The 144,179-nt window shown below is 41.1% G+C and overlaps 6 protein-coding genes across 16 annotated transcripts in view; 5 read left to right on the forward strand and 1 right to left on the reverse strand.

Moving 5' to 3' along the window:
• LOC133475409 (vitamin D3 receptor A) overlaps window positions 1-3,312 on the forward strand; it is a 76,004-nt gene extending 72,692 nt beyond the window's left edge. For all 4 annotated transcript variants that reach the window (XM_061768212.1, XM_061768221.1, XM_061768230.1 and 1 more), the window contains one exon: window positions 1-3,312. This exon is cut by the window's left edge and continues 6,713 nt beyond it. The gene's annotated coding sequence lies outside the window, so the exon portion shown is untranslated.
• A 19,691-nt stretch (window positions 3,313-23,003) lies between these two features.
• On the forward strand, window positions 23,004-81,866 carry hdac7a (histone deacetylase 7a). Of its 7 annotated transcripts, none has more exons than XM_061768283.1 (26): window positions 23,004-23,157; window positions 37,057-37,130; window positions 57,309-57,489; window positions 58,860-58,950; window positions 59,516-59,636; window positions 60,060-60,160; window positions 60,529-60,651; window positions 60,735-60,847; window positions 61,774-61,875; window positions 63,161-63,332; window positions 63,786-63,994; window positions 65,150-65,350; window positions 67,060-67,291; window positions 67,479-67,612; window positions 67,901-68,021; window positions 68,612-68,661; window positions 69,850-69,957; window positions 72,246-72,301; window positions 72,652-72,739; window positions 72,815-72,934; window positions 73,003-73,100; window positions 75,973-76,091; window positions 76,492-76,625; window positions 76,788-76,869; window positions 76,971-77,109; window positions 78,500-81,866. In XM_061768283.1, exons 3-26 carry the CDS (start codon window positions 57,343-57,345, stop codon window positions 78,540-78,542), a joined length of 2,904 nt encoding a protein of 967 aa, XP_061624267.1. In that variant the 5' UTR covers window positions 23,004-23,157; window positions 37,057-37,130; window positions 57,309-57,342; the 3' UTR covers window positions 78,543-81,866. The 7 variants fall into 7 exon arrangements, with proteins under 7 accessions (XP_061624267.1, XP_061624274.1, XP_061624266.1 ...); XM_061768282.1 differs by lacking the exon at window positions 23,004-23,157 and adding an exon at window positions 36,064-36,331; XM_061768290.1 differs by lacking the exon at window positions 37,057-37,130 and having other exon boundaries at window positions 23,009-23,157.
• Window positions 81,867-84,079: 2,213 nt separating this feature from the next.
• Window positions 84,080-87,081, reverse strand: LOC133475441 (twist-related protein 2-like). Its single transcript, XM_061768302.1, has 2 exons — window positions 85,962-87,081; window positions 84,080-84,347 (listed from the first exon to the last, which is right to left on the reverse strand). Exon 1 carries the CDS (start codon window positions 86,999-87,001, stop codon window positions 86,372-86,374), a length of 630 nt encoding a protein of 209 aa, XP_061624286.1. The 5' UTR covers window positions 87,002-87,081; the 3' UTR covers window positions 84,080-84,347; window positions 85,962-86,371.
• A 5,370-nt stretch (window positions 87,082-92,451) lies between these two features.
• LOC133475465 (E3 ubiquitin-protein ligase TRIM39-like) lies at window positions 92,452-95,369 on the forward strand. Its single transcript, XM_061768343.1, has 2 exons — window positions 92,452-92,743; window positions 94,530-95,369. The coding sequence occupies exons 1-2, from the start codon at window positions 92,600-92,602 to the stop codon at window positions 94,941-94,943; spliced, it is 558 nt and encodes a 185-aa protein (XP_061624327.1). The 5' UTR covers window positions 92,452-92,599; the 3' UTR covers window positions 94,944-95,369.
• A 4,388-nt stretch (window positions 95,370-99,757) lies between these two features.
• On the forward strand, window positions 99,758-106,944 carry LOC133475449 (E3 ubiquitin-protein ligase TRIM39-like). Its single transcript, XM_061768315.1, has 4 exons — window positions 99,758-100,377; window positions 101,213-101,352; window positions 105,438-105,605; window positions 105,815-106,944. The coding sequence occupies exons 1-4, from the start codon at window positions 99,904-99,906 to the stop codon at window positions 106,521-106,523; spliced, it is 1,491 nt and encodes a 496-aa protein (XP_061624299.1). The 5' UTR covers window positions 99,758-99,903; the 3' UTR covers window positions 106,524-106,944.
• A 155-nt stretch (window positions 106,945-107,099) lies between these two features.
• Window positions 107,100-144,179, forward strand: part of chchd6a (coiled-coil-helix-coiled-coil-helix domain containing 6a) — a 38,756-nt gene continuing 1,676 nt past the window's right edge. Inside the window, exons 1-7 of one of the 2 annotated variants that reach the window (XM_061768329.1) lie at window positions 107,100-107,496; window positions 110,678-110,750; window positions 111,338-111,458; window positions 112,092-112,230; window positions 123,856-123,939; window positions 128,029-128,099; window positions 135,914-136,049. In XM_061768329.1, coding sequence (XP_061624313.1) covers window positions 107,413-107,496; window positions 110,678-110,750; window positions 111,338-111,458; window positions 112,092-112,230; window positions 123,856-123,939; window positions 128,029-128,099; window positions 135,914-136,049 — 708 coding nt within the window. In that variant the 5' untranslated portion in view covers window positions 107,100-107,412. Of the gene's footprint in view, window positions 107,497-109,116; window positions 109,830-110,677; window positions 110,751-111,337; window positions 111,459-112,091; window positions 112,231-123,855; window positions 123,940-128,028; window positions 128,100-135,913; window positions 136,050-144,179 lie in introns of those variants that run through there. The other variant, XM_061768334.1, reaches the window with a different exon arrangement.

The following is a 144,179-nucleotide window of genomic DNA, read 5'->3' on the forward strand; positions in this document are numbered from 1 at the left end:
CTTAAGAATAAAAATAGGTTACGAGGAAAAAGTACAATGGGAGGAAAAAGTAGGCGAACCCTTGAGAATTTCTGCATAAATTGGTTCTGAAATGTAGTCTGGTCTTCATCTCAATCACAAGAATAAACAGTCCGCTTAAATTCATACCATACAAGCATTATATGTTATATGTAAACATTCACAGGAGAGGGAGGAAAAAGGAGGCTACAGATGCTCTTAAGGTGTGAGACAAGATTGGAGGTGTGGCTTAAAGCTGCTCTGGCCTCTACAAAACACGCCGTTAAGCACTGTTACTTCTCATCCAATTCTTCTTATGGTTTATCTGATCAGACTACATTTTATGCAGAGGTTTAAGAAATGGCAAAGGGTTCACATATGTTTTCCTCCCACTATATGACATTTGTCATTTTTAGTCAGAAAGTCATTTGATCCATTTCTGTTAGGCTAGTCGTAGCTGGAACGCTATCGACGTGAAGTTCTATATAGCATAGGAACATATTCTATACATGTAGGTAGAACATGATTCATTCTCATTTTTTGGGGTTTTCTTTTTCTGTTGAGAGAACTTAATTCTGACTTATTTCCTGTCGTGTTTCTTTTCTTTTCTTCTTCTTCTTATTGTTTGTCTTTTCAGCGCGGTCCTAATATAGACTCGTTAAGAAGGACCCGGAGGCTGGCTCAGCGAAAGGTTTCATCATCGAACCCAAACTGAGCTTGCGTCTCTTTGTCCGCTTTGCTCCCGTATCGCTCTTCTCCTTCAAACCTTTCATTCAGGTTGTGACATTGGGATCCCATTTTTAGATCACATGCATAGAACTCGCGTTGTTGTTTTTTTTTTTTTTTTTTTTTTTTTTTTTCCATTGAGTTCCCGCCCCTCCCAAGCTGTCACACAGCAGCTCGAACATGACCTCAGCAAACTGCCTTCTTTTCTTCTTCTTCAAAAAAAAAAAAAAAAAAAATCACTTGACTTGTTTGCTGGTGGCTCTTTTTCTCAGCTTGCAAAAATCCTTCACAGATGTACTGTGAATGACACTCTCACTCACTCACTCACTCACTCACTCACTCACTCACACGCCCACAGCCTTCTGGCCTCCTGGTGGAGAACTTCACAAAATAATCCAAAAGTGTTAACGGATTTCTAGTGGTTCGTCCTCCCTCCTAGATATGTTTCACCCAGTAGAAGAAACTGTAGTTCACCACTATGTTTCAATGTCAACACAAAAATATTGAGTTGTGTTTAATGTAATACAATAGCGTGGTACAGGTTGGCATGGAAAACATGATGTAAATGTTCCATTATTTGGCTTTTTTTTTGTTTTTGTTTTGGGAATGTCAGCATATTAAAGGGCAGTTTGCAGTGTTTAAACTGCTAGCGAGATTTGAATGTAGCCTCACGTCTCTAATCCCCGCCCCTGAGCAAAGCCACACCCCCTTCATTTATGTCAACAAGCCAGATTCTCAAATATGGCCTTTGCTTATTGCATGCAATTATGAAAGTGCGTGGAGTCGTAATGAATAGTCTCAAGAGGAACGCATGTCCAGGTTCAACAAAATAGTAGGGCTAGCAGTAACAAGCTAGCATTAGCACTGTAAACAAGCCTTCGTTAGCCGCGGCTGCTACGTTTGCTGCATGACTTACTTGCAATCGTGTTACTATAACACTAAAAGGTTACCGGTTTAAGATTTTAAATTTACTTGTCAAGCAGAAATGTTGCAAATTCTGCATCATTTCTGAATCTTCAGCTGCCTGACATCCGTTTGCTTTGCCTCTGTTTGCTAGTGTAATGCCCAGTCGTTTGCAAATGAGGGATGGACATTTTTTTTTTTTTTTACATTTTCTGGAGGTGGATATTCCGCCATAGTTTGAGCAAATCTCCTGAAGCCAAGGTAACAGGTCAACGCGACGCAAATAATTGAGTCATGCACTCCTTCTAGCTTTGATCGGTTGTTGTTTTTTCTCGGGCACGGTGCTTTTTGCTTTTGTTTTTTGTTTTTTCTTTTAATCGAGTTTGCGTACAAGCTGGGGCTAGAGAGGGATGATTTGTTTTCACAGATTGTTTTTTTTTTCTTTCATATACTACTACTGTCAGGTCTTACTGAATGTTTTAACAAAATTGACTTTTTTTTTTTTAAATTATTGTAAACTTCCCTTTCAAGCAAAGTCACTGCTGAAAAATGTAAATGTTTTGTCAGCCTGGTCCACACTGTTGTGTTTTATTCAGATAAAGTTCCTGTGAGGAGAGTGGCTGAATTGTGAAGTATGGTTGTGTTTCTGCGCTACCTCTTTCCAATGTAATGTGCTTGCTTGTTCGCTCGCTAGCTTGCGCATCCACACGCTCGCGCACCTGTCCAAGCGACACCCACGGGGCAAATGCAGACTCCCAGACAGACGCTGCACACATCACAGTGCACTTGTTTCTCCCTCACCAGCAGTCTTTTGCCAATGATGCACTTGTATATTGTGCTTTTTTTTTTTTTTTTTTTTTTTTTTTTAATGTCTATATGAATGCGCCATGTGCATTTTTCAAGTCCAAATCTTTCAACCGATGCACATAATTGCTCAGCTCAGTTGTACCTTGGTGTGCCTACAACCCACAGCCTTATTTGGGGACAATATCAGGGCTTTTCACGCACGACGATCTTTCTTTGTAGTGCTGATGATGATGCTGTCGTAGCGCTTCATAGCTACACTTTTGTTCGGGGAGGGGTTGTTTCACCAATTTACGTAGTTGTCGTTTTCAACAGTATCCTGCTCATGGGAATCTTATTTATCATACAGCCTAAATCAGTTTTATGAAAATCGAGACATCTCTCTTGATTTGTATATTTTTCTCAATTTCACTTCATGACAAAACAAAAACAAAAATGTCCAAGTTTATGTAATAAGCTCAGCAGACTGTGATCTTTCATCGTTTTAATATACAAGCGGTACAGTTGTAATGGAGTCGCCTCCCAAGAGAAGTACCACCATGCAGTAAAACCTGCCAGACCTCATTGCGTTGTCTTTTTTTTTTTCTTCCTGTTTCATCATTACACAGTTGCCATGCCATCATTGTAGATGGCTCCATGACTACAAAGCCCTCTGTGTTAGCAAGTAATTTTATACATACAGGAACTCAACTGCTCTGGCCATGTCGCTGTGTTTCCTTTTCTTCTTCTTTTTTTTTTTTTTGTGTGCTGTTCTCCCTGCATTTGATCCATTGTACTTCGATTACATGCATTGTATCTAGTTAAAAAAACAACAACAACAACAACTGATTATGCTTGGAGCAAATCACAAATAAAGCAGCTGTACATAATGATGCAAAACTACCAATTGTGTTTGGGGCTTTCTTTAAGTTGGCGCTTAACTAAACTAAACTTGATTCAGTTACAATGTTGATTAAGGCAGTGAAAGAAAATGGACCGTCTTAAAAACAACTACGCCTACTAGTTATAATAAAGCTAAAACTTAAATGCTCGTATTTTTTGCTACAGTCCGGTTTCCCACCCGTGTTCTAAAATGATACAGGGAAAATAATGATATACTTTCTCTAAACTCCGCCATGTATCTAATGCCAGAATGTAACAAAGGGTTACAGAGCTAAACATGAATGAGTACACCACAACAGATTTGTGAGATAACCTTGCATTCCCTTTCAATTTAATATTTTGACACACTATACGACAAAAAACTGCTAAATGTAGCCCATTGATCTCAAATGAGATCAAATCATTTGCAATGTTGTGAAAATGGGTACACGTGAATGAATGAGTCGAGCGAAGCAACATTTTACAATAATTCAACCACTAGTGACACCAATAAGATTCTGAAATTTGTCCTGTTCAATGACAATTAGTTAAAAAAAAAAACACACACAAAAAAAACTTAAGGGTATATAGTTTTTCATGTTGAGCACTGTAAATTGTCCTGGTTGTCCTTTATTAAAAAATAAATACACAGCATATTGTAATTTCCCAAGTGCCATGTATAACTCTAAATATATAATGTTTTTAGTCAAAGAATAAATGCTTAAATCGTATCACTGATTGTTCATTTTCTGATTGTTGCAAGATGCATGTAAACAAGCTTTGGCCAACAGAGGGCGCTAAGGTCCAAGGTTACAATCTCACGACGATCAAGGTATTGTGGAATTGTAGAAATGCCGCCTAGTGTCAGAAAGCTAGCACAAAGTGGCAGGTCACGGCTCTTGCAACAGGATCATGACTCAAAACACCAAAGGATGTCTGAGATGAAGAAACCAAACGGGACTGTTCTAAAGTGTCCTTGTATGAGCATGATGTAAATCCATCATCTGTGGAAAGAGCTGGAACATGGCGTCTGGAGAAGGCGCCCTTCTCACCTGAGACAAATGGAGCAGTTTGCTCATGAGGTGTGGGCCGAAATACCCACTGGCAGCTGCAAAAGTCTCTGACAGTTACATCATTCATTTTTGATGGCCTCCAAAGTGTGTGCAACAAAATATTAAGTTAAAGGTACAGTAATCCCCTTTTTTTTTGCGGGTTTAGGTTCCGGACGGCCTTTGGGGCACATACGGCCCACTTGGGCCTTTAATTTTTACCCTGCTCCACATTTATTTTAACAAGGGTCCTGTAATATTTATATACGTATAGTATATGTATTCCCCCCCGCCCCCCCCCCCCAAAAAAAATAATGCTTTGTTAAAATATATTTATTCTAGGGTTACTAACTAATGATTTTTTTTTTAAACCAATTAATCTATGATTTTTTTTCCCCAATGACTCAGATTAGGGAAAACAAATCCATCCCTTTATTCAAAAACAGGACATTATTTCAAATTGAAAGTGCATAAAATGGACAAACATAAAAGGATTATGATTGCAGTACTGGTTTAGTCCGTAACGTCAAAAATTAGGCGAAAATATTTGATCATTGTTTTCTAAAGTAAAAGCAGATGTCAGATTTTTATTAAACAAAGATAATCTGTCTACTTTCATGGATGACAACAGAAATCTAAGAATATTTACTGTTGAGAGGCTGAAATAATTTTAAGTTAGGCAATCCATCTCATTAAAAAAAGGGAATTATTTTCTCACTAAAATAAACTATTTTGCATTCTTTAGATACACGTTTGAACTTTTTAAAAGAAAACAAATCCATTTCAGAAATGGCCCTTGTGGCCCTTGAGCACGAATGTTTGCCCCCCCCCCCCCCCCTCCCCCCAAAAGGACACCCAACAGTAACGTCTATTTTTGTTCCAATGAAGCTCGAAAAAGCAAGACTGCCCTCCACATTTCCTCCATGTTGTCCTCGTTGTGGTTTCAGTTGTGTGCGACCGCAAGCCACTCGCTCACTGCACTGTGTAGATTGACTGCACGCAGATTGGCTATTATCTCTTTGGCTTTCACAACTCATTAAAAAAAAAAAACATTTTTAGAGTTCTGGTTGAAACGGGGGGCGAGGGGGGAGTGTCTCAAGTGTTCTCACAGTCACATTCCTGCATAATTGTTGGGAAACGCACTGGAGGCATGCACAGACGTGAACAAACGCGCACATTGCACAGTCAAATCCAGCTCACCGTGACGTGTTCACTTTTACTGGAATGTTACAGTATGTCGTAACACTTTAACAAATCAGGATGTTGGGAGGGGGCGAGGGGGGGGGGGGGGGTTGACCTTGCTGCAATACTGGGAACCTAAAATAGCCCCTGTCATTTTGAAAATGCACACAATAAACACTAAATGGCCACAACTTTGACAGACACAATCTTAAGAGATCCAGCACAAGGGTGGTATGAAACATTCAAAGATGAGTTTTGATTTTCGCTGTCAGAGAGGCATTCGTGTCACAATATGTTGACTGTTGTTGGTGAAGAACTGTCATTGAGGCGCCAGGCTACTTGCTTTCCAATGAGATGCAGTTGACTTCAAACCAGAAGTGCAAATCAAAGTTGAGTGAGAAGTTAAAAAAAAATACAAAAATACAAAAATTGTACTGTACATATAGAGCACCTTATGGAGAAATTTGGGATGAACATAATTGCATGTACAAAAATGAAGATTAAATATCACATTGGCACAAACTGCGGGACGTTTTCAGTATTCACTTTTTGTGATATATATATTTTTGTGTGTGTTTTTGTTTGGTGCTTTCTTGTGAGCATTTTCTCAAGTAAAATATGTGCTTTGCTTTCAATGAAGGTTGGAAAACACTGCCTTATACACAAGTGCTGTCCTGCTGCTATTGCGGTACGTGCACACATAGCTCTAGGTGGTGCTCAGGCACCTGCCCCTTTGCCCTGGATGAACAAATTGATTGTGTTAAAATAAGTCAATACATTATACAGTTGAAGTTAAACAAATTGCTTTTTTCTCTTAATTGGATGAATAATTATGGCAATGGGTGCCTTTTTGGTTGTCTTGAGCAACTGCACCCCCCCCCCCCCCCCCCCCCCCACACACACACACATATTTTCGCGCACATACAACCCGCGAAGACGGAAAATTGTCGACTCCGTCCGCCCATGCTGCTTTGTGCGCTGTTTATATACAAAACGGCACAGAAATAAAAGGCTGCCTGTTTACAAAACAGCGTTGTTAAAACTCAGCGCAACATAAAGCAACCACACACACATGCGGGCGCGGTAGTGGAGCAGGGGTGGGGTCGAAAAAGCAGAGGGCGGGCACGTTGGAAAATGGAGGAGGATCATGGGACTTCAGATCGGGGTCGGTGGGGAGGTGGGGTGTTGCGGTATCATTGCTGACGCACATGTGAAACACGGAGGGGGAGCGAGGGATGGAAAGGAATCTCTGGCTGCGATCACCAAACCTCGAGACGAGGTCAGAAAGCCACTGGCGACATGGCAAACACACACACACACACACACACAACAGTACTCATTGGAGTTCAATTGTTGCTATCAATCAGAGATGCGGAATCCTTTTAACTAAATTTGCTCCTCCAAACCTACGACAACTGCTTCCTGACGACGTGGGGTCACCACCTCTTTGGCGCGCTTTCGACGTGTGTTCCCATGCCAGCGCCAAAATGTGTGTCCAATATCTGCAAATCAAGCTGTTTTAAAAAAAAAAAGATGTATAAATACATTTGTGAGTGTACGCGCATGCACGTGAGACCAAACGTGGCCGATGAGTGTCCAGAGGTCACACGCGGGTGGGTGCGGCTGCCCTCCAATGTGCGCGCGATGTGGACATTCGCAGTGTGGGAATGCGGTGAAAGATTTTTGTGGTATTTTTAATGTTTGTTATTAAATATCACCGCAAAGGAACCGCAAGTAAAGCCCAGACACTCCTCCGCTGCCTCCGCCTCTCTCGCCGCCTCCCACATCTTCGAACAACAATGAAACCCAAAACACTCGCCAGTTGGTTTAAATAAAAATGACACTTGAGCAAAAGGCCAAATAAACTCGGTGCAGCTTTAAATAACCACCATTATTTTTTTTTTTTTTATATTACAAAATCCTTGAGAGACAGCGACAAAATAAAATAAGAGGAATTTGCAGGGAACGGCTAATGATGGGCAGCGTTGTGCGATGAGGGTCAAATCTCAGATCAGGCCTTCCTGTGCGGCGTTTGCGTGGGTTTTCTCCGGGTGCTCCGCTTTCCTCCAACATTCCCAAAAATCTGCGCGATGCGGTCGAACCCGATTGGACGGCAGCCTTGCAGAAAAATGACAGTTGGCCACTCATCCCCCCGCGCGTTGAGCGAATGGCTATATGGACGCCAAGCACAGCGAGTTTGATGCTGCGCGTACCGTATATTGTACTTTATCAAACCATAAAGGTACCGTTCGCATACATTTTGGCCACAAACTTGGCTTTTTCATTCGTAAATGATAAATATAGTTACGCCGACGACGGAAATGTCGTATCGCGGCGAAACCGCTGGGCGAGTGATCGCGCTGTGAGGGCGGTACTATGTTAATTAGCCGCACCGCTCCATCGCAATGGTCACAATTCAGCTCGCCGACACATTTTCAGGAATTGGCGGCTCACGAAAGTTTGACTTGATTGTGTCATTCGATAGGTAGACTTTGATTGGCACTTCAGAGCCCGAACTATTTGTATACAAGCAATTAAAAAGTCCATTTTTAATCGCTAAATATGCCAGAATAGTGACGATAGTGCAGGATATGCTGCTATTCCAGCAACGCAATTGTACTTGTATCAAATCAAGAAAATAAGACATTTAGTACATTTAGTAGTATAAGCACGACGGGAAAGCGTTTGTTTCCTAGCAAAAGGCTGACTTCTGAGTTTGTCCAGTTCGCTAAAACAAGGAGATCAAGAATAACACAGTAGTGTTGTGCTAATATTCTTTTTTTTTTGTTTTTTTTGTTTTTTTTTAGCTCTGCGTCAGTGATATGGATTTATGTTGTGTGTTGCGACTCCGCATTCCTCTGGCTACAGCCGGACTTGTCTGGCATTGTTACGGCGGTTTGTGGGGAGGCTTCGAGATGGACGATTCATACCATAACAGTCAAATCTTTTTATGGACATTGACACAGAACTTGTTTTCTTTCAAGCTCTCACATGATCTCAAAGCAGTCGCTGTCGTTCCAGGTTTTACTTGCAAACTACCAACAAAACATGATCTCAGATGAGGAGAACGCTGGGTGTACGCGATGCGTTTTCACGACAATTTAGTCGGGAGTTTGAATGACACAATAGGGCATAACGGAAATGGTTTCCATGTCATAAAATAGTGAACGTCGTTTTTGAACACAAAAAGAAGTCAGAGTACAAGTAACATCGTAATGCCTCAAGGAGACCTGTGGAAAATCTGGTCTCTGGGGTTGGCTGCCCACCCGGCAAGCGTGAAGTTACACAGTCGAGGGAATCCATTTCCAAAAACGTGTCCGAAAGCGAGCCGTTTTGAATTTTGCCACATCGTATCTCGACACCAGGGCGAAATGACACAATGCCGCTCTCGCGTCAAATTTCCACACCAGTGACTTGACAGCCAAGCTGTGTGAAGATCCACCGTTTTCCAGCCACAGCCGCTGCAGGGAAGCACCATCATCTCCAAGCCAAAAAGGTAAGGAGAGCTGCGGTGTTAGTGCAGAATATCGTTGCTAGCATTAGCTTCTCATAACTGGCACACACTCGACTGGTCGATGAATTTGTCAACTCGTGTGAAGAGCTTTTGGCACACGTGCACTTATTCGCTAGGCTGACTGATAAGTGTCATTTTGCGGCTTGGTGATGAAGTGCTGCGTCCGCGAGGGAAAAACGATGCGTTGAGCTCGTTTTTAATGGAGGCGGTTGGCTTGGCTTTTCTCTCCAGACTTTGCCGTGTTTGCCGGCCACCGGTCGCCATTGTCGCGAAAGCCTCAATTTAGCATCGGACCCGTAGAGTCATTTCAAGGAGATCTTTGGACAAAAGGAATACACATGGCAACTGTTTCAATTATATGTCACATTTAAAAACACGAAAACGCAGCACTTTCCCTTTGATCGGAACACCTTTTGGCAATAGTTTATTGCTTTGGTTTATCATTACTAATAACTTTGCAAAAAGTAATATGCACACAAACAAACAAACAAACAAACAAACAAACATTGTTATCTGTGAGGTATAACAATTGAAACGCGCTAAATCCCTTCCCCCTCTTCTGGCCAGCCGAAGTTTGCGTCGATGTTTATTCTCTGCCGAGATCAGAGATCATATCATATGCCAATGATATCAAAAGTCATCTTTTCGGGTTTCGGTCGAAGGAGGTGTTTTGAGCGGTTTTTGGGACAGGAATGTCTTCATGGCAACAGGTCTCGTTGCCATGAAGACATTCCCAGTATAATTTCTGGATCAGTTCCTTGGGATGCAAAGATTCCGAAGTGTTTGTTATTTTCTGTCAGAGTCTATAGGCTCGCAACACGAGCACAGCAAGCTGCATTGGCCCCAAAGTCCTTCCTTGATTTTCAAATGCTCTTGTTTGACTTTGAATGATTGAATCTGGCAGTGCCTTCTTACGCTTTCCCAGTGTCGGGCATCATCCGCTCCATCGGCCCCTGCTTCCATTGTTATTCCCATAATTATATTCTTCAAACTTTCTTCCTTCCCGTTTGTGTTCCATGTCTTCAGCATTCTGTCCCGCTGGCTCTCTCTCGCCTCCTTTTTGTATTTTTATTTTTTTTTTTCACACAAGAGCACAATTGCGAGCTTTTCCACACAAAGCGGCCATATTTATCCTTGCGGTTTTCCAAACATTTATTTTCGGTTCCCTTCAGGGACGACACATCTGCGGCAAAAGCGAGCGGGCCCGCGACGGGTGCTTTCCCCTGCGGGGATCATCATCATCATCATCGCCCGCGTAAAAATAGGAAGGTCTTTTCTGGGCAATGGAATTAAAGATTGGAGAGTTCCTCTTGTGGGTGCTGTTCTCGCTCTCTCCGGACGACTTTTTTCTTACCTTTGCTTTTCTGTCTTGTGTCTTTTGAAAGATTCCATCAATGTTAATCCGACATAGTAGCGTCCTTAACTTCAAAGGATGAGAAGATCCCCAAACATATATTTCCTCTCTCCTCGTCGTAGGATGTAAGCGGCTTTGAGAGGAATTTTAGGATTAGGGGGAACTCCTGATTCCTCGCCGACATCTTGGTTTTGCCTGTTTTTTGTTTGTTTGTTTGTTTGCATGAAACGTTTTAGCACAATACATTTGCATTTGATCTGAGCTGTTTTCAAACTTTTATTTGGGTACAATTTATGTGACCTTATGCATAACACATTTGAATGAATCATTATTCCGGTACGGTTTCATTTGTGACTTTATTTTCATGTTGGTCACTGTGGTTGTACTTGGAGAGCCAAGTATTTTTCAGGTGGTACTTAGTGTAAAAGGTTTAAGAGCCGCCGTTAGAGGAAGCCAGCCAGGGTCGCCATGGCAATGGCTCGAAAGCTGTGAGGTGCACTCAAGGATTGCTGTGGAGGCTGATCTCATCAAAATACCTTTATAGAAATAAAAAAATAAAAAAAAATCTATTTTTCGATGAGCAGAGCTTTTTTTTTTTTTTTTTTAAAGGCAAGAGCTATTTGTCAAAGTTTTTTTATACACGTGAAATACCCCCCCCCCCCCCAGCTTCTATATCGAATCCCTTGCAGATTTACTGCATTTCTTTGCCAATTATTTATTGCTGCACGGATTTAGCAGTTGTAAAACTATGTAGTATAAATCCTGCTTGAAAAATCCCGATTGTAATTCAACGGTGTCCTGAGATGCATAAAATAAAAAAATAAACAGCATGATGCCACAAGTGGTACTCGCTCTTTGCATCCCACTCATACCGAGTGATTTAAGGGACCGTTCGCATAGGACGGTAAAATGTTGGTAATTAGTTTGTGAGACAATGACTTTTTGGAGACTTAAAAACAAACCAAATGTAAAACAAATATAAACATGCACGAATAACTGAGAGCTCGTCAACTCGTGGGAGTTCAGCACACACAGCCGAGCTTATGGAAGACAAGGTTTGACAAGCGTGAAACTCTCCGAGGTGTGTCAGACGTGTTCCAGGGTTGGCGTCACGGGAGATATGCGCACCAACATCATTGCGTTATCTTTTGAAATCAATTGTTGCAACTTTCAATTTCTGAAAAGCATTTCTAGCCTTTTAAAAAGCCAGCAGTAACCAACAGTGTTACTCCGGTGGGGTCCGCGCCAGGGAATCCAACTCGCGCCTACAAAATCCTCAACTGCTTCTAAGTTTATTCGCTCTGGCGCTAACATATTTACAATCGTGTTGCGCCAAGTGAGCACCGCACCGAGTCCGGATGAGCATAAGCGAGCAACCAAACCAAATGTATCGTCAAATTTGCAGAGTTATGATGAGATGTCAAACTGGAACTGAATAAATAAATAAATAGTAATTCCAGCAGCAGTGACGCGTCACTGAAAATGGAAGCCGCCAACACCAAAGTTGCAGTGTGCAGAGAGATCGAGCTAGCATGTCGCTAGGTCAACTCGCGGCCCGGCCGTGGTCCTATCGATCGCATTGAAGAGGCGCTAATGCGCATGTCAAACTTCGCCAGAGTCAACGGGTAAAGATTTCTGCACGCCAGACCCGAAGTGCGCCGTGATATCAGACAATAGAGCTCACCGAAACAACTTTACTCATCGTTAACTCATCACGGTTTGGCCTGCTCATTTCAAAATAGATATTCATATCTTTTAATTGAATTGGATTTCTTTTTATTATCATCAATAATTGTATTTACATTTTTTTTGACTTCAAGGTAAGCCGGCGGCGGGCCGGCAGCTCTATCGTCGAGCTGCCGTTACAATTTGACTTTTGATAACGAATACGTTGAGTTTGATAGGTCAAATTTTAGGATCCACAATGATCCAAAAAGTGACCAGTGCTCTTTAAGAGCGACAATCTCTGTGTGTGTGTCGCCACCCAGTCAAGGTCCTCCGTTAAAGAGCAAATGACTTCCCACACTCCAATACCGGCAAACCCATGCATGTGTGTGATAACATCCCCAGCAGGCAACCACGCACACACAATCTTAACCTGCAAGACGAAAGTGACCCATTGGCTTTGTAGCTTAAATACACACAAACCGGAGCCCAATGGTTCACAGTGTGGGCGCCGAGTGTGTTATTTATTTTAGCCTGCCTGTGAGAGTTAAAAATGGAATGTTTCAGCTGCATAAAACACTTCCTGTTTTGACGACTTCCCCGCAACAAAATAGTCCCGGAGCCCCACAACAGTCTGACTGACACAGGAAAAAAAGAATGTGCGCGTTTCTGTTCAAATAATTCCACACATTGTAGTGTGGTAGCACATTCTTTTCATGTTATTCTTGAATTTGATTGTTGTTTGTGTGTGCACAATGGAGGATTTCCTGATGTGCGCAGCATTTTTTCTTTTGGTATTATTAGTACAACTTCAGTGCACATTTTTAAACAGTTAATGTGAATTGTTATAGTGCAGATATCAAAATATGGTTGCCACTGATTTGAATTGAAAAAAAGTGTAGAAAAAAGAGAAATGCTTCATTTCAAATTTGCAACCCGAATCTTTTGTATTGATTTCTAAGTCAGCGGGTTAATTGGCTCTTGAACAGATGCGGCCTCTTGCATGTATGATATATGATGATGATGATGTATAATGAAATCACTGACGTCAAACTATTTTATGTTAAATGCAGGCCATTCAAATGCGCTTTTTAACACAGAGGCAGTTCACAAAATCTGCAACAGTTAGCAAGTAGTTAATAATAAGGTGGAATCAATTTCAAATATATTTCTGACACTTTTGGATAATGACAATTTGATCCAGGGACAAATATTTTTGGCGAACGCAAAAGGAGGCTTAATAAATGAAGTAAGTGAGTTCATAATGCCAGCCGCCGACCTCTCCTTCACTTTGTAGCGTTTGTCCGCCCACACATTCCGCTTCTTGCTTTTTGGTTCCTTCTCTCTAATCCCTGCAGCTGTTGCTCTTACTTGCACTGTGGCCTCCTTCGGACAAAACCCATCTGTACATGCGTCTGGGTCTTTGTGGGAAAGTCACATGAGGAAAAGCTCGATTTTGGGTGGAGGGGGGTTAGGAAGGGTGAGTGGCTGAATGAGTGGAAGAGAGGATGGGAAATGAATCGGTGAATTCCTGTTGATTTGCCTCACTTTAAGACCCCCCGGCCCCGCAACACACACACCTCTGCATGTTCTCTCAGGCCCATTGTGTTCCCCATTCACCTCCTTCCTCCATCCATCCATCCTCACATCCTCGCAAAATACACGCTGGCTCTGCATTCGGATATCGCAAATCTATCAGCCACATCTGGCTCCATCATGCGCAAGAGATACGATTGTCTGGAAAAATAACAAAATACAAATACAAAAAAGAATCGCTCTATAATGAGTGTTCGGTCTAAAAAGTGGGTTGGGCAGAAGGAATGTATTGATGTGACTGATGTATCATTTAAGGCAGCAATATCCAGAATAATGACCTTGACAATCATTTGGCTGATACACTGCCTATGAAAATAAAAAAAATAAAAGAGAAATGAGTCATGCCACGGTGGCCAAAATAAAATACTTAAGTGCTCTATCATATTGGTGCACTCCCATGTTGTGTTAGCGCGATCATCGCAAAGACGCTTTGGGATGCGGGAGGATTGCAGCCATGCATTTGGAGGAGCTTTCAAATTGGGACGGCTTGTGCACGGCGTTACATCATCGGAATCATCTTTATTTACCAAGTATGTCCAAAAAACAACACACAAGGAATTTGTCTCCGGTAGTTGGAGCCGCTCGAGTACGACAACAGACGCTTTTGAGACATAAAGACATTGAGAAAAAAAAAACAGTCACTGAGCAATAAAGGGTTGCTAGTTATCTGGTAATGCCGGTACATTTTTTATTTTTATTTTTTTTGGACAATTGTGCAAAAAGATGCAGAGTCCTCTCGCACTTAGAGCAGTTCGAATGACTAATCTCGCAATAGTCCGGTGCAATGACCAATGTGCAAAGGGCGGCGAGACTTCAAGGAGTGGATGCGGTTTAAAGTGACGAGTAGCGCGATAATCTGGGAAAATGTCGATTGTGCAAATGTTGCAGATACTCCTCAGTCAGTGTGCAAATGGAGCAGATGCTACTCTGGCATGAGTGGCCACTATTGTTCAACAACAGATATGCAAATGGTGCAGCGTGGCGAGACGACTACAGCGAGTGCACGAGTAGTATACAATTGGCCCGACGGAAACGTGACAACAAACTCAGACAAAAGACATTGTCAGCATGTTGCAATGTGATTGCAAGTTAGCTGTTTAAGAAGTTGATCGCAAGAGGGAAGAAGTTGTTGGAATGTCTGCTAGTTCTAGTTTGCATTGATCGGTAGCGCCTACCCGAGGGGGGAAGGAGCCGGAAGAGCCGGTGACCGGGATCATCATCACCATCCTTCCAATGCAGCCTCAGAAAGATTTCTCTTAGCGTTAAGCACGTACACTATATTCATTGGCTTCTTTCGTTTTCAACATACAAAATCTCCAATATTTGTTTCTGAATGCATCTGGGTCGGCTGCCCATCGTATTCACCGCAAGTGTTCAAAATGATTCTTCACAACTGTAGCACGGATCCGACGATATCAGGAGGTTTGTACGTTTGCTTTAAATTATGAGTGCAGTGACACAGAAAATAGCGGTTTCAGCACTATTTTGGTTTTTGGCCCCTATTTTTTTTCCCTTCACCAGTCCTTCTCTTTTTGAACCAAACCAGAAACCGGCCCATTTTATTTAATTGTATGCTGGTCAGTGAATACTTCCAGTCTGTTGAGTGCCGTTTGGCACACATGCTTGGTTTGTGTGTCAGTCAGAATAAAATAATTTAAAAAAAAAAAGACAATAAGCAGAGTGTCACTAAAGCTTTCAGAGAGGTAGAACGTTGGTCACGGACGGGCACATTCAATTTTGGGTCAGGTCCATTTAAACGTGGCCAAAGATTGCATTTCACTGACAGATGTATGTGGTTTGAACATTTTGTGGGGCAGCCTGTTGGGATCTTGAAATAATCACCCTGACAGAACTGAGCCAAGTACAGTGGAACGTCTACACTTGAACGTCCCCGAGGGCGTACATGTTGAACTGCACTCACACTGTCGTATAAAAGCGCAGAGTCTGAACAAGGGGTGTGCGGTACACGCGGTAGGTGGTGTAAATTCGACCTGCGCTATGGATTTAGTCTACCGACCCATTGCGATAACGCTCGATGGTGACGCGGCTCAATTGAATTCCCATTGTATTGTATGGGGAAAAACGGATTCCACATTTGAACACATCTGAAGCCGACCGCCGTCCCTGAATGGAACGGCTCCGAAAGAAGAGTTTCCACTCATTCAAATAACTATTTTTCTAGTTTATAATCGGCATGACCACATGTGATGGTTCAAAAACGTATATATATTCTGCTGCATCACTTTGGTTTTGAAGGACGGTGACAATTTGTAATAGAAGGGTCACAGTAGGTGAAAGATACTCAAACGACCACACGTGTTATTCCTCTCCCTCAGTTCCGTTTATCAGCTGAGTGACAGTTCACGTTCTGGAGGTAGTCCAGTATATAGTTAGTTTGGCTGTCTTCTTCAGCAATGTAATTCAGACTGTGAAGGACAAATGTGTTAACCATTTTAAAAGTCTGGAAGTTCGGTCACCGCAACAGATGCCCTTAATCCGTATGGAGCGTGGAGTTTAGCGTACTTTTAGTTTCAGTCTTTATCTGGCTGCCCCGTGGAAATCTCAGAGATTTGATGACTAAATAATGAGAAAATTACTAGCAGGTTTCGAGCTTTCCATCGGCCTCCGTGTCTCTATTTACAACTCCCGCAGCTGCTGTCACTGTGACCACACGGCCACTACGGTACTTGATGTCATTTGAATGAACGCGATCCAAATCAAATCTGGTCTCTTCCCGGATGATTTGGTACGTCGGCATGGCGATGGATCCGTATCGCAGTACATGCACACACTCGGTCCACGGTCTTCATTCCGGGGTATCCCGCTCTCATATGTAGCGGAATGGAGGCCACTGTTCGCCGATGCGCAGTATGCGCTGACCATTGCATCCGGTGCCACTGGCATACGTTGCAGAGAAGCAAAGTTGAAATAGTCGAGTCATTTTAGGCCTGGCCCGCTTGATGAAGCCCTCTTTCAGCAACAAGATGACAAAACAATGTGTGTTGGTAGGAAGTGAGTGAGCGCTGTGTAGCCGGGGAGTATTGCATGTCACCTATAATGCTAACATTCCTTAAGTAGGTCAAGTCGAGAAGAGGTTCCCAGCCTGCTGATGTAACGTCAACCCACAGAACAGCAGCAGCTGCTGGCATCAAGGGGCCCGGACCCTATAATGTCCCCGCCTCCCCCCCTCTTCGTATTCTCCTTTCCCACCCTTGTTCCTGGTTTCAATGTTATTCACCTTATGGTTAACCACTTGAATACATCATTTCCTCGCGGTACAGAAGTATCTGCACGATCACTCAATAAACCTTAATGTTTGACCTTTCAGTCCTGCCTTTCTACTTTGTATTGTGTTTGTTTACTGAAGCTCTCCACTATGTTTACATTTGGGTTCCACTTCAGTGGCCGACAGAGGAAGTTTCCACCCTTCCATGGGATTAATCATTGAGTCACTGGTGTACCTGGCAACTTCAATTTCTGACAGATGAATTAATGCGCAGAGAACAGCAGGACAAAAGGAAGTCACGCTCTACATTTACAGTATTACATTTCTCTTGAACTTGGTAGGTTATGCATGTTAACTCATAGTCTGTTCAGGTTTTTCTTAACTCATTCACTGCCAGGCATTTCCCATCAGCGGTTCCCCATATTGCCAGCTGTTTTTTGACTAATCTGGGGGTCTGTAACCACAGAATATTGTGTTCTGGGACATTGGAAGCACAAAACCAACGAGAGAGAGAGAGAGCAGTTTCTCTCTTCTTTCACAAGAAAGAAGAAGCCATTCTTTTGTAATCAACGTGGCTTTGGTTTTACCAAAAACACTATTTTCTTTCGACCCAAAAAGTGGAGAAAACAAGTGCTCTTTGCTTGATTTATTTATTTTGTACACCTCAAACTATAAAGCAACAAAGACCGAGGAAGGGCTTTGGATACCAAAATAATCATTTATTTCCAAATATGCAACTAAGAAATGCGCGATTCATTTTATTATTATTATTATTTTTTTTTTTACACGCCGTTCGCCATTCACCCCATGAACTGCGTCACCTTTTCTCACGCTTGCGACACACACTTTGTGCTACGAGCACGACATACAGGTATGCTCTGTTTACACAATACGTACACATACTCTGTTCGAGTGTCAGGTGCCTCAACTTGTCCAACTTCCAACGTTTCTCTCTCATTTCTCTCCCTCATAATCAACGCGACAGGCCAAGATTCACCCCCTAATCTTTAACTTCAACTCAAAAGCAGTGCTGATCTAAAATCCAAAGCCATGCAATGCTGCCACCTACAGTCAGCTGTTCATCATTACAGTGGTTTAGAAACCTGAATTACAGTCAGACCTTCTTCCACGCCGACCCGTGAAAGATTTGCGTGGCACTGAATGGTTGGATTTCATTTCATGACTATAAATGCCCACGGCAGAGGATGAGTTAATAACTGAAAATTATATTTCACATTTTCCATTTTTGTTGGAAGAAAGCAGTGGACCACTCACCTTACAAAGTTAGAGAGCGACAGCAACAAAACCTGAGCTGAACCAGATTCTAAGTGGGCGGCCATCTGCCTTGACTGGTCAGAAATCGGGATGGGTGAAAGATGAGCATAAAGCAGATTTTGGTTCAAGAATGTTGAAATGTGTGTAAATTTAGCCGTGTGGTTGACTTGATTCCCGCTATCATTACAGTTTCAAAATAATAATATGATGAAGGGCACCATGTTCCACGACATCAAACAAAAAGCACACAATATGCTTTTACTAGTCCCGCATTAGGGAGTTCAAATATTGAATGTACAGCGCTGTACAGAACAGTACTGTATATTGTCGATAGACAGCCACTCAATTGAGCGCGGACCTCATCTCATGCTAAAACAAATGGAGTCATTTTGCGTTTGTCTATTTTTCCCTGCTTGTCCGTTCTCAGGGGCAGCCAGCTTGCCTGTCTGACGGTTACAGTGAGTGCATAGTGAATGAAAACAGAAACAGTAACACCTTTTACCAGACCCTCACCCAAATTTAGTAGGTTCTTCCATTTCCCATGCGACAGCCCTAGTTCCATCTTTATTTATTTATTATTATTATTTTTTTAATTTGACCGTAGTCATCCTGCTGTTTCTGTCCTACTGTTTTACTATTTACTCAAAATGACTGCTGTGAAAAAGGTCAAAAGTACAACGCTGGTGGGCTTTTTACATTGTACTACATTTTTTCTACCCCTCCCTGAGCCATCATCCTACCGTGGTGGAGGGGGTTTGTGTGTCCCAGTGATCCTAGGAGCTAAGTTGTCTGGGGCTTTATCCTCCCTGGCAGGGTCACCCATCATAAACAGGTCCTTGGTGAGGGACCAGACAAAGCACGGCTAAAAGATCCCCTACGGAGTCCTGCGGAGGATACTTCGGGAGTATGGGGTACCGAACCCCCTGATACGGGCTGTTCGGTCTGACTGGTGTCACAGTTTGGTCTGCATTGCCGTCAGATTCGTTTGCGGTGAAGGTTGGACTCCGCCAAGGCTGCCCTTTGTCAATCTCTGCTTTTTGCAGATGATGTGGTTCCGTTGGCTTCATCCAGCCGTGATCTCCAACTCTCACTGGAGCGGTTCGCAGCAGAGTGTGAAGCGGCTGGGATGAAAATCAACACCTCCATATATAGACCATGGCCCTCAGTCAGAAAATGGTGGAGTGCTCTCTCCGGGTCGGGAATGAGATCCTGCCCCAAGTGGAGGAGTTCAAGTATCTTTGGGTCTTGTTCACGAGTGAGGGAGGAATGGAATGGGAGATGGACAGATAGATCGGTGCAGTGTCTGCAGTGATGCGGACTTTGTATCGGTCTGTTGTAGTGAAGAAAGAGCTCAGCCGAAAGGCGAAGGTCTCAAATTAACCGGTCGATCTACGTTCCTACCCTCACCTATGGTCACGAGCTGTGGGTCGTGACCGAAAGAACAAGATGCCGGATCCAAGCGGCTGAAATGAGTTTCCTCCATAGGGTGTCCGGGCTCTCCCTTAGAGATAGGGTGAGAAGCTCGCTCATCCGGGAGGATCTCAGAGTAGAGCCGCTGCTCCTCCGCATTGAGGGGAGCCAGATGAGGTGGCATCTGATTAGGATTCCTGGAGGCCTCCTGGAGGTCAGGTTTTCTGGGCATGTCCCTCTGGGAGGAGACGCCGGGGACGACCCAGCACATGCTGGAGAGACTATGTCTCCCAGCTGTCCTGGGAACGCCTCGGGGTGCCCCCAGAAGAGCTGGACGAAGTGGCTGGGGAGAGGGAAGTCTGGGCTTCCCTGCTAAAGCTCCTGCCCCCACTAACCGACCTCGGACAAGCGGAAGAAAATGGATGGATGGATGGATGGATGGATAGATGGATATATTTTTTCAGTTTTTTTTTACAAAATCCTACCAAATTCTTATTAGAACAGAATCCATGAGCTATTGTTTGAAGTTTGGACTAATTACTCACTGCTTAAGAGTTTACCCAATTTCAAAACATGATTTATTAAAAACCCATAGGGGGATGAATTTCCCGTCTGTCTGATGACTGAACGAAGGTTCAGTATTGTTCTGAGTGAATCGTTAAGACTAGATGTTTAGGTCTCCATGTTTTCCTGCCAGCAGGCCTGATTAGTGAGGCTGAGCAGATGAGCCTGGTAACCAAAACAGAGGAGGAGACGTGGAAACACACAACAAATCATACGCACACACTAATCATTGTGTACAAGCATGACATCTTTTCATGTGTGTCAATGAGAGACAGTAAGTGTGAGCGGGAGTTCACTCAAAGTCAGTGACAAAAAAAACCCCAAAAAAAAACAGTGGGTGAAGGCTTAAGTGTGTGTTTTTGTGAGTGCACGAGTTCTTTTACTAACTGGACGGTAACTCGCTGAAAAGACACATCTGGATTGCGTCTGGGTATGTCTTCATTGTTATATTTTGCAACAATGAGACTCAGATGCACGAAACACATTTGATAAACAAACGTTATGACAGAGAACCAATTGGAAAGTGCACAGAGCTGACATTTTGCTCGAAATTAAAGCAAGCGGCCTGGGCATCCAAATGAGAATCTGCTGTCTTGCAGTGTGAGACCCACCCATTATGACATATTGCTTGCCTGTGTTCTCATGGGACGTGCCAGAAGCAGGCCTGCAAACTATTCCAAAGTTCTCATAACAGTGTTGAACCAACAACATAGTTTGATTTTATTATCATCATACAAAACTTATGTGGAACTGCATTCTCCATCTACACCTCATATTCTGGTGACTTTTCCTATTCATACATAGTTGTTGTTGGATAATTTGGATGTCTCCATAAGCACAGCAAAATGGGGCGGTGGGGGGGAATAAAAAAATTCAGCCTTGAGTAAGGGTGGTCATAATAAATCATTATTTTGGGTATTTAAGGATTGTGTCAACGATGTGGAATTTGGATCTAATGTTCATGTCAATGAGGCTATGTTGTGTATACGCAACTACTCCATGCAATGAAGGCTTAACAGATACAATACTCGCCAAGGGTGAAATAAATTAAGAGCCATCAAGTTTGTTGCTTTAGCTCTGGCCATATAAATACACCACAAATGACTGCTAATGGAAAGATTTAGTAAGAGAAATATGCAGAAGATCTCCAATCTTATGTCAAGTCGTCAACGTATGTGGTTCCGCAAAGCTCGCGTCATCACTGCACCGCATTGTTTTACATTCAAATTTGACCTGTATCAATTTGATTAAAAAAAGGTAACTTTTATTGTGAATCATCAGATCTAAGGAGGCGGCACGGTGACCGACTGGGATAGGCTCCGGCGCTCCCGCGACCCTTGTGAGGAGAAGCGGCTCAGAAAGTGGATGGATGGATCAGATCTAAAGTGTGTCAGCTCTTGGCTTATAAGAAATCAGCTTTTGTGTTTACAATGTTGTCAGTTTTTACTCCAACATGAGCCAAACAAAAACAGGCGGTGTTCTCTGTAGCAGAAATTTGACAGACAAGACCGGCAGCCAATGATGATAATATATTTCTTTTTCATGTACGCATGGGCAGGTAGAAAGTACATGGAGTGAGGTTCCTCAAGCTATAATAGTGAGTAAATACATCAACAGTACTACTGGTGACTGTAAATAGCCCATAGTTGAGAATGTGAGTGTGAATGGGTTTGTCTCAAGTCAGCCGGGATAAGCTTATATAGGATAAGAACAAGAGGTGCCCAATAAGTTCGACACACTAACAAACACACTAAGGTTGACCCAAAGGAGAGGAAATTGAATTAGTAGGGTGTAATACAGATCCTTGTGCGTGTAATCAGAGCAGGCTTACAATATTGGGCCATTGCGAGGTGGATCCCAGGGAGCTAGCGACCGCTCGGGGAAGCTGCCCCTATCACTAGATATGATTACTGCTGGGGAGAATGTGTGCGTGTGTGTGTGTGTGTGGGAGTGGTGGCGAGACTTGCGTGGGAGTTGTGGCTGACGGGTTGTGCCGGGAATGTGTGTGCAAGTGAGTATGACAGCAATTTCATATAGGTTGTAAAAAAGTTCCATTAGCCTTTAGTTGTTGAACTTTATTGACGCAATTATCGGAAAAGTTAATTGGATCAAATAAAGAGTCTGTCCCAGCTTTGCAGTCATAACAACTTCCAAACCTCTGAGATATTCTATGAGATTTTGACGTGTGTATGTAGGAATTCACCCAGAACAACATTTGTGATATCAGAGGAACACTTCTAAATATTCTTTTTTTTTTTTTTTTTTTTTTTTACTTTGAACTGTTTTTGCTGTTTATTGGGGCATAGTCAAGCTGGGGGGGAAAAACAAACAAACAAAAATAAATCAACACTTAGAGGTTCCAATGGGGCCACTGCCACCCATGCTTGTATGCTGGGAAAACACAAATAGTCCAATCAAAGTGTGTCTGCACCAATCCGTGTACGCAAACACACTGATTGTTCTGTCTGCAAGTTATATTTTGCATAGTGCACGTCATTGTTTTTCACTGCTTGTTAATGATGTCTGTACTGGTATTTTGCGTCCTTCTGATACGGTGTTTCCTTCCATTGTGTGTGAGTTTTTTTTTTTTTTTCCTTCTAATTTCTGCTCTCCTACCTTAACACACACGGCAGTCAGACACACATGCCGGTCTTGGCTCGGCTCGACTCCTCCTTTTCTTTTGGCACTTGAAAATAGCAAGAAGTCAGTGATATGACCCAACATCTGTGTATGTATGTGTGAGAGCGAGAGAGAGAGAGAGAGAGAGAGAGAGAGAGAGAGTCCACAAGTCCACTCTCAGGGGTTAATGTCATTCTCTCTTTCTCTCGCTCTACCTCAATTTCTCCCTCCCTCTATTTGGCTTTTGTTGCGGCCCCTCGCTTTTTCAACATTTGGACAGGGAGAACTGATGCTGTGCATGTGTGCGCGTAAATTGGGTTTCCCTTCTCGCCACTGTGGAGCCGCCTGGACTGAACTGTACCAGAATATGGACTGATGGGAGCTTCATGTTGAATGACCGCACCGCACACTGGTAAGGCAACTGGACAGTGGTTCATGTTGAGTGTGTTGAAGGTGTAGCCCATTTTAATGCAACAGGTCATTTCGTGCGAAATACTTAGTGGCTTCCACTTGGCAGAGCTCAATTGACATCTTTGTTTTGGGTGTTTCTGTGTGCACGCTTGCCATCTTTCACCCATCTTCTGCCCCCTGTTCGCTGTCTCGCCTCTCGCCCTCCACCTCTTTCTCTCTCTCGCTCCCCAGTCAATGTTACTCAGGTTACCGGCTTCCTCCTGTTGTTTTGAGCCCTGTGGTTTCTCCACGGCGCTCTGAGGGCGCTCCCACGCTCTCCCAAAGAGAAAGAAAGGAAGGAAAAACAGTAACTATTTGGGAGCCTGAAAAGTAGTGGGAGAAAAATGCTCGGTTTCCTCCCGGGTTGCCGCATGCTCACGTTTCCCATTTAACGCTGCATGACTGGTTTATCACTTTTTTTGGGTTTGTTGTACACATTGCTCTTTTTTCTGCTGCAGAGGTATTAGGCTGGCTGAGGTGGTGAGAAAATTGGAAACAGAGCCACCCACAGTGGAAGTGAGTCAGCTCGATATTTAGCGGTGTGTTTACTTTGGAAATGGCAGAAATTAGACGAGCAACGTGGGGGGAGGGGCGAAGGGGTTACAGGGGTCCTGAAAATTGTCAGAAGCAAAGAGGAAAACAGTGAATTTGCTCAAGTATTTTCTTATAAGCCATGCAAAATGTTTGGTGTTTTTTTTCTCGAGACGTGTTGTTTACAGTTGGGAATTAAAAAGTGGTAAATGTGTGCAAATATGACAAGAAGCCAGAGGCTGTTTAAAAAAAGGAGGGAGCGGATTGTGTCCATCTGGGACAATCCCAGCTCAAAGCTTCCCCACCCTGAGCCCAAAAATCTGTCCCCCCCTGCGCCTTGCTCTCTGCCTCCATCCAACCCATTGTCTCTTCACCAGGTGCAGCGGGACACATTTGGATTGTAACCTGCAAACCTTCCCGTTCCCCCCAAAATATCCCTTCCTGAATCTCTCATTGCCTGCAGCTGTTGTCTGTTAGCCAGCAAGCAACATGAAAACGTTTGACAGTCACCAACAAACTGACTCAGTGTTTTGTTCACCCAAGTCCATTTTCCGCTGCACAAAGCTTCTCACGGATCTACTTGATGTTGATACGTTTCCATTGGCAACAGCGTGATCTACCGTTAGCCCCGCGTCGTACTCGAACCTGGACCAGTAGCGGGCCGAGCATTTGGCACTTGGGCCTTCGCTGGGGACGAACCCGACTTCATCAATCGGAGGACGGAAAAATGCTGACGTTATTGTGGGCCGGCTAGCTTTCAAATCTGATTGATTAAAGAAACCATGTCATTGCTAACATAGTTAAAGTCACATCGGCCAGCTCTAGTGATTCAGTAGGTCGTGGCAAATTGGAGTGACATGGCAATTTGCTGTGGCTGAAATCTGATTGGACAAAAAAAAAAAACAAATCCAACCTCCACGTACATGCACTGGAAGCATTGCAGCCAAGAAAAACACTACAAAATGAAGGGAGTCAACTCTTGTGGGAAATAAATGCATACATTTCATAGAACAAATATCAGAATTTTAATTGTGAACACCACTGACCTCTACAAAACAAACAAAATAAACACGAATGTTGCTGGCTTACCCTGCGCCTTATCTTTGGACATGTCATTATCATACTCTGCTGTGTCCACTTTGCTGTAGTGGTACAAGTTCCTTGCCGCCCTCAGTCTCCCAACTGCGGCCAACAGCCACATGCGGAGAAGTACAGTATCGAGCTTTAGTGACCCTTGTCGTTGTGTGTTGGCATGCCTTACTCCAAGTGATGCATTCAATGCGGCATGGTTTCCCCCTGTACTATTTTGAAGGAGAAAACTGACTGCCTCACAAGGTACGAAGAGGCAAGGTCAGGACGCATTCCCCACCCATTCAAATACTTTGCCATCGTTTCGAAGTGATTAGGGTTAGGGCATGTTATTCCCATGATAATTCCTAAATCTTTTGGTACTAATACGCTGCCCTACAGGCCCATAATGGCATATTCGCAAGTACCAAGCAAACATACGAGTGATATTCTTTGGATTACTGTTTCTTAATTGGTCTGTTAGTAACAAAAAAAATGACATAACTGATCGGAACTTTGTGATTGGGTGACATATCTGGAAAATAATGAGGGTTTTTTTTGCCATTGGAGTCACAATGGAACTGTCCCCCTGGTTCAGAATGTAAACGGTAGAAGCCCTTCTCTAATGTCTTCTTCAACAACAAAGGAATGGAGCAACTTTTGTAAGCGGTTGAATTTTGGCAGAGGTCTGCGCTCTAATGAGTGCAACTCTAATTTTCACATTGTGCCCTCGCCACAATGACCGCCCTTAGATTATCACTTAGCATCTTACCATCCATTCGCAGAGAGCCATGTGATCTCACGATTTGGCTTATTTTCCTTTATCTAGGCTGCTTGACTGACCTCCCTTCTCTCCTTCCGCCCTCCTTGCGTGTTGGCTCTGTACCCAGTGATAAGAGGACAGCGACGGTAGCACTTCCTCTCGCCACAGGAAGCAGGAAGTGTAGATTTCAACCGCAGCCTATCTGAGCAAACTCTGCGCCGGGTCCGCTGGAATCGTTATCACTTTCACATATGTGCGGGCACCTAAATACCTACATCCCCACGAACTGGGATACAGATGGGAATGCGTGTGTTCTGGGGATGTTTGTGTCACCTGTCTGCATACAAGAACTCCACTGTATCGCTTACTTTGCTAAGCTGCCGGATGGTAAGCCACCCGGGAACCGGGGAACCCCGTGTCACTTTGACCTGGAGGTTGGCCAGCAGGTCAGAGGATGATTGGCTAATTATTGCCCCTAATCACGGCAAACGTTTGGTTATCTCCCGCTATGACCACGCGGGTCAGGGTTGGCGCTGTTGAGCTTAAAAAAACACAAACAACCATTCATCACTTAATGAATTCCAGTAACACCCCAGGGTGGGAGCGCTGGGTGGGAGAGCGGGACAGAGGCTGACAAGATGACGATATGAGGGAGACAAAGGGTGTCTGGGACTTTTCTTCTGTGCAGTTCTTTTTTTCTGGCTGTACTTTTGGATATAGGGTGAGTAGGTATCTGGTCAAAAAGATTCTCATTACTTTCTGGTCAAATTCTACAAGTTGATGAGTAGGATTACATTTAAAAAAAAAAAAAAAAAGTTTTTCTATCATGGTCATCGCTTTAAACAAGGGTTTCCCAAATGTAGAAACATCGGTAAATTTTTTGTTAGTCGCCGATAGTCAATCAAATGCTATCAGCTACTTCATTGATCATCAAGCAGACATACAGTTTCTTGGCAAAGGGTATTTTGATTTGTTATTGTAATCATGTGATCTATGGTGTTTATCATTATATTATGTGCACTATGCTATGTTGATGTTATGATAATGACATATTTTAACAAATATAGGTCCTGGGCGGAAACCAAAGATCTAATTTGGCTCTTGAGCTGACAAGGTTGCACGTGTGGTCTTAACTCACCTCTTTCTTGAACTGACGAATCCTGCAAAATGTCTTCTACGTCAACCAGAACAGTCCAGTTGCGATCGATTTAATGCCCTGAGTATGAAATGAAAAAAAAAAAATGAGAATATCCAAAGGCAATTCACCCTTTTATACCCCAAATTGTGCTTGTTCACCGAGTCCCTCTGAGAAATTGAGAATAAAATTCAACCACGCGAACAAATCTTTCTGTTCACGAATGCAAGTCAATTACTATTACTATTTTTTTTGTAAAAAAAATTCAAATTCACGGATGACAGTAATAATTACATTTTAGCATTAACAATATTATTTTGGTTAAACACCTCCTACATACTGGTGAATTAAACACTACAGAAAAAAAAAAAATGATTCTGGCAATTACCAAGGCAGTTTTCGATTAGGGTAGCAGTCACATAAACCTTCATTGGGTGGTGGTCTAACGAATGTGTTACGCACTGTACAGTATATCTCAGATTTGTTATGTGTATGCGGGGTGAGAAACTGCTTTTATTTGGTAGTAGATGTATTAAGAATGCATACAGGCTTATCATGTATATACAGTAACTTAATCAAAATATAGTTACAAATTCAATGTTGTTATCAAAGTGCATGATTTTCTGGACTTAACAAGTGAGCGTGTCTCACAACTCAGCTATAATACTAGCTTTGTTTATGGTGAGCCGGAAATGAAAAAAATAAATAAAATAAAACAAAATAGCATTGAGGATCCAAGGAGAAGGAAGACTTGGACAAAGGCAAAGCGGAAAAACAAACTGAGGAGTAAAATAAACTAAACTAATGGAATGGGCGAAACCACAAAGGGTTATTGCTGAATCTCAAGAAAATGAAGAGATTTGTGGCGATTAGGAATCGTTAAAGATGTGAGCGTAAACTATGAGCGGGTCACGGGTCAAGAGGGGTGAGGAGGTCAGAGTGGGCCCAGCAGCTCTACTTAGAACAGGATATCCTGCGAGGAAAACCCATCTGTCTCCCTCTTACGCACTCTCGTTCTGCCTCTTAATGTCGCACAGAGGGCATGGCAGAGAGGTGAGGTGTAACCTTTCACTGCGAACACCAGAGAAAACACAAGCTGAGAAACGCCGCTTTCATCAATCATCAGTGACAGAGACCGATAGAAGCGACGTGCGCCCGGTGTCCCTTTTATGCGGCGGGGCTGAGGTGGTCGTGCCATACTTCTATCGTGTCCCGCGCTGCGAATTGTTGCAGCAAATCACTTTAGCAGCCAAGATAAATTTCCTTGCTGAGACAACAAAGTAACCGTATCTTATCTTAGGCAGGCAGACAGTGTGTGCTCATTCTGTAACATCCCACTAGTGGTGGAAAAATACAATCATTCAATTGTGCGTTACAAATTATACAAAAAGGTGTCCATTACATTACATCAAATATTAGACATAATCCTGTTTGAATTAGTTTTCTAGTCATTACATAATTAAAATGACGTACTTTTGCTGCTTTAAATACAATTTAGAGTAGTGATTCAATTGTGAAATTAATGTGTACTTAAAAAAAATGGTTGTTCCTGGTTTAGTATCCCAACAGTCTAGAGGGGTGTGGCTGACATATACAATTTCTATACACTCATTCTTTTCATTGGCGTGTGAGGCAGGTAGGACTGGGCCCGATGAATTCTGCCTAGCAACAAGTGGCAAGTGACGTGACATGGAAAAAGAATCTGAGCAATTCGGGCCGAACATTTCTGCCTGCTAGATATCAACATTTTATTACAGTTGTGAAGGTTTATAATGGATGACACATTTTTTGACTGAACGATTGAAATAATATACATATATATATATATATATATATATATATATATATATATATATATATGATGACGATATCAGATGGTAAGAGAGACTCCAGTAATTCTCTGGGTAAGAAGCAAAAATATCTGTACCTGTGACACAAAAGCATCTCAGTTGTTCTCCCATCCGAGTAAAAATCTATGAAAAGAAAACAAAACAATTGATAACTAGCTTGTTCATTTTCTTTATAGTTATTCAAGGAATGAATTAACAGCCCCACCCTCGGTTACTGTACATGGACTGTTTCCCAGACACATGATAATTTTGTGCAATCTCCTTGTGAAAAAAATAAAAATTTAATTAAATTAAAAAAAAAAATAAAAAAAAAACCTGGCAACCAATTCCGTAACCATGGTGGACATGCAGCGCACACAAAGCGCTATAAACGTCATCATCGCTGTCAATCAACGCTATATTTGGCCATATTATATATATTATATATATATTTTTTGGGTCAAGTTGTTCGTGTTTGTTAAAATCATTTCATGAACCCTAACCCAAACTTTCATAAAAGCAAAAATACAAATATATATTCATAAATTCTTTTATAATTTATGATGTAATTTATACTGTAAACGTAGGAGATTGCATTTATTTTCTTCACTTTAACTGCTCATCTTCTATGAACCAAAAATTTGAAATAAACAATTGAATTGAATTACTTTTTGCAGTGAGTCTGCCGTACATAATTCTCATGAGAACAGTACTCATTTCTGTCATGACTCAATTTCATCATCCCCGTAGTCTCCCCTTAAGTGGGTGATAGTTGCTGTTTGGGAACATTCTCAGTTTTTTTTCCAGCTGATTGTTTACAGCAATGCGGCGAGAGCGATGAACTGGCGGTGAGAGATGGCTAACGAGAGTGTAGCGCTATATTTGGCCTGCATGGGTTTTCCCTACACACAAGGGCAGGCAGACTTTTTAGACTTAGGGTTGCTTTCTGAGACTTTGTTCTTCTTTTGTATGCACGTGTGTGTGTTTACTTGTGCGAGTGTTTAATATCCCTGGTGTAGTCTTATGGTTGATCTGGTTTGTGAACATTTTGCCACAACTCTGGTTGTTGTGGATCGTTCGCCCGTCATTATGCACTTCTTTGCGTGTGCCGTCGCCGGGGTTGACCTCACTCACTCTCAGATTAAAGTGTTCCGTCCGAAAGAGGTTGTAACTCATTCTGACAATGTCATCCTCTTTTAGCTCTATGTGTTCCCTGCTTCCCCTTCTGTGGAATCTGCATGTTCTGTACCAGTGTGGGTTGTGTTCGGGTGTCCCCCTTCCCACACACCAAAGTTAATGTAAAGCATTGCGAGTTGGTATGAATAGAGGTTGGTCTATGTCTTTGTGTACTGAGGTTGGTGAATATTTGAAACACTTTATCTACCGTGGAACCTGTCTGGAACACGAGCTGCTCCCGGATGCTTGTCCTTTTCCGATTTGTTTTCCAAATTCACAGTTCTTCCGTTAACAACCATTATGGTGATTGGTACTTCCTTTGAAATATAAACCAGAAAGAAAGAAGCAAAATAGTTTATCCGTTGATACCCCTAAACTCTCGCAAAGTTAGGCATGTTTCCTGAACATTATGGTACAATTCCAAATTGTATGACCCAAGGTGCATTCGATTTGAGCTGTTCCACTTTATTTCCTTAATATCTGTTTAAAGTCCACGAGAGATGACTGACACAAATATGGGTGACATCTTTGTGTTCATCTGCTAATCATGCGCACTCATGTGACATCCTGCCATCTTCAGACTATCTGCTCAGTGTCTTTTCCGGAAAGTTTCTCAATGATCTCATGATCATGAAATGAAGAGTATGAGAAGGAAGTTTTCCATGAAGGAGAGGGCATGTTAAACACATTCACTGCCATTGACGGCTTTGGAAGTCAAATATCCATGTTAACTGGGAAGGCTGGCAGTGAATGACTTAAGGTGTGGGGAGGTGATGAAGGAGTGTTCGTGGGGTATTGCAGGTGCATGTTTGTTTTTAGTGACCCAATGAAGAAGCATGGAGAAAACTGTTGAGGCTGGTCCAGGTTTTTCTGACCACACCCCCGTACTCTCTCTCTCTCAAGCATTACAAAAAGATACACAGATTTTGAGATATCTGATAGCCTTGTTATTTATTCTCTTCTCCATTAAAAAAAATCTTCCTCACTCGGCACCTCCTCCTTCTCATCTTGGTTCCACCTTCCTCCTCTTTGTTTCTTTCATATCAACTTGCTTGGTCTCTCTCTCCCCCTCCATTCGGTCCACTACTTTTCTTCTCATGCAGCATTCTTTACATTCCTGTTGGCTTCTTAAGGGGAAGGACCCCGCTGGCAGGCCAAGGCCAAACATTATTCTAGTGCTCTCAACGTCTCTCTGTTCCACACACCCCTCTCTCTTCATTTCTTTCTTCCAACCTACACCCCTACACTCATCATTACATATCAACACTTTGACTGCCTCTGTCTCCTCTTTACAATCTTTCCTATATTCTTCCTACACAACAGGCATTGTAATTTCATTTTGCAGATAGAGGCTGCTTGTTCCAGTAAACGATGTTTCTTAAAAAACACTACATGAAACCTGGATATTAAACTACGTATCCAAGGTTGTCGGCACTTGGTTTATTAAAACAAAGCAACAGCGATGGGTTGTTGCAGGAGGATTTGGCCCTTAGAATTGTCATCTAATTTGAAAAGTGCACATCTTTGTAATTTGCCCGCAGTTGTTCAAAAACTCTCTTATTCTATCAAATGGTTTGTTGGAACAGGTGGGAGGCGACCACTTAGTGAACGGTCGACCACATCCTGCCCCAAATCTGCTAATAGAATGACTATCGCTCTTTATCGGGGTCACTTATAATTGTAATTAAATGCAATACTAAAGAACAACTTTTAGACTTTACTTATTTTGTGGCTTTAGCCAGACTCTACCAAGTGAACTATTTACAGTCTGTACAATGTTTAGCTCACAGCTCCATATGGAGACTACACTTGTTTCAATTTGCCAATAGCATGTGGATGAAACTTTTAATCAGGTGTTTCATCTATAAAGGAAATTAACAAAACCAATGTTGTGTAAAATATGAACTTACTTGCTGTGCGTATGTGTGCATTTGTGCGTGTAAAGCCCTCTCTCCCCCCGTGGGCGGTTGCTTTCTGCGCTACTTTTCTGTCACCATGTGGTTTTCTTATTTTCAGCTCGAAACCGGATGTGATTCAGACTTCATGGCAGATTGTGTAATTGAATGGACTGAGCATGTACACATGTGCACGCACGTGCATTACCGAGCATGTTGCTCCACAAACCCACGCAGGAAGGTGTTCTGAGAAAGGTGCTTGGGTTCCCCCTCTGCAGACACTCCTGAAGCCGAGTGAGCGCACGGCGGGCCCCCTAGTGAGGTAGACAGACGCACACCACTTGGTTTCAATATTGCTCGGATAGGATACATCACTCGGTGACCTGGCCTACGCCTGAGTCGGAAAATAGGATGAAAAGCACGCAAATGGTTGCGCTTTATGGAAACAAAGAACAGGTCAAAGTGGGGGCGAAAGACTGAAAAGTGTGGGTGAAAAAGAATAAGAGAAGAGATGACGGTACATTGAATTAAAAAAGAACATGTAATAAAGACAAATAAAATGTCTTTATATTTAAAAAAAAAAAAAAAAAAAAAAGTGTTCACGCAATGGGGACCGGCTGCAAGTGCACACTTGACTGTCAACACGAAAACATTTTTGTGTAAGCTGCAAAGGGGAACCAACTTCAGATTTTCTCTCACTTCAAGGTGTAGTGGCCTGGTGTCCCAATACTTTAGTCCAAACCATATGCGTAGCTAGTGTTGGTGAGGCCCTGACTGTGAGAATACACAATGTGTGCAAGCCACATTTCTAACGCAGAACATTTTCATCTTGAGACAATAATGCTAGCCACTTGAATGCACTTGGAAAGTTCCTGTTCATAAAGCTGGATAAGTCCAACCGCATTCATGACTCAATATAAGCGAAACAGCAAAAAACTATGTAAACATAACGGATGTGTTGCAACACTTCTCCCTGTTTCTACCAAGCAGTTCAGGATAGTTCAAGTACCGTTATACATTTGTTCTCCTGATTCCACTGTCAACTGTAGTGAATGGCTGTGAAAAGTACCACAATATACCACTTGGATTAGGATCTAGACACAATGCAGTCTGTTTATTGGTATTAACGCAAATGGGATAGGAAGAACGCAAAAAGGCGCCATTTTCTCAGACAAAGCATGTCTTCTTCTTGTAATAAACAGCCAAGAAGAAAGACCACAGAATGTGTCCCATTGTTGTCATTTGTTTACTGTGTGGCCTTCCCTTTCTTATTGAATGTACTACCCGATTACATTGTGTCACGCTAATAGGATGTTATACTATTTACAAATGTAGCTGACACAGCCATCCTACATTTAAACCGGTGCAGGCAGTTGTTTTTTTAAAGAAAATTTATGTTACAGTGGTTGACTTCATCAACACACAATTTACACTACAATGTTCCATTAAGATTGGGACTGAAAACATTACAGGGCCCCACTTACAATAATATTACAGTATAGAATACATTCATATAGTTTGTTATTGTGGTGATAGTTTGACTGGAACTGATTAATTCAAATTCTGCTATTTGCAGTAGTGGCTGCCAAGGCCTTCTCTGCTGGCCTAAACACTATCAGACGCACTTGGCCTACATTTACACTTAAATACTAATATTTGTTCCATGAATTTGTATTTGTTCATTCCCAACAGTCCATTCTCTTCATTCATCCACCCATCCATCCATTTTCTACCGCTTATTTGAGGTCGGATCGCGGGGGCAGGGGGGTCGAACGCCTTCTCAAAGTCCACAAAACACATGTAGACTGGCTGGGCGAACTCCCATGCACCCTCGAGGACCCTGCCGAGGGTGAAGACCTGGTCCCCCGCCTCCCCAGGAACATGAGCAAAGGTCTGTCAGAGTGGGAGTTGAAACTCCTTCTGACAGGGGATTCCGCCAGACGTTCCCAGCAGACCCTCACAATACGTTTGGGCCTGCCACGTCGGACCGGCATGTTCCCCCACCATCGGAGCCAACTCACTACCAGGTGGTGATCAGTTGACAGCTCCGCCCCTCTCTTCACCCGAGTGTCCAAGACATGCTGCCGCAAGTCCGATGACACGACCACAAAGTGGATCATCGAACTGCGACCTAGGGTGTCCTGGTGCCAAGTGCATGTGTGGCCACCCTTATGTTTGTCGTTATGGACAATCCGTGATGAGCACAGAAGTCCAATAACAGAACACCGTTTGGGTTCTGATCGGGGGGGGCCGCTCCTCCCAATCACGCCATTCCAGGTCTCACTGTCATTGCCCACGTGAGCCTTGAAGTCCCCCAGCAGAACGATGGAGTCCCCAGCGGGAGCACTCTCCAGCTTCCCCTCCAAGTACTCCAAAAAGTGTGGGTACTCTGAAATGCTGTTTGGTGCATTGGCACAAACAACAGTCAGGACCCGTGCCCACACCCGAAGGCGGAGCGAGGCTACCCTCTCATCCACCGAGGTGAACCCCAACGTACAGGCGCTGAGCCGGGGGGCAATAAGTATACCCACACCTGCTTGGCGCCTCTCACCGTGGGCAACTTCAGAGTGGAAGAGAGTCCAACCCCTCTCAAGAGGACTGGTACCAGAGCCCAAGCAGTGTGTGGAGGCGAGTCCGACTATATCTAGTCGGAACTTCTCGACCTCGCACACCAGCTCAGGCTCCTTCCCTGCCAGAGAGGTGACATTCCACATCCCTAGAGCCAGCTTCTGTAGCCGGGGATCGGATCGCCAAGGTCCCTGCCTTCGGCCACCGCCCAGCTCGCACTGAACCCGACGCCTATGGCCCCTCCCACAGGTGGTGAGCCCATGGGATGGGGGACTCATGTTACCCTTTCGGGCTGTGGCCTGGCCGGGCCCCATGGGTGTAGGCCTGTCCACCAGGCGCTCACCTTCGAGCCCCACATCCAGGCCTGGCTCCAGAAGGGGGGCCCCGGTGACCCGCGTCCGGGCAAGGGAAAACGTCTTCCTGAATTGTTCGTCATAATAGGATTTTTTGGAGCTGTGCTTTGTCTGGTCCCTCACTTAGGACGTGTTTGCAATGGGTGACCCTGCCAGGGGCATAACGCCCCAGACAGCTTAGCTCCTAGGATCATTGGGACACACAAACTCCACCACAATAAGGTGACAGCTCAAGGAGGGGGAATTCTCTATCTGTCTTGATTTATCTTCATTTCGCATCATTTCTCTTGGCTGCACTGCTTCAAGTAGGGATGGGGGGTAGAAATATGGATTCATCGTTGCATGGCAATATTCTCCATCCCCAATTCAATATCGATTTAGCAAATCCTCTGAATGGATTCACTTCCTAGCCAGTGGGGGGCACTTTGCATGTGATTTGCGTTGTATGCAAAAGCATGCATCAACGGGTGTGAAGTCAGCACCTTCACCTTTTAAATCTTACTTTTGGGGTGTGAATCCAGAACACGGGAAAGAGACAAAACCATGGTCTTTTGTAAATGGTGGCAGGCAGAATTTTTTTTTCCATCACAATTTTCAGGATTGGATATTATAGTGCAAATTTTCAGATGTTTTATTCCTCAAAAATGTGCGGTGACATACATGTTCCCAGAAAATAAATCTATTTTACTGAATTGACATTTGAATTAGTGTGGAATCCAATCACAACCTAAAGAATCGAAACCGAATGGAATTGTGAGTTTCTTCCGGTACGTGTATGTGGATGCTAGATTTAGTAAGTAGTTAAGTAAGTTTGCACAACACATCTGTAGCGATCTGCACACATCAATACATTTAATAATCAGCATCTGTGGTGATGTATGTTGTTCAAATGTTTTTATGCAATTGTCATGTTAATCGTTACTATTGATAAGAGTTATATTGCGCTTTTGGTTTCTATAATTGCAACGCAATGGCGGTGGTATCAAGAGGTTGATTAAGTTGGGAAAGTGCATGGCGTGACAGGTATTATTTATATTTTGGGATTTGAGAGTTTGATGTTGTCCCGAATGGACTGTTGTTTCGACCAGAAAGTCCAAGCTCAAGTTGAAAATGTGAATCAGCTGATTGGATAGATGCAGCAAGTGTCAATTGATTGGGGGGGTGGGGAGGCTCACAGTCAAACGTAGCCTTGGGGGACGGCCCTGACCACCCTCATCCGGCTCTGTACAGAGTGCAACACTGTTGGGTGTGAATTTGACTGACAGTAGATGGAGCCACAGAGTCGGCTCCATTGTTCAACTTTGCCAGGGACTCACCTTGCCCTCTCTTCAGTTTCGGACGGTGATGATCATTTTCAGCAACTACGGTACATGGAGATAGGCGCTGATTGGCTGTCGCGTGCATCCAATGAGAATGTGCCATTGAAGAAAACAATGAGCCAGGTCGGCGTCAAAACGAGGCTATTTTTGGTGGGGCCCGCCTTGCTCGCTTGCTATTTCTGTCAGCAGGAGAGCGACGGTGGTGGAGGAGAAGGAGGGGAAGGGAAGAGAAGGGAAGGGAAGGGGAGTTGTACTGGAGGGGGCCGGACTTTCTTTCAGCAACTTCGCCGCGACAACTCTCTTTTCTTCGTCCTCCTCCTCAGCTCCGCCGTAAAGCCTCCTGACAACAGCACCGCCACCTCCGGTTCGGGCGTTAGCTGGATAGATATATATATATATACATATATATATATATATCTATATATATATATATATATATATATATATACTTCAACGAGTTTTTGGATCCACGCGGAGGCTCGAATGTTTGTCTTCCAAGGTACGAACAGCTGGAAGTTGCTTGGCGTTCTTTGCTCCACTTGCTCGGCGTCGTAATTTTGGAGTCGCTCGCTGTTTAAAAGCGAGGAAGTGCACAGGTGCTCTCACCCGCACTCGTTTCATTGAGCCCGTGAGACGTTCAAAGACCTGTCAGTGTGTAGGTTTTCATACAATAGTCGAGCGTTTATGCAGAAGAACCTACTTTGACGTTAAAGTCACTCATCACTTACAAAAAAAAAAAAAAAAAATCAAAACAACAACAACAAAAAAAGCTGTTTCCTAAAATACAGTAACGCTGAGAAGTTGCTCCGGTTTTAGCATCAGAGTTCAGAGACACCCTTGAAATGTCCTCCAGTTTTGCTTTCCCATCAGTGGTTGTTTGTGTGTTTTGTGTGCACGTAACGCTGCTTTCCTTCTGTTAGCCCAGCCATGCCTGCACGGACATTGTGTCAATCATTCCCTCATATCTGGGGTTAAATATTACACTTACATTGTATCTATCTATATGCATAATGGGGAGTATAAACAACTCCTCGTAAAGTTTTATCTTGTTATTGGATGACTGTCAGCAACTTCTCTTGAAACGATTCTTTTTTTTTTTTTTTTCCCCTGGGTTACTCACGTGCAACTCCGAAGGGAATACGCAAATGAAATCTTTGGCATTTCAACAGTAATAATTTGCATATGATTTGCACTTCACCTTGCATCCCGTGTTTGTCCCCACAGATGGAATCAGCGCCCATTAAGGACACCATAAAGATATAAAGAGGGGCGGTCCAGCATATTTTATCCGGCGACAGGTAGGTTTATGACAGTAAAAGACCAATGACTGAGTGATGTTTCACTTGAACTCATAAAAAGTGGGCCACAGCTGTCAATATTGAAACGCTCGTGTGGAAAAATGCTACCAGTCAACAATGAACCCCCTTAGGATGACATCTTGTCCTCTTTAGGTTTTTTTTTTAAATAAACGCTCACACATTGCTTACAGAGTCTCTACACGCCTGGGGTGACAGCACTTTTTCCACCATGCACAATGATCTAAGCAGTCGGATTGTGAGGGAACAGCAGTAAAAGCATAGAACAGGTGTTGGCCTATTTGGAAAGACGGATGTTGCCTTGCTGTGTTTGTGCATTCAGTGATCGTGTCTTCTGTTTATTATGTGGGCAATAATGCATCAAGCTTAACTACAAGGTGCGTTCCCAATTTCCCTTAGTTCTTTTTTTTTTATATATACACAATGCTGATAATAAACCTGTGATTCTGTTGAACTGTTAAAATACTTGTTAACTTCCAATGTTTTTTTTTAATTTAATTTTTTAAAACTAACTCTGCACGCAATATTTTAAGTACTAACCTTTTAACATTCCTCATACAAGCGTAAAAATAAGTTAACTATTGTGTAATAAAACTAACCATCCATTTTCAAAAATGAGTTGCTCGTTGAGCTAATGTGTCATGCATTTTGCTGGTGTCTGATGATGGTTTGAACTTCAAGTTTAGTTTGGCTTTGAGACATAACAGTTTGTTCATCCATCCATTTTCTTTACCGCTTATCCGCACTCGGGTCGCGGGCTGCCGGCGCCTATGTTATAGAAAATGTTGGTTACAATCCACTTTTGGGGTGTTCCACTTTAGTTTGTAAACATCTTTTAAATGATAACTAAGTATAACTGTATTTAGGACGCTGAGGCTAGAACTTTTGTATCACCAACTCTTGTATCACCAATTTCCATTCAGCATCAGTCCAATAACTCTGTTGACGACATCTTGCTGACTCGGGTTCCCGCTGCACGTCGGAGATCAAAATGTTTGACTCCGCCCATTGCAAACCAGTTAGCCAGCTGTTTCTTTGTGTGTTTTGCTCCGAGGCACGCACATGCCTCTATGTGTAAGATTACAATGGACGTCTGGTTCAATAGAGGTTGGCTCGTTCTGTGCCAGCCTGCGATGACTGTATGCTCACTCTGCACTGTCTGTGTGTGCGTGTGAGCGTGCATGTGTGCTCCTGTGGAAAAAAGTTGGTGAAGTCATCCCCATGGCTTACAGCATCTGGTTACATGTGTGCAAGCCACACAGTGCAATTGACACTGGCTCTTTCACTATTATCTCCTACTTTAATAAATTTTCATTGCACAACCCATTGTTTGAATAGTTAAAAGCAATTAGGTAGCAACAATCTAGTCACATGCAAAATATGTGAAACCCTAACATCACAGATCTTTTGAACGGGGATGGGTATTTGAATAGATTTCCTAGATTTCTTTGCCTTATCTAAAAAAAAAAAAAAGACAACATATATTTTAAGATATTTTTATAATCATCATAATCCCACAAGGCAAAAAATTCAACTCACACTCTGATGTACAACCCCAATTCCAATGAAGTTGGGACATTGTGTTAAACATAAATTAAAAACGGAATACAACGATTTGCAAATCATGTTCAACCTATATTTAATTGAATACACTACAAAGACAAGATATTTAATGTTCAAACTGATAAACTTGATTGTTTTTAGCAAATAATCATTCACTTAGAATTTTATGGCTGCAACACGTTCCAAAAAAGCTGGGACAGGGTCATGTTTAAGACTGTGTTACGTCACCTTTTCTTTTAACAACATTCAATAAACGTTTGGGAACTGAGGACACTAATTGTTGAAGCTTTGTAGGTGGAATTCTTTCCCATTCTTGCTTGTTGTACAGCTTCAGCTGTTCAACAGTCCGGGGTCTTCGTTGTCGCATTTTATATTTTGTCGGCTTCATAATACGCCACACATTTTCAATGGGTGACAGGTCTGGACTGCAGGCAAGCCAGTCTAGTACCCGCACTCTTACTAGGAAGCCACGCTGTTGTAACACGTGGAGAATGTGGTTTGGCATTGTCTTGCTGAAATAAGCAGGGAGGTCCATGAAAAAGACGTTGCTTGGATGGCAGCATATGTTTCTCCAAAAACTGTATGTACCTTTCAGCATTAATGGTGCCTTCACAGATGTGTAAGTTACCCATGCCATCACAGAAACTGGCTTTTGAACTTTTGAGTCCATAACAGTCCGGATGGTTCTTTTCCTCTTTGGCCCGGAGGACACGACGTCCATAATTTCCAAAAACAATTTGAAATGTGGACTCGTCGGACCACAGAACACTTTTCCACTTTGCATCAGTCCATCTTAGATGAGCTCGGGCCCAGAAAAGCCGGCGGAGTTTCTGGTTGTTGTTGATAAATGGCTTTTGCTTTGCATAGTAGAGTTTTAAGTTGCACTTACGGATGTAGCGCCGAACTGTATTTACTGACATTGGTTTTCTGAAGTGTTCCTGAGCCCATGTGGTGATATCCTTTACACATTGTTGGTTTTTGATGCAGTGCCGCCTGAGGGATCGAAGGTCACGGGCATTCAGTGTTGGTTTTCGGCCCTGCCGCTTACATGCAGTGATTTCTCCAGATTCTCTGAACCTTTTGATGATATTATGGACCATAGATGATGAAATCCCTAAATTCCTTGCAATTGTACTTTGAGGAACCTTGTCCTTAAACTGTTGGACTCTTTTCTCACGCACTTGTTCACAAAGAGGTGAACCTGACCCCATCATTGCTTATGATTGACTGAGCAATTCAGGGAAGCTCCTTTTCTACCCAATCATGGCACCCACCTGTTCCCAATTAGCCTGTTCACCTGTGGGATGTTCCAAACAGGTGTTTGATGAGCATTCCTCAACTTTCTCAGTCTTTTTTTGCCAGCTGTTTTGCCTGGGGTTGTACATTTGTGATTCAAAGCACACAGAAACTCTGACCACACATAAGAAAGCATCCCAAGAGAGTGAAAAGGGTATGCAAACTGTTCTGCACCTCTTAAACAAAGAGGGTAAGGGGCTGGTGCCTTGCTCAAGGGCACCCCGACGTTAGTCAAGAAGCACACTATCATCTCGCAGATTAACCTCACTAGCCAACAGGTAGCTGGTATTTTTTTATTTTGTCCGCATGGGCAAGGCAATGTAAATTTATTTATATAGCACATTTCATACACAAGGTAACTCGATGTGCTTTACATGATTTAAAAAAAAGGATTAAAACATAATTTAAAAAAGGACAGAAAAATAAAAAAAACCTTTTTAAAACCTTTTAGAAACAAAAAGACTACAATTACTAAAAATGTACAGTGCAAGGAAGATCATGTAATAATGAAAATGCTCTAAAATGCGCAATCACGAGCATGAGAAATTTTTTTTTTAACCAGGACTTAAAACAATCACACTTGGGTCTGATTTCACTTCTGTGGACAACTTACTCCATTTGGTTGCAGGATAACGACTAAATCAGCAAGTCATAACCCCAAGTTCTAAGACATGAGCTACTGCTGCCCAGAAAAGTTGTATTGTTGATGTATAGTCTTCAGAGACTGTACAATGCCCTTGTAAGTTTGAACATGCTTTGCAGTGGTATTGTTCCAGTCCTGCAAAGGCCAGCGATGCACAAAGTGATTACATCTTCCATTTGCGTATGCAAGAAGGAGATAGCGCTATGTATGTCCTTTTTCATGGATCAGTGCATTCAGATTTCCACCCAGGCTATTAACAAAAGGTTTAAAAAAATTTTTTAAAAAAAAAGTCTTTATGGAGGATGTTGTCAGATTTGGATTTGCACCAAACATTATTTGGATTGCAGAACCAACTAATGGCCATCCAGCCAATTTTCTATACCGCTGTTCCTCATTAGTCGCAAATCACAATTTATTGTATTGAATCTTCTACATAGAAAGCAGCCAGATTAGCCGACTTGTTCCGTTGCCGTGCCAAACCCTCATGCATGATTTTGGTTGAATCAGTCAAGCCCTTTTTTCAAAATGTTGGGAAAAAACATACCCATCGTGCTTTGTGCTTGAAAGCGGTAAAAAAAAAAAAAGCTTGAGTAAGAAATAATGTCAAGTACATCACATTTGTAGAACCATGACTAATATAAAAAAAATTAATGCCCAAGTCACTCCAAGTATGGTAGATTTCCTGTCCACTTATTTGTTTGCTTCATGGACTGTACTCTGTACAAGTGTATACACATGCACATACAGTGAGATTTATGTAAGAACCAGTCGGTCCTGTCCCCTGTAATGCCCTCAAAGAGACTTAAAATTCTTGCAACAATCTTGTAACAAAGGAAAATATGACTTGAATCAATTTACGTAACGTGGGCGAATGCATACACTTTCTTTCCACGTCTATCTCTCCACTTGTGGATGTGTGCGTTTTGTTCAGGGGAAACTTAGGGCACAGATAACAACAGGCACAATTGATATAAAGTTGCAGTGGCGCTCATGTTTCTGTCTTCTCCAGTCTTGGTTTTCAAGCACTCTGGGTTAGCTGACCAGAGTATTGTTCATGCCTTTGTGGTCATCTGATAAAGACTGCCACTGCACCAAATAGACTAGGTTTTGCTCTGTCTCTTAGTCGTTTTAGCCTTGTTAGTTGATTTTAGGTGTTTTAAGTAATCTAACCTGAGGCAGAATAGTTCAATTTTTGCGGTGATCACAGGGCTTTACTAACCTTTGCTGATCATTTGGTGCCACAAACTCTCTTGGGTCTTGTGTGCAAAACCTTTGTGCAGGACTAGGTCTGGTAATGGCTGTAACATTAGAAGGCTATTTTTGACCCGCCGAACAAACTGCTCGATTGTGCTGCCTCAAGGTGCATGAAATCACTTGATATGCCAGGGGTAATGTGTATTATACTCCCCAAGAGGCTACCAATTCTTTGAGTGTGCCCGTCTTGCATTTAAGTACAGCATTTGGAGCCTGCACAGAATTGTTAATATATGAACAGTATATATGGTATGGTGTGAAGTAACAACCCTTCAGCATTTATTAGAGTGTCAAATCAATTTATCTCGTATTACCCTTTTGAGCTAAATGCTTCCTGCACTGGTCAGCTGGGTAAACTGTCGTGTTTTGTACTCCTGATCTACACACAGAATTAACCCGGTTAAAATTTGATGGAACTGTTTTTCCAAGGATTAATTGCTGTGGTGTTTGGCGTGAAAGAACCATCCTAACCTCAATCCCACCCGCCACTCCAAGAAAGTGACCACTTGGGTCTAAAACTTGGTAATGACTGTCTGAAAAAGAAATAATCCCATTTGTATTAAGGCCCACATGGCAGGACAATACTTAGAAGCTTTAAATGACTATTTCAATGATTATTTTTGCACTTTTCTTGGAGGTTTTATAGTGGTGAGAAATTTGCTCTGGAACTGATTTTAAATTTCCATAATTTCTTTCTTTAAACAAATTTCCTAGACCAACTTGTGTGTGTGTGTGTGTGCGTGCGTGCGTGTGTGTGTGAGTGAGATGACTGGTGTCCAATGTTGTTTACAACTTCAGGCTACTTTCAAAAACGTGGTTCTGTGAAAACATATAAAGTATACTATAAAAATTGCAAAGCACATGATTTCTTCATTAACACGGACAGCCTTCCCAGTTAACATGGATATTTGACTTCTAATGCCGTCAATGGCAGTGAATGTGTTAAGACAATGATAATGATTAACCCAGTGAGGCATGCCAAATTTGGGTATAAATTTAATTTACAGTTTATAAATTCTCATTCCTGTTGAGCGCACTAAAATTAAGAGACCACATTAAATAACTCAACTATGAAGCATAATACATTTATGAAGCACTATGTACAAAGTACTGTGGAATTTCCTAAATTGAGCACAATCTGTTTTGTGACTCTGCTTGACTTCCAAGTTATTGTAACTTTAAAACAAAGTGAATTAAATATTGCCAGGTGCACTGGTAAAACACTCATTAACAGTACAGACACTTTTTAATTCACATTTTAATATTACTACCTGCCTAATAAAAGGATAATCAAGCAAAACTACTCACCTTTAGAATTAGCCAAACAGATATAATAGAGAAGGAACAGGAAGTTGTCGTCTCATGGCATTTTATGTGTTGCTCAAATTGTTAAAGCCGTGTTGCTAAACGCTATCAAAAGCAAAACACAATTGGTCTTAATTGTTGAGATGCTCAGTGAGTTGGAGTTTCACAAGATTCACTGGTGTCTTAAGTGAATTAATGAATAAAGTTCCAAGTCAAGTTTGTGAAATTACATGCCAAGGACTAACAGGAGTTGTCTTTCTTATATCAGGTCTTGCAGTAATTGGTGTCTGATCACTGATGTGTGAGGTAAAGTTTGTACAAACATTGGAAACAACTCTGGACATAAAGTCATCACTGAAGCTAGCATTGACAACATGAGCGATGTTATGGCTAGTCCACCGGTATTCTACATCCTTAAAGTATGTGGTTGTGTCAAGAAATAAAATGAAATCTCATGGTAATAGTGGAGTCATCAGGAGCGCAGCTTCAGTGCGCTTATCTCTAAAAGTCTTTGGAAATCTTCGAAGCCACCGTTCTTCCAAAATTTGCTCCTCCTATGACGTTTCTAAGTGGAGGGTGCTGTCACTTCAAAGCAATCCCCTGAGAATAAAGGGTTTAAGAGCAAACCGCCCTGAAAGAGAGGATGTGAAATTACATGCTAAGGACTAACTAACTGTTGATGTGGCAGCCAATATGAATGGATGAGCTCCAAACCAAGATAAAGATCACGGCAAGTTGCCTGTAAAAATGTTAAATCTGAAAAACATATTCGAGAAAGGTGGTTAAAGAAACAGACAGTTATTGACATTGAAAAAAATAAGGAGCGCATGCATGCAGGTGCATGCATGTCTGTCAAAGAGAAAAATCCACATTGGTCACTGAAATTACTAAACTTACAAAAATAATAACAAATGGAATTGTACTGAACATTTGAAAATCAGACATTTATGTATCTTGTGGTCAAACAGAATTATTTTTAAAAAACAAAACTGGTCTTGGACAAAAAATATGACACCCTTTATATTTTGTTGCACATCCCCTTGAAGCAATTCCTGTTAACCATCTGTAGTTCTCAATGCAACTTTTGTACCTGTTGACAAGGATTTTGGCCCACTCCTCGTTTGAGCTCATGTTGCTCATGTTGTCTCAAGTTTGATGGGTGCCTGTAGTCACATTAACATCAAGTTGCAAGGGGATGACAATACATTTTGATGTGCTAGCGGTATTACTTTTTTCATGTTATTTCAGTGAATATTATGTTGTTGTTTTTTTCCCGGTCTTGAACAGATGTGAACACAATTGTTGGTACCTGTCTGTATTTCTTCGCCCTGATCAGAGTGTCCAGCATGTGTTGTTATTTGTGCAGACGACCAAGTGTGAGGAAGCATATTCATAAGGCTCTGCTCAGGGAACATGCGATTGACTTTGACAGAGGCGGATAAAAGACAAGCTTGACACTAATCAAGAGAATAGCTGGAAAGACATGTTGATAGATACAATAGCTATAGATCAGGGGTGTCAAACTCATTTTTGTCACGGGCCACATCACAGTTATGACTTCCCTCGGAGGGCCGTATGACTGTGGACCCATATAAATGAAAGACTACCTCCTATACTGTAATTACAGTATACACAACAAATTGATGAATAACCAGTTTTGCAATCACAAGCCTATAAAAGCATGTTTTTCAACTATTACATTTCTTTTCAAAGGGGGATTGGTAACAAAGAAATGCTTGCAAATATCTCAATGGTATTACACCAGAACACAATTAGCGATTTTGATTTGGTTTCGCGGGCCACATTAAATGATGTGACGGGCCGGATCTGGCCCCCAGGCCACCAGTTTGACACCTGTGCTATAGATAAAGGACAATTATGCGATGGCCTGGAGACATCTTTCAACACATAACCACATCGCCTCATCAAATCAGAACTAATATGTGGAAAATAGGGATGTTCATTGCGGCCAATTTCAAACAATGGGGCAATTAACTACAAACATTTCCTTGGTTACCAGTGTTTATTTACATTTGCAGTCTAACCGACAAGTTCAAAGCCTCTTCTCAATTGTCATTTTAATGGTTTGTTTTTGTCTAGCAAAAAGTACTTTTTCTATTGCTGAGAAAATGGCTCACAAGAACCGACTACTGATCTGTCAGAAGCTGTCAGAAGGCCACACTGAGTCGGGTTTTGAAAGGACAAACTTCAATCAAGGTTAACTGTGAATATTGCAAATCTACCCGGAGTAAAATTTACAAGATGTAGGTGAACAAAAGTGAGTTTTGATTACCTTTTAATACTTAGACACATTGTCTAATCTTTTTTTCAGTGACTGAGCCAAATACCTGGATTATTTCTAAACTGCCCTCCCAGAGAGCGAAAGCTTTTCATACTCATTGTGGCTTGTTCCAGTCAAGGCCCATTTTGACGCTAGAAATCTGGAACTGTACACCAAACTATGGAAATCAAATGTTTTTACTCGATTTGTGATTTGAATAATGTTGCTTTGCAAATAATATGGCACAGCACGACACCTTTCAGTGTACATTTCAGTGTTGATTATTTTTGATAATGTTGGATCAGGGAATTGTTTAAATATACGATTCTTCTTATTAGTCTTCTGTGCATTTGGCTCTTCCATACAATATTCCCCGAGTTGCAAATGAATATTATAGAATGCTAAGCAACAGAAAATCATTTGTGATTACACCAAGGACTCAAATAGGCAGAGGAAGGCCATAAATTTCAACACAAAGTACAAGTAATATGGAGGGATGAGCCTTAATGTCATAGAACAACAGCTTTCTCAACTTTACGAGCTCTATATTGCTAAGAGACCGTAGCTACTGCCAACATTGACTCCGACAATGATCAAAATTCGACAGAACGTCCACAAATGACGCTAACATCGGCAACGTTCAAAGGCTAATGACTAAATTAGCCACACTCTTTTGACCTGTGATGACTCTTGCTTTACTGCGAGTATACATCCACTGTTGCTCATCAGCTCAAAACAAGTTGTACTGTAAATCTAATTGATCATATAAATCAAATCCAAAACAAGTACTGTCAATCTAATGTCATATAAATCGAGTCGTCATGCAGTGGACTTTTTCAGTGGACAGCAACGTTATCGTTTTTAATTGGAGAAGCCCTCTGCTCATGGTATTTTGTATTCCGTTCCCCTATCCAGTATTTAGGTGTGGACTCGGTTGAATCAAAGTGGGCCAGGCCTGCAGGGTAGCAGAGTATTTTCCCGGATAAGCCAATTCATACCCTTGCGCTTATCAGCTGAAAAGCCTTCACTGCTGATAGGAATTCTTTGTAGCTACCAATCTCTTCACCACCACCACCACCACAAGCCCTCAGAGAATCAGTCACCATGTCGCCACGTTTTCATGACTCACTCTTTCTAAAGCTGATGAGCGTATCAATCGTCTGTCCATCCATCCAGCACCTCTAGTGCTTATCCTGCGCTTGATTGAGGGCCGATTGGAACGTATACAAGATGACATTGGACACAACGTTTGGTTACACCCTGGACAGATGATTTGAAATGAATATTTTTGGCTTCAACATTCCAATGATAAGCAATTGAACGACAGTTATTAAACAGAACATTTGTTTCTTGGACGTGTGTATAAAGGTTGACCATCTGTGCGTCGTCTGTGTGTCAAAAGATAAAGTGGGGTTATCCCTTAGAGTGAGCTGCTGTGTTGAGTGGCTTTATCGGTGTTGTATAATGTGGAGAATGTGTTTGATGTGAAGGGGATCAGCAGAACCAGAGAAAGAGAGAGAGTGATGAAGTCCATGAGAAAGATTTGTGACTAGATTAAGTCTATTTAGTTATGATTTTTATTATGTAGGATTTGAGATTACCTAGTCCAACAGATGATTCACTGTAAGGTCTTATGGTGGATCCGATAATGATTTTAAGTTAGACAGAAAAGAGCAGGAAGTTACACAGACGAGTGCGGGCTTTAATATTAACTTGTATTTTTTTATTCATGTTTTATTTTTTTGCCCCACATTCCACTGAGAACTGTATCGTAGCAGCTGGGAGAAACGTTTTGGCCAAAGGGCAATTCCACAATTCTGTCAGTGATATTAATCTAGAAATGAGAAAAAAAATTCTGCAACATCCAGAAGTATTTTCCTTACTCCTGTAGATGGACAAAAAAGGCCTGAGCTGCATTTTTAATAAAATGAAAATAACATTCCTTGACTCAAAAATAAAAAGGCTCCTTGGGCCACCCATGCCCCTCGCAAACAAATCAATTTAATACTTTTTGTGTAGTCCTGTTTACAAAGAAACAAACATAATGTGTCAAAATCAGCTGTTTTGCTCAATATAATTGGTCTATAGCAGTGATTCTCAACCAGTGTGCCATGAGCGCTCTTCAGGTGTGCCCTGGGAAATTATGAAATAGAAATAATATATCTTTGTTCATCTACTTATGCTAATGAGGCATAGTGACAGACAGAAAAAAATAAATGCTCTTCTATTAGATGGGAGGAAGTACATACAGTAATTAATGTATCCACCCTTTTGTGACATTTTTGTTTGTTGGTGTGCCGTGAGATTTTTCAATTGTAAAATATGTGCCTTGGCTCCATAAAGGTTGGAAATCACTCGTCTATAGCTTTAAATAATTCTGCTGACAAACAAACCACAGCAGTAAAAATGTGCCAAATGTCTTTTCCACTCTCTGCTGTTTTAAATGGACGTCAGGTTGTCCGTGCACTGTGTTGTGTTCAAGACGGCGAACAGAGCTGAGAATGTCAACATTGCTGTGAGTGGACCTCTTGACTGTGTGTGATGCCTGAACAGAAGATCGTGTAAAGTGTCATTTGTCAATCAACATTACACACCCGGTGGCTCTGACAGAGGCATGCAGTGCGTGTTTTTGTTTATGTGCGTGAATGTGTCTGGTTTCAGGCAAATTGCACCACAGAGTCAGGTGAAAGATGACAGGGACCCATGGAATGCTTATAGAGTGTTTTATGAGGTGTGCGTGTGTAAAACATTTGTATTATAGGTGTGCAGAAGCTGTAGATTATCGTATTAGCAGTCAGGACTTATTGCTCCAGAATCCAATATTATTTATACTACTGCGGTAGACATAGCTTTTTGTTATTATAATGTGTCGTTTCAAATTGAGGTATGAAAGAAATCATATCATGAAATTGTTTGCTTAGTTTGTACAAGCACTGTGCATTATTTTTGAACAGTAATGTTCGCCCCAATGCTAGTGCTAACACAACACGAGCACCAATATTGTGCAGACAACGAAAGGAAATAACACTGGCTATTCCCCTTATTACAAGCCAGCATACAGTCCAAGTAAACAAGTTCAAGCATGCTGGTCCACTACAGATTTATTTGAATTGTAAGACTAGTTAATAATAGAAATACAAATGGTTTCACAATCAAAGTTACAAAACTACACTTATGCAAATCAGATTTTTGGCAACTCTTACAAAGTTATTTTGTTCTTGGAATTTAGCAACCCAACGTAAAGAAGAGTGAACTTTACTTCCACTACTAGACTATTTTTAGAGATCCTGTATTGCGCAAGAGTCATTAAGCAACTGTGTGTGTGCGTACGTGTGTGAGTGAGTGTCTGTTTACTTCAGCGCCGACTTTTTCAGTAATAATCTTTTATTTGTCTTTTATCTTGGTAGACGGGTGACGACGCTTGAGAGAACCTTGTTTTAGTCACCCTGAACTTGTGCGATGGTTCATCGCAGGCATCTTTGCTTTTTGATCAACAGGTGGTCTCTGCGAAACAACCGCCTGCAAATTCTAAAATGTGTGCATGTAGCATTGCAAAACCAGCAGCAGTCAGCTGAAATAACCCACATTGGGTGTTTTATTTTACATTCTTATATGGGCTATTAGGAATGTGGCCAACCTAAATTTTATTTAAGCTCTATTACACACACAGTTTTCCCACGGTCAAGGTTCCAATTGCTGCTGGAATTCTTGAAAATCCTTGTTCTGTTTTTTTTTTCCTTTCTTACATACTTTAGCTGTGAGATGACAACCCTTCATGCAAGTAAAAGTATTTCACTAGGGTCGCGGGCGTGCTGGAGCCTATCCCAGCTGATCGCGGGCGATAGGCGGGGTAGACCCTGATCTGGTCGCCAGTCAATCGCATGGCACATCTAAACAAACAATAATTCACACACCTACGGGCAATTTAGAGTCTTCAGTTAACCTACCACGCATGTTTTTGGTATGTGAAATGGGAATACCCGGGTAAAACCTACTCAGGCATGGGGAGAACATGCAAACTCCACACACGCGAGGTTTTATTTGAAACCGGATCCTCAGAACTGTGAGGCAGACATGCTAACCAAACATGTCTAACAACAATAGTAAATAAATAAAGTAACACGATTTCTGGCGGCACAGTGAATGTGAGTCGACTGGTTGTTTGTGAGTCGACTGGTTGTTTGTTTCTATGTGCCCTGCGATTGGCTGGCGACCAGTTCAGGGTGTACACCCCCCCACACATATTGAAAATATTCGTCAGAAAAGAGGCTGGGAGCTGTTTGTTACCCCTTTCAGTTGAAATTTCCTGTTAAACTAAGCATAAAAAAGGAAGAATTACAGGTTGCAAATTTGAAACAACCACATCAGTTTATAAATGTCATTTAGCTTAATACTAGACAATGCAAAACGCCATAGACAGGCTAACAAAGAGCATCTACGTGGCGGGGTTATAACACTTAATGTAACACATTTGAACACAAAGACTGCAACAATACATGTAGACAGACAATATAGCAATACTCACAAACATATATTCTTTATCCTCCGCAAATTACTAATATCACTGCAGCTTACTGAGTTAGTTAGTGGTGAAACTCTTCTTTGTTTGTGTCTGTATGCTGAAAGATAGTTTTATATATGCATATTTTGAGTTACGGATGTGGTCATGGAATTAATTAAACTCGTAGATAAAGCACTGTACAAGCAATTGTACGAGACCAGCAACATTTGAACCAGTTGGAGCGTCAATTGTTTTTCAAGTGTTCAGGAAGGTAAGGTGTTGCCTTCAGAGTCGCTGGTAGTCATTAATATTGGATGCCATATCACCCGTCCACTACAGAGGGAGAGGGAACACTGATTTGAATGAAGGCTGGCGTCAGATAGGTTGTTTCTCAGGTAGGAAATTGAATGGATGGGGTCCAACTTGTGGATTCAGTGATAAAAGCTCAAGGGCACTGTGGCAGCGACATGACAACAGGGGCAGAGACAGGGGAGGAAATGTGTGTCTAAACACAGCTCTCAAACAGGAAGTAGCCCTGGTGCTCTCATTGTTGTGTTTTTATAGACTTGACTTCCTGCCCGGCTCCACCACCGCCCCCGTTACCATGGTTACCATGCATGTTGTTAATGGGGTGGATTGTAAAGATTATGGAGCGTGCATAGCCTGATCTGTGTTTACTGACACATGTATGACACATGAGATTATTATCAAATCAATATCCTGCTTCTCTGGACATTTACAATATAGTTTCATTGGTTTGATGGCCCAATCACTCTCTACACTGCAATTTTGAATGGCATTTGAAGGAGATACCGGTAAACAAGATACTGTCATTGTATTTTTGTGATGATGAAACAGTTTTTGAGCAAGAAGAAGGAACAGAAGGGGTTTTAAAAAAAAAAAAAAAAAAAAAGGATGTGGCAGTCTGTAAAAGATGACTAAAGGGGAGTGGAGTCTAATTTTAGAGCCATTTGTGAGTGCGACAGCAGTGCTGCTGGCTGTTTACTAGACAAACACTATGTGACTTTATTACAGGGTTCTCACGGATCCTTGGAATTCTGGAAAATCCATGGATTTTAATGACTGAAAGAGTAGTGGAACCTCACAAAAGTAATTTTTCCAAAATTGGGAAAACAACCGCAATCTTGGGGGAAAATATGCCTCTGAAATTGCGCAAAAATATTACTTCTTTCTGAACTGCATCTTGCCAAAGTCTAATAGTTTGCTTTTGACTTAAAACAATATTTTGTAGATGCAATATCCATATTAAATCTTTTAATTTTGTAAGAAAAAAAAAAAAAACCTTGAAAAACTGTCATGAAAAATGACAACTATAGAACAAAAAATTAACCCAATTTCCAAAGCGGCAATTGTACGTTTTTATGATTTGACTGCTCATTGCAATATGGTCGACAATATTGACTGAAATCAATATAAGCTGCTAATGTGATGAAAGCCTTCTGCACACCAAGCGAAACGACTGACCCTCGAGGGCACACCTACCGACGATCCCGAACTCATTGCAAAAAAAAAAAAAAAAAATCTATCTATATATATATATATATATATATATATACACCTATATTATTTAATTGAACTGGAAACAACATTATATGATTGTCAGGGAAAAAGCAGAAAACCCGACTACGAGACGACATGATGACCTATCAGCATGTGCACGCACGCCATAACTCCATCAACTCTTCCTCTGTTTGTTAGTTGAGTTGGCCATCATTTTGTGTTGTGAAACATCATGTGATATAACTTCCAATTGGCGGTAAACTAGTTGCCTAACCACACATCATGCCCGACGCGACTGAATAGCTCAGTTGGGTTGGATTGCGTCTGCTGATATAAAGGGAGTACCATAATTAATGCTTACAAGTGTGATGTGTGAAGTCTTTTCGTTGCGTGTCAGTCATTTGTCTTGTGGGCTTTATTAAGTTTTAATATTAGGCCTGGTTCACTCCACTTTTACAATGGGCGGTTGCTAAGAATGTGAAAAATATTGCCTGTGGTGTATAAATAATCACTCAATAGACAGTGGAGGGTTTTCACTTTGGTTAGATACAGTGCTGTGAAAAATTATAGGCCCCCTTCTCAAAATCTGATAATTATTAATATTAGACAAATATAACACAAGTGAACTTAAAATGCTCTTTTTAAATGATTTATTTTATTAAGGGAAAAAAAAAATAAAGCTATTAAGTTGCCTGGCCCTGTGTGAAAAATTAATGTGACCCCCCACCTTGTTAAATCATGAATTGTGGTTAATCACAATTTTGGGTTAATTTTCACTGATCACACCCAAGCCTGATTACCTCCAGACCTGTTCAATGAAGAAATCACTTAAACAGAACCTGTGCCGACAATATCAATTTGGACAAAAGATCCAAAAAATCGGCAAAAAAAAAAATGACTACGATCCAAAGAAATTCCAGAACAGTCGAGAAATAAAGTAATTGAGATCTATCAGTCTGGAAAAGCCATTTAAAGCTTTAGGATTCCAGCGTACTATAGGGAGAGCCATTATCCTCACGTGGAGAAAACATGGAACACTGGTGAACCTTCAGGTGTGGCTGGCCCACAAAGATTGTCACAAGAAAAACATGCACATTTTCGGGGGGGGGGGGGTTATCTCTGCTCCAGTAATGCGAAAAAGGATATTAATAAAAACATGCATACGTTCATGGTTTGTTGTTTTTCTGCACAAATTATCACACTTAAATGTGTGGTTCTTAACCAGCATCTGTTTGGTTTAGATGAAATCTGAATTGTTTCCTTCGTCACACAGCTGGAAATGGGCGCGCACACACAAATGCGTCTTATGAGATGGAAAGAATAAAAAGGTTGTTTTTGTGCTGCTTGCAAACATCCCTCGCACACATACACACACATGCATGCACGCACACAAAGACAGAGAAAGGGTCTTTGAAAGAGAGTGATTAGAATGGTCCGTGCAGTGTTAGGTTGTCCCATTCTGATGACCCACCCTTTCTCTGATGACATAATTCAAAATAAAACTTTCTCCTATTTACCCGTTTAATTTTTGCCACGTACTATTTTTGTGGGTCGTACACGAATAGACCAAATATATTTGAAAATGGTTTTAGCAAGCAATTTGTTATTTTTGCAAGTAATGTTTTCAATGTTTGCATATAACCTACTGCAAAATATTACTATTCTCTCTTTTTGTTGGGGTTTGTTGTTTTTGATTCCACACACAACTTCACACAGTTCTATTGTCTGCCTGGTCGGTTGTTGACTGTACGGTACAGAGTGGATGTCTGTCATGGGTGATATTGTGTCTTCTTCATCTCTTGTGTGTGTGTGTGTGTGTGTGTGTGTGTGTGTGTGTGTGTGTGTGGACATTGACAAAAATGGCAGACGTGCAACATATATCGTTTACCTATGGTTTGTCTTGTTGGTTTATCATTTTCGTTGTTTTAATTACTCAGTTGCACTGCGACTGCATCATTCTGGTTTTACCTGTTGAACCAGTCCTACTACACACCCCTAGTTTAGAACAAAATGAAATAGATTGGGATGCAACTGAGCCAAATTGCTGGGTAGTTGTAGTGTAACGAGTGCGCGTGCACCTGCGCGCACAATCGCTGGAAATTCTCAATTGTCGCTTTGTCATATTGTCTTTTCAATGAAGCTGGATGAAGACAACTTAAAACTTAAGTTGTCTTCATGTAAGACAACTTGACTTAAAAAGGTTTCAAACATTGTGTACTTCATTATTTGTTAAGGGTTAAAATATCGAATTTCCAGATGCACTATTTAAATTTGGCGGCATGGTGGACGACTGGTTAGCACGTCTGCCTCACAGTTCTGAGGACCAGGGTTCAAATCCCGGTTCAGGGTGTATCCCGCCTCTCGCCCAGAGATAGCTGGGATAGGCTCCGGCACGCCCACGACCCTAGTGAGGATAAGCGGTACGGAAAATGGATGGATGGATTATTTGAATACGCGCCTCATGAAGGGTTAATGACTATATTTCATTTAGCAGCTCTGCCCAAAAAAAACAACCACGTGTTTTCACCGAACACAAGTAGACAGGTGATTTGTATTTAAGAGTACCGTGCTGTAATGCATCATGAATGAATGTCGTCTAAGTGCTTTCACACCCAGCACATGCTTGGACATTATGACCATAAGTAACACCTTTTATTGCTATTTTATTTGATGTGTCGCAGCTGGGGCAAATTCAGACAGTTAAGAATTTCCCCCCTAAATCGGCAATACACATTTGGTGAAGTGATGGAAAATTTGCATCAGAAACATTTTCAATACAAATATTCAAAGTGAATCATGATGTACACAAATGTATTTGAACGTTTGTATGCATGTATTGAACAACATTTTTCAACAATTCACCCCTTCTCCAAACATGAAACCTGTTTTTTTTTTTTTATTTTTTTTTTTTAGCAAAGATTATTGCTCTACTATAACATACAGTAAATATGATTTTTGAAAACCCAGGGAGACAGAACCCATGTTGGTCTATATACCCTTTGGCCACTTTTTGATCCTAAATCCTGCCGTGTCATAGGCTTCTAGATGATGCTATTTTGGGCGCATAACATTTTTTTTTAACTTTATTTTTGAATATGTATAAAATAAAAAGTACAGTACTTAGAAAAGTGTAAAACAGTAACCTGTGGTAAAATACTCCAAAAACCAATCAAAACGCAGCTAAAAAAAATAAAGAAATTTAAATAATCAACACAAACCTAGGTAATAAGTTGCCTGCTTACATGTTAGATGCTTATATTCCTACCTTTTTATCTATATTTCATTAAAACGCCTTGGCCGAAGACTCCGCATCGGTTTTAGTGTTTATATATATATATATATATATTTTATGTTTTTTTTATCTTAAATTGTCACTTTGGTAAAATTCTTACATTTCTTAAGTTTAATTCTGATCTGTTTACTTATCACATTGTTTTGAGTTGCGGTTGTATTTAAAGTGCTTTATAAATAAAATTGAGTTGAGGGTATTTGTTTCTTTTTTTTTTTTTTTTTTGGGTGGGCGGGGGGCGCCACTTCCAGACAGTTGAAGGCTGTCAGAACCAAATATATCTTACAAAGTACTTCCATGCTGACACGACACAAAGAGATCAATTGACAGGATAACTATGCTATTTAAATGCAATCAACACAGACCTTCTGCGGCAGAATCAAAATATTTTCCTTCCCTGAGCACGATGCACAAGTGTAATGGACGGTAATCGAATATCATCCTTAAGCTGATATACAAACATTTTAGCTTCAAATGACTGGTAGAGAAAATGACGGGGGAGAAAATAAATGTGGTGGCAGAGGGTCACTGACTGAACAAGTATGCTGTTGTTTCTAGACTTAAAGTACTGTTTCCTACATGGGAAGTGTGTTATTATCAGTTATTTTACAAGCCAAAGGACATTGTGTATCTACTCACTGGGAAGCCTGGCTGCCAAGTGGTTAAAGAGACTATTTCTCCACTTGAAGGTCCAGTGCATGTATTGTGTGGTTTTGGTACATAGTAATTGCAGGAGCTTCGCTTACTGTAGAAGTAACAAGACCATAATGTACTTGTACTTAATGGTGTTATTCTCAAGCAGACTTAAAGGAGATGCACTATGCTATTTAGCTTTAAAACAGTTCCCAGGTGTCTTAATAACATGTCCTTGACATACGCCAAGGATCAAGAATGTCACTTTTTTTTTTTTTTTTTTTTTTTTGCTTTCCGGAGAATGATTGATACCATTGTCACTATGTTCATAGTTTTAAAAAAAAAAAAAAAAAATTATTCAAACCCTTATATAATCAACTGATAACCAAACCAGACTTGGCAAGATGGTCAACCTAAGTTGAGTTTTGGTTCTGATTGGTTCTGTCTCCAGAGGAAATACTCATAAGAATTTATAAAGCAGTCACACTCTCAAAAAACACAAAGTGGATGTCGCTTACATCACAGGATTTATCTGTTGTGCGTGTTTGCGTACGTGTGTAGGCATGTTTTTTTTCTCCCCCCTTGTGTAGACAAGAGGTTAACTGTTAGTAAATGTTAGACCAGTGTGTATTTATAACCACTGGGAGTCATGGAGAGATACTGGTATTCCCACGAACAAACTAACAGTCTTTGTTTTTTTTGTTTTCTTCCCTTTGTTGAAAGCATATTCTCCTCCTTCCCAATGATAAGGACCTTGTTTTTCGTGGTGATTAGCATAAACAGTATGTGTGTTTACTGAAGCATTTCTGTCATTCTAGCCATGGTTTGTGTACATTGGCACCTCCTCTTATGAGGGATTCATATGCAGCACTCACCATGTCACATTAACCCAAAGAGCTACTTTAGATTCTGTTCTACTCTACCATGGCAACCTTCTCAATGAGTGGCATTTATACTTCACACTCTGCAGGTTGACATTTGACTACCAACTACAGCACACATCGATGATGTCACACCAAATTGCTTCAGGGCATGTGTGTGTGTGTGTGTGTCTGTGCGCACACCCCCAGCATTTTCCCGAGCTGTTCCTTTCCGGGATCCTGTTTTCAGTGCCCGATGAGGCAATAGTTCCCATTGACTCAACTCTGCAATGCAAATATGCCCAACAGCATGCAAAGAACATGGAAATATGTGTGAGTGTCCGTCAGGGCCAGACAGGAATACACTGAAAAAAACGTTTAAAAATGACACCAATGAGACTTTGCACTCTACTTTAAATTCAGCAGAGACTTGAAATTACAGTACAACTTCTACGGTTGAGCACAATCTGTTGCAGAGTCTGTTCGTGTATGCTCTAAACTTGGCTCTTGCATCTAATTCCTGACTTTCTTATGTGGCAGACGTTTTGTATAATTCAAGTTGTGTGTTTCAGGAAATTTAGAATGAAGCTCGTCATTGTATGGTTTGTGCAGATGACTGTAGAAATTACTGTTTGTATAAATAACCTCTAGCTACTACTCAGAGTTATGATTATATGTAAAAATGACAGTGGTTTTATTATCATATTCTAAATCGTCACTTATTACCAAGTGTGATGGTGGCATTTTCTCAGTCAAGCCAAATTAAAGGCTTAAAGAGCTAACCTCATAAAATATGATAATGATATACAGTATGTTCTGTTTTCACCACCATCTGTTTGTTCAATGTTTTATTTGTGAGTGAATTGAATTAATTTACAGGAAACTTTGTGTCGCAGTGGGGGCCAAAATTGTGTAGCATGTCATTTATGTGATTACTGTTTCGGTCCACTTTATAAGATGGAGTAAATCAAGTCTAAATATACTATGAATTGTTATTCTCCTCTCCTCCATTAGAGATTCCTGTGTGTTGTGCGTCACCTCGTTTCTCATGGACCTCAGGGTGGGAGAGCGGGGGATGCGCCCTGGCTCCGACACGGCACTCCTCACACCCCTGCACCCGCCGTTGCTTCTCAGCCCATTCTCCTCGCAGACCCGCACCTCCTTCTCCCAACAGCAGCTTCAACAGCACATACGGGTACAAAGGATAAATACTTACTTTAATGCATACAACTTTTTTTTTTTTCTGAATTGATACCGCATTTCCTCAAATAGCGGCCCCCCTCTCTGATCGGCGCTGTGTGTCAATTAGTCCACATTTAAATTCCTTTGTCACGCTCCTACTGTGGCACGCTAACACATATCTGTGAATTAAAAGTATGGCGGCTTTTCACATTTTTGTGAATGAGTTAACTGCACCCTATTAGGGAGCATGATACAATGATATATATATATATATGTATCTTGTTATTCTAAAAATGTATTTGTAGTACGGGTTGAACCGATTAGTCGATGAGTCGACTTTACTACTCCGAAGCGACATTTAAACCATGAGGTCGACTATTCGCTAATTACTTGTTTTTAGCGTCTCGTCTTTCAATCGGCCAAGTAACAGTGGACTTTTGAGTCACCCGTCTGCTGCCATCGCCGGACTAATAATGCTCTGTAAAGCAGTCCTCATACGTCTGCGCTGGTCCGTGATAAGAAAAATCGGCTGGTCGTGGATGAGCACGGCGGTCAGCCTCGCTAGCAAGTCCGATCGTCGCTAGTCTTAAAGTGTTCATACCAATGGGACTGGTGGCGAGGAATGATGACAGCAGCATGAGGTGAAACTTCTTCTTCGTCCTCAAAATGTTCTGTATGTAATGCGCGGACAACAACTGTGTGGTAACAAGAACTTTATTCATATGACAACACACATCGGCATTACAACACTTGTTGCTTTACGACACTGCGTCCTAACACTCGTGGCACTACGGCATACGGCCGTACTATGCTACAAGCTTGTGGAAACATTTCACCAAAATTGAGACCAGTAGCATGTTCATTTGCAAAATATGCAAGTCCATCCTCAAATACAATCAAAGCACAAGTGAAATAGAAACGTCTTACAACACACGGTGCTATGAAACATCGGCCGGCTCACTGAAGAGAAAAACACGCGCAGGGCTCCCACCAATTACAACCGCTACATTCAGGGTAATTGTGAGTTGTACTTTTAATCATTTGTTTTTATTTGATTCTATGCCGGTCTGTCGAAATATGGTGATGCTCTAGTGCGCCGGAAAGATTGAAATGATCGATATCAATTCATCGATTTTGACTCGACTTTCACCATATTATAGTTGACTACAAAAACAATATTTTAGTTGTCAAACCCTAATTTGTACAGGCCGCCCAGATTCTGTAGTAGAATGAATAAATGCACTTGTGAGGAAATACGGTATTTGAATTTGATTGTATTTTGTATTGATTTTAATTTTAAAAACATTTGTTAATAGTTTCAAAAACACTAGAATTGTTTTTATTATTGTTGAAAAAAACTAACACAATTTGCCTGGTGTTTAGTTCAATATGGAGCAGCGGCGACGTGAACAGGAACACAATGAGAAGCAACAAGAATTGCAGCAGCTCAAAAACAAGGACAAGAGTCAACAAAGTGAGTGGTGTGTTCACTGGCAGACATGCACGCATGCCCGCGCACACACACGCACACTTTAAAATCTGAAAAAAATTCGAATTGTGTATTCTAATATTACATCATGGTTTTCCTCATTCCCAAAATAGTATGAAACGATAAAAGGCTTTAAGCGCTTGTCATGCCGAAAGATGGCATCGTTATCAGTTATCTTTTTATTGATCCATTTACAAAAGGCTGTTTGCTTTTAGTTAAACGTAACCTGACTGGCGGAGGTGCAACTGGTGGGGTTAAATATAGCTTTGAATATGGGCAAAAGCCATTGAGTCAATATTGACTTGAACACTTTCTCTCACCTCTTTGTACACACATGCACCAATACTTGGACAAACACACACAAAACAAGTGCTCTAACCATGCATCACACTTGAGTGCACCCTATTCACTAAATGTTGATGCAGAATTAGCAACTTAAATGTGAAGTATCCTCTACGAGGATTTGTTGCACAAACTACACAACGGTGATTTGATCATGAAGATGCCGTCTGTCTTTTTCTGAGTAATTTTCGACGGGTTGAATGGCTAGGTGCAGTGGCCAGTTCGCTGGTTAAACAGAAACTCCAGGAGGTCATCTTGAAGAAGCAGAAGCAGGCGGCACTAGAAAGAACAAGCGCCAACACTTTGACTCCTACGCCAGTGGCATACAGGTGATGCACGATGCATGCACAAGTTGGCAGTACAGTACCTGCGTATTACATGTATCTACATTCAAACTGGAATTCATACATTTCTTCGGATTGGCTGGAGTATTTCCAAGCATGTTCCCATAAGGCTTTGCAGGGTATAAGTATACATCTACCTACATTGAAACTTTTCTAATGGGAGCCGCGCTAGAAATGGAATCTCTGTTAGCGCTTCATTATCACGTACTTTTTTTCCAGAGAGTATGTTATGGGCTAAATTGTTAGAATGAGGTAAATTACATCAAAATCACAACTTCTCCTGGATCCAGTGGTTAAAAAAAAAAAAATAAAAAAATAAAAAATAATACATAGTTATTTTGTCAAAATGATGAGGCTTTTGTTTCAAGGTCAGATGTGTTCATTTGGACTTGTGCTATGTGCTCACAGAAAACTGGGCCCGGACCAGAGTATTTCCTCCCAACCTCTGGTCTCGTCTCCCTCGCTGCCTCCTTCTGAGGGTTCAGAAGGGACGCGTCTGCGCAGAGCAGGTAAAATACACGATAACTAGGAAATTATTGAAATGCTGTTGGTCTCTGTCCATCTGAAACAGGGGCAGCGTAGTGCAATAGCGGTTAGCACATCTGCCTCACAGTTGGTTTGAGGTTTAAATCTCGGCTCTGGCCTTCCCGTGTATAATTTGAATGTTCTGTCTGTGCTTGCATGTGTTTTTGCTGGAGTATTCTGTCTTCCTCCCGCACTCTAAAAACACGCATGTTAGATGAACTAAAGACTCTTATTTGTCCATGTGAGTGTGAATGGTTGTTAGTCTGAACAGTATGTGCCTTGCAATTGATTGGTGGTAGCAAAGAAGTCCAAAGTCACCTCAAGTAACTCCCATAAATGTATTCTTTAACAGCATCTGAGCCCAACCTAAAAGTGAAGCACAAGCTGAAGAAACATCTCAACACCCGCCAGAGCCCGCTCACCCGCAAAGAGAGCGCGCCACCCACCATTAGACACAGAGTACCTGATACACTGGGTAACAAGATCATCAATACGACACCAGAACAAACCTTTTCACTGTCATCATTCCAAATGAGTCGGACTCATTTTGCCCCCAAGCAGACTCCTCGCCCAGCAGTAGCAGCACTCCGGTCTCGGGCTGTAGTTCCCCCAATGACAGTCTTCCCAGTGAAAACGGGCTAGTGCCATCTGCAGGCGGCCTCTCACATGAGGTGAACAAACACACACGTGCACTACATACACGCGTTAAAGCGGCAGGTGTTAGAACATATTCATTTCCGTACTATTTATAAATCAAAATGAGAGCAAGGCGTGTTAATGATTTTATTATTCAGTTTCCTACTCAAACACTGTACTAAATTCCCTGTAAAGCTTTATTGTGCCACAATTTGAAAGTGGTTTATTAATTAAACCTTAAACTATATTAGTTTACTTTTAATTAGTGCATTGGTATAGAAAAGGCTAAAATGATTGAGCAGCCTGCAAACATAGTTTCAAAAGTGTTTGGGGTTACAACATATTATTTGATCTTTTCATTGTGTTTTTTTTTTCCAAGTAAACCAAAAACTATATCCGTTCACTTCCAAAGGCGCTGCTTTTTTGTTCAAAATTGTTCTAAAGTAGCTCTTCTCTTGATTTGATGACAAATATGGTAGGCTGGATGAACTGAGCCGATTTTTGATGTCATCTGAGAGTCCAGTTGGTCTTTTGGAAAATTAAACAGGTTTCAAACAAGCAGATGTATTATAAGAAGAGTAGTCTCTTGTGCAGTGTGGCCAGACACTGAGTAATGACATGTTTAATGCAGCGGCACACAAGCCTGCTGGAGTGCTGAGTGTGTCAGCTGTTTATACATAATTGATTTAATCACAGAAAAGTAAAAAAAAAAAAAACATAGCAACCAATGTCACACCTGCTGTGTTTGTGTGATTCATGAAATTTAATGTGGCTGATTAGGTTAATGTCCTTACATGGCTATCGAGCTACATTTTATGAAGGGTTTATTATAAAGTTCACAAATTGTTGTCAACATTAATGATTGTTGTAAGGATCTGGGTTAAATGTTTGCCTCTATATTCCAATGCATGTGTATTGTTTTTTTTTTTTTTTTAAATGCACCATATTTGGCATTTACTAGGCACAAAAGCTGCTGCTCAGAGATGGCACTCTGGCAAACTTCACCATCCAGAGTCCTTCCACTCTGCCTACCATCACGCTGGGACTACCGGCCAATGCCAGGGTAAGCGCTGCACTTAAACAAAAAAGCATTCGTGACATCTAGAGTGACATAAAAACAGACCATGAGGTACGTAGATAGATTCTTTATGAATCACGTTGGAGACATTCAGGCAGCTGGTAGTCAATGGACCAAAATACATATCACTATTTGGACAAAGCACCTCCTGAACTGCTCAGTCCATAAGCGTTTTGATTGAAAGAGCGATCCTTCCGTAATTATCCTTCAAAATGTTTATGTATTTATTTAGCACATCTGGTCTGTAAATCCATCCATCCATCCATCTATCTCCTTCCAGCTTTATCCTCACTAGGGTCGCAGGCGTGCTGGAGCCTATCCCGGCCATCTTCGGGGGAGAGGCGGGGTACACCCTGAATTGGTCGCCAGCCAATCGCAGTGCACATATAAACAAACAACCATTCGCACTCACATTCACACCTACGGGCAATTTAGAGTCTTCAATTAACCTACCATGCATGTTTTGGGGATGTGGGAGGAAACCGGACTGCCCGGAGAAAACCCACGCAAGCACGGGGAGAACATGCAAACTCCACACAGGCGAGGCCGGGATTTGAACCCCGGTCCTCAGACCTGTGAGGCAGACGTGCCAACCAGTCTCTCACCGTGCCGCCTGGTCTGTAAATGTATTTGAAACATATCTACACTCTGGCATTCTTAGTTTTAATTCCATCCATCCATCCATTTTATATCTCGCTTATCCTTAATTAGTGTTGCAGGTGTGCTGGCGTCTATCTCAGCCGACTCTGGACGAGAGTCAAGGTAAACAGACAAACAGTGTTGTACCTGACAGGGTGGGAGGATACCAGCGTACCCAAAGACAACCGATGCAAGCACGGCGAGAACATGCCAACTCCACACAGGGAGGCCGAAGCCAATGCATTCAATAGTAATAGTAAAGTCAAAGGCCATGATTAGATTTGTTGTTTTAGCAATTCTCTAATGACCATAAATAGTAATTTATCACACTTTTAATATAACGCAGTCTAAAAACATTCAAACAGAGAATTAGATTATGAAAGTGAAATGTGCCTCCTACTCCTGGACATGTAAATATGGCCTAAAAAGATGCACAGTTAAGGCAAAAACCAAGTTGCCCGCCATTTACATGTGCTGGAACCTGCTTCTCAAAATGGAATGGAACCCTCCCCCTGGAATGCATTTCTTCTACTACATACTTTTACGAAAGCACAGTGACTGCTATGGAAAAAAAGGTCTCAATCTATGGGCTATAAAATGACATAACACAACACATCTGTCTGTTGTGCAGGTTGAAGGTGAGCTGTCCCCGCTGAAGCTTGGTCGAGGGCCCCTGGTCGCAGCCGGGGCCCCGCAGGTATTTTTGCCCCTGAGCAGAGACGATCAAGCGGGTCAGCTCAGCTCACGCCTTCCTGTTATCATCCTGGAACCGTCAGGACTGGTACACGCGCCACTACTCACTGGTAAGTCCCACTTAAAATATATTACCAATATATGTCCGTCTAGCCATTCATTGCTAATAAGGATGAATATTGATTATTATTGCATTTGAAATGCCATGCTGTTATGCTGCACTCACAAGTGTCTACATTTTTAAGTACCGTATTTTCGGTTCCCATGTTCCTCTGCGTCACACAACAACATTTACAGATTTTGGAACTCGGTGCACACATAAGGCGCTGCCGCATTATAAGGCGCCCTGTCCATTTAGCAGAAAATTGAAGACTTTGAAGTGCACCTTATGGTCATGAAAATACGGTACACGTCAACTGAGTTAGGCTCCAGCTCCCTCCGACCACATCCAGATTAATTTGTATCTTTTGCTTCACTTGTGTTCTATGTGTTTGATAAATCTATGTTTCTCCTCTTGTAAATACATTGTGACACGAATTGCTGTCCGCCCGTCTGTCTCAAAGCAGTTCCTGGACTCGACTCGGTCCCACTACAGTTTTCCCCTCATTTGGACCAACTGTCTCCGGGGGGCGCTCAGGCCCACAAGCCCCTGAGCAGAACACGCTCAGAGCCCCTCCCGCAGAATCCGCGGACCCTTCACTCACACCTCCTGCAACAGCACCACAACACACAACTACTGGAGCGATTAAAACAGCAGACTCACCTTGGCAAGGTAGGCAGAATCGTTACGCTTTTTGGGAATGTCACCGTAATCAAGATTCATTTAAAATAGTGTAACCATAACAAACTAAATAGTGTAACCATCACAAACAAAACTGAACCAAACTGTATTTTCAAATTTTTTCAAATCTAAAAAGATTGTTTATCTATGACAGACCCCACACATGAAGATAAATAAAATTAGGCATTTACAGTTTTGGTGGTATTGCTCCGATAATCCCAACACCGCACACGCAAAGATTTTGTTCCACCAGCGAGCTAAAAACAAGTCCTGCGAGGCAGAAATCTCACGTGATCACACGTGGTCGAGCAAAAACGGAGGCGTTCAGACAATTTCGGGTGTGCGCTGATGTTTGCCGAGTGTTTCAGAAGGTTGCTGGAGGTGGGAGCGTTGTAGAATGGCCATGTTGTCAGAAAAGACTTGCATTGGAAAATACTTCTTGCTGTCTGGGGAACCCACACACACACACGCAAATAATGACTTTCTTTTCCATTTACGCCGCCTTCCTTGTTCCTCAGTCAGGGCGCTTCTTTGATTGGCTACATTCTATTCCACGTCACAATTCACGGCGTCGTGACACGCGCATAAAGATTTTTGGCCCCGACCCGTTTCGTACCCTTTTATCGGGACAAATAGGATAATAGGATAATCTTATAAGACATATGTGTTTGTCGTCCAAAAGGAAGAACAAAAATCTGTACAAAAACAGCCCGATTGTCTTTGTGTGTAACAGGCCTTAGTGAAAATGGGCCCAACTATGGGAGAAATAATATATGTTGGCACAGCTTTTGACATTAGAAGCACAATTACTTCTACAGTATGTTAAACAAAACCGATCTATACTGCACGGTAGAACGGATGCTAAAGAAGGTACAGTGTAAATGATATATACAATAAATGTGTATATATTGCTAAACAGCCGCCTTGGACCCAAAATTTATTCTGGTTCTGTGCGGAACCTCTCTTTAACTGTTACGATCCTACACGGGCACATCGAATATTGAACAACATTTAAGATTAAGGACAATTAACAATTAGGTATATGAACCAGTTGAATGTTAACTGCTGCCAATTTCACATTATGAAATGTAATAAAAAATCTCAATATTTGATAATTAGTGTTTTTTTTTATACGTGCATGTGCAGCTTATGTCCAAGTCCAGCGAAAAGCCCAGACTGCATCAGATCCCTTCCGAGGACATGGACTCAGAGGACGGCGGGGTAACGTCGCCATCAGAGACGACCTTTCAGAGCAGAGCGAGGGCAGATTCTCTGAGGGAGGCGGAGCCAACTACATCCAGTAACCAAGAGCAAATCAACCTGCAACATGCACTCATACTCAACCAGGTTGGTGTGCTAAAGTGCTTGTATCACAAGCTAAGAAAATAGAGCATGTAAGATATACAGTAGGTCCTCCAAAGCTGTTATTCAGTCGACTGTCCTCTAGATGGCGTCATTATCCCTGTCTTGACTGCGTGAACCAATCTGAACAATAATCATCATTTTAAGGAATGATTGTCATCAAAGCAAGAATGGAAGTCAGTACGTTTGAATCAAACCAGCCATGTTAGTCAATCTTCATTCAACTTTACACAATTCTCTCCTAAGGTCATGTGATACGTACCTGAGCATGTTGTTTCTTAATTTTCCCTGTACTTGTTCCAACTTTAGATGAGTAGTCAGTGATTGCATAGCAGAGAGTGGACAAAGATATTCGGAGAGCGTTGTTGTCGGTGTAATAACTCTATTCTAGTGGACAGACACTTGGAAGTGGAACGCAATCCTTCTTAGAGGATCAAATTGAATTTCCCCATACATAATCCAGGGGTCTGACTTTCACCATTTTGAAACTTGAATAAAGTACGATTAATATTTCGAGTCAAATTCAGCACAGTGAAGTTGAAAAGAATTTATAAGGGCAACTGTATGAAACTTAAAAAAGCTATACAACTGTAAACTGTTTCTTTGCATACCACTGTCAGTGATACATGACATTTTTGGCAAATCCATTTTACAACCCCAATTCCAAAGAAGTTGGGATGTTGTGTTAAACATAAATACAAACAGAATACAATGATTTGCAAATCATGTTCAACCTATATTTAATCGAATACACTACACCGGTGATATCCTATACACCTTGATGTCGGTTTTTGATGCAGTGCCGCCTGAGGGATCGAAGGTCACGGGCATTTAACGTTGGTTTTCGGCCTTGCCGCTTACATGCAGTGATTTTCTCCAGATTCTCTGACCCTTTTGATGAAAGGTGATGAAATCCCTAAATTTGTTGCAATTGTACGTTGAGGAACATTCTCCTTAAACTGTTGGACTATTTTCTCCCGCACGTGTTCACAAAGAGGTGAACCTCGCCCCATCTTTGCTTGCGAATGACTGAGAGAATCCAGGGAAGCTCCTTTTCTACCCAATCGTGGCACCCACCGGTACCCAATGAGCCTGTTCACCTGTGGGATGTTCCAAACAGGTGTTTGATGAGCATTACTCATCTTTCTCAGTCTTTTCTGCCACCTGTCCCAGCTTTTTTAGAACGTCTTGCAGCCATAAAATTCTAAGTTAATGATTATTTCCTAAAAACAATCAAGTTGATCAGTTTGAGCATTAAATAGCTTGTCTTTGTAGTGTCTTCGATTAAATATAGGTTGAACACGATTTGCAAATCATTGTATTCTGTTTTCATGCATGTTTAACACAACGTCTCCAACCCGTTCATTGGAATTGGGGTTGTAGTTAGATCATAGTCATCACCATTTGTTTTGGGTTTATTGTCATGGATACCCTTGTGAAATGAAGAACACTCAACAAAAAAACACAAACTGAGAGGCTAGGGAATTCAGCTAATGGCAAATTGCTTTGTCAAGACCAGTTTTTGTTTGCCTTTTTTTTTTCTGACTTTTGGACCGTTTTATTTTTTCATTTCTAAAGGAGAATTAAGAATTCCAATGGTCCCCTGTATTCCTGATTCTGCCCTTTTGTCCTCTCATATGTGACATTATGTGGGATGTACCTTCTGTCTTATCAATACCTCTCGTGTTTTATAGTCATTACTGTGGGAGCAGCAGAAGCAGCTGCAGCAGTTGCATCGACAGATGGAGACGCTGGCGGTACCGATGCTGCGTAGTGGTGGAGGCGGTGCGGTCTGTGGCGCGTTGGCTGTGCATCGGCCCTTGTCACGTACACAGTCCTCCCCAGCCTCCACGTCTCTCACTCTGCCTGAAAAACCTCTGAGCCTGACCGGGCAGGAGGCCAGCAGCAACTCCCGCTTCACCACTGGTGAGTGGCATATTAGGGCCTTTCCTGGTGTGAGTTTGCATGCTCTTTAACCTTGTTTTACCGTCATGTCAACCATAGCCTGTGAGGTTAAACATTGAAGCCTAATCAGAGAGAGAGAGAGAGAGACGCTGTGATAACTGAGACTGTCTTTGTGAAATCTACATAAGAGGTTATTTCGCCTGTGCAGGACTGGTGTATGATTCACAGATGCTGAAGCACCAGTGTGCCTGTGGAGACAACAGCAGTCACCCAGAGCATGCTGGGAGAATACAAAGCATCTGGTCCCGCCTACAGGAGAGAGGCCTGAGGGGGCAGTGTGAGGTATGTCTGACTGATAAGCACTAAGTTGTGTCCAAAGTGATACTGTCTTTTCTCTTTAGTTCAACCCTAATGGCTACCTGATTAAAATTTAGCTGTTTTTTTTTTTTTTTTTTTTTTTTTTTTTTGAATGAAGCTTTTTTTTTTTTTTTTTTTTTCAGGGATTGACTAATACATTGGACCTAGTATGTGTCCAGTTGAGTTGTTGTTCCAAGGGGTGCTCCCTCATCATCCAGTACCAATGATGTATTATTAATTAATGTGATGGCCGCCCTCCTTGTGTTGTCACAGAGCATTCGTGGTCGTAAGGCAACTTTGGAAGAGCTGCAGTCCGTCCATACAGAGCGCCATGTTTTGCTCTATGGCACCAACCCGCTCAACAGGCTCAAACTGGACAACCGCAAACTGGCAGGTATGCTACGACTTTTCCGTCCATTTTCTGTACCGCTTATCCTTCTCATTAAGGTCGCGGGTGAGCTGGAGCCATCTCAGTTGACTCTTTGGGCAAGAGGCAGGGTACGCCCTGAAATTGGTCAGCAGTCAATTGCCGGGCACAAATAGACAAATAAGCCACTCACATTTACGGACAAGTCATCTTCAATTAACATAAGAAATTGGAATATGGGAGGAATTCGCAGTACCCGCAGAAAACCCATGCGAGCACAAGGAGAACATCCAAACTCCACACAGAAAGGCCTGAGCCCGGATTTGAACCCGCAACCTCGCGACTGTAATAATCACTCGGCTACTCTGCCACTCAATTTAATGATTTAGTGGTAAACGAGAGCAGTTCCTCGGCACTGCAAACGTAAATCCAATGTGGCAGTGTGTGTGTGTTAAACGCGTGCAATTGTGCCACACTTACCAATGACATTATTCTCTCATGTACTGCATTTTGATAACATCTCTTTTAGGAGTTATGTTCATTATTGCTTTTATAGCTTTTAAAAAAAAAAAAAATGGATTATACTACGTGACTGATTTTACGGTTTGTTTTCTCAGGTATCCTCTCCCAAAGGATGTTTGTCATGTTACCGTGCGGAGGCGTTGGGGTAAGTTTAAAATGCACTTGCACTCTCAGTGCCCTAAATAATGACATTGTATGTTCTCTGCTGAAGTGAAATGAAATATTTTACATAATTTTACATGAAATGCAGTGCAAATGACGAATAAAAATCCGCCTTTTTTTTTTTTTGTTTGTTTTTTTTGGAACGCAGCACACGTTCTCTTGACATTCTCTGACCATGACTAATAAAAGCAACATGTCTAGGACTCAGGAATGAACCAATGCAGATTGTTTCTGATGTTGAGTCAGGTGGTCAGTAATGCCATTTAGTGAAAAATTACATGAAAGAACCACAATGGATCTTGCAATGAAATTAAGAAAACAAAATAACATTCAATGTAATGAGGTCACCGCTGTAGTCACTAGATACTGTGGAGTGGCTTATATGCGTATTTTTGTCTGTTTTCAAAGTTAGAGTGTTTTATTGTTTTAACGTTGCTATTCCATTACCGGTTAACTTCTTTGTACATGTAAAATAAGATGCGCCTTAGCAACGAGACATTCAGAGCGCCCCCCCTTGTTCAATTATAAAAAGTTGTTCTACTGTTTTGATGTGTTCATATTATGATGCTTAACTTCTTTTTATATGTGTATGGCAATTAGAAATGTTGAAATGTTAGTAAAAAAAAAGAAATGCATGAACAGCTAATAGTTGGTAGTTAGCAAGAGTTGTGCTTATTCTATCGATTTCCATTGTTTTCTTTGGGATGAATAATTTTGAGATCTGAAGGAATTGGGCGGTAACTAGTGTTTCAGAACAGATCGTGTTTGACCTCAGGGGTTCCACACCTATTTATTTTGACTGAAGAATTTTCTTGTTGGGAATTTTCTTGTTTAATTTGAGAAATCAAATACCATACAATTAAATGTGTTCAGAAAACAGTACAGTATGTCTTTACAGTTAATTTTCACTCCTTCTGCTATGGAACAAACAATACTTACTATAGCATAATATTTCCTCATTTTTATGTGTTTAATTGAAATCATGATCTTGAGTATCTGTTTTCTACCTGTATATCGAAACAAGGGAAATATAGTTTACCACCGCTGCACAGTATTGCAGAAGCTTTGAAAACGGATGTGCTTGAATTTACCCTTGGCAAAGGTGTACGACGCCTGATGGAGGGTCGTGCCTGAACATTGATTTGTTATGTCGCTGTCTTTCGTGTTGCAGGTTGACAACGACACCATCTGGAACGAGTCGCACACGTCCACAGCGTCACGCATGGCCGCTGGCAGTGTTGTCGAGCTGGCTGTCAGAGTCGCCAAGGGTGAGCTCAAGGTAAGAATTTTTTTTTTTTCTTTTTTCTTTCTTTTGTTGTTGTTGATTTCATCTCCCCAAAGGCAAGATTTCAGTCCATTAAATTTCTATTATGACATCATTTTTTTACACGATCAGGATTTTTGGGGCCGATCAGCGAGTTAAAAAAAAAAAAAAAAAAAAAAAAAAAAAAAAACATCAACGATGCGATCACAATGTGTTTCTTTAAATGACCTGTTCATTTACTGTATATACTTGTGTACTTAAGTGCTCAACAAACTATATTTACAATAAATAATGTATCTTTGTTCCTCTATGTATGCCAGTGAGGCATAGTGACAGACAGAACAAAATAATGGTCTTCTATTAGATGGCAGGAAGTAAATATAGTAATTAATGTATCCACCTTTTGTGACATTTTTGTTTGTTGGTGTGCTGTGAGATTTTGCAATTGTAAAATATGTTCCTTGGCTTCATAAAGGTTGGAAATCACTGCTCTTGTCAGATCGTGTATTCTAATCAGTCAGGTCAAACCAACATTACATGATGGAAATAATGGGTGCTAACTTACCGTAATTAAATTACTTTATTGTAATTAAATGACTTCACCCACACCGAAACTTTAGCAGGGGTATCAAACTCATTTTTGTCTCGGGCCGCATTGTAGTTATGCTTTCCCTCAGAGGGCCATTAGAACAGTGAATCCATATAAATGTTTAATCACCAAATCATATTAGTACCATTACACAACAAATTGAGGGATAACTAGTTTTGAAATCCGACAGTCTGGTGAAGACTGGTTAGCACATCCGCCTCACAGTTCTGGGGACTGGGGTTCAAATCCCGGCCCCGCCTGTGTGGAGATTGCATGTTCTCCCCGGGCCTGCGTGGGTTTTCTCGGGGCACTCCGGTTTCCTCCCACATCCCAAAAACATGCGTGGTAGGTTGATTGGAGACTCTAAATTTCCCGTAGGTGTGATTGTGAGTGCGAATGGTTGTTTGTTTCGTGTGCCCTGCGATTGGCTGGCGACCGGTTCAGGGTGTAAGACAATGATAATAGTTTGTTCAAGTATTGTTTAAGTTAGTGTAGAAGAAGGGTTTGGTAACAGAAAAAAGCAATATCTCAACATTATTGTTTATTATTATGGCAATTTGGAATTGGGCCTTGAGTTTGACACCTATGATTTAGAGCATGATTCGACAGAACGGCGGCATGTTTACGTACAACCGTTAGTGCTAGCACTAGCTTGCTAGGCCACGTAACATTTTTGTTGCCTGCTTGGGAGCCGTATCGTATTAAAAGTACGGGAATGTACCTCAAGCAAGCCTTAAACAAACGTCCTCTCCTGTCCCGAGCACCGGTGACCACCAACACACGTTTTTCCCCATTTTGACCTTATAACACAGTTGGCACGATCCACTCTTGTTGTCACGGTAACGAGTGTATCCGGTCGCATTTGAGTTGACAAGATAAAGCCCAATGATCATGAAAAAAACGGGATGCGGTGATATCTGAATACAAGATTTGATTGCAGTAGTCTGACATAGTGCAAATTTGTCTTGTATTCTGATCCACACATTACATGTTGTCTGTCCCACACTGCTGATGTTTTTTTTTGTTTTTTGTTTTTAATAACTTTATTGGCTGTCAGATATTTACAGTACTACGTCAAAAGACATGCGACAAGGCTAAAAATAAACTCTCTTTTGGATTCAAATATACTGTGCACGATGGCGACGCGGACTAAATGTCTTTTGCGGAGCCGATCAATGACGTCATGGATCCGATTGGTGAATTATGACATTAAAGCAAAAAATCAGCAAAAAATGCTAATTATTGGCCGATACCGATCAGGCCGATAAAATCGGTGTAAAGTCTACTAATTTTCATCTTATTTCAGCAAATTGTAACCTATAAGTACCTCTGTCAGTGTCAATCAGATAAAATTTTGTAGGTGTATCTGGTGAGTAAATCATGAATGTACAATTTGTATTGCTCAGAGCCTCAATCCATTGATTCACCTGCAAAGAAGTGAGCAAAAAGATAAAAATGCCCTGCATAGAATTCAACAGTAGCGGTATACTGTAATGTACAAACATTGTGTACTAATTTAATCAATTACTTTAAGTAACTAAACGGATAACTCATTCAGACACAATACATGTAATGTATATGCAAGGTTATGAATCTTAAGTGTTGTCATTTTCAGTGGCAAATAAATTCTCTGAAACACTTCCCTGATAATATACATTAAAAAGTGATGTTTATTTTGAGTGACAAGCTGAACCATACCTTCTTTTCCGAACAGAACGGCTTTGCTGTGGTCAGACCACCAGGGCACCATGCAGATCCGTCCAACCCAATGTAAGTGTGTGTGGGTTTCAGTCCCTTATTGTTTAAAATCAAAATAAAACATGTATCGGCATTACCAGATAACTAGCAACCCTTTATTGCTCAGTGACTGTTTTTTTCTCAATGTCTTTATGTCTCCAAAGTGTTCTCTGTCAATTGACTGTCTGTTGTCGTACTAGAGCGGCTCCATTTACCGGAGACAAATTCCTTGTGTGTTTTTTGGACATACTTGGCAAATAAAGATGATTCTGATTAAGATAAACATCATGAAGACACTTGAAGTTCTTAAACAGAGTCAGGTCTAACCACTGCCGTCTTTCCATTCTATTATCTTAATTTATATCGGTATTCTTTCTTCACAGGGGTTTCTGCTACTTTAATTCCGTGGCAATCGCTGCCAAACAGCTCCAACAGAAGCTCAGTGTCAGCAAAATTCTCATTGTTGATTGGGTAAGATTATCACCTTTGGCTTATTTTTATACTGCTGGTGTTAATAGTGATGTGAAAACTATTCTATGTTGCTAGGACGTTCACCATGGTAACGGGACCCAGGAAATTTTTTACAGTGACCCAAGCGTCCTCTATATGTCGCTACATCGCTATGATCATGGCAACTTCTTTCCTGGCAGCGGCTCACCTGCTGAGGTGGGTGTCATATCTGGGCCGAATGTACCAGAATGCGATCAATTCTGACAAAATCGTTTTCATTTTAGGTCGGCTCTGGCGCTGGTGAGGGCTTCAACGTGAATGTGGCATGGACAGGTGGACTGGACCCTCCCATGGGGGATGCAGAGTACCTTGCTGCATTCAGGTAGGAAAAAAGAAAGAAACAAAAAAAACTGCTGCTTCTTAGGAACAACGAAATACATTTGTACACAAGTACATGCTCAGAAAAGCAGAACCAAAAGGTCAAATAACGCTAATAGAAACACACTGACTGTCACCAAAGAAAATAGCTCTTACAGTCTCCCGCTTTTTGTTAGCATGTAACGAAAAAAAGTTCCGCCCGGAACCAATGTTCCACACGGATATTTATTGCGGACCACTGATAAACTTGGCCAAAAACTTTGCCAAAAACGACAGAGGAGCATCTGTAAGTGTATCGTAAGACACTATTACATGTGTAATGTCCATGTACCATGATCTATTGGTGAACTGAATGGGAGTTAGCGGTTTTTTTCTTTTTACCTAAAATGGTTATCGCTAGCGTGCTAATGCTAATCGCAAATGCGAACCGTTTAGCAAAGGCTGATTTTGCTGTCCTGAGAATAAAGAAAAAAAAAAAATGTTTTTGTTGTTGTTTTTTTAGGGGGAGGGGGAGGGGGGTTGTTTGGCTGCGGCGAGTACGCACTGAAATATTTATAGGCTAATTGATTCTAAAAGGATTTGATCGTGACAGCCCTACATGTAACAGTAGCCACTGTGACGGGATGGAGATATGCTGATATGCTATCTTCACCAGCCTGGGGAACCTCTGTGGCTTTGTACTCAATTGCAATATTTTCAAGAAACGTCTTTCCCTTCCGATGTACTTCCTGTTTTGAATTCAATAGCATCCAATTGAGGCAGCAAACTAGTTGGGCCGGATTTAATTGGCCGATGCCAAGTAGTAAGTTACAGTGAAGCCATGCGTATTCGACATTCGCAGATTCGCCTATTCTAAGGTTTTCATTGGAACCTACCCTCTGTTATTTGCGGAAAAACATCCGCGTGCCAAAGAAACAATTCGAAGTGAGGTGAGGAGCTTCATTTCGACAAAAGTAGTCCTTTGCCGCCATAAATGTTCAACTTTGTGGCAGTAAATGTTTCCCACGTCTTGTGGGCCGTTCCTTCCTGCTCGTCAGCTGGATAATTGTCATTTGTGCGTGGTTGGCACCAGTAAACTTTCTGGTTGTCTGATGCGCCTAACCCCAAGGAAAACTGGCAACCGCATGGTTACTGGAAAAGGGGTTAGGGTGCTAATCTTCACAGACATTGTTGGGTGGAGGCAGCAGGCATGTGTTTGTGTAACGTTCTTTTCTACAAACTTGCTGAAATAAACATTCAGCCTTCTTGTTTTTCATGCTCTTCTTGTTCTTCTTCTTACTTATTACGCATTACTTCTTCCTTCCAATTACAATAGCTGGCCAATGAAAATGCTCCATCTTCTCCGTTTTGTTGGCTTGTTTTGTCTAAGGAAACAAAAATTGCACTGTTAGAAAGCCCCCCCAACACATTTTGCAGATAAATACTTTTCATTAAACAGCAACAATATGAAAGCTATGTTCTTCTAACTTTTCCAAGTTAAGATTGGTAGACGTAGCTAAAATGGGATTTTGCTTTTTCTCTGTCATAAAGAGGGTCCGCTTTCTGCCCCCTTTCTCTCCTGCACCATTCCCCCCCCCCCCCCCCCGCCCTCTTACTATCAATAATAACGTTAGCAAATGTTGCCACAAAGCATGTTAGCCATTTAGTAAAACACACGTTTCACAGGCCAGTTTGGGTGTACGTTTCCCTGCACTTTTAGCCTTTATTCTTTCCACCTCTTTATTCAGTCACCAACACCCAGCAACCCCCACATCGCCCCTTAGCCCCCAGTCTGATTGATCTTTAATAATTGTCCTCTCCCTCCCACCTTTCCAAGTGTTACTTTAGGGCTGGGGGCTATGTTTCTAATAGGGAGGGGGTATTCATTCTTGTATGTATGAAGAGTTTGTTTGCGATTTGAATATACAGTGTGTGTATATATATATATATATAGTATATATATATATATATATATATATGTGTGTGTGTGTGTCAGTATAATGTTTTCTTGTGATGTTTCAATTGGTCTTTGTCTTCTCTGTTTGTTTGGTTGTCGTTTTATTACAATATGGGAATGCACGATTTATCTGTGCGTGCTCTCAATTTTGTCAATGAGCTCATGTTGTCCATCTGCACGCAGTCATGACAGCAGCATGTGTTTATGTGTGTGTGTGCGCGTGTGTACAAAGAGGATGATGGGGGTGGGCGGTGGGGGCGAGTGGTCTCCAAAGTCCCCAGGCAGAATAATGAAGGTAAATGGATCCCAGATGGACTGTTTTCCTCTTTTTCTCCATGTTGTCAATGACGTGAGGAGAGTGACAGGCCTCTAATAGGAAACAGACTGGCTCACTCCGCCTTTGAACTTTGCCGACTGCACTGAGCTCAGGTCGAGTTTTCGCCAGCAGCTCTCCACTCTTCCCAAAATGTTCAGTACAATGAAAACCTTCGACCTTTTCTGGAAGCACAAGAGCAGCAATCAAACAACGGTGCGTTGCTCTTCGATACTCGCAGATGCACTGTGCAATAGATACTGTTTGAAGCCCCGTGTACGGGACACGTGCAATGCACAGTACCTGCTCGATTTGATGCGTTTGGTTTTCCAGTTTAAAATTGTGTTGCGGAAAACACCGGAAACCAGACCACATTCAACACGTCGCTCTCAACAATAGACGCTATCAAACAATATCAAAGAAGCAGAATAAGGGAAGGTATGAAAAATAAAACACTCCACAGGTTTGCTGATGTGCACACCGCTTACATTGGCACAGACGCTTTTGCAAAGGATGATGGAACCTAGTCCAGTTCAGTTAATGTAATATTCAACTTATTCCTGCTGAGTCGTAGGATGGCTAACTGAGCCTTAACTGATATGACGAGTGGACTTTGTGCAACTGCAGGACCGTGATGATGCCCATCGCCCAAGAGTTTTCTCCAGACGTCGTTCTGGTCTCCGCCGGGTTTGACGCTGCCGAGGGCAACCCCGCACCTCTTGGAGGGTACAAGGTCTCTGCCAAATGTAAGCAAGGCTTCTCACCACATGCTCAGCGCTCTGTAGTTGTTGTTTTTTTTTTTTTCAAAGCAACCAGGAACTTAGATCCAGGTTGTTCTGAGCAACCAGGAACTTAGATTTCTTCCCCCTTGCATGCTCAGGGTGGTATTAAAAGATTATTATAGCTCGTGTCAAGTTTAGCCTGAAAAACAGGAGTTGTGTTTTCAAGCATCACTTATTGCATCTCTGATGTGACCATAATTACAGTGACTGCTTTTTGGCATAGTGCAGTGGGAGGTCAAAATATATACTTGTCTTAAACAAATATTGGGACGTGTAGTAAAGCTTACGTCAACGGAGCAAGGCAAGCGTCACTTTGGTTTGGTCACTGTATCTCATCGTGACTTGTGTTCGTTGTGTCTTCCAGGTTTTAGCTTTCTGACTCACCAGCTGATGTCTCTAGCAGGGGGCCGTCTGGTTTTGTCCCTCGAGGGAGGTCATGACCTCACAGCCATTTGCGATGCATCTGAGGCCTGTGTCAGTGCGCTTCTTGGTGCACAGGTGAGGCATGCTGGGTGATGGAATTCTTTGGGGGAGAGAAAAAAAAAAAAAAAAAAAAAGAACGGCTCCCCATGCAACAACTTCACCCTAGTGGTGAAGTATCTGTGTCTCAATAGTTTTCTGATGCGTTTCCCCCTCTTTTGTGTCCTGTTTGTCCTGTAGGACCCACTGTCAGAAGAGGTCCTGCTCCAGGAACCAAATGCTAACGCTATCCGCTCCCTGCAGACGGTCATACAAATTCAAAGTGAGCAGCCCTATGTATTCGGTTATTTTACGAAGGTCTGTTTCAGTCGACATACACTGCTCGATTTGATCATTTCTCTGCGTCTGTTTCGTGCGTACCAGGTCAGTACTGGCAGAGTGTGAAGGCTTACAGCGGCTCCGTGGGTCTGTCCTACCTGGCCGCTCAGAGACGAGATTGCGAGGAAACGGACGCCGTCAATGCGCTGGCCTCGCTCTCCGTGGGAGTTCTTTCCAGCGAAAGGTACAGAACTCACAACTGCCCAACTCGCAACCTCCCACACCCAACTGTAATGCAGTACATTTTATTTATGTATGTATTTAACACTTATTTATCCAGGTGAGGCAACTGAGAACATTCTCCTTTGCAATGCCGACCTGGCTACATCTAGTATGAGCAAACATTTACACTACACATTGTACCCTATCTACTCTTTAGGGAAGGGGCTAACATGGTACGAAAAAAAAAAAAAAATCACATTCTACTTACTATCTGGCTGAAAGAGGAGACCAAATTTGGTCGGTCCTGACAGTGATGTTGTACACTTGAAGCAGAGTTACAACGATCTCTCGTGTTGCGAGGGGAGTTGCGTGTCTTTATACGTCCACCCCCAGTGAAGAGAAACGCATTGCTTTGTTGTTAGCATTGTTTTTATTTTTAGCATTAGCATTCTTCGTCCACAGATGCCGGATTGGCATTGAGATTAACTATCTATTCCCACCACTACTGTTTTTAATATACCAGTATTCGCGTTTACCCATTGAGAGAGGAAAAAGGCCTTCCTTCTTTTTCTTCCCGTTAGGGTGCCGACTACAAAGGCGCACGTAGCGCTACGCAGACTACATTCAAATACCTGGTGTGCGAGTGAGGGTGAACATGATATCGAAAGCTTTATGGATCGCAAGACCAGTGCCATGTTGGCGGCTGAGATTGGGAGAAGCGAGTACAAAACCTTTCTCCTGATATGCAGCGAATAAACTCCCGAGTTAAAAAAAAAAAAAAAAAAAAAAAAAAAGCCAAACCTTCCAAAACAAGCTGCAGGGCTGATGATATGCGGCAAATACATTGTCAAGCAGCGCCAGTGATTCCAGGAAAATGTCCTTTTTAGAGGCCCAGCAGCGTATCATGCGCTGCTGTGACTCTTCCTGTGTCATCAAATTTTTCTGTAGGACTCTTGCATTACTCATTGACAAGCATCAGAGTGAGGTCCCACCCCTTCACAAAGTTGAGTTGAAAATGAGTTTTTTTCCCACTATTGCAAAACATTCAGCATAATACATGTAGGCAGCGAGTGAAAAGGGAATTTCCAAGGACGAACGATCCTCATTTGGATCAGCACCGCATTTTACACGTTCACAGATACCGGCCTCCTCCATTTAGCAGAAACTTGTCATGAAAGCGCTTGGATTTTTATTTTATTTTTTTTAAGACGCTGTCAAACAATGTACCAGGAGGTGGGAAAATCCAGGATCCACAACTCCTAACTGCATCTCTCCCACTGTAATGGCTCTCTGTCCTTTGCGCTTGCTTCTAATCCCCCACGAAGTCATGGGAAACGCCGCCCTGGCAAAGCTCATCAGTCATATTTTCAAAAAAGAAGAGGCTTACCTCCAGTTTTCTGTCTATTTCGCAGGCTTCCAGATGAACCAATGGAACATGACAGTGACTCCATGTGACCAAACGCCTAACTCAACTCCCATTCAGGAACCAGGCTGGCTCCACTTGTAGCACTGGATTGCCAGCACTGCTCACGAGCATGACAGTGGGCGGGGGCGAGTGTGTGTGTGTGGGGCGGGGGGGGGTACAACCTTCCATCCATCTGCCTTATCGCCACAAAGACACGCAAACGTAGTATAAGCACCTCAACGCTGAGAACCACTCAGCGGTAACCTTGTGAAACCTCACCAAAGAGCAATACAAGATGTTTTATGAACTTGACTGACAATGAATTGTGCCTTTTGTACAGCACAACAGCTCTGTGAACACACACACACACACACACACACATGCATGCACACCATTGAAATGTTGCAGATGATGTCTTTCCTGCCTCAAGTTGGCCTTAATGTTCGGACCAAGAACCGCATCCTTTGAATGTCTTTTGGATTCTGCCCCAAAATCCCTTTTTGAAGCACATGGCAACCAAATTGAATGACTGACATCAGGTCAAAGCATGCACACGTGTATACACACACACACACACACAAATGAGAAAACGTGCGACAGTGGGAAAAAATACAGAAGATTTTGTGTTTTTTATCGTGTCCCGAATGCAGTTTGACCACTACGAGAGGATGAAGACACAACTGCAATTTTGTAGAAAGAAAAAGGGCAAAAGGTCCTTGTTGCTTGATTGCACTGTTCATTCCTTAATGTGAAGCGTTTGAAATTCCAAAGCTCGGGGGGGGGCAAAAACAATACTCCAACTCTCTTAAAAGATGTTTTTATTTGTTTTTAACATGTAACTGAATGGTATTTGCATTTATCTTTTAACTTACGACCTCCTAACTGCACCATACTGTATACACTAGTATTGAATAGTGTTTCTCATTCCACCCAAGCGGACCATTCAAATAAGTAACAGTAATCTTGATGCACTTGAATACATCACCCAAGTAGAACTGCCTGAAAATACCCTGCTTTTGGAAATAAGGGCTTCAATAGCAACACGATAGGGACCGTAATGTACACGAGGGATGACCTTTCCCACACTGGTGAGAATTAAGTATTTATGAAATATTATTTTAATGGGACAAGAGCTTCTCTCTCTGGTTGTGTTTGGGGCAGATGATAGCTCAACAGTGCCTCTGCTGGTTGTCGTGTTACACTCCATTTTAGCCTCATATGCGTCAAGAACTGAGTGTTTCTCAATCGCAGAATTGTTAACGACCAATTCATGGATTAATTTGACCATGCAGAATGTATACTGTTCTTATAAGCATTTAAACCTGTGGATTGGGTGAGGAACACATTCAAAGACTGATGTCCATATTCATACTTTAGTCCTCAATTGAGTCTTAATTTAAGGAACTAACTAACACAAGTCTTATGTTGTTTTTTTTTTTTTTAAATGTAGCTCAGCTCAGGCTCAGAGAAGAATTTAGTAATATTGTATACAACAAGTAATGCACTGTAATTAGTAGCAATTGGACATGTTTTTTTTAATGCATGTTTTGAAAATCTATGTCTTAATCCTCTAGCGAGTCTAACCACACTAGCCGCCATTACGATGGCAGAATGTTGTCTTTTGCGAAGAGAATGGCCTCTTTGTCACAAGTTTTTTTTGTTTGTTTTTTGTTTTTTGCGACGTAGAGCGAAAGTGGGAAAACCCTGGTCATGTTCTATCACTTCAAAACTAAAAAAAAAAAAGAATAAGTGTAATAATGTGACCTTTAACCTGTATAACTCGATTGAAAACAGACACATCTTTGTGGAGACAAACAACAATACACAATAGGCTGGATACCAAAGACTTAAGGGCATAATTTGACATTAACAAATGATTTTGCCAGAGAATACAGTAGTTGCAGTTATGAACGTAATGTGCGGATCAACTTTTTGTGCAATTTCTTACTAGAGTCTCATCAGACGATCCTGGTAATTATCATTAACTCCTCTTACAGGGTTATAGTAACACGCAAAAGGGCTCTGAACAACCCAAAATAAGGATTGTATTGAATTGTTTTGTTAGCATTAATATTACGTAGAGTAGTTTGTTGTTGTTGTTTTGCCGAACACACGAGACGCTCCAAAACCAATGAATTTAAATGTAAGGTATGCATCCATAATCGGTGTTTGTGAGTTTATTGCTCATGATTTATGCCACCTCTGGGGATTTTTGGTTCAGTTATTCACAAAAACGCCAAACACAATATGCACAATGCATTTATTGCATCAAAGAACCCGATCTTATAATTGACTTTAATCAAATTTTTGTTCTATATATCCATCTTAAACAATGAATCTTTTGTATTGTTTGTGACGCATTTAAAGCTGGATTCCATGTAGGACTAGGCGTCCAATTCTGATTTAATACCCTTACAGTATCTGATTTTTGTGACTGTCTATTTCCATGTACATTTCAAGTGATACGTATCGAAATATGGCTTGTGTTTACACTGACGGAAGACATGAAACAACCAAATTCAACGTCAATAGCTCCGCAGGCATCGGCACCGAGCAGTGACAACACACAAGTGAACAACAAAAATATCAAACTTGCATACCTTTTAATTAAAAAAAAAAAAGAACAAAAATGCAATTGTGTGACTTGACTCATGCAGTGTACATCCAGCTGAGGAGCCTTTTTCCAATCAGGGTTCTTTTCAGTCCTCTCTAAATTTATGAAAAAAATATAATGCAATGGCCAAACACGTTTATTATCATACAATAAATTACGAGCATTTGTTGGTTCAGTTTCTCTGAAGTTGTATTTGTTTTTTGTATTCCACGGTGGGATGAAATGCACTCACAGGCTGTACGTTCCCCACCCCTGCTTTAAACCAATGACTTGTGTTGCGTGGCTCTTTCACAGCATGTGGTGTCCATGAAGTAAAAATGTACGTGTGCTGTGTGCGCGCGTGTACTCGTACGGGATTTGCAGTACTGTCGTGTTATCTGTTATCATCAAAAGCCCCAGTAGACGTTTGTTGTCTTATGCAGAGGCCAATATGGCCTCCCGTCTTCTTAACTGCCTCCAGTGCTGATGTCATGTGTACTCTCCTTTTAAGAAATACACTGTAAATAGAATCTCCAAAGACCAAAATACACATCAGCCACGTGCCTTGTTGCATTCAGTAGTTATATGTGTATTGGTAACTCTTCTTAACTAACTGGACTTGCAGTAATACTGTTGAATTGGATTTTATGCTATTCTTTCTTAATGACCTATACTGTGTGTTTTTATCCAATTTCTTACCGTGTGTATGTATAGAAAGATTTTCTATTTTGTACTTTTGTCTTTTCCTCCTGATTAAAAAGAAATACTTTTTGAAAACAAATATATTGTTGTTGTTTTTTTCCCCACAGAATGTAAAACTGCATACAAAATGATTAACTGCTAGAAACAAATCTAAATTTAAACAAAAAACAAAAAAAAAACACTTAATGCCTCACTGACTACTACTTTTACTGTTACAGGGGCATTGTTATGTTTGCAAAATTACCATAATTTCTCGTGTATAATGCGCACCCATTTATAATACGCATCCCCCAAAGTTGACCTCAAAATTCTGGAAAACCCTTCTAACTTCTATGTGTAATGCATTTTTACAATGCATGATTTTGTTCTGCCCATATGTTCAAAACATGAAGTATTATCTGTATTTTTTTTCCAAATAATTATTCTGAAGTTAAGCACTTTATTTGAACACGTAATACTTTTTTTTAAATGTACTCTTATTTTGAAATTCCAAGCTCTACTTTTATTTAGTAAATTACAAAACACAGTTGTGCTCATATATTTGATTAACCACGCAGAATTTGTAAGATGGGTACAATTATTTAAAGAAAACATGAAGGACCGGGTGAAACACAATTTTATTTTAATGGAATTCAAATTTAACGGTCAAGCATTTGAGAAAAGCATTATCATGAAACAAAACATAATCATAAAGAAATTAATGATGGTTGTTGTTCAGTCATATTTAAAAATATATATATATATATTTCACAGATTCTGCCAGGGTATGTAAACTTATGAGCACAACTGTACATATAAGCAGTCATGTTGGAATGAAAATGTACGCTACACATTTTTTATAACCACTAAGTGGCGGTGGCATATTAGAATAAAAGTGTAAACCTCTCTCATAACCACTAGGTGGCGGTAGCATTTTTGAATGAAAGTGTACAGCTTTTTTCATAACCACAACATGGCAGCATACATTTATAAAATGTGATTTCCCCCCCCCCCCCCATACCCATGTATAATGCGCACTATTGACTTTTGACCTTTGTTTGGGGCGGGGTGGGGAATGCGCATTGTACACGAGAAATTACGGTACCAATGTTAGTTTGTCTAAAAGGATTTAGCCATTACTAGATGACACCATTTCAAGAAGAACTTGTCTTCAATATAATATCAAATGAAGGGGGGGAAATGTAACATTTGCAGTTAGTTTTAGAAATCATTTAAAAGATGATGTGTCTTAAACAACAAGAATCTAATGCACCAAAAGTCATTCCGGGAGATATTAGCTTTGTGGGAGACCTCAGCATCTTTCAATGAAATACCTCATCACGTTTCGTGTTTTCTTTGTTATTTTAAGACATACAAAAGTCAGACAAACCTCAACACAGGTTGTTTAGAGATGTTGATAGCCTGCGATTGGCTGGCAACCAGTTCAGGGTGTGCCCCGCCTCCTGCCCGATGATAGCTGGGATAGGCCCAGAAAATGGATGGATGGATGGATGATGTTGATAGCTTGACCAAGGAATGAGATACTTCCATTATTTCCTATTTCTAATCTGATTTTTGAATTGTTCATCAAAGAAGGAAATTGTCACTATTCCTCCATCCATTCATTGCTTTAGTTGAAAAAATAAGACTCCCGATAGCTCTTGTAGTCTAAGTAATTTGTTTAATGATAATGCTTTTCTGAAATGCTTGATGGTTAAATTTGAATTCCATTCAAATAAAATGAAATGTGTTTCACCTGGTCCTTCATGTTTTCTTGAAAACCTACAGAACACGACAACCCCACGCAGGAACCCAAACCTCAGAACTGTGAAGCAGACATGCTGAGCACAAGTGCACCTTACTGTCCCTTAGAGGAACAATTGTTTTTAAATACAAATGAGAGCTTGATTGTTTTTTGTTTTACCTTTGAAAGTGAACATTAAATAAACCACGGTGAGAAATCAATTCTGCTTACTTAGCTTGGCCATATAGCATCCAAGAATTAGCGGATTTTATTTTAAAGTCGAAACCGGAGTGCGTGTTTCTTTTAAGTCAAAACAACTTAAAAAGGCTCCAAAGAGGCTATAAATATCCCCAGCGCCTTTAATTGCACATTAAAGCATGTTCTTTTGGGTGGTATTATGTGTTCCTGACTGACCAGGCGAAGGAAGGCGTGCAGACCTCATTAAAAGAAAAATGGGGGGAGAATGTGAGACAGCGTTTAACAAGAGGCTGGAGACAAAGAGGGCGGGGTGCCTGGATTAAAGCTAGTTGCAACGTCATCACCTTACAGTTGAAACAAAATAACCCATGGAAATTTTGCACTGAACTTTATTGTCAGGACACAAGGATTTTAAAAGGCAAACAGTATGTGCTGATGTCTCCATTTTTATGGAAAACAATCTGTTCATCATCTTTGTCCAAAATCTAGTTTTAGCTGCATGTTCTCCAATTCCTCAGAAGTCCTTGTTCTCAATAATATTCAGACGCTCCCATTATCCTTGAAATTGGGAATCCAAAATCCACATGATAAGAATGGTAGAAATGGCGGTGTGGCACAAGCAATTCCTTTTCTTAACAGCTGGAAAGACAGAAAGGCAAACATGTTACCGCTTTAAAAATCTTTTTTTTTCATTAAACGGCAGCCACGTTCCCCATTAACGTGTCAACATTCACAGAAAAAAAATACTGGCATTTGGTTGCAACTGCTGAAATTGTACAGGACATAAGAAATTATCGGGGGAAAAAACCAAAACTTTTCAAGTAAAGCTAAAAACAAAAAAAAACACGTTTTTAGTTTAAGTTTGGAGGTCAAACTATAATACAGCCATGACCCGTGCAAATCACCTTTATGCACTGTGAATTTAAGAAACAAATCTCGTTTCAAATTTGCTTCACTCCTGGGCTCCTCCTACAGGTGTAAAGTGTAAATACATCGACATAATGATTTAAATCTTGCGATTCTTTAACTCATCACGTCTGAACTGTTGCTGCACTCTCCCAACCTGTGCTAGGTAATGGAAATCCAGAGACTGAACATACGTGGATTTATGTATGCAGCAACAGATGTTTTTTTAATTCTGTGAGGTGGATTTCTTCGCAGTCGCTGATGGTGTAGCGGTACACTCGCCTGACTTTGGCGCGGGCAGCGTGGGTTCAGTTCCCACTCAGTGACGGTGTGAATGTGAGTGCGAGCGGTTGTCTGTGTCTCTATGTGCCCTGCGACTGAGTTCAGGGTGTAGTCCGCCTTTTGCCCGAAGTCAGCTGGGATAGGCTCCCGTTGCCCCGGGACCCTAACCAGGGGAAGTGGTGTTGAAAATTGATGGATCGCAGTTTGGGATTGACTATCAACAAATTGGGATACATTTTTCCATGCAGTAGTCTAAACAATGGTCATGATACTTGCCAGGCCCGATAAATGTGTTAAACTTTGTAACATATTGTTTTAACATTGTAGGATAATTTATGTGAGCCAGTGTTAACACAATTTAAGAAGTGTCCTGGCTGGTCCAACACTAAAAAAAGATGATTGGGCTCAAGAGTCAACAGTTCTTAAAATGAGCTTTGTGTTGTGTTTGTGTATTTTTGATATTGACATTAGTGCGTATAGGATTGTGTGTGTTGGGGGGGGGGGGGTTCCACCTATGCATGTGTACTACATAAATCAGCTCTCACCTCCTCCATCACTCCCAGTGGTTTATAGGAGCCCAGTGGGAGAGCCCCCCCGCATGGGCCTTCCCCTTTGATGGCAGCACATACGATTCATCGCTTTTTCTAAAGCCGTTTGTTTTCATTAGTCCTCGTCGTCAGCTCGCCGCGACTCTATCGCATTCGTTTTGTGCAACGCAAGCACATTTAGGTCCGAACGAGGGGAAAGAATTTGTGAGCGGTTGCGAGGGTTTCTTTGGCACGAGAACAAACAAAGGCGGTCGGTTTGAGTAGAGACTGAAGACTGGCAGGCGGCAGCGCGTGCTTTTTCCACTCTTGTTGATAATGAGCAATAAGATCCTGAATTCGAGCCTTCACACTGACTTTTGTGTAATGTTTTTGTCTGTCTGACTGACAGGTGATCAGTCCAGGCTTGAGCCAGTTGGGATTGGCTTTTTCTTCCTGTGATCCTGAACATTGAGCAACAGTAAACATAAAAATGAAAGGACGGGCAATTAATTGTTGACGAAAACTCAAGAATGCATACCTTCGTCGATGTTGGTGATTGATGTGGTGCGGAAGACGATGCTGAAGGTAGAACACGGGATGAAACTTCAGTTTCAGGACCCAAGCTTAGTCATGAGGAAAGATCATTTACAAGGTGTCCCTGAACTGCCTTGTTCAAAAAGTGGTCAAATTGTCAGAAAGATTGGAACTAGCATCCTCGTTTGGAGGCAACAACACAAACAAAAGCCCCCTGGAGACGAATCAATGACTTACAAATGAACAAATTACTAGGTAGGCTTGAAAAACAGATGTTTCAATGACATTTTCTCATTAAGAGTCACTGTGTTTGCCTCACCAGTGAGCCAAACCGATGATGAAACCTGAGACTTGTGAGTCAAAAGGCTGACCTATTTTAAATCAAGCGAGAACACGGTTTTGTCAAAGATGAGACTAGTGGCTGGCAGACATGGTGGACCAGGCCCCCTCCATCCTCCAGACGGAGAAGGCATAGCTTAGTCTCTCATGGGCCAGGTAGTTACAGCCGCTCAGCTTTGAATCTATCTCGTCGCTCTGTAGAACCTGGTACAGGAAGTCGATGTAGCGTGACGCCAGTTTAAGCGTCTGAATCTTGCTCAGTTTGTCCGAAGGGAGCGTTGGGATTATTTTCCGCAACGAGGCGAAGGCGTCATTCAGGGATTGCGTCCGCTGACGCTCCCGGATGTTGGCGATCACGCGCTGGCCATGTGTGTCCTCGAGGGGTGACAACCCTCCAGGACTTGGACCTGGAATCGGAGAAAGGCACGGCCCCGACGAGGAAGGCAGATGTTGAGGACTCCTTTTGAGTTTTTTCGGTCCAGTCAGAGTATCGATCCGGATGTCGTCTCCAGGCTTGTCCTCAATTGATGTGACTGCGGTGGCGTCGTCCGTCCCAGGTGAGCCTTTGTGCCGTTTCCGCCTGCGGAATCCCGGTGTTGCCACAAGGACAGGACAGGCATTTGACGGTGGTTTCCCGATGTTCTCCTCACTAGAAACCACCGCTCCCACTGGATGATCTGCGCCAGTCTGCTCCTCGTCTCGCATAGTTGAGTAGCGCTTCTTGTATCCTTCAGGGATACTTCCAAGTCCTTTTGTTTTGTCTATTCTTCTCAGACTCGTTCTTCAGGAACTGTTGAGTCGTCTTCTTCGTCACAAGGGGTGAAAACCCAGCGTTCCACTACGCTTTACCACCACGTTTCTTCAGCCACATTACTGCAAGGCAGCCAGCAATCACCACATTGATCGTCATGTCCCGCTGTTCCCTGAGCTGCATGTGATCCAACAGAAACTTGAATCTGACTTTTAAAAAAGGGAGGGGACCTTGAAGCATTCGGAGGTCCGCCCATCTGATTCACTGATTGGTGTGCAGGTCTTTTTTGTTTTTTGTTTTTGTTTTTTTTAGATCAGTAAAACAGGAACCTTAAACTATGGAGTACTGTGATCAAAGGACCAAGGTGTCTCATACAGCCAACCAAATCAAACCTCAATGACGTTTGCTCCTCGCCATAGAAGCTTCCCAAGTATATTGGTTCCAGATTTCCTCCTAAACATGTCCTTGTCCCACCAACCCCCCTTCGCTCTCCCCATGCACATACTCGCTGCTGCTTCTCCCTCCCGTGCCTCCACACCGCAAAGTTATTTCTATTTTTCTAATAAATACACCCGTACTATGATGTTTTTAACATGTAACATTCCAAGGCGATGGAGTAACGGTGTTAAATAAGTCTTGGAATAAGAAGTGTGTTGGTAGAAGCAACAAGGCAAACACAATGGTGTGTTTTATTCGAGTTGGCTCTCGTTTCTAATCATAGGCCTAGAGGGAGGAAGGAGCTGGCGTTCGCTCAGCACTGCACCACCGAGGTCCAATCAGAGACTTAAGAAAAGAAAGAGCAGAGTGGAACGAAAAGAAGACCTGCGGGACATTATGTTACTTTTATCCAGAACCAGCCTCGGAACCTCGTCCAACATGGACTTTGCTGTCCAAAACTCCGGGGTGACGGGGTGCACAACTCAACTAACACACCTCCACAAGAGAAATGTCCATTGTTTTATTTTTTGCAGGTCATCACCAGGAAAGATGCTTCCCCGCAATGAAAACAGTTTTGGTTTTGGATGCGCAGGCTGCTCATGACTAAGTGGAAAAACTCAGAGTGAAGATCAACCCTAAGATGGCGCAGGTCCACCACAAGTGAAGAACCCTCTTTTGTCAGACGACAGATGACGTGCGCAAACAGCGCAAAGCAATTGTCTTAAACCAAAGTATTTTGCATCTAAGTATGGAAGAGTATATATCTTTGAGTTGTGTACCGACACGTCTATTCTGAATGAATGACAAAGCCTTTGAGGCTTTTTGGTCAGGCAGCCACAACTCTTCACCAATCCTCTTCAAACACACACGGACGATTATCCTCTTCCACAAAAAGAATTCCAATGATTTAAAGGCTGTACATTGAAGTTGTATTTATTAGCTACATGGTAACTAAACCATGAATAATTATTATTATCGTATTCAGTGGTTACACACTCACCACCAAAAGTGCCTGAAAACATTTGGCATTGACGTCAAAAGATGAGTATGAAACAAGAGATTTACAGCATTTTAGCTTTTATTTGCTGGTATTTACATATGGAATAAAATATCCAAATATTGTGAAGGGTTTATTTGTAAGTTTACTCACTTACAATGACATGTACAGTTATTTTTACATTTATGTTAATAGAGAGAAGAGCAGTCAAAAATCAATTTTGAAACACAGTATGAAAGTTAACTGCTGTGCATTTAATTAGTGTTTGACGTAGAAGTTAGTTGCTCTTTTTCTGTATAAGATCACACATCAGTTTGTTTATTAAAGCGCCTCTAAATGTAACTTGATACCAAAAAAAAATTGGTCTGAGCCGGATGATCGATGGAAATGGATAATCGGAACCGGATATAAATACATTTTTATTTGGAAATAGATGGGCGAGGTGGGCGTCCATCACAATGCTTGTTCGTGGTGGGAAGATGGGCTATGAGTAGAGGTGCAACAATTAATTGATTAATTGACAACTAATTGGAGATCAAATTAATCAACAACTATTTTGATAATCATTTAAAGATCTCGTTTAGCTTAAAATTCTCCAAATCCTAAGAACTTCGCCCTTCAACAGGAAATTCTGCAGCAGACTAATTATCTTTGTGTTTTACTCTAAATAAGAACCGTAGCCGTTACTACTTTAGAGGCCATTTGTACGTTATGGGCTTCTACAAGAGAAATCCATAACGTAATACCAGCCCATAATCAGTGGCGGCTGGTGGAGTGTGTGTGTGTATGTGATTCAACAGTGTGTACTAGAGGAGGTTCCCACATTTACTGTGTGCCCAATTCAGAGCACCACACAAACATTTGCTAGTATTACACTATAAAAGGCGTTCATATAATATTACATTATTTTGGGGAACAATTTTCTAAGATAAAAATCTCAATCAGCAAAAAAAAACATTTGTGGATGTGATGTACAGTCCCCTCCAAAAGTATTGGAATGGCAAGGTCAATATCCTTTGTTTTTGTTGTTTACTGAAGACATTTGGGCTTGAGATCAAGTGATGAATATGAGACGAAAGTTCAGAATTCCAGCTTTCATTTCGTGGTATTTACATCTCGATGTGTTAAACAACTCATGACAGAGCACCTTTTGTTTGAAGCCAACCACTCACCTTGTTTGAAGCCATCCCTCACCGTTGGTGTTCACCAACGGGTTCTGGGATTGCCGCCACGACAGGCACCAACCACATTAGCCACAGCTCCGGTCGGCCGCCTCAGCAATGGAGGCGCGGAACATGGTGCACTCGGACTCGATGTCCCCCGCCTCCCCCGGAACATGAGCAAAGTTCTGCCGGAGGCGGGAGTTGAAACTCCTTCTGACGTTCCCAGCAGACCCTCACAATACGTTTGGGCCTGCCACGCATCTTCCCCCACCATCGGAGCCAACTCACCACCAGGTGCTGATCAGTTGACAGCTCCGCCCCTCTCTTCACGCGAGTGTCCAAGACATGCGGTCGCAAGTCCGATGACACGACCACAAAGTCGATCATCAAACGGCGACCTAGGGTGTCCTGGTGCCAAGTGCACGTGTGGACACCCTTATGCCTGAACATGGTGTTTGTTATGGACAATCCATGGTGAGCACAAAAGTCTATTAACAGAACACCACTCGGGTTCTGATCGGAGGGGCCGTTCCTCCCAATCACGTCCTTCCAGGTCTCAGTGTCATTGCCCACGTGAGCATTGAAGTCTCCCAGCAGAACGATGGCTGTGCCCGGCCGGGCCCCATGGGTGCAGGCCTGGCCACCAGGCGCTCCCCTTCGAGCCCTCCTCCAGGCCTGGCTCCAGAGGATGGCCCCGGTGACCGGCGTCCGGGCAAGGGAAACCTCGATCCACTTATATTTTTCATCATAGGAGTCTTTTAGCCGTGCTTTGTCTGGTCCCTCACCTAGGACCTGTTTGCCATGGGTGACCCTACCATGGGCTTGAAGCCCCAGACAACTTAGCTCCGAGGATCATTGGGACACACAAACCCCTCCACCACGATAAGGTGCCACCAAATATTAAATGTTATACACTTTGTTAATGTAATAATGTCTGTTCCGATTCTTTTGCTCACTTGAAAAGTGGGTGGCTTCAAACAAAAGGTGCACTGACCTGAGTTGATTAACACATGTAGATATAAATACCATGAACGGAAAGCTGGGATTCTGAACTTTTATCTCATATTCACCTGTTGATCTGAAACCCAAATGTCTTCAGTATACACCAAAAACAAAGGAATTGACCTTGCCGTTCCAATACTTTTGGAGGGGACTGTATCCTCTCGCTCAAGGTCATTTTAGTGCACAGAGGATCCAGAGGGAGTACAATTTGTGTTGAAAGAACCTAAATCTGTGTTGCATATTTTTTACCGTGATGGTGCGGTGTATTTCCCGTAGCTCAGGAAAGGAATGTTCTTCTTCTTGGTGTACAAGTACATGTAATGCCTATCAAATGACAACATAGGGTAAGTGGCATTTTCATTTTCTTGTTGGACTTACATGCAGCCTTGCCAGGACGTCTTAGAACAAAGCCTGCTGCTGGTGGCGGAATAGGAAGAGTCCCAGTGGGTTATAGAAGGGCGACCTAGGACGAGATATCAGCACTCTTTAGTAAAAGACCCTTTTCTGCACCTTCTGTCATGAGTTTTTCCATGCAAAATGAGCTCAGTTGTCCTATCTGCCTTCAGTTCTACTTGGACCCCGTGGTCCTCCCTTGCGGCCACAACTTCTGTCAGGTCTGCATCTTACAGACCACGGAGAGCACCGATCAGGCCCTGATATGCCCGGAGTGTCGTCAGGGGTTTCTGGGCGTTGAGTCCCTACAGAAGAACTTGAAACTAGGTAGCTACAGAGCAACTTCATCAAAGTACGACGCTCAACCGGAGGACCAGTAGAATTCAAACCACCATTCTGCGGTGAAGGCATCGCAGACACGGAACGAGTGTGACATTCACTGTCGTCCCCTTGAGTACTTTCGCTCCACCGACATGAGCTTGCTGTGCTCCAAGTGTTTCACGGAGGACCGACACCAGCAGCATGACGTTCTCACCTTCAGCCTCGCTGAGGGGGAGATGAGGCATGCCCTGGAGGTCCGCAGCAAGGTTGATCACTCGGTTTCATATTTGTCACATTGTTACGTTTCTGGATCTTTTTTTTTTCATCAGCTAAAGTCAGAATTTCTATTTTTTTTTATTATTACCTATTAGACCCCTTAATTATTAAGCTTCAGTTGTTTGGTGCATTGTCAGTGAACTGCACTTTAAAACGCAAATGTTATATGTAATAAGGTTTTGTCAATAATACAAACAAATATTAGCCCTTAAGAGGCTCTTTCTACAAACATACTATTATAATTTATTTTAGTAACAATGTAACAATCAACATTTCTACCAAAATTTGATGAAATAAATAAATAACAGGCAGACTGGTGGCATAGTGGTTACCATGTGGGTTATCTCCCACATTCCAAAAACCTGCATGTGGGGCTCAGGAGTCTAATTCGTCCATAGGTGCAAATTTGAGTGTGAATGGTCGTTTGTCGAATGTATACTGTATGTGCAGTGTATTTAACTGCAGACCGGTCCAATTAAAGAAATAAATGCGCAAATTCGTATATACACACATGCATACATATTTCCTCAAGACAAAATGGAGGGCAAATAGAGCTCTACAGTGCAGTGAAGCAAATAAAATGAGTTACAGTAGCAGATAGTCATAACAATGTAATTACTTTGTAATTACGATACTATAGTACTAGCACTATAGGATGCGGAGAGGGACAAATATGCAAATAGTGTAGAATGACGAACGTCAAACTGATGTTAGAGGGGATCTGTACGTGTGGAAAGCTAAAGTGTCACTCGTGAAATGTTGTGTTTGCTGCCATCTTTCTTTGACTAAACTGCACGAGTGACAAGTGATGTCACTTCTCACAAGTTAATTGTGCTCTTGGTTGAAGCCAGTAAATCCTACAACCCAAACCAATTGTTCTTTACCCCCCTGTATTTGTAACAGCAATATCAAAACCAAGACAGTCTGCACTGACTCGGTGTCATGTGACTGACATGGATTAAATGCGCATGCGCGGGTGGCTGCAGGTGACTGACTTCCTCGTAGAGAAGATTAAGGAAAAGCAGGAGCTTTCAGATGCTCATGGTGACAAACTGGTTAACGAGTCCGACAATAACGGCGGAAGTCATGGCTGGACTGTTGAACGGGTAACGTAGCAGACAAAAAAAAACAACAACACACTGAGGTTTTGTCGTAGCCAAGGGAACAAAAACAAGCCGTACAAACTTGGATTCAAAGATAAACCGTGCATGCATCTTTTCACCATCCATATATTTGTGTTGGCTTGCGAATGTAGTTTCTTTTCTCAACAGGTTCTTTAGTATACCTGTAAAGAAAAATCTCACAGCACACTGCCATACAAATCGCTCACAAAAAGTATATACTCTATACTGAAATAACGATCTTGTCTTCTTTTGTTGGTTGTATGTGACATGCTCTTTACCATTAAGTGCACTCTATGTATGCTTACGTTAATGCCGTGGTAATTCTTGATATAATTGTGTACATTTCAAATTTGGGGGGTTTTCGAAATCCCTGCAGAAGGGCAAGGGGAATGTTGATCTTTTTGGCTCGTGCTTTACCATAGCCAGCGGTGTGCATTCAGGGCCTGCCACGTCTTCTCTGCTCGCCTAAACACGATCAGAAGTGCTGACCTACATTCACAACTTAAACAAAATGATATTCATGTATTTGCAACAGTCTATTACTCAAATTTCATAGCCATTCTCTCACCTGCCCAGTTTCCAGTAGTGTGTATATTAATGTTTTTTTTTTTCCCCAAGCGATCAAATTTCAGATTCACCACCCTTGGCTTTCGTGGAGGCTTTGAGTGACATCTGCGTTTTTCCGTCCTCTGATTGGTTGAGCTAAATTGAGTTGCTCGAGCTCAAGGAAGTTGAATACATATTACATAATACATATTTTAATAGCTGCAGCCGCCCGACTTCGATGCAAAATACTTCGATGCGTACTTGTTTCTGGGGCCCGCCATTTTTTGTTTGTTTGTTTAAGCGATAAGCTAAGCTACATATCGTCGCTGTTGGGCGGAATTCTCATATCTCCAAAATTGCTCCATTTCAGGGGAAAAAAAAAAAAAAAAAAAAAAAGAATGTCGCTTGAGTGACCAAACAACAAGAATGTAACATCCCCAAAGCGTGTTGAATCACAAAGTTAATATGTTAAAAAATGTATGACATTGTCAGTGCTAAAAAGGCTACAATACAGCGCCGGCGCTAGCCGTCCACGTCAGTCTGAGCTCGTGCTGGCCAGACATCAGAATCAGAATCAGAATCATCTTTATTTGCCAAGTATGTCCAAAACACACAAGGAATTTGTCTCCGGCTCGGTTCACACTGCAGGGTATGATGCCCAATTGGGATTTTTTTGTTCAATCTAATCTTTTTATGTTGTCGTTCCCAGGACAAAAACAAATGTGACTTCTCATGTGAACAGAATGCATCCGTGGAGTTATCTTCACGCGCACTGGTCCTTCCACATATTTCGGAGTTCGAATAGTGTTTTCTGCTCCTTCGTCTGCCATTGCTTTTGTCGCGTGTCTGTTTTGTCGAACAAGGGTGAGATTTTACTCCTTTTGATGAGATACACGTCTGATGAGCGCGATTCGAGCGTCCAGAATGCAGTTGCAAAAGCCTTTAATTTGCCAAAAGCAAATGACTGTGGTTAGGTCATCTTCCCAAACTCTTTTTCAAAGGTCTTGTAGGCAATTAATGGCAGAGGTGCTGTTTCCTCACCTGAACGCTCTCTAGTCAGAATCGGGGTATTAGTTCATTTCAGTATGAGTTTTTGACTTCTATGTGTGTGCGTTTCTGTGTCCTTGTGGACAATGCGGCGGGCGGGAGTGATTTATTTCCCGTTCATGTAAAGCGTTTTGAGTAGCATTCTTTTTTTTTTTTTTTTTTTCTTTTTCTGCAGCCGTACGCCGATCACAAGGAGCGCTTCACCAGTGCCCCGCAGGTCATGTGCACCCAGGGCTTTTCCGATGGCAAGCACGAGTGGGCGGTGGGGGTGGGCCCCGAAAGCATGTGGTCGCTGGGGCTGTGTTACAAGAGCATCCCCCGCCGCGGCGACCACAGCCGACTGGGTCACAACTCGATGTCCTGGCGGCTCCAGTGGAAAAGCGGCAAACTGACAGTCTGCAATGCTTCGTCCAATGTAGTCCTGCGTGAAACGAGCAAGCAGCCGCTGAAGATTGAGCTGGCGTTGGATTATGAAGGTGGCACGTTGATGTTCCACAGCATTAATGGCCAAAGGGAGCATCTTTACACGATCAAGACTGAGTTTCAAGAGAGAGATGGTTTGCTTGTGTTGAATAAGCCCTCATACTAAATGAATCTGGGTGTCAATTTATTAAAATTGCGGCCAAATGAACAATACTTGTCGTTTATATCTTATATTCACTAGTTTGACGAAATGCTCATACTCCAAAATATATTTTGGTGTATGAATATCGAGTCATACAAGTTATACTCCATATACCGCGGCTACGATGTGTGTCACAGCAGTGAAGGAAAAACTATTTTTGATGAATTTGCAGCCTTAGCATAACAGCATCACTTATCTTGAGCATTCTTATCACATAGTTTGTTTACAAACGTTATGTTGATGACTGTTTTATATTTATTAATGCAGATTTTTGTTTTATTTTCAAAAAAATTTAAATAGTCGATTGATATATCAGTGCTTTATTTTCATTTTTTCTTCTCGTTTGTAGTGTGAACATGAATTGTGATTTTTGTAGACAAAGAAACCATAGTGATGATATTTTGTGTGTTAAATAATTATAAATAGAACAATGACAAAATAAACCAAGTTAATACACTCGCCTACAATAATTACATAACATAATCAATGTATGACTGTAATTATGTGTGGCTCTGAATTGCCATGGCATTTTCATTTTGTCTTTATTAGGATCTTTACCGGTAAAGCCCATGCTGCCATGTTGAAGTGAAAAAAATGACAAAAATATATATATATTATTTTTTTTTTTATTTCTTTGAACAAAATATTTTCCAGACTGACATTTCGATACACATTTTAAAATTTCAATCCCCATTAAACCTTTATACATCTTACTTTTTTAAAACTTGTGATGATAGTAGATCTTGGCAACCCGATCCCATCTGTCACGCACTCTGTCATTGGGCAGGACACGATCATCATAATAATAAAGTTAGAGGGCAAGTAAGCTGTGTACCTATAAATCGGTATGCTACTAAATCCAGAAAACTGGCCGCCATTTTCTTTCCATTTTGCTGTGGCGGATTTACTTGGATTTAGCACTTCATCAGTATAGCTTGAACCGCTATAACACTGACTTGTCGCAGTAACGTCAGATAGCGCTGTGCTGAGAGTTTTTGAGGGAAATCCATGGAGGAATAGCAAACTTGGAAAGGATTTAGAACGCTCCCAGCATGTTTGAAGTACAAAGTGTGGACGAAATTTGGATTTTATATGAATAATGGAGTATTGGATAAACGCATCACCATATGCAACGATTGTAAAACTGTATGGCATGGGGAAACAGGCGAGGGGGAGGCTAGCACAGCTAGCACAAAGACACGGACGGACAAAGACACAGAAATACGAGACTTCTTCGAGCCAAAACTCACCCAAAACTCGGTGAGACCAAAGGTAATAACAGCCTCAATAACCCGGTTTATTGTAAAATTGTATGATATTTAGTTGTTTCGTTTGATCATTTAACTCGCTCACTGCCAGCCTTTCCAGTTAACATGGATATTTGACTTCTAAAGCCGTCAATGGCAGTGAATGTGTTTTAATAACTATATTATTCAATGTGTTATTAATGCTATCTAGAAAATAATGTGGGCTTGCTACGTATGATGATGTTTACACCCACATGACTCTCTGTGTCAGTCATGTGATTGACAGGTGATCAATCCAAGGTGTACCTTCTTGCCCTAAGACAAAGTCAGTAAATTCCGATACAGCCATGACTCCCCCTGCGATCGGCTGGTGACCAGTCCAGGGTTTACATCCATCCATCCATCCATCCGTCCATTTTCTGTACTGCTTATCCTCACTAGGGTTGCAGGCATGCTGGAGCCCATCCCAGCTATCTACGGGCGAGAGGTGGGGTACACCCTGAACTGGCCAATCGCAGGGCACATAATGGATAAACAAACAACCAGTCACACTCACATTCGCACCTACGGGTAATTTAGAGTCTTCAATTCACCTAACAACATTAGCACGCAAACTCCACGCAGGTAGGGCCGGGATTTGAAACCCGATCCTCAGAACTCTGAGGCAGATGTGTTAACCAGTCGGCACACCGTGCCGCTCAGGGTATGCATATATTCTGCACTTCGCTCAGTGTAATTAAAAAATGAATAAATAAATGAAAAACACAAAAGACAATATTGTTTTGTGATATTAAGAATGTTGTTGCAGCTTCTTTTGGTGTAATTCATTTTGTCAGACAGGTCCTATTGAAATGGTTTTTCGATTGAACAGGTCTGGGTGTAATCAGGCTTGGGTGTGGTCAGTGAAAATAAACACAGCTTTCCAAAATACGTGCGAAGCCACAGTTAATTCATGATTTAACAAGGGGACCAATTAGCTTTGGTAGGTAGCTTTGAATATTGTTAATAAATAAAATCACTAAAACTGGATTTTATGTTCAGTTGGGTTGTCCTTATCTGATATTTACATTAGTTTGATGATCTTAAACATTCAAGTGGGGAAAGTGCAAAAAAAAACAAAACATAAATAAATATTTTAGAGGGGGCAAATAGTTTTTCACAGCATTGTATTTGTTCTTTTTTTCTGCATTGTTCAATATGTACTGTTAGATATGTTTTATTTCCCAGTGCTTTTGGCTCTTTTTAACACCGGTCCATGTCTTGGTTTGTGTAGCATTCACACTTGACCTGAAGTGAACCAGAACACACCAGAGATCTCGAACGGTCTCTGTCAACTTGTTTGCTGTGCACCATTGTTTGCATTCACACTTAATCCAAATGAACAATCACAACAATTACACTAGAATTCCTTTAAACTGAACCAAACCTGACCAAGTGTGATACCATCAGCCATGCGTGATTTTCTCGTTTGACAGTAGAGATCCTTGTCAATATCATGTCCTTCATCTGGTAGCCATTTAGATATCATCACATAAAACTGAAGTTTTCTCTATTTTTATTCGTAAGATTTTCCGCTGACAGTGACTGCTGACAGGCTTTCAGGCAACTCCACAATGAAAACAAGAAGGGTTTCTCCCTGCTGTGTTTACACGCAACATGAGTCATTTGGTACATGGGATTCAACTGTGTGTACTAAAGCACGTTCCCGCATTTACTGTGAGCCCAATTCTGAGAAACACATAAATATTTGCAAGAGTTGCACTATAAAAAGCATTTAACTCATATTACATTATTGGGGAATAACTTTCTCGATCAACAATATTCAAAGATGAAAAACGCATACTGCAACCCAATCAGCAATCAAAATTTGTATATGTAATGTAGCAAATAATCATGAACTTAGAATTTTATGGCTGCAACAGGTTCCAAAAAAGCTGTGACAGGGTCATGTTTACCACTGTGTTACATCACCTTTTCTTTTAACAACATTCAATAAACGTTTGGGAACTGAGGACACTAATTGTAGAAGCTTTGTAGGGGGAATTCTTTCCCATTCTTGCTTGATGTACAGCTTCAGCTGTTCAACAGTCCGGGGTCTCCGTTGTCGTATTTTACGCTTCATAATGCGCCACACATTTTCAATGGGAGACAGGTCTGGACTGCAGGCAGGCCAGTCTAGTAGCCGCACTCTTTTACTACGAAGCCACACTGTTGTAACACGTGCCGAATGTGGTTTGGCATTGTCTTGCTGAAATAAGCAGGGGCGTCCATGAAAAAGACCTTGCTTGGATGGCAGCATATGTTTCTCCAAAACCTGTATATACCTTTCAGCATTAATGGTGCCTTCACAGATGTGTAAGGTACCTATGCCATTGGCACTAACACAGCCGCATACCATCACAGATGCTGGCTTTTGAACTTTGCGTCCATAGCAGCCCGGATGGTTCTTTTCCTCTTTGGCCCGGAGGACACGACGGCCACAATTTCCAAAAACAATTTGAAATGTGGACTCGTCGGACCACAGAACACTTTTCCACTTTGCATCAGCCCATCTTAGATGATCTCGGGCCGAGAAAAACCGGCGGCGTTTCTGGGTGTTGTTGATAAATGGCTTTTGCTTTGCATAGTAGAGTTTCAATTTGCACTTACGGGTGTAGGGCTGAATTGTATTTACTGATGTTGGTTTTCTGAAGTGTTCCTGAGCCCATGTGGTGATATCCTTTACACATTGATGTCGGTTTTTGATGCAGTGCCGCCTGAGGGATCAAAGGTCACGGGCATTCAATGTTGGTTTTCAGCCTTGCCGCTTACGTGCAGTGATTTCTCCAGATTCTTTGAACCTTTTGATGATATTATGGACCGTAGATGATGAAATCCCTATATTTCTTACAATTGTACGTTGAGGAACATTTTCCTTAAACTGTTCGACTATTTTCTCACGCACTTGTTCACAAAAAGGTCAACCTCGCCCCATCTTTACTTGACTGAGCAATTCAGGGAAGCTCCTTTTCTACCCAATCATGGCACCCACCTGTTCTCAATTAGCCTGTTCAGCTGTGGGATGTTCCAAACAGGTGTTTGATGAGCATTCCTCAACTTTCTCCGTCTTTTTTGCCACCTGTCCCAACTTTTCTGGAACGTGTTGCAGCCATAAAATTCCAAGTTAATAATTATTTGCTAAAAACAATCAAGTTTATCAGTTAGGAACATTAAATATCTTGTCTTTGTAGTCTATTCAATGAAATATAGGTTGAGCGTGATTTGCAAATCATTATATTCTGTTTTTATTCATGTTTAACACAACGTCCCAATTTCATTGGAATTGGGATTGTATGATCTACATCCAGGTTATTTTAGTGCACAGAGGAGCCAGAGTGAGTACAATTACTGTTACAAGAACCTTAATCTGTCCTGCATATGTTTACCATAAACAGCCCTCATGGTGCAGTGTATTTCCCGTAGCTCAGGATAGGAATGTTGTTCTTCTTGGTGCGCATGTGCACGTACTACCTATCAAATGACAAAGTAGGGTTAGTGGCATTTTGATTTTCTTGTTGGACTTACATGCAGCCTTGCCTGGAGGTATTAGAACAAAGGAGTCTGTTTTGACCTAAAGGGCGACCTAGGACGAGAAATCAACAATTATTTGAAAAAAACCCGGCTCCACACCTTCCATCATGAGTTATTCTATGCGAGAAGAGCTCAGTTGTCCTATCTGCCTTCAGCTCTACTTGGACCCCGTGGTCCTCCCTTGCGGCCACAACTACTGTCAGGTCTGCATCTTACAGGCCATGGACATCACCGATAAGGTCCTGCAATGCCCGGAGTGTCGCAAGGAATTTCAGGGTATTGATTCCCTACAGAAGAACTTCAAACTCGGTAGCATCATCAACGGCTACTTAGCCACTTCATCAAAATACGACGCTCAGCCGGAGAACCGGCAGAATTCAGTCGACCAGTCTGCGGACGAGGCATCGCAGTCAGGGAATCAGTGTGAAATCCACTGTTCTCCCCTTGTGTATTTTTGCTCCACCGACATGAGCTTGCTGTGCTCCAAGTGTTTCATGGAGGGCCGACACCAGAACCATGATCTTCTCACCTTCAGCGTCGCTGAGGGGGAAATGAGGCATGCCCTGGAGGTCCGCAGCAAGGTAAATCTCTTGGATTCATATTTGGCACATTGTTACGTTTCTGGATCATTTTGTCAAAAATCAAGACGTTTTTTCATCAGCTAAAGTCAGGTTGTTTTTAATTAATTCATTTATTATTCAAAATTATATTAGACCCCTGAATTATTAAGCTTAGTTGTTTGGTATCATGTCAGTGAGCTGCACGTCAGAGACAAATGTTACATGTTACAAGTAACAAAAACAAATAAATAACAGGCAGACCAGTCGTAGTAATAGTAAGTTAGTATTTTATTGAATTAGTAGTAATAGTTATCATGTGAGTTTTCTCCGGGTCCTTCGGCTTCCTCCTACATTCCAAAAATGTATGTTGGGCTCATTGAAGACTCTAAATTGCCCGTAGGTGCGACTGTGAGTGTGAATCATTATTTGACTAATCTATACTGTATGTTCACTGTGTTTGACTGCCGACCAGGTAAACAACCAAATAAATAAATAAATATACATTCCCTGAAGTAAACATACATTAGTAGTAGTAGTATAGTCCAGTGCAGAAAAGAAAATCTTTTAATGTAGCAGGTATTGTAATAACAATATTATTATCTAGTAATTACTACACTACAAAATAGTACTGGCAGTACAGGATGTGGAAAGGGGCAAATATGCAAATACTCTTGAATGACAAACATCATTTCTAATGTTAGAAGGGATTTCTATGCGTGGAAAACTTCAGCGTCACTTGTGAATTTTAGTGCACACTTTTCTGGGAGAGTTACCTGATCAAGAAGGAATGCATGAGCGACAAGTGGAATTTCTCCGTGGAATGTGACTGACACATGGATTAAATGTACGCATGCAGGTGGTTTCCAACAGGCTGCAGATGACTGATTTCCTCGTCGAGAAGGTAAAGGAGCAGCAGGGACTCTCTGAAGCTGTTGGAGACAAACTGGTTAGCCAGGCCATCACAACGGTGGAAGTCATGGCTGGACTGGTGGATGGGTAATGTAGCAGACAAAAAAAAAAAAAACATACACACACTGAAGTTTTGTTGTACCAAGTGAACAGAAACAAGCCATACACACAAAGATACATTATTTGTAGGACATTTTCACAACAGTTGAGTGAAATTGGATCATTACCCACAATACACCTGATGAGCTCTCACGGCACACTAAATGTGTTGCAGCACAGTTGTCGTCGCTGTGTTACAAGCAAGATTCTCTTGCTACTCAAATGGTCATACAGGTTTTTGGTTTGTTGTAATAAATCAGTGTGTGACATGCTCTTTATTTATTACTAAGTTATATGATCATGTACATAAATGCTTTTGTATTTTTTTAATATAATTTAATAATAATGATCATTTTGACTCATGCTTCATGAAAACTAATCATAACTAACCCTAATTTTGTATAGGAAAGGCTGTGACCTTGTCAAATGAATGTCATCAGACTACTGATTTATGGTCCAGCCCAAGTACAATCGTAGACGGAGATAACCTGATTTGTAAATTTCAAGCACTTCAATTAAACTGGGGAAAAAACAAAACTAACTCGTGGGGCGTTGCAAAACATCATAATTATATTAATTACATATCAGCGTTGTATGCTTTCCCATTTAATACCTTTACAACCTATACAGTTATTATTACATTTTGAAGTTGAAGTTAATTAGGGTTGTGTCATGGTCTGTGTTTTGGTTCGGGTTTCCTGTGTTCCATGTTTGTCGTGTGCTCATTAGGTTGTTGTGTCCACCTGCTCTCGGCTACCTTGTGTCGACCAATCAGCTCTCTCCAGCCACTCGTGTCTTGTCCAGGTGTTCCTCGTTGTCTCGTCAATCTGTTTGTATTTAGTTCCCTGGTTTCTTTCAGTTCTTGTCGGTTCATTGTCGTTGTCACGTGACCTTTGCAGTATGTCATTGTCAGGTGTCATTGTCACCAGTTGTCGCTCAGTTATTTCATCAGTCATGTCTTGTTTCTTGTTTTGGGTTTACTCAAGTGTTTCTTTGTTACTTTGTGTTTAGATTTTGGACTCTGTTAATTTAGCATTTAGACTTTTTCATCATCCTTGTTTTTTTTGGAATTAAATATCATTTTTTATATACTCCTGCACTACTGCGTTGCCTCCTTGCTTCCTTGCACTTGGGTCCTCCATGTTTTTGCCTTGCTTACCTCGCCTTCGACCAAACCCCAAACGTGACAGGTTGCTTGCTAAAAAACCTGATATTGCAACTACAAAGCCTGAAAGCTTAACCAATAGATGAAAAAAACAATATAATGATACACCAACAAAATGCAAACTCTTACCTCATGAATTTATCTTCTTTCTAGTGAAAACATCTTACTGTACTTATTTTAAGATACTACTTTTTTGGCAAGACAAAAAGTTGCGAGACTTGTTTTAAGATCACAAAAAATCTTATTGTCAGAATCTTATTCAGTCAGTTTGTAATTATTTTTTTCCCCTCACTTACTTTAGGGACAAATGTCTTGTTTTAATATTTATTTCTATTTGTTTCGAGAATGTAATTTTTCCCCCCATTGTATAACGCTTTTTTTTTTTTTTTTTAGCTTGAGTTGAATTTGTTTTTGGCAATAATGCCATTTAGATCACGTCATGTGTTATCAGGACGATTATTTTCACTTTGTGCCTTCAAACTTGAACAGCAAGACTAACCAGTAACTGTTACATATAAAAATGTGTGTATCAGTCATTTCGTTGTCACATGTCGCTCGTCTGCATTTCATTCTGTTGATATAACATTTGTTATTTTCTACTGTGATGCTTGTCAGCATTCTAGAAGTGCCCGCTACCAAGTCACAACGAAATTATAGTTTTCTGATGTATTATTATCATTATTATTATTATTATTACTACTACTACTACACTGCAAAAATATAATATAAATATTGTTCTTATTGCTAGTCAAAACTAATTAAAATAAGACTCATCACGTAAATAGTAACTTGTTTTTAGATGGCTTTCACTTGTTTCAAGCTAATCTTTACTTGAAATAAGGAGCAGAAATATTGCCAGCGGTGTAAGAAAAAAAACTGAATCCATTGGCAACTTTTTTTTGGTACTTATTTCAAGTAATCATTAGCTTGTAACAAGTGAAAATTGTTTAAATACAATTAACTTTTTGGGGTGATGAGTCTCTTTTTAAGTGTAATTGGATTCGTTTTCAGACTTTTGACTAGAAATATTTTTTTTTGTTTTTCAGTCTATTATCCATCCATTCATTTTCCATACCGCTTATCCTCACTGGGGTCGGGGGTGTGCTGGAGTCTGTCCCAGCTGACACCCTGAACTGGTCGCCAGCCAATCGCAGAGCACATATAAACAAACAACAATTCGCACTCACATTCAGAGTCGGGCAATTTAGAGTCTTCAATTAACCTACCATGCATGTTTTGGGGATGTGGGAGGAAACCGGAGTACCCAGACAAAACCCACGCAGGCACGGGGAGAACATGCAAACTCCACACAGGCGGACTTGGGATTTGAACCCGGGTCCTAACTAACTAACTACCTAACTAGCTAACTAAGAAATCACCTCCAGGTCTCGTACTTGGCTAATGTGGTTGCCATCCTGTGCAACTACAACCCCAATTCCAATGAAGTTGGGACGTTGTGTTAAACATAAATAAAAACAGAATACAATGATTTTCAAATCATGTTCAACCTATATTTAATTGAATACACGACAAAGACAAGATATTTAATGTTCAAACTGATGAACGTTATTATTTTCAGAAAATAATCATTAACTTTGAATTTTATGGCTGAAACATGTTCCAAAAAGCTGGGACAGGTGGCAAAAAAGACTGAGAAAGTTGAGGAATGTTCATCAAACACCTGTTTGGAAAATCCCACAGGTGAACAGGCTAATTGGGAACAGGTGGGTGCCATGATTGGGTAGAAAAGGAGCTTCCCTGAATTGCTCAGTCAATCACAAGCAAAGATGGGGCGAGCTTCACCTCTTTGTGAACAAGTGCGTGAGAAAATAGTTTAAGGACAATGTTCCTCAACGTACAATTGCAAGGAATTTAGGGATTTCCTAATCTACAGTCCATAATATCATCAAAAGGTTCAGAGAATCTGGAGAAATCACTGCATGTGAGCGGCAAGGCCGAAAACCAACATTGAATGCCCGTGTTTTCGATCTCTCAGGCGGCACTGCATCAAAAACCGACATCAATATTTAAAGGATATCACCACATGGGCTCAGGCTTCTCTGGGCCTGAGCTCATCTAAGATGGACGTTGTGTCCTCCGGGCCAAAGAAGAAAAGAACCATCCGGTCTGTTATGGACGCAAAGTTCAAAAGCCAGCATCTGTGATGGTATGGGGCTGTGTTAGTGCCAATGGCATGGGTAACTTACACATCTGTGAAGGCACCATTAATGCTGAAAGGTACATACAGGTTTTGGAGAAACATATGCTGCCATCCAAGCAACGTGTTTTTCACGGACGCCCCTGCTTATTTCAGCAAGACAATGCCAAACCACATTCGGCACGTGTTATAACAGCGTGGCTTTGTAGTATAAGAGTGCGGGTACTAGACTGGCCTGCCCGCAGTCCAGACCTGTCTCCCATTGAAAACATGTGGCGCATTATGCAGCGTAAAATACGACAACCGAGACCCCGGACTGTTGAACAGCTGAAGCTGCACATCCAGCAAGAATGGGAAAGAATTCCACCTACAAAGCTTCAACAATTAATGTCCTCAGTTCCCAAACGTTTATTGAATGTTGTTAAAAGAAAAGGTGACGTAAGACCGTGGTAAACATGACCCTGTCCCAGCTTTTTTGGAACGTGTTGCAGCCATAACATTCGAAGTTAATGATTATTTGCTAAAACCAATCAAGTTTATCAGATTGAACATTAAATACCTTGTCTTCGTAGTGTATTCCATTAAATATAGGTTGAACATGATTTGCAAATCATTGTATTCTGTTTTTTTTATTTAACACAACGTCCCAACTTCATTGGAATTGAACAACTATTACTGCACTATTCCAGTATTCAGAAACGTGTTCCTTGGCCGGCACTCAATTTTTCCTTATTTGGGTGGTGTGCTCAGGTACCGTGAGAGATTGCATGAGCTCCTGGAGGCGGAGAAAGGCCAGCGTAGAAACAGCTGGCAGTTTGGTGTGGGCGCACTGGAGGAGAAACAGCAGCTGCTAGCGGAGGCCCAGCAAAGTGCAACCGAGGCCCTCAACTTGACAGACTCATGCAGCTTCATAAACCGGTCTGCTATTATTAATATTGTGTTTTTGTAACAATACATATTCATAGCTACATTCGCCAGATAAAGAAGTCTTGCCAGATGTCTGCATGACGAACTCGGGGTTGAAGCACAACGGGATACTTTTCTTTAAAAACAGAAACTCCTGTATTGCCTTCGATGAAACAAGAACGCTCTAACAAGCATTTTGTTTTTTGACCCATTCTCTGTAGGTTTAAGTTAATAGAGGAGAAGCTGAAGATGGCTGCCACAGTCACCATTCCGTGCAACATCCCCGCAACGGCTCCCCTCAACACCAAGCAACTGCAGGAAGGCCTCAGGACCAAGGCCTTCCGAGCCGAAATGAACCGCCTCGCTGAGTTCCTTTGCATCCTCTTCAATCCCCTGGAGCTCACCTTCAACGTGTGCACGGCCCACCCCAACCTGCAACTGAGCACCGACCTGCACACGGCCAAGTACAGCGGCAGCAAGCAGACGTACGCCGATCACAAGGAGCGCTTCACCAGTGCCCCGCAGGTCATGTGCACCCAGGGCTTTTCCAGTGGCGAGCACGTGTGGGCGGTGGAGGTGGGCCCCGATAGCATGTGGTCGCTGGGGGTGTGTTACAAGAGTATCCCCCGCCGCGGCGACCACAGCCGACTGGGTCACAACCCGGTGTCCTGGCGGCTCCAGTGGAAAAGCGGCAAACTGACAGTGTGTAAGGCGTCGTCCAACGTAGTCCTGCGTGAAATGAGCAAGCAGCCGCTGAAGATCGAGGTGGCGCTGGACTATGAGGGCGGCACGTTGATGTTCCACAGCATTAATGGCCAAAGGGAGCATCTTTACACAATCAAGACTGAGTTTAAAGAGATGGTTTACCCAGCTTTCAGCATCCACTCCAGCACGCCAGACTCATGGATCACACTCCAGTGTGGCTTGTGAGCATATATGAGTTTGCTTTGATAAGCCCTTGAACAGAACAAATCTGGTCGGTCAATTTATTAAAATTGCTCCCAGATAAACAATACTTGGAATGTGAATTGTATATTGACTAATTTGACTCAATACTCATAACGCAGCTACTCTATGTTCCACAGCAGCGAAAGAAATAAAATGATTCATTTGCTCCACTCAAATTGAGCATTCTAATCAGATAGTAGTTTGTTTACAAAGGCATTATTCAGTAACGTTAATGACTGTTTAGTAATCTTGATTAATGCCGATACAGATTAAAAAAAAATGTAAATTGCTGATTGATACCACGCAGGAAATCAGTGATCTGTTTATTTTGTTTTTTTCCTTCTACATTGAAGTGTGAACGTGAATTGTGATTTTTGTATCCAAATAAATTATAGTGATGATATTTGTGTCTTTAGTATCACTACTAATTACACAAGAAACCAAGGTTATACGCTCTCCTACAATAACTACATCACATACTTAATTAATTACTGTCATAATGTGAGTGTGATTTGTCATAGTTTCATGCGTGTTACTATGACTTTAAGAGAACTTTTCTGGTAAAGTCCAGGCTGCCATGTTGGAGTGTAAAAATGAGGCAATATTTTTTTAACATTTCTTTTTAGGTACACTAAAAATGAAATTCCGTGATATTTGGATACATATTTATATATTTTAAAGCCTACTCTACCTTTATACGTCTTACTTTTTGTGCGTGTATAAACTTGTATAAGGGGGATGATAGTAGATTCTGGCAACCCGATCCCATCTGTCGTTGGGCAGGACGCGTTCCACATAATAAAGTTAGAAAGGCAAGAAAGCTGTTACTGTACATAATAAATATAGAATACGTACAAACGCTATTTGCGACATGGGCTCCGGAGAAAGTACGACGAGGAAAGTGTCTTTTGGTGTGGACGACGACGACAGAGTCAGGATTCTTCGCGGAGTCAAGGTGATGCTAATCAAGCTAGCGTTTGTTTGCCGATACGCTATGCTAGCTTTATAGTCGAGTCGCCTTGTCGCTTTTTTTCAGCCGCTCTGTTGCTAATGCACTTGTTTCATATGAGTTCGCGAGGTGAACTGAGTGTCCAACTAACGATGATGTTGATGCTAAAGGGAAGATAAATAGACGAGTCGCAGCTTTTACGTACCCGAGAAGCCAGAGCGCCCTCGGGATAAGCAGCAATTTGGAGTATTGCCTGTTTTTTTTAAAATTTGTTATTATTAATACCGGATGAGACTTTTATTTCACAGTATATTTATGCTCTTCTGATGAATTCGGCTCAGTTTCCATTTCGCATTAAAGCTAAAAACCCCCGTTTCAATGTATTATTAGAATAAATACTAGCTAGCAGCAATGTTATTTTTTTTTTTTATACTTTAGTGTTACCTTTTAAATTAAACACCCATTCGTGTTTTATGCTATTTCTTCTTTTTGTTTTATTTTATTACATCCAGGGTTGACATAAATGGCTATAAAAGGAACGCAGTTTATTTCTGGTGTTGGCTTCTGACAGCGGTGCCTTAATTCCCTTGCAGTGAAGTGTCGGAATTTTGTCAACACCATTGCACATGAGGTGGCTTTGTTGCAGCTTATACACAGTGCTAGGAGTATTCAAACTTAAGTTTAATGACGTGTGCAACTGATTGTATAATCACATCAAATGAAGTACAAGACGTTAGAAGCATATAAAACTGTTCTATATGCATACTGATTTTGGTTTAATGGTGGACTAGTGGTTGGCGCCAACGTTTATTCACTACCGTTACAGTTCATGTTAAATTCATTCAGAAAATGGATGGATGGATGGATGGATGATTTACAACCTCACTTCCAATGAAGTTGGGATGTTGTGTTAAACATAAATAAAAACAGAATACAATAAAAATACTCTTGTCATTCTTTCACCATGAAATTTGATGAATTTTCCTAAAGTGACCAACAAGACCCAAACTAGTGAAAATACACAAAAAATAAAAAGATATTTTAAAATGTCCTTCTTTTGTACAAGTGCTACAAAGTTTGTGTCCCTTAAGGCTGTTCTCAGTCAAATTTGACCCGCGTCTACTAAAAGTGTGTTAAAATAAAGAAAATGGTAATGATGGAACCTTGAAACTGATACTGTACATGTCGTCATGCTTTTTTAAAATTTTTTATTTTTTTTTCACGTCACTGATATAGGCCTATATATGGTGTTTGTATATATATATATATATATATATATATATGGGTATGGAAAGTATTCAGACCCCCTTAAAATGTTCACTCTTTTTTACATTGCAGCCATTTGCTAAAATCATTTAAGTTAACCCCCCCCCCCCACATTAATGTACACAGCACCCCATATTGACAGAAAAAAAAAAAATTGTTGAGATTTTTGCAGATTTATTAAAAAAGAAAAACTGAAATATCACACTATTCAGTATTCGGACATATTGACAGAAAAAAAAAATAATTGTTGAGATTTTTGCAGATTTATTAAAAAAGAAAAACTGAAATATCACACTATTCAGTATTCAGACCCTTTGCTCAGTATTTAGTAGAAGCACCCTTTTGAGCTTATATAGCCATGAGTCTTTTTAGGAATGATGCAACAAGTTTTTCACACCTGGATTTGGGGATCCTCTGCCATTCCTCCTTGCAGATCCACTCCAGTTCTGTCAGGTTGTATGCTGAATGTTGGTGGACAGCAATTTTCAGGTCTCTACAGAGATGCTCAATTGGGTTTAAGGCAGGGCTCTGGGTGGGCCATTCAAGAACAGTCTCGGAGTTGTTCTGAAGCCACTCCTTTGTTATTTTAGATGTGTGCTTAGGGTCATTGCCTTGTTTGAAGGTGAACCTTCGGCCCAGTTGGCCGCATTTATCTTTCCTTCGATTGCAAACAGTCGTCCTGGCCCTGCAGCTGAGAAAGACCCCCACAGCATGATGCTGCCACCACTTATATATATTGTTTATATTACAAAAGGTGGCATTTGTACAGGGGTTGTAGACTTTTTATATTCACTGTGTTGGGTTAATTGAAGACTCTAAATTGTCAATACGGGTGAATGTGAGTGTAAATGGTTGTTATATCTGACGTGGGACTGGCTGGCAACCAGTGCAGGGTGTACCTTGCCTCTTAGCCAAATTAAGCCGGGATAGGCTCCTGCCTACCCTCGACCCAAATGAGGACAGGCGCTTTTGAAAATGGATGAGACTTGTCGGACACATCAGGGGACTCGTCTACAGCCAAGGCAAGAGAGAATGCCTGACGGATGGTTTCATCTAGATCACACCTTGGCAAAGTATGGCCCTTCCACAGTTTCTCACTGGCCCTAGCAAAGTCTTCATGAAGTAACATTTTAATTTGTAATGTATATGTATTTTGTATTATAAATGTGCTTTGATTTTGAAAGGGATTTACCCCGATAAGGATTTGGGAGTCCCAAATAGTAGTGGCCAATATGAGTTAGTGATAGGTACTCACACTTTTAAAATATAGAAAAATTGATAGACGCTTTTGACATCATTTTTGTGTCGATTAAACAATCATAAATGGTGAATGTCTGTACAGTGAACTCTTGCAAATATGCGGTTCGACATTTGCTAATTCGCCTATTTGCTGATTCTTGTGTTTTTCTTTTTGGGAACCGATCTGCTATTATTCCTTGAAAAAGTCACCTATTCATCATGTCTCATCTAAAAATAAGTGAGTTTTTTAGCAAATTGGTAAAAAAAAAAAAAATAATAATAATAATTTGATAATTTGTGAATGCCAAATCGTGACAATGTGAGGTGTTCACTGTATATCATGAAATTAATGTGGAACAAAATTGATGTCAGCATGTCGGCCTGGCCTTTAGCAACCATTCCAATTTGCAACATGGCCCTTTAGGAACCTCTAAATCTGAAAACCATTTATTCTGTTCCACTCTTGCTTTGCTCTGATTGGAATCAATTCGAGGATCAAACTGTCAGCATGTTAAAAACTGTACAGGTGATGTTTTAAGTTGTTACACCTATTAACTGTCGTACAGCGCAAAAAATAAGTCAACCATTTATAGCTGCGTGTTGCTCATCGCAAAAAAAACCTTTTGCTCTTTGAGCTGTTTTTTTTTTTATTATTAAACTTGCGTTCCGCACTTTGGTCTAGCTTTCAGAAGATGTTCTCCAGAGGATGAGGGGCGTGGCCAACATTCCTCCACAGCGTACACAGAGAGACACAGGTAATGTTGCACCCCACTGTGCGTCTGGGTGATTTGTAAACACGCTAACATTTTAACTGTTTGACAATTTACAAATGAGTTCTCCCGGCCCATATGTCTCTTGTAAGATAGTGCGGCACCACCTCAGCGCTCTCACAGTCTTTTCCCATGTTGAGTTGAACAGGTGAGGCAAGGTCACCACGGAAAAATATTTGCGGTTTGGAAGGCACATACCTCGGGTCAAAAGTTTCCAACTTGTCCGTAATCACTGCTTTTGTACTACCGGTATATCATCTGAAAAGGACCTTGTGATGGACCTTGACCCTGTGATTGCGTTCCACACTGACTGTGCCATATTGTTTAGTGCAAGTAGTGTGTGAGCGGGGGACATGCTTGGAATTACAGAAGCCACAAATAAAAAAAATCTATTAAAAAAATATGCTTAACGCGAAGGTGATGTTGCTCTTTCCATCCTGTTCCATTGTTTGCATTTTTGTATTACATTGTATATTCAGAGTGATACCATTAGTAAATCATTGATTACACGAAAATAATGTTTTTTTCAGCCGTCAACCTTCGATTTGCTATCAACTCTCTTTTTAATTCAGGTGCCTCTTTAAGGGCCAGCTCCAGCAGCCAACCCCAGCAGAACCCGCAGCACCGGGCCCAGTCAAGCACGCAGTCCAACACTAACAAAACAACTGCTCAAGTCAAGAAAGAACAGCAGAAGTTAGTATCAATTATTCATATCCATTATCCCTTACTGTTGTTTTTGGCAGCTCTTAATTTCAGGTTGATGCCATTTAGTGGCTGGCGTGTCTGTTTTTCAAATCTCTTATCTTTTTTTTTTTTTTACATGCCTAGACTTATTTATAGTTAGAGGAATGAAACATACATTTTGTCACAGTGCAAAGGTTTCCAGTCCGATTACTAGTGAGTCTCAGTTCCCTCATCCAAAAAGCTATAAATTAGTATGATTTTGTTATTGGATCTTGAATATTCTAAATATGTTCTCTAATCTAAAGACCTGAATAAAAGTATGACCTATATTAGAAGATTAACTCTCTTTGACATCTCAAAGGAAAAAAAGAAATATTGTTGCTATTTTCTTTTTCTCCTTATGCACTAGTGAGGCTCAAATGTTTTATTGTTTCTTGACTTTGTGATAAGAGTACTAAATATTTAAAAAATGTTTGGCTTTGAAATGCTGTCACGTACACAATCTGCCATGTGGTCTATGCTGCCCTCTTGAGGAAGCCAATGTTGGAGGCGTTGTATTTTGCAGCAGGAAGGCACTGGCAATCAGACTTTATAGGGGGCCAGCGGGCAATGAAAGCATGATTATGCATGTCTTTTTTCCAGGACTGATCGCCAGCATAGCATACTGAGGGAGGAGTTGGACCAGAAAAGAGAGGCAGAGAAAGGGAAGGAGGAGATGATTAAGGCAATTAGTCGGGACAGACAACAGACACGCCAGGAGGCTGAGAAGGCCAAACAGTTGGTATATAAGCACACACACACGGACAATTGCACACACAACACACACACAGTTATTTTATGATTGTGGCCCTAACTGAAGTCATCAAAATGTATCCCTTAACTGAATTGGGGGGAAAAAATGGAGTGCATTGTATTTGGTCGTTGTAAAACCACCAGGGCTCACTATGGACCAAAGAACTGCAACAGTCACCTGTTTAGAAATAAGTCCGACATTGAAAGAAAAAAAAAAAGTCACTGATTGTGTAGTGGTGCATTGCATTTTAGCACTTTGATTTTTGAAAAAACAGCTTGCGCATAAAAAAATTCCGTCAATCCCAGCAACCACCAAGCCTGGTAAAATCATCAAGGCGCATCTCAATACATTTGAATATCGTGGAAAACAACATTTCTTTCAGTAATTCAATTACAAAAAGTGAAACTCCTGTATTTTCTGCTGATCCACTACACACAGAGTGACATATTGTTTTTAAAACATATAATCATGATGATTATAGCTTCAAATTCACCATGTCAAGAAATTAGCGCACTATTATTCATATATATATATATATATATATATATATATATATATATATAAAGACTTCATTTCATTTAATTATTTCCTTCTCATTTCATGTAAAAAAAAAAAATCCTAGCTAAAAGCATATTAATCCCATTACTACTGTAAATACTATGGTGACAGTCTGCAATGCCCCCTGTGCAATATAACTATTATGGAATTTGAGTTGTTTATGTTTGAAAGCTACGGCCATCTTTGGCAATATCTTATTGGGGATGGATAACACCATGAAATGATGTTCATGCGGTTTAGTTTGTATTATTTATTGATTACTGATAGATTTGGTATAAATTTGTATTTTTTAATAGTCAATTTATTCATGTTAGTGGCATGTAGAACTGATGTGGTCCTGGAATTGATTTCTTTTCAATCTCCTTTTTGGAGATTTTGACACTTGCCCAAGGTGACGCTCTGGGTTACATTTTGTAATTCCGTTTAAATCCCCTTTCTGCCTCCTTCCCCTCTTTTCATCATTTCCACCCATCTTCCCTCCTTGCATCGGCAACCTGCTTCACAGTTTCTGCTCTTTCCTTGCATTCTGCTGTAGTTCACTCCCACCTTCCCCTTTACTGTATTCGCTTCCAGTCTTTAACCCTTTCCATCCCAACCGATCGCCGCGTGCCTCCTGCTCTGGAGACTGCATTATCAGCGCCAGTGCAAGTGGTAAATTGCACCCGAGAGTTTCCTGGAGTCAGAGATAGGAGTGGTGTGGCGGTGGTTTGGTTGGAAGGAGAAACGAGACCTTGTTTTACACGCCAGCTGTGGCCTATTTCATGTGACTCTTCTCCTCTCGCACCTGCTTCCCTCCCTTTGATAAGGCATGCTGTAGTGGATGCCTTATCTTCACTCCAGCATTCTCCCGCTGTTAATAGAAAGTCACTAGAGGGACATAGCGAGCACAACAACTGGTCCAACAAGACTGGACGTGCTGATGCCAAAGGCGCCTTGTAATTACTCTCTCCTGTGCTATGAATACTTATATGCACATGCAATTCAAGTGTGTGCCAGCTTTGCGCTCACTCACTTGGAACTCAAATTAGATTATTTTCCTATTATCGCGTCAAGAGACCGTAGTGGCTCAGCATTCACACGCTGTGAATGCTCAAGCAGGTAAAGGTGCATTGCTTTTACCTTTTTAATTGCTTTTTTTAATGTGTGATTATTTTAACATAATGGTCAATTATGAACGCATCGACATGCCTTATTGTTGTTTAATAATATTTAGGACAGGGGTAGATGCACTGTATGTGATTCAACAATGGTTTTTAGTTCATCATAATTAAGCTTGGCTGTCACGTGACGAATTAAAGATTAATTCCAGTTCCTACAAGCCCAGGAGATTGTTTTAAATTTATTGTTGTTGTTTTTTTAAATATATATATTTATATCTGAATTATGTAAAGATCCACTATATTTTGGTTTCAATGCTGAAGTAATAATTGATAAATGATCAATTGATATTTAGGAATTCTATCGATTTGTATGGGTTTAACTGTTAATTGTACATTGTCATTACTTTGTCAAACCTATCCTTGCATATCGCTGGTATTGGGGGGGGGGGGAAACCTCGCATCGAATCACTTTTCAGGAAACCCCAAAAAAGGCATGTTTGTTGAGCCATTCACATTGCATTGTCAAAGAGAGCATACCATTTTCAACACTTTACACATTGACATACCCACGTGGGGACTGACCAACAGTGTCGATTTGTGGAAAAATATTAAAATGACCAAATTTTGTCATAGGCGACTTCGGTCGACGCCAGCAATATACATGCTTGAATTCTGTCTTTAAAATGTATGCAATTACTCACTGACAAATTTAAGAACACAAAATTCCTGCCTCACCAAAATGTAATGGGCTCCTCCGTGTTCCATGCCCCCATTAAGTCATTTTAGTTTTTAATCCTGCTCACAACTGAAGAAGAAAAAATGTTAGGCATAGGTAATTCCTACATCTTTTTGTCCTGATTCACAAAGAAGAAATGAGAAGCAACACTTTTTATTTTATTTTTTTAAAAACAAGCTACACAATAATGACTCACTTTTTGTTCACGTAGTGTTTTAGGCAGGGAAATGATAACCTTGTTCTTCAGCACTCAGACATGGCTGCTGTAATTCGTCATGAAAAAGATTCAAAACTGCAGGGAATCCATTGGCTCGCGAGTCCTAACGCCTTAACCTCTCGGCCACCTTGACTACAATATTTATTTAATTGTAAGTGGACTGTGGTTGTGTCCTGCAGAATTTGAAGTCAACGGTTTCCTGTATTAACTCTAAACTCCTGTCATCTGCTAACTAGATAAAAAATATTTTCAAATGTTGCACATTCATTTTCAGGATTTTAGCTGAAGAACATACATATACTGTAACTAACTACATGAAAGTATTTGCAAATGTTGCACATTCATTTGCAGAATTTCAGCTGAAGAACATACATATACTGTAGGAGCTGCATTATTAGATTAAAATGTTTGCGATGCATCACCTCTTGTTGTTTTTACTTTGAATGTGAAATCACAGTAAAAAAAAAAAGAAATCCAACAATTTCTTTACAATTAACTTGGTCAAAGTAAAGTTCAAAGAATGAATATGGGGTGTCCCGATCTGATCTTTGAGATCGGAAATCGGTCCGATGTCTGCCAGAAAACAAGGATCGGCTCGGACTGGATCTAAGATGTATCCGATTTTACCACGCTTATACAAGCAGTCCATTCCACTTCTATCCAGCAGCGCTGGGATGGCATGCAGGGCTCACGTGATCACAAAAACAGATTCCATTATAGTAGCAAGGAGTAAGAGTGAATGTTGCTTGCTTAAAGTCGTTTATTGACAATCCAGTTGAAGTTCACATCGACCAGACATAACAAAATGACACCTATTGAATGTTCACATATATCAAAGGATTTGTGTCTTTCTTCGTTTTTGTTGACAAAAATCGCTAACACAATGAATGAAAAACACCATTGACGAGCTAGCGAAAGTTAGCATTGCACTTGGGCCACTTATAGCTCTTAAAGTAATGAGTGTTGGTCCACACACACTGTATAAACACATACAAACAGATAATCTAACAATACTCTCAGGCATATATTCTTGAAACTGTGAAAAACGAGCTTCAATAACCAGAGGTGCGTAGAGTAGCCAAATATTATACTCAAGTAAGAGTACTGTTACTTTAGAATAATATGACTCAAGTAAAACTAAAAAGTAGTCCTCCAAATATTTACTTGCGTAAGAAAGTACTTTGTCAAAAAAGAGTAACTCGTGAGTAACCTCTGATTAAAAAAAAAAAAATAAAAAATCAGAGAATGAACATCAAATAAAATAAAAGAATAATGAGAATCCATACACAACTGCTACCATTTCAATTTTAAACTGCCCAAAAACCAACAACACATGCATTCTGCCCCACAGAAACATTATTCACTTAAATGACTTCATGAAGAAGCTGTTTCCTGACCAGACTTATTGACAGTGTGTGTTTGTGTGTGCGTACCTGCGCGTGTGTGTGCGAGAGAAACATTTGTACCTTACCGCAAGGTGTTTTCTCAAGTTAGAAGTGGGCTGAAATAACATCCACGTTTGGGCAGTCACAATTTAAGACTACGCCACATGAGTGTTTTTCAGAGTCTGTAAACACTCGCACGGCTGTCACTTTGATTGGCCCACGAAGGGGTTGTGTGCGGTCATGTGACGGCCTTGTGTTGTCTGATCGGTAAATTGGAGACAACTGACGCTGGTGATCACGTCGTATTGGGCGCAGTGGCGCCCTATGCGGACGTCGAAAATGACGTCTAAAAATAGATCGCGCACGCAATATTTGATAAATAAAAGTAGTAATTATAATGGAGGTAAAGTACTGATTCTTCTTTAATTAATTACTCAAGTAAAAGTAAAAAGTATGGTTCGTTGAAAGTAATCTCAGTACAATTTATCCAAAATGTTACATGAGTAAATGTAGCACGTTACTACCCGCCTCTGATAATAACAATATTTGATCGTGACTTCTTCTGCTTTCTTTTTTACTGAAAGTGTGTATCTATCTCATTGCGTGCAACACACTGCCCATCACAAGTCAAGATGTGCACAGCAGTTCCTTAACCATTGGTTCATAATAAATGGGTTGGATCGGGACCTATACTGTATCCCACCATCGAAATGGGAAACAGAGTAACCAAAAGTAAACCAAATTAATCACTGTTTTTGCTTATAAACTGGTGAACTCGCCACTTCCTTGTAGGTGACACTAGATGGCAACAAAGCCATCCCTGACAGAGTAAAAGTTTTGTCAGTGACTGATGCCGCAGTGGTTTTTGTACTGTCGCCTCATGGCAAAAAAGGTTCATGTCTTTCAGTGTGGAGTTTGTAGTTTCCCATTACGCTGATGTGGGCTCTATCTGGATATTTACTCCCACAGTTTGAAAACATGCATGTTTGGTTTATTTGTCTGTAGGACTGAATGGTTAATAGTCTCTATGTGTCAGCCCTTCGACTATCTATCTATAATTCTCGCACATTGTCAGTGAGGACAGACCCTCCCCAACCGCCCCAGACACACACACACAAGACACACACAATTGACCCTGAGCAGGATGAGCCAAATGGATTTATGCATGGGTGTATGGATGGATGTCTTCTGCTCCTGCTTTCGTCTTGTTCGACATGCGGAATATTAAGTTAAATACCAAGTGTGAAATTCTCTTTTGGATATCCACGGACAAATGTTTGCTTAGCCCCGTGATAATCCAATCTACCTAATCTCTCTAACAACTATGACCCTTGTTATCATTTTGGCTTTAGAAACTAGATGCAGAGTGACACAATGACGTGGGAGACTTGATTCTAATGTAGTAATCAAGACAATCATCACTGAAATAACTTGTAACCGATTTTTTAAGATATATATATATATATATATATCAGATTGTCTTGTTTTATTCCAGTCGCTAATTATTTTGGTTCAATGTAGAAATGTTTAGCAGTGTTCGCCTTGGCATTCTCCTTGCTGCATGCAACACCACTACCAGAGTTAACTTCAGCTCTACAGATGCCATGTCTGGTGTGCAGGCGAAGTGTGTTGAGAACTTCTCACATGTCACATCACATGTCAAAAGGGAAACAGGAGGCATCTATTTTATTGAAGCGGCTGCACCTGGTGATGAATTGGGACACGGCATGTCTTAGATCAGAGGCTTCTGTTTTAATGAATATGAACGTTTAACTTTCTCTCTTGTCCGTCAATCTGTTAGTGAAGCTGCACTGGTAAATTGATCCAGATGTTTTCTTTGATTGCACTCACCTACCTGCCTTGTTTACACTTAATGACATGTCGTCAGCTGGAGATCCGGCAGCAACGTCGCATCTATCAGACTCGGGGAGTACATTCAGACTTTGGTAATGGGTGTGAAAGAAACCGCTGCGTACCCGCTCTGAGAAAAGCGAACGGATGCAGATGGGGACGAGCTTCATTACCGTGCTACATATTAGCTGGTGAATTGCCCCATGTTTTATCATGTACTCCTCCAACTGCTTATTTAGTCAGACATATTGCATCTCTGTGAATTTAAGCAATTGAAATGAGTGAAAACAAGTTAAATGTGTGCGTTCTCTTGAATTTCAATAGATTTTCCAATCTTCAGGCAAGGGTTATTGCTGGAAGAGTATGCTGGCTCATGCTTTAAATTTAACATGTTATTTGGCGCCTTAAGTATAGGTTTTATTCCATTTAGGTACAATCACCAAGGAAATAAAGTAGCAGGAAAGACCAGATGGAATGAGGGAGAAACAACGGGTAAATACGAGAGAAAGACTTACAAAGATAGAGGAAAAAGATATGAAGCACTGGGAAGAAAAATGAGAGCGTTGGGGAGATAACAGAGGCTATAGTGGAGGGGAAAACTGTGAACAAAGAAGCAGACAGGAGAGGAAGAGGCTGAGGTGCTGATAAGACAACACCTGTATCGGTAATTGTAATCTGCAGGAACTGATATGGTTCTGCATGTTAAGATATTACGCTCGAAGTGTGCATGCGTGTGTGCAGATGGCAGCTCTATAACAAGCATCGTGCCAACGCCATGTAATAAGTGAAGATCTAACCAGGTTAGCGTTTGACTTGTTACACTAATTGATCAGCGTTAGTTACAGAGAGAGCAATTTCTTAATTTTAACACTTCTGTCTGATATCCAAATGTAATCATTATTTTGTCTTCCACAAGATGTCCTCCGATCATAGAAAGTCTTAATTTAATTTAAAAAAAAAAAAAAAAAAATTTCCCCCCAAATTAAGGCCATAATTATTATTAAAAGTAATGCTAATACTTAAATGCAAAATTCAAATGTCAGTCAGAACATGATATTTCTAGATTTCCTTTTGGATATGTGGAAAGAGAAATGTTTAATAGTTTCATTTCATTTTATTTGTTGAATGTAGAAACGGTAGATTTTGCTAGTGCTGCTACCTGAAGGCAGCAGTTGCTTCCAAAAATTCTGGCTTTAAACATCCTTAAAAAATGACACGAATGCCAAAACACAGAATTCAAACGTCTTAAAAATGTCAAAGATGGAATGCTATGCTATTGCTATACTGTATTTCTTTTGGAAAGAAAAGAAAAATATTTAATGTTTCATTGGGAGTTCAGGTCAGGTAGATTTCCGTTAATGCTGCTACCTGAAAACTGCAATTACTTCTGAAATCAAGACCGTAATTATCCCGAAAAAGCACTTAATCGTCCTTAAAAATTCCACTAATGCTTAAAAGCAAAATTCTAACATCTTCAAAGTGGCACACACAGAAAATGCTATTTCAATACTAGATTTCTTTTGGAAAAGAGAAATGCTTCATGTAAAGGTGTAATGGTTAATCGCCAACTCATTTAATCTCAAATTAATTAACAATGATTGTTGATAATCGATTCATCGTTCAGAGACCTTGTTTAACTTAAAATTGTCCAAATCCTCTGAATTTCAGCCTCTCAAAAGTAATTATCAGTAATGATAGTCATTATAATAAAGCAGCTTACTGTTATAAGAGTAAAACAGCCTGATTATCTTTGTGTTTTATCAAAATAAAACATTTGCAACCATCTTTATACTTTGGAAAAGAATTAAAGCCATTTAACCTATTTTCTGACATCATAATCAATCATAAGCAGTTTATTTTTGTGCATTTTCTACACTGAAATAATGCCCTGTTTTTGAATAAAGGGATGAAAATTTCAATGTGTTTTTACTCCGATTCATCGATAAAATCGGAAAAAAAAAGGAGATAATCGACACATTAGTCGATTAATAATCGTTAGTTGCAGCCATAGTTTGTTTCATTTTGTTAAGTGTAGAGATTGTATATTTCTGTAGTGCTGCTCCTTGGAAGGTGCAATTACTGTTAAAATGTTTCATTAAATACAAGAGTGTGGTATTTTAAAAATATTGCAAAATTTCGGACTCTATCGCCAATTCCTAGTGGTCTTAGCTAGTGAATGAGAGGTCTGAAATTTGATTGAAATGCCCTTAAAAGCGAAGTTTTAAATATGGCTTAAATGTGCAGATACCCTGCTTTAAGCATTGTCTGTATAGCAAATTCTAACATTCTCTCTCTACATTGAACACAACTGTAATTAAGGCCTGAGCACAAGGCAGTGCAAAGGGTCCAAACTTTTATTCTTTATGGGGGTGCCTCAACATTCGCCAAAACTCGCCGTTTTTGGAAAGTGAACATATGCTGGTGAAAATGTGTCTTCTTTTGAGGGTCCCAAATACCAACCCCACAAAACTCACTCCAAAGTGCCCCCTGAAAAATTTGACAAATGTTTATCCCCTGACACCAGTTATCATTTCGAGGGTTCCGGAAAAAGTGAGTGAATTGTCGCTGCTTGGAGCTTTAATTATTAATATTTGTTGTTATACATTGTTGGCCATCCGTAGACCTCAAAATGTATGCTGTACGGTACCTTTAGCCACGTTTAGTTTGCGCTAAAAATCAGATATCCTTCATATCATGGTACCAGAGCACTGCATTACGTCATTAAAACTTAAACAAGCAAACTGAGATTATGGCGCCATTATCTTACTCTTGGCAATAATTTGTAATTATTAAAACGCCGCAGATGTTCTGAGTACCAGACATGATAAAAAGAAGCAAAGCTTTTAGCAGATTCTTTATTGAGACAATTTGCACTCATATTTAAAGTGCATTATTGTCCTGGGGGAGCAGTCATTGTATAATGGGTCAAACTATTAATGACAAAAAGAGGAGCCGTAAATAATAATAGTAAAAAAAATGAATGGCCCCGATTGTCCTTCTTCCATCGCTTTGTAGCTGCCTGGTCGTAATTACCAGTCCAATTATTATTGAGTGCTAATTTATTGTCTTGCTGGAAGCTATGTGGTAAATAAACCCAGCGGAGTAAGTAATGAGAAGGGGGAGAACGGGGGAAACGGGCAAACAGACTGCTGCTTTTATCAGATGGTAAGACCATACAGGGTACACACACTGCCCGCTGGGAAGGAGGAAGTGGATATTCAGATTTCTTTTTTTACTCATATCACATTGCAAGTTCTGCATTCATTGTTTGTATGGACTCTGTCAAAATTGCACTTGTACACCATAGAGTGATATTCTTACGTGACTTGGCACCGTCGCATCGCTTCAGTCAACTTTCTGTTGAGCTCTTGGCTATATATTTAGACACGGGAACTGTTGTTCGACTCCAAATATCTTTTGTCGAAAAAAAAGCTTGAATTCCGAAATGCATGACCTTAAGAGGCATATGTATTTAAAGGATCCAGACATCACACCATACATATTTTGCTCTTTCAACACTAAGGTTAACCTGCATTTTGCTATAGCAATGTACTGTAGTTTCAGTGATATTCAACCCTCGATTGCAGTTAAGTTATTCCCATGGACAGTAGTTTGTCTAAATCCTTTCCTCCTCCTTAAAACACAATGTGTCACTATTTGGGGGTCTTTTGACTTGTGTGCAATGTGATGTGGTGTGGTGTGTGTTGAGTCTTGCCTGGTTGCCTCTTATCTAGCGTAGACTTGCATACCCCTGCAGGGACAACAGGGGAGTCGTATGATTCGCTCTCATTTTCCTCTCTGGCTGCAAATTAAATCTGGACAAACACAGTCGGCATACAAATAGGAAGAGCAAGTGTGCTTACTTTTATTTGAAGGCACTCTCTTGTAACTCAAACTTTCCAAGCATAAACTCCCATCTTTAATATTGAACTGACGCACAAACTCATTTAATCCCTATTTTTCACGTATACCCGCTGCAGCTTGACTGTGACGCATAAACTACATCTGAATCTTTTTTTTCCTCCTTGCCTCAGTTTGTTTATGCTACACATATCTGATTTGATTTGGTGTTCAGCAGCCCTGATAATTATGATGAATCTTCCTCCTAGTGTGTCTATGTGTGTTTCTGCAGCCTGATACTTACACAGTGCTGTGAGTCCTACCTTAAAAAAATCAGGGCACGCACATGGATGTTGTGATATAGTTTACAAAGGTTAGATCAAATGTTACTGTTCTTTCCAGGGATAAACCTAAAGGTATTGTTTTTGCGCAAACCATTAAAGGCAAAGTCTGTTGCTTAATTGGAACCGGGTAAATGTCCCTTTTTCAATGTGACATATGCAGGTTTTAATTCATTTTGTTTCATTGGTTGCTTGTCCACTCTAAAAAACTCATTTACTGTACTAAATTCTGAATGAACAATCTATACCTAAACAACATGGACTGTTTTAAATACATTATATGTACAACATGTACAGAATAAAATACTTTACATTATTTTACGACTAAGAGGAACCTCTTGATATAAGTGACTGAGGTTTTTCTACTACTGACCATTTTGCAGTTGGGCTATACATACACAAACAAAGCACCTAAAAATATGTACAGTCTGATTTACTAAAGGTTTGCGTGTGTAAATCCAGGTGCAAACTTGATTGCTCTCGCAAGCAGATTTGAAGGCTGACGAACCGGGCGCACACATTGTTCATTTCTCGCTTTCTGGGAGGAGTTTGCAATGTGATTTATCAACCCCGAGAGGATTTGTGATGGCTGATTTTGCATCTTTAAATACCTTGTCTGAAATGCAAGTGCGAATGGCATTGCTTTGCTAACCCATGATGAGGGGGCACAGGCGAAATTAGAGGCAAAAGGGAGAACGGATCTTTCCCGCTTATGTCAAGATTTTTTAAAACGCCAGAAAGCCCCAAAAATAAATAGATATCATAACATTTTGTCAATTGAGCAATGCAGTTTTTTTTAAGCTTCTGATTGATCTAAGGGCAGTCACCTCTGACAAAATTCTTCAATTCTACATTTCATTGCATCTGGGTCATTTCAGCGCAATGTGACAATGGTCTGGTTTTGCCCACCACCTGAGCAGTTTTTGGGGTGTGCTGCCCTGAGTTTAAAACACAATGTTATGGAGGATTAGCACTCCGGATCAGTTAAATCAAACAACATGGCATTTATTCATGTCGCAGCTGGCTTCACAAAGATTAACAGAGCAATAATTTTCTTTTCTGTAACTCTGTAATGTTTGTTTGTCTTCCAGTAATGCTTACAATTCCATCACTTCTAATGTTATTTTGCTCTTGTGGTGCTCTCCCAAATATTCCATTGTGAACACGCAATTTAGTCCCCGCTATTTGGGATCTTAGTACATCAGGCCCTTCATGATACTAAAAAGAAATCTGACGTTACAAAGTGCGAGAGTCAGCAGTTTCTCTTTATTTTCACCCTTAGAAAGCATGATGACTGCATCCCAATAATCAGCGCAATGAATTACAATGCACGATAGAAAGATCATTACACTCAAAACAGCATTTCATTATACTTTTTCAGTTTTCACAGTTTCATACTTCTAATCAAACTGTTAACTCTGAAGAACATTTTTCATATCGAGACTTTGGGTTTTGTTTGAACTTGTTAATTAAGGATACTGTAGACCTGACAAATCCACCTTGTAACGCCATGTTTTTAATCCGCATTTGTGTGTGTGTGTGTGTGTGTGTGTTTGTATGTGTGTGCGTGCGTACACTCTCGCAGAGTCAAGAGCTTCAGAAGAAAGAGTTACGACTGAAAGCGTTGGATGCTTTCTATAAGGAGCAGGTGGCACTACTGGAGAAGAGGGTAAACAAACACACAATATTCAAAGGTGTCACTTTTACAATCTCTGTAGCAGCAGAGGCTAAATTGTGAACCGCTATGTATATTCAGTGGAAAAAAAAAAAAATTCTGTTAAAACAAACACACACAATGGATGTTTCTGCAAATGTGAAAGATCAGAGATTTTAGTAACAGTCAGCCTCTGCGGGGAGTCATTTTATTTGTGTTCATTCCCTTTCAACTGTCTGACATTTGCTGGGCAGAAAAAAGGTGTAGTCTCATTGAAGTCTCAGCCTCACCAGGTGCCAACCAATAAGAACCTTTGTATGGCCTTTCCTGGGCAAGCAATTCCTCCAGGTCCCACATGGAAAAGTCCTTTTTAAAACATATTCAGTAGAAGTCTACATGCCTGTGTTCAAATGCCAGGTTTTTGTGATGCAAAAAAGGAGCTCTAGATAAATCCGTTCAGACCTTTTTCCACAATAAATGTCCCATATAACCTGAAGAACTTAATTGAAAAATAAACAGAAATATTTGAAGGGGGAATAAAAAAACAAAAAAAAAACATATAATAACCTGGTTAGATAATTATGCACACCCTCAAACCCATACTTTGATGCAACACGTTTGGCTTTTTGTGTGCACATATTTGTCCACTCTTCTTTGCAAAAATGTTACAAATCTGTCAGATTGCGAGGGCATCTCCTGCGCACAGACCTCGTCAGATCAGCTCACAGATGCTCAATTGGATTCAGTTCTGGACTCTGGCTGGGCCATTCCAAAACCTCAATCTTCTTCTGGTGAAACCATTCTGATTCTCATGCTGAAAGATGGAAGTTCCTCTCCATACAGCAAAGAGCATATATGAATGGATGTCTTTATGTTTTATGATTTCTTTTTTTAAAAATTGTTTTTGCGACAGTGGCCTCTTGGAAAAGTAATTTCAGCCCTTTGTATGTTCCACATATATTGAGGACTGACAATAAAATGCTACACTGCCATGCTATGCAAGATCTGGAGGTTTTGTGCCAACACTGACAAGTATTTGGAACCGTTCATAATCCTCCTCCTCGATTAAAGCCCCAGTTCCAGCTTCAGATAAACAACCCCAAGCAAGATGATGCCATCACCATGCTTTACTGTAGGTATGACGTTGTTTTGGTCATGAGCAGTGCTGTGTTTCTGCCAAACATACCTATTGAAATGATGGCAAAAAAATGTTCAACGTTGGTTTTATGGAACCATAACACACTTTCCCACTTTAGTTTAGCCAGGTTTGGATGTTATGATTTTTAAGATGAGGCTTCTATCTACCCCATTGCCCAGAATATAAAGACTTTTTGTCACATGTACTAAATTACTTGCCAGAAATTCATCAATTTTGGAGGGATTTCCAGCTCTTGGTAATGTCCCTGTTGTGCCATATTTTCTCCACATAATGATGACTATTCTCACTGTGTTGCCTGGTATATTTAATTATTTTGTATCCTTCTCTTTACTGATACCTTTGAACATTGAGATCCCTCTGATGCTTTGGAAGCTCTGTGCAGACAATGGCATGTGCTGTAAGCTGTAACTTTTTAAAAATGTCAGGAAAAAGCCTACTGGAACAGCTGAATGTTATTTTGAGTTAATTAGGGATAGTTTAAATGGTGGCAGGTGTGTGCTTACTCCCATGTATTTGAATTTGAATGTGATTGCTTAATTGTTAACACAGCCACATCCCAAGTCCTTAGAAGTGCGCACACTTGTGCAACAACTTGATCTCAGCTATTTTTCTTTCTCCGTTGACCTTTTTACATCACAAAGACCTGGCATTTGAACAGGGGTGTGTAGACTTTATATTCACTGTATAGTACTTGAATTCCAACTATTTGATTCTCCCCACGAGATGAAATCATTTCCAAGACTGGTGCTAGGGATCGTGGCCCAAGAGTTTTATGCTCTCCTGTCCATCCGTTATTAGGGTTGGAAGTACTTAATGTCATCCCTTTCCCACTATGCCTTCAACCACCCGAAACCCTTTTTACTTATTTGTAGACATTAATACTTATACAAAAAAGAATAATAGTGAGTTACTTAAAATTAAACTCATGATGTCCATATTCTAGTCTGTGCTAAGGGAGCTGCATTCGATGCCAGCTGATTTAGGTAGAAAGGTATGGTCCAGCCTAGACTGCATGCAGGATTTGCACACACCAGACAACCATTAAAATTCCCAGTCACTCCAATGAGCACACCGAGCTCAGTGACTGAACAAGACAGTTGCGGACAAATTACAATCAGGGACTGACACTGGTTATGTTGATGCTTTGACCCATGAACTGAAGAACATACAAGCAAACATTGGTTTAGTCCAAGTAGTAGTGAAGTAGTTTTTGGTTTTTTTTCTACCCTACATTGAAACCACCAAGGTCAAACGCAATCCATTTTGATACGCAGGTTGCCTCTAAATCAAAAAACAAGCAAGACAGACGTGTGTGCATTGTTTCTGTCGCGATGGCCTCGATACACTGCAAGTAACTTCTGTTTCTGTACTGTATGACTATCATCATCAAATTACCCCCCCCAAAAAACGGAGAAAAAGCGCAATGTCGAAGTCTCACACGATATGGGGAGGCCTTGTGGTCTGCATTGCATTAGTTTGTGGATTTTTGCAACTGTAGAGGCATATTTCTCATGAAAATGTTGATTTCTGATTTGTACGATATCCGGGACTGTTGACTTTAGAAGTTGCACTGTATTTGGTTAATTCTAAAGTTGGCATGCACTATCACAATCCCAATGAGAAGGAAGTCTTTGGCACGTGATCTTGGTGTCAGATGCACACTATTTATGAAAGTCTCATTAGCGACAGGTTTGGTATACAGAGGCCCTAGAAGACTGGCAGGCTGGCATATGGGCGCTCCAAGCTGTGTTTGCTGTCAGGCCTCGGATGTTTGTTGATAGACCTCTCAGCGGGCGCAGCTATGAAGGACAGAAAGACGTAGAGAGCGAGCGCGTCTGCATTTTCCCATGCATTGTATAATCAGGTGCGCTGTGTGCGTACTGTACAAATGTGTGAATTTCAGTTTCTGTGTGCAGGGCTCAGTGTGCTTGCTTTACTGCGCCCACATAACGCTGTGGTTGAGTCTGTTTGACTTTGCAAAATGTTCTCATGACCGGAGTTCAGCTGTACTGAATCAAAAATGATCTCAGCCTACTGCAGCTTTGCTTATATTGATATTATATTACTAGTTTTAGTCATATATTACATAGTTTGGAATGCCAGACACATTTCTAAATAAAGATTCTATGAGATTTTAGATTTTGTTTTTGTTTTTTGTGCTCTACCTCTCGCATATAATACATTCAAAAGATCTCTCATTTTTTGCTTCCATCCTTCTCAGCTGGTATAGTTTATTGGTTAATTAAATATTTGGAGAGGATGCTGGATGTGTGCAGGCTTAAGCTCGGAAGATCAGCAGAGAGAGGCTGCAGTTGTTGTGGATTAGCGCTGTTTTAGTTTTCTTTTTTCCACCGGCGCACTGCCCAATTCTCCTTTACTTGGTGAGAATTTTTTTTTGAAAAAAAAAAAATAAATCATTTGTCTCATGCATTTATCTTACCTTGATTAAAGTGTAAGAGACTAATGACTGATTTCGTGTTTGGAATTGGATTTTCAAGAATACAAGCGACAGGGAAGACTTAAGATGCCAAAAACATACGATTATTCTATTGTGCTGCAAAGTTTGCATCAGCACTCCTCACAAACTCTGAATACTAATGCTAGCACAGACTCTAGTGCTAACACAACGTACAGTAAAAGGTATCTTGGCTGGTCCATCAATATTACAGATCGCTACAGCAGGTGATTTAGGATCAACACGGCAACAGCAGGATGCTGTTTTCCCATATTACCAACCAGTGTACCATTAGAGTGATTTTGAAGCTGCTGCTATGCTACATATTTCAAGTAATGCACAGGGTTAGATTTTCTAGTAAGTCTTTTGTTAAATTTTGGAGGCTGCGGAATGTTCCCATGTCTCAGTTAAAAATTTAAAAAACCAACTTTTGCGAACAATTTAGTCAACCTGACCTTGTAAAATGATAATTTTGTTTCTGTCTCTGTAGAATTTGGAAATGTATGAACAGAGCAAGGAAAAATTCCACCAAGCTGCATCCAATACAGAATCAAACGTGAGGTAAGACACACGCGTGTGTACGCGCACACAATTTCACTTTCCATATTAAACCCTCAGGGCTCTGACACACATACACGCATCTACCACGCACAGCAGGCTAATAAGCAGTAATAGATAAGGATCTGTTCTTTTCCTCATTTTGTAACCGGTTAAATGCCCACATTCTCCAGAGCAAACCTGACTAATATGATAAGTGTTTTAATTGGCAACTTGAATTAAGCAGAGTTAAAACAATACGCTCACTCCCTGTGGTCAGTTTGTCTCACAGTGGACCTTTTAATGAGCCACAGCCTGGGAAAGGCTCACTAATTCTAACTACTTGCAGTCACAGTCGAGACCAGGCTTGTGCTCGCAGTTCAAGTTTGTGTCAAAACACCAATATTGCTTCCGAGTAACAAATCACTGTGACTACCAAAGAACTGATAAAAACAAAGGTGACCAATTGAAAGAAAAAACTTCATCCTGATGATGTAGATTGTGCTGGTCAAAGTGGAACTGCTAACCTTTTGATTTGCTTAATATCATCATCCATCCTTCCATCTTCTATACCACTTGGCCTCACTAGGGTCAGGGTACACGCTGGACTTGTTGCGATATATATATATACAGTGGGGTGAAAAAGCGTTTACCCCCTACTGATTTCTTAACTTAAATATCGGTCAAAGACAAAACAAGTAAACACAAAATGCAGTTTTAAAATGTTTTTTTATTATTGAAGGAGAAAAAAAAATCAAAACCTACACGGCCCTTTCTTGCCCCCTAAACCTACTAACTGGTTGGGCCACCCGTAGCAGCAACAAGTCCAATCAAGCGTTTGCGATAACTTACAGTGAGTCTCTTACAGCACGGTAGAGGAATTTTGGCTTACTCATCTTTGCAGAATTGTTGTAATTCAGCCACATAGGAGGGTTTTTGAGCTTTAAAGTCATGCCACAGCATCTCAATAGGAGTCAGGTCAGGACCCTTCAAAGTCTTCATTTTGTTTTTCTTGCGAGGTGGACTTGCTGGTGTGTTTTGGATCATTGTCCTGCTGCAGCTTGAGGTCACAGATGGCCGGATTTCCTCCTCCAGGATTTTTTGGTAGACAGCAGAATTCATGGGTCCATTTATCACAGCAAGTCTTCCAGGTTATGAAGAAGCAAAACAGCCCCAGACCATCACACCACCACCACCACATTTTACTGTTGGTATGATGTTATTTTTCTGAAATGCGGTGTTACTTTTACGCCAGATGTAATGGAACACACACCATCCAAAATGTTCAACTTTTGTCTCGTCACACCTCTCGGGGATCATCAAGATGTCTTCTGGTGAAATTGAGACGAGCCTTAATGTTCCGTTTGCTCAGCAGTGGTTTTCGTCTTGGAACTCTGCCGTGCAGGCCATTTCTGCCCAGTCTTTCTTATGGTGGAGTCATGAACGCTGACCTTAACTGAGTCAAGTGAGGTCTGCAGTAGTGATTTGGGTACTTCCCCACCACCCTCGTGGTACCCTTTTTCATTGATGGAAAATGTTGATCAGCTACGAATGCTACTTCAAGAAATCGTGATACGTATCGAGTCGTGACCTTGGTGTATCATTATAGCCCTATTAACATAACATCCTCAGATCTTAGAAATGACTTGACTTACAGAAATGTAATAACCCGTAGGCCTCACTACTACCAATAAGCTACTGTCTTCCAGTGAACGTACACTCTCAAACTAACAAGATGCGCTTCACTCTTAAGCACAAAGAGGATAAACACTCAAATGGGTAAATGTTCAACCTGTCATGTAGGACCTGCATTAAAACGTCTTTTACATGATACAATGGAATGGCTTATCTCTGTTATCAGCATTTTACTAATAAAAACAGTACATTTAGATTTAAAGCAAGCTGAACATTTCTATTGTGAGCTGCTGCTTAACACCAGGTGAGCTGACCTCCAGGGAATAGTGTGCTGTAATACCACTAATCCTCAGATTGTTTGGGTGAGGGGTATGAACATGTACGTTAATGGAAAGGTGCAAGCAGGGTATGGTATGTTTTATCAGAAAAGCTAAGAGAAGTAAATGGTTAAATAATTACAGTCGAGGCTTTTAAGGTTAAACAAAGTGTGCTCAACTCATTTCTCTAATTGCAACTTCCTAGGTCCTCGCTCCTCTGTTTATATGCTAGAGCCTCCCACTAGAAATTCCATTGAGAAGATGAGGAGATTGACAGAGGAGCTAGGTGGGAGGAGGTAGGAACGTTTGAGCAAAATGAGACTATGGCTCCTATCGAATAAAGATGACGTCACGTCATTGACGCATGTTACCAATAAGCCGTCTCCGTTGCTGAATTATTACAACCACCAAAACTGTCCATTTTATGGGATGAAAGTCAAATATAGTCTACACCAGGGGTCACCGACCTTTTTGAGGCTGAGGGCTACTTCGTGAGCGTCGATAGTATGAAGGGCTACATGACCTGTTTGCGGCAAACCTCCGAAACAACAAAACTGCACGGACCACTTTTTAGTAGTAATCATAATAAAACGAATAGCAGTAGTAGTAACACTATGTGACGAGACTGCTCACATATCAATGGTGATTATTTTCCACAATAATGGTAAGAAAAACCTGTTTAAACAAGAAACATTGGTTTATGTTTATGTGCTCGAATATTTGAAAGTCTGCTGTCCTGCAGGTGCAAATGATCATTTGTAACATTTTTAGGACAAAGACGTCATCCATCTTCTTGTCACAAGTTATAAAGTCCATTCGGAACATGTTTTAACATTTTGTGCAATATGTTTAATGTGCATCAGTCAGGCGTGTCCTGTGTTTGTTCTTGATAAAGTTCATGTTGGAAAAGGCTGATTCACATAGATGGGTTGAACCATTTTTTTCTTTTGCTCTGTAAGTGCAGCGAAAAAAATTTCATCTTTTGTTTTAAATGCATTTACTGCACTTATCATGTGAGCGACAGTCTTGGCTTGCATTGTAGTTCGCATTGAAGCTTTTGTTAGTTTTGAAGTGTCTCTCCACATTGTGCCGTTTTGCTATTGCAACCGTCGTCCCGCAAATAAGACTCAAATATTTTTCTTTGAAAGACGTAAAGAGGAAATCTTCCTCCCGATCACTAAGAAAATTGAAAGTCCTTTTTCGCTTTTCTGCCAAGGTTTTTTTGGGCTAAAGCACAAGTAAGCTAACTCCTCATCACCGCTGCACTGTATCAGGAAAGCGGTGAGGTGACCGCGCGCACACATGAACTTTGACTTGAGGTCAGAGTTTGTTATACATAAAATATTTTTCTTTTATTTTTTTTACATTATACGACGTTATTTTAAAAATTACATTAATGTAAGCAATTCTGATTCAAAATTTAAAGCACAAGCAGATGCAAAAGGGAATTTGGAAGTGCTGACATACATAGCAGCCTACACGGAAGTCGTGAGGCTTTCCCCACTGAGTAGACCGCAACTGGCAATATATATTTGTATTTTGAGGAGGTTGTTACACAGCGGCTATAAGAAGGGAATGTGTGCATCCATAATAATTTCACGGCAGGATATCGGAGTTTATAAGTTCGTACATGAGCTATAGTTATATTTTGGGCTGAGCGAGGAGCAGTTTGAAAGCCTACTGCAGAGACATTTGGGTGTATAACTTTTCTATTATCCCAAAGCTTGGGCTAGTGGGCCATAGCATTTCTTAGGACTTTCCCCATTTTCCCCTTAGCGCTGAGAACTCCGCAATCCCCTCTCGTATCGGAGGAGCTTTCTGACATCACCGCGCCGCCGCTCCAGAATAGAATCGTTTTCCTATAGAGTGCGCGTCACATCAGCCGCCCTCCACACTTGCAGCGCCGCGACAAGGCGTTCCGTGGTCACACCCGCTCAGCACATGTACAATGAATGGGAAAGTCGACGCCGGCTTGTGCGTTGCCAAGCGCGGTATGAAAACGTCTTGAAAATTATGTTGGCTTCTTTTCTAGCCAGTATTTTAGCGTCTTATCTTGAGGTTTGGCGAGGTTGGCGCATTAGTCATTGAGTGGCTTGAACAAAAAGCATATAACAAATAATGTTTATAGTCAAAAGTAATCAAGTTAAATGCAGTGAGAAATGCGGTTTGGAGCTGATAAGTGTATTTTATTAAACAGTCACATAACTGTTCAAAACAACCTTTGTGTAGCTGTGATGTCTTTCACCATTTTTTAATTTGCAACTCTCTTCATTTGTCATTTTCATTTCTTTTTGTCTCACCTAAGCACTTCTATGCGGTCCACAAGTCTGAGGAACTCTGTGTTCTGTCCGCCTCCACCATTACCGCCAGAGATTAAAAGTAACGGGGCAGCGCTGTTAATTAAGTTTCTAATCTTATTGTTTATATTTTGGCAGATCAGTCACAGAGAACATACAATATATACAGCAAGAACTTCCGCATTTACGGCTTGACAGGCTGACAGTGAATGTGCTTCACGTGTCGTTCCAACTAAAAGGCACTTCTTTCAAGGCTCCATGATAAATCTTCCAAAGTGTATGGTACATGTGATTAGTGCTTGTATCTATTTAATTCAAATTTGTTTCGCGTTGGAGTCATTGATGGTAGACTGACGTTACGCTGCATGACTTCTGTGCAGGCGGTGTCGTTTCCCACTGAGTGACATTGTGAATAGAAGTGAAAATGGAGAATGTGGGCTGTGATTGGTGGGTGAAATCTAGGGTGAAATCTGGCTTTTGCCTGAAGTCAGCTGGGATAGGCTCCACCTCCCCATAACCCTAAACAGGGTGAGCTGTATATTAAATGAATGGATAGTATATCATTGCTTAATTAGTCACGTGACGTTCCCCACATAGAGGATTAATATGCCATACAATGCAATACTGTAACATATTAATACAGTACATCTCTTATCTGTTTTATTTGCTTCTCGTCATGTTGCTGTGAAATCCTGATTCTCAAAAGTTAAGCCCAAATTGCAAGCAAAACGTCAATCAGATGATGTCACCACAGCGGCGTTAAAGTTGTCTCCAGATTTGTGCAACATTTCGATCTAATGTGATCTAAGGTGAAAGCCAACCTAGAACATTAGTGCTATCGTTTTACAACCACATATTGTTGAAACATTTGGTGATGAAGATACCAAAATAAAACCAGGGGGAATGATTTCAGAGTGAGCGTTTGATGACTATGGACCCACCAAATGTAGGTGATTTGACGATTGAAATAAAATACAGCGTCATTGATGGGACTTGTTGATAGCACAAACTGCATATTATATATATATATATATATATATATATATTAATGATCAACACACTCTTCAGTACATTTACAAGTTCAAATAACATCAGCTTGAAAAGCCCACCGATGCCAGAAGGAAATGATCAGGGACAATCTGCTTCATGCCGTGTGTGAAATGGAGCCCTTGGACAGCCTTCAGGTTGCTGTAGCTTGTAGACACAGCTTTACCATCTCTGTTGCTGGAGCCATTTTATCTTCAGACGCCATTATTAATAAGCTCGCTCTCCTATCAGGAGGCTTTGGCTTCACTGATGAAGGCCATTTATTTCAAATTAAAGGACAGCTACTTATCTTTGGCAGCTTCGTTCGTCCCTTGCAAGAGATAAAGATGGTGCTTTGGTGTCTTCCTTTTTGTTGCTAATGTGATGTGTGAAAAGTGAGAGGAAAGTAAGAAAACAGTGCGAACAAAAAAAAAAAAAAAAAAACCTCACAAGATTAAACAAAACAAAGATAGGCCATCATCTTTTAAAAAAGTGTGTGGGGGGGAGGGGGGGGGGACTACAGACGGACGCCTCATCTTTTATCTTTTATCTCGCTTCCTTCTGGTCTGTCTTCATTTTCGTCTCTAAGCAATATCACTAGCAAACAATGTTGCCACAGTTACCTTGAAAAGGTAACTTAGTTTACTGATTATTTGAGCCTAAAAGTAACTTAGTTACTGTACAGATTACTTGATTTCAAAAGTAGCTAGGTTAGAGTACTAGTTACTTTCCGCAGCTGCCAAGCGGCAGGAATGTCACTTACCCACAATGCCAAAAGAGCATTATCTTAACCGTACGGACCCATGACTTGGGAATATATGCTGCACAGGGTACAGAATGATGTCATGAGCATGAACCAATAATTTAAATATTAGTGTAGTTGAAGCCACCTTCAATGAGCTACTTAGTGCAGACTTGACATGGCAAAAACCTGTAAACAAGCACACCATTTTCAAGTACACTTCTCGAAAGACTCTTACTGATAGGTCGACAGATTGTGGCAACCCTGCATAGAGTATTGTTCGAGTTCTGTGGTTTCCGATTCTGTGGGGGTACATGAAGGCAACTGTGTGTGTGTGTGTGTGGCTGGGCGTGCGTGCATGTACGTAAACGTAAGAGCGTGGCAGTTAGATGTTTTGCTCGAGGGAAACTTAATGTTGTTTTAAAACCCTGATTGTGGCCAACAATACTCATTTTATTTGCATTATAGAGTTGTTGCTCGCTTTTCCTGATTCCATCCCGCAGCAACACACACACACGCACACACACACAGCCACACACTTATTGACTCAATAGTAACTATTACTGGTTTGATGACGTAACTGTAATCTGATTACTGTCATGGATACACGTTGCTCAAAATGGCATCACTGCTGGTGAATTGATGAACTTAACTGTTGTGTGGTTGAGGATATAATGTACATTGCACGCATGGACATGGATGTGGTGTCATTATAATGCTTGGGCCAGCCTTTGGATATGAAACTAAAGGAACCTTCAATTTGTTTTCCAATTAAATTTGGAGTTAAACACTCTTCACAGTGCTGCGGTATGTTTGCACTAATTGGACGTGTGGGCATGTCGGGTGTGTGTATGTTCGCCGACCATGCACTGTATAGGATGCACATGTGCTGTGCGACCGCTGTGTGTGTGTGTGTGTGTGTGTACACTACAGTGCATAACTTGTTTTCTGCTTCAATCAGTCAGTCTCCATTAGAAGGACGCACCCAGGCAGTAAGCCTGTCATAGTTAACAATCACACAGATAGATGGGCTAAAACCAATTATTATAGAACCCACATAGCTAATTAAGCGTGGCTAATTCAATCTCTCAAAGCACAGTTTTTCCGCTGTATTTGATCAGAATGATCCTTTCCTCTCAATTAAATGTGATTTAGCACTAATTGCATGATTTGCAGTGAAGCACATACCATCCACACCATCAGTTGCTAAAATGGGTTGCCGTGGGCGTAAACGACATTTTCTTTTCATCTTGGTTCAACCTCAATTTATAAAGTACTTTGCTTCAGCGCAAATGATTTTTTTTTTTCTTTTCTTTTTGTCCATAACATATGACACAAAAGAATCACAAAATGTAATCAATGCGAGTGAAATGAAACGTTGAAATTCATGTCCCGTGAAGACGGGGGCTTAGACCTATTGTACTCTAAAAAGGTGTGTAACACATAACGAAAAATAACCATTAAAATATTAAATATTAAAATAAAATATAAATACAGATGTAATACCATACACACTAATTTTATCGGCAAATTTCTATTAAAAGGCAACGATTAGCTTGCCAAAATACAGTTTGGGTCTGCCAACCCTGATCTGGCTTGAAATGGTGGTACCTTAAAGGGTGACAATTCAGGTCAGTTGTTTTAGGATCCTATAATGGAAACTATGGGAAAATGCTCAAATTAAAGGTGAATACATGAATATACAATATAAAGGTGTGTGGTATGTATGAGGAATGGATTTGTACATGCCAGGGAATGATTTCAAAGCAATACTCCTGATTATTTAGAATTATAACAATGTTTGTCTTATGTTTGTCGCAGGTCTCGGAGTACCGACGCCGTATGTCCTGACCTGCAGGCTCAGATATTATCATGCTACAAGATGAACGGACAGCAAACTTTACGATGTTCAGACCTGGCCAAAGAATACATGCAATGCATCAATGCAGCAAAGAGGGTAAGCAGCACGTCGTAAAATGTTGCGTTTAGGATGAAAATCCTCAATTATCTGATTAAATATTCGGTCAAATCTCCACGGACATTCCAAATATTAGATCATTGTGTTCGTACGTATATACATTTCTTCATTTATGTTATTAACTCTCTTCCAAAGATAAATGTGCCTCATTATTTCAATATAAATATATAGATAAATATATATATATATATATTTTTTTTTAAATTCCAAATTAACTATGGAAATTCAAGAATAAAAAAACTTTGAAATTTTGGAGACTTTCAATTTAGGTTGGACACTGAAAATAAGTGTGCAGACTTGGTGCCAAATGTCTAAAGTAAAAACAATCCATGTTTTCCAGTTTCCTGAATTTATATTTTTCTGTAGTTCTTTTTGTAGATACACACTCAAAATAATTGGACTGTAAATGAAGATAGAGGTGAGATCCAAAAATAAGCATTAATTGACATTAATGTTGTAGCATTAGTATATAATTGCAATTCTACATACCGTACATATACCTTTCTGTGACGCTTCCAGTCTCTCTTTTGCAACCTGCTGATTACACACTGCGAAACTTTAAGCTCCCTCTGAGAACATCATGTGTGAAGCCTTGCAATGGTGAGGTACGGTTGATGAATTGTTTGGTGTTGTTTTGGTCCTGAGGACAAAATGTGAACAGCGTGATGAAGAGGACTTTTAAATACCAATTTGAATTAAAGCACTAAATGTATCTGTCGAGTCATGGATCAAACACCTGTTGTGAATTTTGACATTAAGCCCATTGTTAGCGAAGAGTAAGTTGTGTGAAGTTGAACATTCAAAAGTTCAAGAAGGTCAAATTAAGCTCACCTGTAAAGGTTCTAGTGCACTTTAGGGCCATCCTGAAATTTCACTCAAAAGCTGACTATTACTAACTTTTGTGAGTAGTGTATGCTGTATGTACTAAAGCCAAATGTTTTTGTATTATATTCAGTTATAAGTTTGACTTTAAGTGCTCAAAGTTAAATATACCCTTTGTATGCTTCTTTTTAGCTTTTCACATTGCTCATTTGGAGCCAGTGTTGTATTATTCAAAGGAGCAGCTAGATACACGCGTCACTGCCTGTGCTTGAAGTTCATAAAAAGAGTGAATATGTAAAGAAAAAGAGATAAGACCGAATATTGAACAATTGCTTTTTCAAAATGTACTGTATATAGTTGAGGTATTGGAATTTGAATGTGTCCAAACATAGCGAAGCCGTTCTGTTTGCTCAGCGACACGAATATGTCCCCTCGATACACTATATAGCCCAAAGTATTTGGCCACCTGATCACCTGCAGGAATTGTGCCATCTGCGTCATTCTTTGTAGCACAACCTTTCGCTGCAATTACAGCTGCAAGTCTTTTGGGGTTTGCCTCAAGCAGCTGAGCACATCTAGACACTGAAATATGTGCCTATTCTTTGGAAAAGAGCTCAAGCTCAGCCACATTGGATGCGCAGCATCTGTGAACAGCAATTTTCAAGTCTTGCCCCGGATGCGCAATGGGATTTATTCTATCACATTAATATCCTTTGATCCACACCATTCCATTGAAGCGTTGGCTTTATGTACAGGGTCATTTTATTGCTGGAAGATGAACCTCCTTCCTGGTCTCAAGTCTTTTGCAGCCTCCAACAGGTTCTTCCAGGATTGCCCTGGATTGTATTTAGCTCCATCCAACTCTGTTGAAGAAAAGCATCCCCACAGCACCACCACCATGTTTCACAGTGGGGGATGGGCTGTTTAGGGTTTGCATTTCGGCCCAAAAAATTCAACATTGGTCTCAACTGACCAAAGCACCTTCTTCCACATGTTTGCAGTGTCCCCTACATGGTTTTTGGCAAACTGCAAACGGGACTTCTTATGCCTTTCTTTCCACAATGGCTTTCTTCTTGCCACTCTTCGGTAAAGATACCATTTGTGGAGACAGATTCTGCTACCTGAGCTGTGGATTTCTGCAGCTCCTCCACAGTGACCGTTGGCCTCTTGGCGGCTTCTCTAATGCCTAGATCAGACTACAGGATTTTAGCCCCGATATTGGCCCGATTTGCTATCGCGGGCGATTTCCAAGATCGAGCCCGACATTTTGTCGGACACGACAAAACATCTTGAAGTGTGACATAATCCACGACCAACGATTTGGCCCTATGACGGCAAAATGAAAAGTCTAGCAAGTTTGATTTTTGTGTTTGTTTTTTTTTTTTTGGGGGGGGGGGGGGGGGGTATCTTCCATGTAGTGTGACATATCAGCGACAACTCTCCGACAGCGCACCTTGATCTCGACCAATAGGATTGCGTAATGTGACCAGCGCATCATCTCCCATGCTTGCCGTTGTCAACATTTATTCACACGCACAAACCAATGTTTACCAAAGCTTTAAAGCATGATTCGACGGAACGTTGGCATGTTTACGTACAACCGTATGTGCTAGCACTAGCTTGCTAGGCTACATATCGTTTTGTTGCCTGCTATCGTATTAAAAGTATGTGAACATACCTCTAGCAATCCTTGAATGGACGTTCTCTTTCGAACACCAGTGACGAACACCGCGCGTTTTTCCTCATTTTGTCCCCCCCACACTCACTCACATGCACAGACACTGAAATAATAAATTGAGGCGGCGCATTGATGTTGTCGTCGCCATAGTAACGAGTGTATCCGGTCACATTAACCGGTGACACGTTTTCTGCTTCCACTTCTCCAACATGATTTGACAAGTTAAAGCCCAGTGATCGTAAAAGACGGGATACGGTGCTATCGGAATAAATGTCGTGTAGTGTTGCCAACTTGTGTGCCCGAGAAACGGCAAGATTCGATGGCAGTAGTGTGACCGAATGCAATCGGGAAAGACCAAATTTGTCTTATAGTCTGATCCAGGCACAACTAGTGCACTCCTCCCTTGCTCTGTCAGTTTCGTTGCAAGGCCGTGTCTTGGTAGGTTTGCAGTTGTGCCGTACCTTTTCCATTTCTGGATGATGGATTGAATGGCGTTCCTTAATATGTTCACAGCTTGACCTATTTTTCAGAACCCAACCCTGCTATAAACTTCTGCACAACTTTATCCCTCACCTGTCTGGTGAGTTCCTTGGTGTTCATGATGCTGCTGTTCACTTGTTCTCTGACAAACCACTGAGGCCGTCACAAAACACGTGTATTTATACTGAGAATACATTTCCCACAGGTGGACTCTATTTGCTTCTGAAGGCAGATGATTGTATTTGGGGGTATCAGAGTGCAAGGGGCTGTATACAAATGCACACCACACTTTTCAGATTCATATTCGCTTAAAATTTTGAAAACCGTATGTCTTTTACGTTCCACTTCATAATTATGTACTAATTTGTGTTGGTCTATCACATAAAATGCGAACAAAATACATTCAAGTTTGTGATTGTAAGTTCACAAAATGTGAAAAAGTTTAAGGGGTATGAATACTTTTTCAAGGCACTGTGTTTGAAACTCCCACACAAGCATAGTTTTTTTTTTTTTTGATCAGCTTCACAGCAGGGTAGGAGACAAGTCTGCACATCGCGGTGGTCTTTCTTCAGTGACACTACAACCTGTACAAAATGATGCTTGTGTATGTACTGTACACTAAATCACACAGACCCTGTAGAGATGGATGACACAGACAATCTCTTCTAGTCATTATCCTCAGGGAGGCTGAGTTTGACATTCATTGGTGATGTATAACTCAAACGCACCATCCCGTCGTCACTCAGCGGGATTCTCCGAGCAGTTATCTGCATCCCTACATGCAAACGAATGGACCACGCTTTCATCTGCAGAGTCTGTTGCTGTTCTGGAGTCATTTAGGGCCAAACTCATCAGATCAGATGCAGATCAGTGTCAGTTGCTTGGCTCACACTGAAGATGGAGGGAAGAAAGAACAGACAGACTCCTCAATGTTACAGATGCACAGACGAGATTTACAAAAAAGTTGGTATTTTAAAATACAGTAATTTAAACAAAGACAAGAAAATACCTACCCGAAGTACAAATATGTGATTGTCATTTAAATACAAAACTGTAACCGTACAAATACAACATCTTGTATGTCCACACGAAAATAATAAGATAGATTTAAATTGCCAAATGATCAGAATTCATGCTTGCTGTCTACTACATTACTTTTTTTGCTGCTTGCTAAGTTGATTTGTTGTGTAGTTACCAAGATTATGTAAAAATTGCGGTTTATCATTACAAAACTAGATGACACATATATAGTCTAGTCTAGAATTCCATGCCATAGATTAGTTGTCCCAGCAATTAAACTTTGTTTCCTGACAGCCATGCTATGGTGCCGGATGCTGTGGGAGGACTTGATTGGCCACATTTGTCAGCTACCATGCTGTTAGACATTTCTCTGTTGACTCTGCCACATTGCAAAAAAGGACAATCATTTATTTTTGTTACAGTTTGATCTACTGAATGTTTCTGGTCTTTTCAGTCAATAATTGTTGTATGCAGCAATGGCTAACAGTTGGGCAAATATTCATTCATTTTCCGTACCGCTTCTCCTCACGAGGGTCGCGGGCGTGCTGGAGCCCATCCCAGCTCACTGCGGAGGCGGAGGCGGTGTACACCCTGAACTGGTCGCCAGCCAATCGCAGGGCACATTTCAACGAACAACCATTTGCACTCACATTCACACCTGCGGACAATTTAGACTCTTCAATTAACCTACCGTGCATGTTTTTGGAATGTGGGAGGAAACTGGAGGAGCCGGAGAAAAGCCACGCAGGCACCGTGAGAACATGCAAACTCCACACAGGCGAGGCCGGACTTGAACCCAGGTCGTCAGAACTGTGGGCAGATGTTCTAACCAGTTGTCCACCGTGCCGCCTGAGCAAATATTGACTTTGCAATTGCAATGAAATCCTATTAAAAAAAAAAAACATGAGACATAACACATAAGATGCTGAGGGAGCATACCGAGCGATACCGCTAAAAGTGGCTTCTCTTTATGAGACGTACTATGTGTAAAATTTTGATTTCTTGCTGTGTGGAACCCAGAGTATACCGGAAAAGTTAAAATACTTAAATCAAGTGCTGGTAGTTCCACTTTCAAAACAAACTCCTTCTGTTTTTGCTGATATCCTTTTTAATATTTCTTTATGTCCTACTTCAATACATGCTGACTTTTACCAAACAACCACTCCGTGAATCTAAATAATAATAATACGTAGTTAATTTTTTTTTAACACATCTTTTATCGTCTTTTTTTTTTTTGGCTGCAAGAATCGTGCTGTTACTGGGATCACGTGAGCATGGCTACTGTGCTTCGCAATAATGAGGCCATGAAATGAAAAGATTAAGAATACAAAATGGGATTGAAATAAGGGACAAACAGGTGTGAAATGCAATGAAAACTGGTTAGCGGAAAAAACATAATGATTGCACCGAGAGAGAGATAAATGTGTTCATGACATGTCAAAAGTAGAATCAATTAAATAGAGAAAAATGATGGAAAATGTAAGCTAGAAAACACCACAGAATTGAAGAAACAACAGGGAGGAAGTAGTGCACATGAGAGAAAATGATAGAAAGTCGAATGGTTGACAGTTGGGGGCATAAAGCGCCAGGCAGAACAAGAAAATTGAATGTTGACATCACATTTGCCAAAATCTGCAGATAAATGGTGCTGTGCTAGCAAAACGTGATCAAACATGGAAGGCGTATGTGAAAGTTAAACTGGCTCTGCTTTATGTCACGTCACTCGCTCGATATGTCATAGTTTGATGCCGCCATGGAAATAAGCTTCGTTACTCAGAGAGGAACTGTGGTACTGCTTGCGGAAGTCTGGAGTGGCAGAGAAGTATGTTAGAATAATACAGGACATGTACGAGGGCAGCAGAACAGTGGGGAGGTGTGCTGTAGGTGTGGCAGAGGAATTGAATGTGGAGCTGGGACTGCATCAGGGATCAGCCCTAAGCCCCTTCCTGTTTGCGGTGGTGATGGACAGGCTGACAGATGAGGTTAGACTGGAATCCCCGTGGACCATGATGTTTGCAGATGACATTGTGATCTGCAGTGGAAGCGGGGAGCAGGTGGAGGAACAGTTAGAAAGATGGAGGCATGCACTGGAAAGCAGAGGAATGAAGATTAGCCGAAGTAAGACAGAATATAGGTGCATGAATGAGATGGGTGGTGGGGGAAGAGTGAGGCTACAGGGAGAAGAGATAGCAAGGCTGGAGGACTTTAAATACTTGGGGTCAACAGTCCAGAGCAATGGTGAGTGTGCTCAGGAAGTGAAGAAACCGCTCCAAACAGGTTGGAACGGGTGGAGGAAGGTGTCAGGTGTGTTATGTGACAGAAGAGTCTCTGCTAGGATGAAGGGCAAAGTTTATAAAACAGTGGTGAGGCCAGCCATGATGGACGGATTAGAGACAGTGGCACTGAAGAGACGACAGGAAGCAGAGCTGGAGGTGGCGGAAATGAAAATGTTGAGGTTCGCTCTCGGAGTGACCAGGTTGGATAAAATTAGAAATGAGCTCATCAGAGGGAGAGGCAAGGTTCGATGATTTGGAGAAAAAGTTAGAGAGAGCAGACTTCGATGGTTCGGACACGTCCAGATGAGAAATAGTGAGTATATTGGTAGAAGGATGATGAGGATGGAGCTGCCAGGCAAGAGAGATAGAGGAAGACCAAGGAGAAGGTTGATGGATGTCGTGAGGGAAGACATGATGGCAGTTGGTGTTGGAGAGGAGGATGCAGGAGATAGGCTTACATGGAAAAGGACGATGCGCCGTGGCGACCCCTAAAGGGACAAGCCCATAGGAAAAGAAGATTCATGATGGTGCACGACGTGCTGCCTGCTGCTACGCCTCATTGAACTCAGGAAGAAGAAAGAAAGTTGCGCACAAGTGGCTGAAGGAAAGCATTTGGAAAAGATATGAGCTTAGGTTTTGTCAGGATTTTCTGTTCGCAGAACCTTATTAAGAGAAGGTGACATTTCACAGTAGTATTTATAATGTATTTTCTTGGTCCCCCATTCCAGCTGCTGGTGGAGGGCGGTGGTGCCCCCCTGTCGCTCCTCGGGCCTGCTTCCTCCGCTTCTCTCCGGTCCTTTTCTCGCGGACCGTGGGACCTGCTGTGGGGTTTTTGTCCCTGCCTGGTCTCGGGGTCGGGTACCTGGTGCTGGCTGTAGTGGGAGGGGCTTCCTTTATATTTATATAATACATATATTGATATATATGTATAAGATAAATGTTTGTAAGGAGTAATACAACTCCACGATCTAGCGGGGATGCAAAGGATGAACCACAATACTGCAGGGAACACTGCAAATTTAGCAAGCCAAATTTTATAGAAATTTTGAAAACTGCAAGTTACCCGAAGACCCTGTTGACGCTGGAAAATGACTATTAGGACATCGGAAGACTTCTTTACGTAGACAACATATTGCAAATATGTTCTGACATGTGCCACAACGTGTACCCTTCTTTGACTCGTAAATAAAATATGCCTACCTTCATCATTTTATCCCTCTGTTGTGATACGTGCAGAGCCTTTACTCTTTTTCATTTTCCATTCTCTTTATCAGCCAACAATCTTTCTGTCCCCATCCACCATTATCCCTCCACTTTCCTTCCTCTTTTCTGTTCGGCCTTTTGTTGCTCTGCCGCGTGCTATCAAACGACCAAATCTTGAGCCTCTTTCATCGAGACACATCGTGGCTTCCAACCGAGAAAAAAAAGAGTTCAGGGCTGTGGAGACATGGAGGGGAGGGTACTCAAAATTACCTCCATAGGGAGACATTTTTGTACACCTCACAGAGTGAACCTTGACCTTTCCAGCAGTCTGCGATTGACCTCCTTCGACATTGTCCAACGGGGCGCCCTGATAACAATTCAACATACGCTTGCATTGTAGTCCATAGAAATCCTCATCGCTCGTTCCGTCTGCGGTTTGCCACGTCCACGTTCACGCACTCGAAGCCCCCCAGCTGGGATAAGAGAGGGTTGACAGCGGGGGGTTTTCAACATTTTTTGTTGCATCCAGACCTCTGCGTTATCAAAGCCGGTCCATTTTCTACCCGCCATCTCTTTACAAGTCCCTTTGCCACTCATTTCATCTCCCTCTCATTTTTTTTATGCCTCTTT

The sequence above is a fragment of the Phyllopteryx taeniolatus genome, chromosome 1, assembly GCF_024500385.1.
Source record: "Phyllopteryx taeniolatus isolate TA_2022b chromosome 1, UOR_Ptae_1.2, whole genome shotgun sequence".
In the NCBI taxonomy this organism is placed as follows: domain Eukaryota; kingdom Metazoa; phylum Chordata; class Actinopteri; order Syngnathiformes; family Syngnathidae; genus Phyllopteryx; species Phyllopteryx taeniolatus.

Coding starts and splice junctions, on each gene's coding strand:
- LOC133475441 (XM_061768302.1), bottom strand. CDS start 87,001: ATGCGAGACGAGGAGCAGACTGGCGCAGATCATCCAGTGGGAGCGGTG.
- LOC133475449 (XM_061768315.1), top strand. CDS start 99,904: ATGAGTTATTCTATGCGAGAAGAGCTCAGTTGTCCTATCTGCCTTCAG. Junction 100,378..101,212: donor CCCTGGAGGTCCGCAGCAAG/GTAAATCTCTTG, acceptor GTACGCATGCAG/GTGGTTTCCAACAGGCTGCA. Junction 101,353..105,437: donor ATGGCTGGACTGGTGGATGG/GTAATGTAGCAG, acceptor TGGTGTGCTCAG/GTACCGTGAGAGATTGCATG.
- hdac7a (XM_061768253.1), top strand. CDS start 56,593: ATGCCCAACAGCATGCAAAGAACATGGAAATATGT. Junction 61,876..63,160: donor GACTACCGGCCAATGCCAGG/GTAAGCGCTGCA, acceptor TCTGTTGTGCAG/GTTGAAGGTGAGCTGTCCCC. Junction 67,613..67,900: donor GCCTGAGGGGGCAGTGTGAG/GTATGTCTGACT, acceptor GTGTTGTCACAG/AGCATTCGTGGTCGTAAGGC.
- LOC133475465 (XM_061768343.1), top strand. CDS start 92,600: ATGCGCATGCGCGGGTGGCTGCAGGTGACTGACTTCCTCGTAGAGAAG. Junction 92,744..94,529: donor ATGGCTGGACTGTTGAACGG/GTAACGTAGCAG, acceptor CTTTTTCTGCAG/CCGTACGCCGATCACAAGGA.